General features: G+C 39.0%; 9 protein-coding genes across 10 annotated transcripts; 4 read left to right on the top strand and 5 right to left on the bottom strand.

Annotated features, from left to right (window-relative positions):
• The first annotated feature begins 7613 nt into the window (after positions 1 to 7613).
• Positions 7614 to 23345, top strand: LOC117139527 (protein I'm not dead yet). Of its 2 annotated transcripts, none has more exons than XM_033301889.1 (9): positions 7614 to 7827; positions 20658 to 20695; positions 20977 to 21103; positions 21171 to 21287; positions 21361 to 21509; positions 21574 to 21762; positions 21824 to 22282; positions 22611 to 22989; positions 23055 to 23345. In XM_033301889.1, exons 1-9 carry the CDS (start codon positions 7804 to 7806, stop codon positions 23343 to 23345), a joined length of 1773 nt encoding a protein of 590 aa, XP_033157780.1. In that variant the 5' UTR covers positions 7614 to 7803. The 2 variants fall into 2 exon arrangements, with proteins under 2 accessions (XP_033157780.1, XP_033157781.1); XM_033301890.1 differs by lacking the exon at positions 7614 to 7827 and adding an exon at positions 13280 to 13420.
• A 1067-nt stretch (positions 23346 to 24412) lies between these two features.
• On the bottom strand, positions 24413 to 29812 carry LOC117139778 (catalase). The gene is made up of 3 exons (XM_033302389.1): positions 29584 to 29812; positions 25305 to 26225; positions 24413 to 25212 (listed from the first exon to the last, which is right to left on the bottom strand). The coding sequence occupies exons 1-3, from the start codon at positions 29638 to 29640 to the stop codon at positions 24670 to 24672; spliced, it is 1521 nt and encodes a 506-aa protein (XP_033158280.1). The 5' UTR covers positions 29641 to 29812; the 3' UTR covers positions 24413 to 24669.
• A 546-nt stretch (positions 29813 to 30358) lies between these two features.
• On the bottom strand, positions 30359 to 31302 carry LOC117139779. The gene is made up of 2 exons (XM_033302390.1): positions 31225 to 31302; positions 30359 to 31168 (listed from the first exon to the last, which is right to left on the bottom strand). Exon 2 carries the CDS (start codon positions 31166 to 31168, stop codon positions 30485 to 30487), a length of 684 nt encoding a protein of 227 aa, XP_033158281.1. The 5' UTR covers positions 31225 to 31302; the 3' UTR covers positions 30359 to 30484.
• A 1512-nt stretch (positions 31303 to 32814) lies between these two features.
• On the top strand, positions 32815 to 50642 carry LOC117139033. The gene is made up of 5 exons (XM_033301134.1): positions 32815 to 33162; positions 43187 to 48536; positions 48603 to 48731; positions 48918 to 49576; positions 49642 to 50642. Exons 2-5 carry the CDS (start codon positions 43196 to 43198, stop codon positions 49855 to 49857), a joined length of 6345 nt encoding a protein of 2114 aa, XP_033157025.1. The 5' UTR covers positions 32815 to 33162; positions 43187 to 43195; the 3' UTR covers positions 49858 to 50642.
• Positions 50643 to 51256: 614 nt separating this feature from the next.
• LOC117139186 (nuclear hormone receptor FTZ-F1) lies at positions 51257 to 92183 on the top strand. Its single transcript, XM_033301353.1, has 10 exons — positions 51257 to 52464; positions 53690 to 54971; positions 79986 to 80519; positions 87886 to 88103; positions 88255 to 88625; positions 89142 to 89198; positions 89263 to 89461; positions 90329 to 90587; positions 90654 to 90754; positions 90875 to 92183. Exons 2-10 carry the CDS (start codon positions 53810 to 53812, stop codon positions 91022 to 91024), a joined length of 3051 nt encoding a protein of 1016 aa, XP_033157244.1. The 5' UTR covers positions 51257 to 52464; positions 53690 to 53809; the 3' UTR covers positions 91025 to 92183.
• A 1087-nt stretch (positions 92184 to 93270) lies between these two features.
• LOC117139187 (ubiquitin-like-conjugating enzyme ATG3) lies at positions 93271 to 95087 on the bottom strand. The gene is made up of 4 exons (XM_033301354.1): positions 94885 to 95087; positions 94285 to 94420; positions 94026 to 94216; positions 93271 to 93971 (listed from the first exon to the last, which is right to left on the bottom strand). Exons 1-4 carry the CDS (start codon positions 94954 to 94956, stop codon positions 93378 to 93380), a joined length of 993 nt encoding a protein of 330 aa, XP_033157245.1. The 5' UTR covers positions 94957 to 95087; the 3' UTR covers positions 93271 to 93377.
• Positions 95088 to 95405: 318 nt separating this feature from the next.
• On the top strand, positions 95406 to 97167 carry LOC117140825 (nuclear fragile X mental retardation-interacting protein 1). The gene is made up of 3 exons (XM_033303932.1): positions 95406 to 95640; positions 95697 to 95977; positions 96035 to 97167. The coding sequence occupies exons 1-3, from the start codon at positions 95449 to 95451 to the stop codon at positions 97113 to 97115; spliced, it is 1554 nt and encodes a 517-aa protein (XP_033159823.1). The 5' UTR covers positions 95406 to 95448; the 3' UTR covers positions 97116 to 97167.
• Positions 97150 to 97926, bottom strand: LOC117140827 (mediator of RNA polymerase II transcription subunit 11). Its single transcript, XM_033303934.1, has 2 exons — positions 97795 to 97926; positions 97150 to 97739 (listed from the first exon to the last, which is right to left on the bottom strand). The coding sequence occupies exons 1-2, from the start codon at positions 97865 to 97867 to the stop codon at positions 97282 to 97284; spliced, it is 531 nt and encodes a 176-aa protein (XP_033159825.1). The 5' UTR covers positions 97868 to 97926; the 3' UTR covers positions 97150 to 97281.
• Positions 97927 to 97966: 40 nt separating this feature from the next.
• On the bottom strand, positions 97967 to 99280 carry LOC117140826 (protein terminus). Its single transcript, XM_033303933.1, has one exon. The coding sequence runs from the start codon at positions 99256 to 99258 to the stop codon at positions 98122 to 98124; it is 1137 nt and encodes a 378-aa protein (XP_033159824.1). The 5' UTR covers positions 99259 to 99280; the 3' UTR covers positions 97967 to 98121.
• Positions 99281 to 113828: the final 14548 nt, after the last annotated feature.

Here is a 113828-nt window from a genome sequence, read left to right as displayed (position 1 = left end):
ATTGCAAACGAGGGGAGGGTTAGCGAAAATTGTAAAAAAATGGTTAGGGTTTTTTCGGGCAAAAATAGAAAATATTTGCACGCATATCCCGGCAATTACTTACGGTTTTTTGAACACTTCCCTTGCTTTTTGTTTTTTTTCTTTTCGCTGATGAAAAAATGGGGTTTGAGTGGGAAAAAAACCTTAAATATCTCTTGGGTGCCACATTATCTTGAACTGTGCGTAAGAAAATATAGCCAATTTCATGTGGTTCTGGATAAGCCCGCAGTAAAGTTTTCCCTTCATTGATCTCTAACACCTACGCTTCGATCGAAGTCGAAAATCGAGTGGTTTCCCATCAAGTGGCGATCAACAAACAGCGCTTTACAAAACCGAGGAAACCCAGAGCAGCTGCGCAAAAAAAAAGGAATCATTCAACCCGCTGCTAAAAAAATCTCGCCGAGGACAAAACAAAAACAAATGCGAGACGGCCCAAAAAACGAAAGGGGGAAATTCAATGCCGTGAAAAGGGTAGAGGAAGAGAGAGGGTTTTTGATCCGGAGTCCTCCTCCGGGAATCGTCGAAGGGGGCACAAAAAACTCGCAAACACACAAAGCAGCATCGTCGCAATCAACGTCTGACAGCTCGGCGCGCAACTGCAGCGTCAGTTTGGTATGGTATATGGTATTTGGAATGTGGGATAGTTATTAATATTATAGGGTTGCGATTTGGGGTTTACGGGAAGTTGCCTCTAACCACTCGGAAAACTGCAATGGGTGTTAACGGTCGCTGCGGCTGCGCTGATCCCCGATGCCAGCTTGCTCATCATGATCATGAGCATAATGACGACGATGACGCGGCACAAGAAGACTGATCTCGTTGAAATCAAAATAATGAAATTTACTTCCGCTTTGTTCTTCCTCCCTTCAATGAAATTTAATATGGCCTGTTAATGATATTTTCACAATTTGTACTCCTGCTTCTGATGGTAATTGGTTGGCGGGGGCGTCGCCGTTGATTACCAATTCAAGGATGTTGTTCCTTTGGTCAAATACTTCTGTGATCCCAGCTAATGAAAAATTAAAGATACTTCCGTATCGTTAATTAACATGCTCCTATATTAAGACTATCCTACATTCCATAGGATATAAGTGGTAAATTATTAATCAATGGGTTAGATTTGTTAACCCATCATATGGCATTTATGCTACATTTAATGTAGCATGTAATGTAACTCATAATGGAGCAAACCCTTAAACTTTTTACGTTTATAAGATCTATCATATATCATTTATCTTATACGACTATAAAAATGAAGCAATTTTACTTTAGGTTCAGTAAAAACAACCGAAATAAACGTCTTTAAATGAACTAAAAGATTCCAATCTAATTTAAGAAAAGTATAATTTATGGTAATAGTTCATTACTTTTTGATATCAAAAAAGCTTGCTCACCTTCTTAGAAAACTTTTCGATGACAATGCAAACAGAGAATAGGAAATTAAACAAGGTGTTCAACAATAGCAATTTCCAATTGGTGATTGCATTGGCCGTTTTGATTGTGTTTATAAACAAGAAAAAACAAACAAATAAAAAACAAATTATATAAATTCGTTGAAAGTTAAGATTTAGTTGCCACGCCCACTTGGCGTCAAAAACTGCAAAGCTGGCACTATTTAAAAACATTTTGATTATATACATTGTATGTTCGTACATTTCTATCGCTTTGACAAAAACATTATGGGTAGATTACGCCCATAATTTTCAAAAAGGTGTTGCATTTTTTGTATTTTATTAGTTCTCTTTTCAATTTCAAACGATATTCACAAAACAATTTTGAAATTTCAACATCGCATTCTCACTAGCTGAGTAATGGGTATCTTGTTTTAATTAATTTTGATTGGCACCAGCATTACGTAAAACGCCATCTATCGGCAGGCGGCTGAACTCAAGCCGCTCTTTCTAAGTTCACAACCCAAGATACGATGCTCGGGTTCGTGTCAAAATACACCGAAGTAAAAATGTGTGTCGAAAATTGAAATAGGTTCTTCGATTTGGAATATGTGTTTTTTAGATCCAGAAGAATAGAAATAACCGGCACATATGTATGAAGGCACTGGCGGCTGAAAACATCATGGACATTTTGAACAGACTCCTGCCACTTTTTAAGCATAATGGCAACACCATGCTTTTGGCAATCATTGCCGACGACGAAAGCACCAGCATACGCATCTGCATGTCCCCGAGCTCTATGACGTCGATCAAAATTTAACTTCTATCGTGATGATCTACGGCCAGACCTACACACGGCAGAACTTTAAAGTTGCACAGCCCTCAGCCCAGGAATGCGGAAGTTCAATGTGGAAGATTTGAGTTTTGACACTCACAAAACGTTTTCTTATTGTTATAATATTGACAATATAATCGAACATTAATGAAAAGCCTAGTTACGCCGGTCTCGAAAAATGCATTAACAATTGGACGGAGAGTCAAAAAGACTAATGGAACTACAGTGCATATTTAAGCAATACTTAATTTCAAGGCCAGAGTATGTATATATAGCGTTGTCTTACATTTGACAAACGTAAAATACATTTCAATTACATACAGAGCACACCAAAAATTGTTTGAAAAGGGTTTTTGCCGGTTAAATTTACATAGGTCAAAGTATTTTCATGGCTTAAATAAAGAAAATTTTTAAAAATATTAATATAGAAATATCAGCGTATTAAAGTATTTGTATTTGCCCACAGACAACGACAACATATCAGATATTTTCCATGTCCAGGGCTTAAAAGAGAGAGAGAGAGTGAGAGAGAGAGAGAGAGGAGAACGCGAGAGAAAATCGTTTGGGTTTGGTTTTGAGTTTAGGCAGCATTCGCATATTAGTCGCCGAACGCAAAGCAACGTAAAAGTGGTCTAACCAACAAATATATATATATGTGTTTTTTTCGACGCGGTAGTGGAAATTATGAAATAATCGCTTACGGTTGTGCTGAAAGAGAAACGGCGTCATCAATTCATCAGATATACCAAAAGTATCTATACCATATAGATCCAACCAAAGACACTAGAACAACAAGTTGCGTAACGCCATACTTTTTTTTGGCACACGATTTTTTCGGCGTGGCTCTAGGGTGGCACCAGGCTCTCTTGAATTTTTGTTAAAGAGCGAGAGAGCGGAGAACTAATTTAATTATTTTGGGTGGGAAGAGAAGTTCGCCAACTGTTTTGTTTTCCCTTAATCTCTTTTCTCTTAATCCGTTTGCATAAAGTTGACTATATCTACTTTATAAACAATTAAAACCGTTGCAATAGTACGGAAATATAAGCGCAAATAGTAATTGCGATAAATAGTGAATAGTGCTTGCGTATTTTCGTAATTTTACGCGCTAATACAACGTGCTGCTGCTTTTCGACAAAGGGTTGAATTGAAATTTATAAATGTTTAGCGAAAAAAACATTTTAATGGCTCATTTGAATGACCCTTTGGAAATAGCCGAGAAAAAAAGAAGATCCATAAGTGGGAACAAGTGCAGCTTACCCCACTGTCTGAAATCTAGGCGCGATTTCCCCGATCTTAAATTGTTTAGATTTCCTGAAAGGAATCCAACAATTTTAATGAAATGGGCGAAAAAATGCAAATTTACAGAAGATTTTGTGGCGAGCACTTCATCGCTGTTTCTATGCCAAGATCATTTCTCCCCATGGGATATTGGGGTTAAATACTTGAAGAAAGGGGCAATTCCAGATCGCAATCTTACAAAATATGATAGTTGCCAAAATGACGATATTAATTTAAATGCTGTAGGATCGCCTCCACAAAAAAGACACCGCTCACAGTCAATTGTTAAAGCTTGTCGGAAGTGCCATAAAAACACGAAAACATTAAAATTGCTGCAAAACAAATATTTGTCTTTTAAAAAAATGACTGATGAGAGACGAATTCGAATTAAAATGCTGAAGAATGAAAACTCAAATTTGAAACGAAAATTAGTTAGGTTGCAAGCTAAGTCCGAAAAAACCATAGATTCTGAAATTGATAAATTTAATTTAACGGAAAATGAAAAAGTTTTGGTGAAAATGCTTCTTAAGAAAAAGAAGGGCACAAATACAAGATGGAATGATGACGAAAAATTGTTTGTTCAGAGCATATATGACAAGTCACCTTCGACATATATATTTTTAAGAGACTCGCTTAAATTAAATTTTCCCAGTCCATCGTCTTTGCAAAAGTGGAACAGCATCAAAAAATTACAGCCGGGAGACAGCGAATGTTTGTACTCCGAAGAAACTATTAAAGAAATGAATGCATCTGATACAGAGAGCATAGCTTGTGATGAAGTCGACTCGAAGGTCATATAAATATAGGACCCCATTACAATTGTAATGGCCTCCCCGTGGTGTACCCTGGGTACCGATTATTACATATTTTACACATAATTAATTATAAACATTAATATAAATATGTAAACGGTAGCTTATGTGAGCGGTGATTTTAAATTTAAAAAACTTTTAAATTATAATAGTCAGGGCGCGAATATTTAATTATTATTTTATTTCATTATATTGCTACGAAATTGGCCAAAACTCCAAACATGTAAATTCGTTTCTTCGATCAGAATTGATTTCGGCCAAAAAATCGTCTTCTAGCACAAGTACGCACACATATACACGTTCTCGTCTTTTGTTTTCACTCACACAAGCAAATTCTATTTTTAGATTTTTGTTTACGCTCTCAGGTAAGCGAGCGGAAAGAGAGCAATTTTGGCCGTCACCAAACCAATGTATGGCCGTTACGCATCTTGTTATACTAGTGTCTTTGATCATGGCGACCGAAACTACAAAAATGGTTAGTTTGATTTTGAGACCGCGGTAAAATTTCAACTTTGCATTCCCACCAGCTGAATAATGGGTATCTTGTCATTTTTATTGGCACCAGCATTATGTAAGACGCCATCTATAGGCAGCCGACAGAACTTGATCAGCTCTTTCTAAGTTCACAACCCAAGATACGATGCTCGGGTTCATGTCAACTTACGCCGAAGTAAAAATGTGCTGGCGAATTTAAACGAGGCGAAAGTATTAAGTTACAACATTACTTACAATTATAAACAATATATATACAGTGATTAACAATTGGGGATTACAGAGATGTGCTATTTGTGTTACGAAAGAATGTTAACAGTAGAAATTTGGGTGTGGGGCTTCATAAGTTGTCTATAAGTTTTGAATTCGTGTAGCTGGAAATATGTATGTGATTGGATGCAATCGTCTAGGATGTAGGAAATTAACTTGGTTTCAATATTGTAAAAAGATCATTGTCTGTAGACTGGCTGGAATAATCGGCGCTCATTTTTATTAAATATGAATAATTTTTCTCTTTCAAGAGTGATGAATTGTCGAGTTATATTATACAGCATCCCACTCACTCGCCTCCTCCGCGTCCACGTATACTGATCACCATATCCACCATGTGGACTGATGAACAAAGGCAGCATATGCTTTGTAAACAGCGAGCTGCAGGACCTGGATGTGATCGGTAAGTTCTCTGTAAGCCTGTCCCGCAATAGACCGTTTTATTTCTCTAATTTTGTGAAAATCTAGTTTTTATGCTGGAACTGGCAGCACGGACCATATCCAGATATGTGCAGAAATTTGGTGGCTCGCCCGTGACCGCCACATATGAGGCACTGACGACTGAAAACATCAGGAAAATTTGGAATTTTGAACCTGTTCCTTTTAGAGGATAATTGCAACACCACGGTTTTCGCAATCATTGCCGACGACGGGAGCTCCAGCGTCTGCATCCTCATCTGCATGATGTCCCCCTGCTCTATGACATCGATCACTGGCAGACCTCGTTTAGGAGGCAGCGCCAAAATTGAACGCCTATCGTGAAGCTCTTCGGAAGAACTTTACAGTTGCAGTGTCCTCAGCCCAGGAATGCGGAAGTTCAATGCGGAGGTGCTAATGATTCGCGAATGCCTCTAAAGACGAAATATATGAATATTTATTTTTGCCTATTACTATGGATCCTGGCGGTAAAGATTTGAGTTTAGACACTCAGAATGTATTTCGGCGGTACCACGGCGAGCAAAAAAATTTCTAGCAGAAACACGCTTTATGCCATCAAATTTCCATTCTAAATCCAAGAGAGAAGTGAGAAAGTAAGAGCAAGAGAAAAATAAGGCAACTATTGAAAAAATACAAGCCTATATCTTTTTTAAACTCAGTATTTTAAAACGGTAACACCAAGAGCCTATTTCCTATCGATATCGAACCGTTACCGTTTTCTTTATTTTCAAAAACATTCAAACTATTCAAAATATGGAAATTATGAAGAAGAAATTATTATTTAAGCAAATCCTGAAGAGAGAAGTGAAAAAAGGAAAAGTAGGACAGACATTCAAAACTAGATGAGCTCGAGTTCCTCCACTATCAGATACCCTGGAAAGACATTTAAAATTCGTTCGAAATTAGATACATAGTGACAATAAAACTAACAAAATAAAATAAAATAAATCAAAACATTTTTAAAAGTGTGGTCTTTGCATTATTCCGGTTACTTACAACTGCATTCTTTAACTTCCATACGGAGGACTGCTGGGGTCGTTTTGAATGTTGAATTCAGTTTCTAGGGTCGATGGAAACCCAAAACTTCGTTATGGTCATACACATTATAGCATACACATTATAACAAGATCTCCTTGTCCTGGCAGATCACCGGAACCCACTTCTCATTAGTGAAAGTGACAGGTTAGATCGACTTTTTAAGCTATTTATGAACTTTGATATAAACAAAAATGTAATTTCGGGCAGCCGCAAAATGACATTTGGATGTGGAGCTGAAGGGACATCAGCATCAACGAGGTGAAACACACACTGTTTGCCAGATAAGTGTTCCGCTTTGAGTTTAGGGAAAAGACTTTTCATACTTACAAATTAAAATTGAACAACATGTACATAAGTCCCTTTGCTAATGCTAAATTAAACTTTGATAAGCCTGTATTAACAATATAATCGAACATTAATGAAAAGCCTAGTTAAGCCGGTCTCAAGAATGCATTAGCAATTGCACGGAGAGGCAAATATACTAATGGAATTACAGTGCATATTTAAGCAACATTTAATTTAATTTCAAGGCCAGAGTATGTATATATAGCGTTGTTTTACATTTGACAAACGTAAAATACATTTCAATTACATACAGAGCACACCAAAAATTGTTTGAAAAGGGTTTTTCCTGTTTACTGACTGCCGGTTAAATTTACATAGGTCAAAGTATTTTCATTTCTTATATAAAGAACATTTTTAAAAATATTAATATAGAAATATTAAAATACCCCTTCTGAATCTTTTAAGGGTCCCCAAGAAGAAAATACTTTAAGTGTACCAAAAAATGTAGATATACCTGTGTAGAATATAGTCCATACGCCTACAAAGAAGCATGCACAGAAAAACAAGTTTAAATGTGTCTCTTAGCGTATTAAAGTATTTGTATTTGCCCACAGACAACGACAACTTATCAGATATTTTCCATGTCCAGGGCTTAAAAGAGAGAGAGCGAGAGAGAGAGAGAGGAGAACGTGAAAGAAAATCGTTTGGGTTTGGTTTTGAGTTTTGGTAGCATTCGCATATTAGTCGTCGAACGCAAAGCAACATATTCATAAAAAGTGGTCTAGCCAACGAATATATATATATGTGTTTTTTTCGACGCGGTGGTGGAAATTATGAAATAATCGCTTACGGTTGTGCTGAAAGAGAAACGGCGTGATCAATTCTTCAGATTTACCAAAAGTATCTATACCATATAGATCCAACCATGGCGACCGAAACTACAAAAATGGTAAGTTTGATTTTGAGACCGCGGTAATTACTTGTGATTAGGCAGGTGATTAGTGATTAGTGGTTTGCAGCTGGGAATTTGGGAACGTGGCGGTATTCCGTTCTTTTCCGGTTAATTGCTTTTCGTTGACCTTGAGAACCTGCCTTAATGCCCGGCAAGCCCCTAGGACTTTTTATGACGAACAGTTAAGATCCGACTGAAAACCTGGTTTCGAGTTTGAGTAGCGCGTGGCAATCGGGTTAGGTAAGAGAGTGTTATATAAACAAAATCTAAAACCAAGTATTTTATCAATTTTAAAATTATTTTGAGACCACATGGCTGCTATTGTGCTTCTCAGCCGTGTTCTCGACTTTTGAAATATTTTCCACTCTCTATAAAATAGATACTTATATAAATACACTTCCAATCATTTTGCTCTCTTATTCAGTAGCTTGTTTGAGTGCTCAATCTATAAAGTGTCGTCATACTGTTTACACACCCACTTAACAACCCATGACCAGTTTCGTATTATTCTGCTGGTATGATATCTCCATTTCCCCATCTGTTATCTAACCGAAGCAGCGCACTTTTGTGCAAATCTTCGGAAGTGACACCGCTTTCTTCCCCCACATTCTCCCCATACATTTGTACGTATTATATGTATGCATTATCTCTCCCGTGTGTGGACAACCACCTGACCGAAAAACTGAATGACGACACCGAAAGATAACAATATGTACAATATTATTCAGATTCAGCAAAATAATTAGCGTGCCCCAGGTTTCTCAAGGCAATTAGTGGAAAGGCTTAAAAACGCTTAACTTTTTTAAGAACCCGCTACAATTCGTCTTTTTATTGAAGAGCAAATTAAAAAACGTGTGATAACGTTGATTCTGGAATTTCCAGAAGCGAGAGGATAGCAAACAGACTTTATGGAACCTAGAAATTTCAGTGAATATTTAGACAGAAGCTGCTTGAAATGATCAGGCGGGGGATTTCGTTGTAGATTTATAGATATATAATCTGTAAAGCGTATTATTAATAGGTATTATTCACTATTTATTGTTGGCACCTCTATCTGTTTGATAGACCCAGCGTATATCAAATATTTAAACCCTATTTCGGTAATGAATGAACATGAAATAGATAAAGCTGATAAATTGATTAGGTGTTTGTGACACAAATGTCAACCCATTCTGTTTTCTAAGCAGAGAGTCCAACGATCATTTGAGTACTAAGTATTTGGAGTTCAAATTCCAAAAGCAGATGAATGTCTGCATTAGAATTCAAAGTACTTTACGGGTATTTTTAGAATCGCCCAGCACTTTGGCTCTCGAACGAATGTTTACTCACATTTTGGCTCATAATCTCCATATTACCTTGAGGAAAATACATCTTTTTTGTGGGCCCGCCCCCACACGTGACATGGAATGACGCAAAAGGCAAAACAATTGCAGACGCAGATCTGAAATGTTTATTTCGATATATTCTTTAGTATAATACGCGCAAAATGTATCTGAACTTTGCATGGGAATTAAATTGCGGCATTACCTAATGGGACAAATGAAAATGATTCTTATTTGATTTTGAGACTATTCGACATTATTTAGTGATTAAATGTGGGTCAAACTCAATCTATGAGCCTTGATATTCGGTTTGTTTTGTTTGGCCAACAAAAAACAAGTTGCAAAAATCTTGAGCTGAAATTTATTGACCGGTGCTAAACTGGTTTTGCTTTTCGAGCACAGGGGGTTTCCTAAGTGAGAGCCTCTAGAGAAGATCTGTTTAAAGTTTCAACTTCAACTTGCACGCTTCTCGTTTGAGTGGCCAAAAAAGTATTGATCGAACTCGCTTGGAAGCGGCTTGAAATCCTGAATTCTTACGATTTTCTTAAGTAATAGCAGGTAGGGAATTTTAACAACAAAGCAGATGAATAACTTGGCCGTTTTGTAAGTTAATTGCCAGCAAGCACAAATAACTAACAACTGTTTCAATAAAATGTAGTGCGAGTTGTTTAAGAACACTGTTTGCCAATAAAAAGGGGTATTTACCTTATTTTCTGTACATTTTTAGGGTTTATGTATGTTGTTAGCACACATTTAGTGGGTCTGTTTTTTTGTAATATATGTACATATATTTTACTAAACTTCGTCTACACTAATTTATTCGTTGCATTTCATTGTCGCCTTCCGTTCGGTTCAATTAAATTACAGCTCAATGCAATAAAATGATCTCACTTAATCAATTCGCTGCGAAAAAACTTTCCACATATGTATATACATTCATATACATTTATGATTCATGTGAACATTTTAAACAGCTTAAACAGCAAGATCAAAGAAAATAATCTGTTGTCAAGCACGGCGCTTGCCTCTGATACAATTATCTCCTCTCTGGCGAAATTTAATATGGGTGAAATTCGTACTGGCAAGTTGCTTAAAGTTGTTGTATTGATTACCCGAATGTTCGATGCACGTAGGTTCCCTAACCGAATCGTCCTCGTTCTCAATTGAATCGATCCAATCAACAATTTATGGTCAGTTCCTATGCGACTTTGAAATTTGTTCGTATTGATTTTTACAAAGTGTGTTTGTCAGCAATTATTTCTTTATCATAGGAGTCTACAATTCGCCGTGGTTAAGCCAAAGACACAAATGTCTTTGGTTAAACTGTTTTAACAGTGGTGTGCTTAAATAAATTACTTTTGTTTCTCTAATTTTGTAAAAATTGTATCTATGCGAAATACGTTTTCGTAATATTTTTAAGATAGTGTCTTCTTCTTTCGTATCCCAGTATATTGAATTTTTAGGGAAGTCCTTGTCAACACCTATTTGAATTTTAAGTTGGAATTCTAGAAATAGATTTTATTTCACCACCTGCGATGATTAAAGAACGTCAAAGTATCTCAACCACTATCTTAACCAGGCACGCTTATTTTTATCAGTTCTTACTGGAAAACCACCCATAGAGCGAGCATGCCAAATGCAGATGATAGAACATTTACACGCGGCATGCACAGGAAAAGCTTCAAGTCCATTCCATGCCAGCAATCGATGACGACGACAGTGGCAACCACTTGTCACATTCATATCTTTTGCACTTGATGTAAGCAACTAAAACTTGAACAGACAAACGAGTTTCACGCCGAGATTGGCTTGACGACTTGTCGAGTGGTTCCAGTGGATTCTGGACCTCTTGCCCACTTTCACCCAGTGAGTGCATGTCCCTCGCCATCGAGAAAGTTTCACTTCAATTACCCAGTTTACATGGGTCTTAACTCATTAAAGCCTAAACGGTGAAGAAGATATCCCTGATGCTTGAGTTATTATATTAATATGGAAAATTAATGATTAAATTTAATTGAAGTAACATACCGTCTGAGCATAAGCTACGATCCTTATTTAACTATTGTACAAGTACTTTTTGGCGTAGTTCCTAATTGTTTAGCTTTGTCTAGTGAGCAGCACAAAATTAATGTATTGGGATTTATGGCACTGATGATACCATTAAATACCGATTAAATGTGTTAATTTATGTACATATGTTCTCAGAAACTAATGATTTTAGGCATAGTTTTGGGTACTGGGTACCTGTAGTCTTTCTGATCAGCAACAGGTGGTCTACCGTTATTATCTTCAGGTGACTCCTGGCTAACGTGTCTGAAATATGTAACATGTTGCCAGCTTGGTCTAAATTGCACATCAGTAAATGGAAAAAGAAAGTGCTCGATTGAAATAACCAGCTGCACTTAATTGATTACGCCAAGCGAATTTTAATTACCATATTCCTTACGATTTTTTAAGTTAAATTCTTAATGTCCCGCGTCCTAGTCCCTTCCGCTGTGAACCACACTTGAGCTTAATGTGTTTGAAAGGGGATAGTGTGTTGATACCGATTTTTGAGATGAATCTTAGTCATCAATTTCGCTGGCACATCGAGATGTGGATGTTTGTTTGGTTAATAGACCTTAACATCAAGCCGCACTTCCTGCACTGGAGCCTGCTCCTCCTCCCTCACCAAGCCGATATAACGGTTCCACCGTCCTTATCGTAGTCCAGATCCTAGTCCTTGTTCCCCAACGAAGATGTGGTCGTAGTCCGGTGGCGAGGGTGGGGATGTGAGCAGTTAGCTGCTGTCGGCGGCACGCAACAGTGAACGATCAGGACCAGGACTCGGCGGCAGTGGCAGTGGAGTTCCAATTGCCGACCACTGGTTGATGGGGGTGGCGCTGTTGATCGTAGTGGCGGCGTTGGTGTTGTGGACGCGGATTTCAAAGTGATGTCCGCCAACTCTTTGACCATCAGACCAATATGTCTGCGAGTCTCAAGAGGCGTAAATTTGTTACAATTGATATTGAATTATCCATATCGCGGAATATTTTAGCGCTAATAAGAAAGTGTTACCAGATTGGGAAAAGCATAAGAACGCAATTTTCGTTGAATGGCCGCTTTGCCTTTGTGTCCATGCATTTCTATTTGTGTTTGTATTGTATGTAACAACAACAAAAACATGCAAGTGTGTGGTGCGATTTAATAACAGTGCACAGTGAAACATCGACAGCTAATTTTTTGGCTTGATTTTCGCACTCGTTTTCATTCTAATTATCGTGAAGAAGAAGCTGCTTCTTATTCCAAATATGAGAAGAAGAGCGAAACTTCCAATTGGAATATTAAAATATTTCTGAAAGAGAAAATAAAGAGAACTTAAAACCATAATATAACTGGACCCAACTAAGATCTGCGTTTCCCATTGATTACCCATTTATCCGATATATTTAACGTTATGGGTCAACGATGTGACGCTGTGGACTAATCATCACACAGTTACTGCATTAGAAACTCTATATTTATATAAAAGAATAAAAGTCAACATATATGAAAACTATTCAAAAACTAAGCTTGCAGATCAGCTTCGATCAGCTTAGTGCCTGTATTAGTGAAAATCAAAATACATTTATTTAAAACCTACAACTCTTAATCACGTTAATTAGTGATTTAATGCATATTTAAATTTTAAGGATACGTTAAGTAAGCTGCTTAATATATTAATAAACGCGCTTAAGCCAAACTCTGCTGAAAAGCTGGCTTCTTGTTTCAATTTACTGAATTTTGGATAAGCTGGGACCTAAGTCTAAAATTACAAAGATATCTCAGACAAATTACCCTTCAAGCTTAGCTCTTAAATCGCTGATCTATGAATAACTATGAAACAAACCCCCATAGACCATCAAATAAACGATTTCAATATTGGAAAATGCTGAGCCAAACCAATTTTCTCTGAGTGTTCCTAAGCCTATCTTACGACGACCGTCAGGCTCACGGTGCCACCACTAGCCGCCCAAAAACGTTCTGCTCTTCTCCCGCTCTCGCGCGCTCCCACACACACGTGTGCAGCGGACCCTACACCTACGTCGCGGCACACCAACACACAGAACGCGGGCGGTTGAAGCGGCAGAGCTATCGCCAAGTAAATTCAGTCGCGCATTTCACCGTTTCCGAATCGGACGAACCGGGCGTGTTTGCTCTCCTGCTGCTTTCGAGATCAGAGTCCCGATAAGGATATAACTAAAACCTGAAGAGGAATCCAAGGCTCCTCCTGCCCATAGTTTTGAAAAGTAAATAGAGTACTTGTTATCAACTGGGAAGCGGTGATAAGTAGTTTCGAATTGCCTGTGTAAGGCAGCCAAACGGATACCACTGAACAATCGCCATGTGCGTCGTCGTCCCTTCTCGTTTCATACATCGTGCGATAAAAATACCGCGTTGCTTTTTGTGTTTATTTAAAAATTTTGGTTAGGAAGTGAACACACGAACTCGTGACGTTTGCATTTTCACAACAACAAAAAGAGCAAAACATAGCAGAAGAACCCCAGGAGAAACAGAAACAGAAACCGTTGACCGAGTGCCAGTGTGAAGGTCTAGGCACAAAGAACCGCTACCAAGAATCTCTTGGGAGTGGGAGGCTCTTTACAATGACAACATTGCACCAAAGATGGGCTCTCTCTCTAAAATGCATTTCATACCAATATTTACTTTTCCGCTGAGCACTGGCATCTGGTTCTTTGTTCCAACGGACTTATCGATCCTCCGTTCCATTTGCTCTTCTTCGCGATCCAAGTGCACCTGATGCAGTACAGTTATTTTTCGATAAGTCACACTTCAATTACGATTTTGGTGTATTGACCAAATTCAATTTGTTCCAATCTATCTTAGAAAAGGAATTGCTTAAAGCGATTACTCAATATTTGTGGAATACAATTTCAAAAATATCACTTTCCAATTTTGAGGTTTTAAAACGTGTTACTTCAAGTAATAAATAATGCCACTTTTTGAAGAAATTCCTAAATTTCTGTGCATATGTATGTTTGTAGAACAGATCTTCATGCACTAGTGCGCTTCCTGTTCTATTTTTATTGAACTGACGCAGCATTTTCCATCTAAAAATTTCCAAAATAATGTTTACAATTTGTTCATGTATTTATTTGTCTTTAAACGTGCAAAAGTTTACTGTTTCGTTAGTGAAAGTTCTGTATTTCATCTATACTCTTCTGTAAAAGTAATATTCCATTTTCTTGTGATTAAAAATAATCGTTTTCAAGTTCCATTGTAGACTAAACCGATTGCATTTAATAAGAATTAGCCTAAACATATTTTTAAACTTTACAAGTTTAAACCATAAAAAAGCTCAAACTCGTATATATTAATTGGTATATAAATCATATGAATAATATCAACCCAATCATTTAAAAGTACCAAACGAATACGAGTTTTTAATTGCAGTTCATTGGCAACAATTCATTTTCGGTTAGTTTTGGACGTGTTTTATAAATTGATGTAGCGATCATGCTATTGTATAATGCATCATGATTTTCGATCAGATCATTTCTTATCAATAGAGTAACACGCATTCCTCTAATCAATGGAATTTCGGACAGACCGCATGCCGCATGTCTGGTTAGCATTGAATTTTATACATTCATACATACGAGTATGTATCAGGTGACACCATTTATATAATATATATAAATATTTTTCCTCAATGGATCTGATTTACTAGCTATGTAAATAAGTACCAGTGTTTTTAAATTTGCGTTGAAGCATTGCACTTTATGGTTTCATTTGTGAAACCATAGCAGCTGTTTTCTTCGAAATTGTGCGAACTGTGCAATTATTTATTGTATAAACAGTTGTCATTACATAATAATTAATTTTTTGTACATATCTCAAGTTTTTTTCTTACTGAGAACGTTACAAATCAAAGTTGTCTTGTCCCAGTGCGGTTTGAAGGCCTAGAGTACTCGATAAGGAAATGAAATTACACAACAGATAGTAAAACAATTTTATAGAATAAAAAAGTTTGACACTTACAAACCAGTTGGGCCAGTTTTCAAACCTACATAACTAATCAGGTGAACTTGAACAAAATACTGCACTTATTTACCTGTTGCACTTTTCAAATAAACGGCTATGTTTCATGTTTAACTTGATGCTAAATGCTGGGCAAATTTAATTCAATACTTATCTAATATGTTCTCCGCTTCTATATACTCAAAACAAATTAAAATAGCCAAGTGCTAATATTTGTTGGATTGGATAATTCGCTAAACGAATCATTAAAGTCAACCGAGGCGAAATTCACACCATTTTTGTTGGGTGTGTGAGATAACGTGATTTTTGTTTCTGTTCATTAATTCACACCTAATAAGCGGCGTAATCAAATAACCACTGATATATCAATAAGTTATAAAAGTTGACGTCGAATGGCGTTTCTGTATGAAGATAAACGATATCTGAAAAAAGATGTTGTATGTGGTCATTGAACGCGAGGACAAAAAACAAATACTTTGCGATTAGCTTGTTTTGGGTGGAACTTTTCTGAAACTATATAATCTGTCAAACATTTACCGAGTCTGGCTTGATTATCTCTCCATTTCTTTTGGTTATTTACATTTGACAGCTGCTTCTGAGTCTTCATTCTATTCAAGAACAGAATGAATAATATACCCCCATTAATTAATATGGCCCATGTCTCTGTTTCAGGAACTACTAGACAGTTAAGTATGCTAATTTGTCTATCTCTTTTGTTTTGGTTTCACTTTTGTTGACAATGTCAATGTCAAGTTCAAAGTTCTACAGCCGATGGGGCACTGCTGACATACTAATTGTTAGAACAATTATTTTAACAACAGCTCGACCAACTGGTCTGTCCATATTTGGTTTACACACAATGATGCCACGTTAGTAAATAGGATGGGAAATCAGAAAATGTGCCTGTTGCGATAACCAGGGTTATTTATAATTAATATGCCGGTCATTTGTTGGGGAAGTAAAACCGCATGAAGGCGAAAAGTTGAATGAATTTCCAGAGATTCATTCGCTGAATTTCAATTATGTGGTTTTGTTGCAGTGCATCAAGATCCGACTCACTGCCCCTTTCTATTGGAATTTATTAAGAGATTTGAGATTTGCCACAGACCACAAATTGATTCTGAAATTGCGATAAAAATAACTCGAAATGTGCATACAATTATCGAGGCATTTGAAAACATATTTCGCAGACCAATTCTCTAGCGATAACCCGCAGCTTGACCTCATCCGAATTCGAGAACACACTCACTTGTTGCCAAGTGCCTTGGCATATGTGAATGAACTAAATGGAAAAGTGAAGCAAAAGAGCCCCATTTCCATATCAAATGTATGCGAGTGTCGTAAGGTGATTTTTCAGTTCACTTGAGTTATTTTAATGAGTAATCGTCGCGGGTTTTTTAGAGTACAGTACAGTACAGTACCGAAAAAAGTTAAACTAACGCTTACCAAGACTAACTTTTATTTGGTAACTGCCTTATTTAAGAGATTCCGCTCAAAAAGGTTTAAATTTAGCCATTGTATTTGTACTTTGAATCAACTTAATCGACCTGCTTAGTTTAGCGCCTCCGATTAGAGTCTAAAGTACTCATCAATGAGTATATATTCCCCACATATACAGTACATATATAGCAAACACTTGAACTAGAAACTCAACTCCCTTATCAATGCTCGTCGTGGGTTTTATTGTTCTCTTATTATTTTATAATTGCGTAATGGAGAAGTGAAGCATGATTAGTACACTAATACTATAAATGCAAAACCTATGGCATTTCTCGGTTGCAGTTCACTTTGTTTTGCCAATAGCTATGTTTATTTATTTATGGCTAGCAAATTGCCAACTGGATTTCTTTTTTTAATGGACTGGTTTTTCTTATCAACAGACAGATGTATGGCAAAACTGTAAAAGTAAAAAATTAATGCGAATGTTTTGACTAACGAAGGAGCAGCAGACGGAAATTATTTGAATATTTGCTTGCCAATGAATGAATAATTTGCAAAGTGGTCTGGATAAATTAGTCACATTTTGATAAGCAATGCATAATTTCTGTTGTTTATTATGATTTTTTAAGGAAATCTTTCTCCTACTGCCTTTATCTTTTACAATAATAACTTTAATTGCTTTAATTATAGGAGATTTCCCCAATTTTTCTCACTGCGTTTTACGCCTCAATAAATAACATTGATCGACTTACATATAAATTAAAAAAAAACTTAATTGATCGGTTTTTGTTTTTGTTGATGCTAATTTCATCAATCTACTGAAAACTTTCCGGAAAAGACTTCCTGTTACTCATCCCAATATGGTAATTTCGTAACATAAATTCGCACTTAACTTCCGCATTAAAAAATGTTTTGAGGTGCACTCGAGCAAAAACTGTGCATTTACGTATTTGATATATTTAGCCCGTTTATTGATACGCTAATTTACGCAAATACGTGAGCATTTGATGGTTAATAAACAATGTTTTTCCCCAGCTGGTTACTCATGTCCACCAGGAATGCGCCTCTCTCTCCATGACCCATTATTTCAATTAACCAGTAAACACTTTACTCCACTTATCGGAACGCCCAGAGACAGCAGACAGCAACATCTACTATATCTATTCTCTGCCATAGAGCACTTCTCTATCTTCGAATATGTCGAGGGTGCCCACAGCGCCAAACAAAAGGCATTTGGAAAATTGTTTGTAAACGGGCAATTAATTTATTTACAGCGAAAACAACAATGACAATCGCCGGCGAAACATCTTTGGTCTTTCGTTGGTGGTCCTAAGACAATTCCATTCGATTTCGATTCCGATTGTCTTGCCTGCCCATCGGAAATTTCAATTATTTGAAAGGAAATACGTTTTCCACTTGAAATGAAAATGGGCGGGAATTTCTGGTGTTTCGTGTGGGAGTTCCAAAGTATTATTAGTTGATTCCCCATATTATTTTTTGTTAGCTGACAGAATTTGCGCTCCTAATATGCTATTACACGTAATTGTGGTTTGTTGGGTTTCAATTAGATTTACACATTGCGTCTAATCCGGATTCAATCAGGCATAAAGTATTTTTAGAACGCCCAGCAAAGCCTAGTAAATTATAGTTTTCTATAAACGTGCCTATCTTTAGAGTTGCTCACTTTATGTTATATATATTTTATATTATATATATACACTTTTTCTTTGCTCAGCAAATAACATTGTCACTCCAGTCGAGCTGAAAAATTCCACTTGAAAACGATGGGCGTATATATGTTTTGATTGCAATATAAAGATGTAAAAACTTTCAGTATTCGTATAGCTAAGAAGGCGCGTTTATATATTCAATTTTCGTTTGATATGCAGAGCATCATCCGCTGACGTAGTTCCCTTTCTCAATCAGATTGTTTGCTCATTGTAGACCTAGTATACAGTTTGCAGCTACGAATCTATAAGAACGTTCTACACTATTGGTTCCACTTTATCAATTTGCGCCTTTATCTATCGCTGGGTTTCATCTTTCGTCTTGCTATCAGCACGGCACAAAGTGGGCGTGGCAGCCCCGGAGAAGTTGTTTTATTCAGAGTTCTGTTCGCCAGAGAATTGAAATAAAAATGCTGTTAATTGCCGTGTGGAAATATTCCTTAATTAATGACTGACTCTTGACTTGCTAAGGGTGTGAGCTCACTAAAAATAAACACGTTAGCTTCAGGGGGATATACTCGTAGCAATGCCATTCCAGCTTCATTCATTTGAAGATGAATTCGAAATAAAAATCTCTAATTAAAAGCATTTCATCGACTATCTGAACGTCTCCCTATACAATGTAGCAACAATTGAGAGCGACTACGATTAAAACAATGCTAATAGATTTTAATGATGGCTTATATAGATGTTGCCGTCCAGTTTGCCATACAGATACTTTTCGATCTCGTGCCGCGCAGTGTGAAACTAAATGCCATCGTTCGTCGCCTATAAACAAAAGCAGTTCTCCAATTACGACTGACTGAAGCACACGAACAGTCCATGAACAACAAAAGCGGTGTAGACAATATATGTATAAACAAAATAACAACAGTCGAAATAATAAGATCGGCAAAAAAATAAATAACAAGCCGAGATAAGCGAAGTAAAACGCTTCACAAAGGCGGCAACTTGTTAAGTAAGCTAATTAATTTAATCATTTCGCATATCAGAGTCGTTAATGCTTTGGATAAATATTGAGAACGATCGTCAGTTGAAAAAAACAGATAAGATTGATTTCTTGCAGTTTTTGATGGAAGAAAACTGTCTTAATTGCGTTGCCAAAAATATTTCAAAGATATGAATGATCAATACACAGTTGAAATAGGCAGGGATATCAAATATACTACAAATTAGAATTCTTCCAATTTAACAATGTAATGTAAGTAATTATATTGTTTGGCCACTTCCATAAATCAATAAGTGTTGACAGTTTCACTTGATAGCTTACCAGGTTTTATGCTCTAAGCTGCTTGCTCAAAAAAGGGTTCAACTGGTCATTATTCATGCGATGTATCTGCGGCACGTGAGGCATCATATCTTACAGGCAATAAAATATCATTCCTGGCGACATTTCACTTTGTGTCAGTCAATGGCCCCTTTAGAGGTTGCATGCGGCACGCCACAGATACATTTGAAACCACTCTGTCAACTTATGTATCTACATACATGGTTAAGCCCAGCAAAGTTTTCAAATTTTGACATTGACATTGCTGTCCCTTCAATGCCGATCTATAATTAGTCTGGCTTTTATTTGGATGTATCTACAAATCCATACCAAAATGTGCGGCTGTGTTATTATGTTTGTCTGGAGCTTATTGGCTTGATTGATTGTGGGCTCCATGGTGATAAGAGGCTTTGCAGGAATCAGTGATTAGGACGCGCCTCCTAACCCAGAACGTGAGGAGCGCTCCACTCACATGTGTTTCATTCTTGTTGGTACAACTCGGCCATAGATTACCTAACGAGGGGAGAACTGGGTGCTGGGCTGCTGACGCCCATGATATGGAAAACAGGCCAACTGTCGTCATGAATATGCGCCTACGGAATATCCACTCAATATATATGTATCTGCATATATATGTAGTATATTCCACACCAGACGTTGACAAATTTTGTGCCACAACTTGGGCATATTCGTTACGTTCCGTTCCATTCTATTTCACTTCCATTTTACAGTAGGTGTTTGTGTTCTCCTCGCAAAAAGAAATTATATCACGCGCCTGATTTCCATACGCTTCTTTATTTATTTACTTTGGTTTGGTTGCGATTCAAATGATTTTCAATTGGTTACGTTTGGGCAGGCACATATATTGATGGATGGCATTTAAATGAAGCGTGAAACGATGACAATCGCCGGCTGGGTTCGGTTCGGGGTTCACTTTGCTTTGGGTACGACGACTTGGCAACAAGTGGTTCGGCCTCTTAGAAGGGGGCTCGTTCTGGATTCTTGAGAACTTTTAATTGATTTATTTTTCTACGCTCTATTTGCTTATAGATCTACACGCCACCGCCACTGGACATCAAAATGGAAATGTAAGTATTATGAAACTTGATGGTTGATCGATTAGCTGTAAGAATGGTGCATTTGATTTTATAGCAAATAGAAAAACAAATGTTAAAGACGCATGAAACAATTTAATTATCCGATGATGAATGCTTTTTCTTTGATCTTTATAAATTCGTTTTATTCAATTTAATGATAACGCATAAACGTCTAATTAATTCAATTCAAATCAACCGAAATTGTTGTGCATAATGTTCCTTTACACATTTCACTATTCCTTTCTAACTTAAGACTTTAATTTTATTTACAGTGAAATTGGTGAACAACCCCAGCCACCGGTGAAGTGCTCCAACTTCTTTTCCAACCACTGGAAGGGATTGGTTGTGTTCCTGGTGCCGCTGCTATGTCTGCCCGTTATGCTGCTGAACGAGGGCGCCGTAAGTTCAAACCTTAACCAGATATATAGTTCAACTAAACTTAAATCTTTAAACATACTTTTTCTAGGAATTTCGGTGCATGTACCTCCTTTTGGTAATGGCCATATTTTGGGTAACGGAAGCCTTGCCTCTCTATGTGACGTCCATGATACCCATCGTGGCGTTCCCTATAATGGGTATAATGGTAAGTTCTTTATTTCAAATATAAATTATACACACATTCCTAACAGATTACTTTCACTTTGGCATATGTCTAGAGCTCGGATCAGACTTGCCGCTTGTACTTCAAGGATACGCTGGTGATGTTTATGGGCGGCATTATGGTCGCCCTGGCTGTGGAGTACTGTAATCTACACAAACGTCTTGCCTTGAGGGTAATCCAGATCGTGGGCTGCAGTCCCCGCAGGTATATATCCTAATAGTTTGAAAATATTGCCGATTTCACTATTAATTCTTTGCTTTTCCCTCAGATTACACTTTGGCCTCATCATGGTCACAATGTTTTTGAGCATGTGGATTTCAAACGCCGCCTGTACTGCCATGATGTGTCCGATTATCCAAGCCGTGCTGGAGGAGCTGCAGGCTCAGGGTGTCTGCAAGATCAACCATGAGCCCCAATACCAAATCGTTGGAGGCAACAAGAAAAACAACGAGGATGAGTAAGTAACAATTTGTATATATTTGTACGTTTATAAACTTAATAAATTCGTTTTTTTGTAGGCCACCATACCCCACCAAGATCACTCTGTGCTACTATCTGGGCATTGCCTACGCCTCCTCGCTGGGCGGATGCGGAACCATCATCGGAACTGCCACCAATCTTACCTTCAAGGGCATCTACGAGGCGCGTTTCAAGAACTCCACCGAACAGATGGACTTCCCCACCTTCATGTTCTACTCGGTGCCATCCATGTTGGTCTACACCTTGCTGACATTCGTGTTCCTGCAATGGCACTTCATGGGTCTGTGGCGTCCCAAGAGCAAGGAGGCTCAGGAAGTCCAGAGGGGACGAGAGGGCGCCGATGTCGCCAAAAAGGTTATCGATCAGCGCTACAAGGATCTGGGTCCCATGTCCATTCACGAAATCCAAGTGATGATTCTGTTCATTTTCATGGTTGTGATGTACTTCACCCGCAAGCCCGGCATCTTTTTGGGATGGGCCGATTTGCTGAATTCCAAGTAAGTTGATATTTAAGTCCGGCCATTGGTTTTCCTAGTTAAACCCGTCTTTTTTATCTTAAACAAAAGTTTCTACCGAGATACGTGCTAAATTCGCCTTTACAACATTCGAAATACGTTTATATAAATCATAATGAATTATGAGCAATTACATCTCTATAAATCGACGTTAATTGACGAGGCGGACTAAATTATAGGAATTTTTAAAGTATTTACTGAACATTTATGGTTTTAGATCTGGAAAAACCATAAAAGTCTAGCTCTTACTTAGATTTAAACTTGCGAGTTATATATTTACTTAACCTACATACATGCTACTTTTTTCCAGGGACATTCGTAACTCTATGCCCACTATTTTCGTCGTCGTCATGTGCTTCATGCTGCCCGCCAATTATGCTTTCCTGCGCTACTGCACCAGACGCGGTGGTCCAGTGCCCACGGGTCCCACTCCCTCACTGATCACCTGGAAGTTCATCCAGACCAAGGTGCCATGGGGTCTGGTGTTCCTGTTGGGCGGTGGTTTCGCTTTGGCCGAAGGCAGCAAGCAGAGCGGCATGGCCAAGTTGATTGGCAATGCTCTGATTGGATTGAAGGTGCTGCCCAACTCTGTACTCTTGCTGGTGGTCATCCTGGTGGCTGTGTTCCTGACCGCCTTCAGCTCCAATGTGGCGATCGCCAACATCATTATTCCCGTTCTGGCTGAGATGGTGAGTTTAAAGGGATGCTGTTTGTATGAAACGTCGTGTACTAAATGAGTTTATTTCTGTTTCAGTCCCTGGCCATTGAGATCCATCCTCTGTACCTGATCCTGCCCGCTGGTCTGGCCTGCAGTATGGCCTTCCACCTGCCGGTTAGCACTCCGCCCAACGCTTTGGTTGCGGGCTATGCCAACATTAGGACGAAGGACATGGCCATTGCTGGAATCGGTCCGACCATCATTACCATCATCACCCTGTTTGTTTTCTGCCAAACCTGGGGCCTGGTCGTCTATCCGAACCTCAACTCGTTCCCCGAATGGGCTCAGATTTATGCCGCAGCAGCACTGGGAAACAAGACGCACTAGATAGTTAGTAATTAGTGTAAATAACTAACATACCCGTCACAGCGATAAAGTTGAGGAAAATTTAGGGAATTTTAAACGAAAAGTGCCTTTGCTGACAGCGAAAAATGTGAAAAATATTTAACTATGTATACTTGCATTTCAGAGTTGCGAAAAGTTTTGATACAAAAGCATAACCTATTGTTTAGAAAAATGTGTTGAAAAAACGTATCGCAATATACTGTTAATCGGGAATTGAACTCCTGGTCTACGCACTCAGCTAAATATTTAGATACAAATTAATGTTACTTAATTGTTGCATTTAGCATAAAAATGAAAAAGATTTGGAAAAGTTGGAACATTTTGTTCAATGGCAGCTCTGGCCTGCTAATATTTTAAATAACTAGACTGAGAGAACTTACATATTCATACATGTTTTTCAACTTGTAAAAAATTTAAATGAACAACTCACTCAATACTTCATTGCGAACCAAAATGAGCACACAAATAGCGGTAGCCTAAGCTTAAATGATACTGTGTACATTTTCAGATGATTTATGTTTTATATAGTTTGTAAAAAATATTAAATAATAAAAAGCTCAAACGACAATAATCCTATACGTTTGTTTATTTCAATAACTTATTTTGCTTAATGTTCAAAGCGCGCGGTGCCTTTCGTATAACGATAGCTCTCATTAATCGATAACTTGCCCTGCTAGGGATGCGCGATTCAATGAAAAGGTTCGAGCCTCACTGGCACAGTTTTACATCTACTGGAAATTTGTGGCTGAAATTTAAATTCATAAAAAAAAATATATATTTTTACAAATTTATGGATGGAGGTAATATACATTTAATTACAAAAAGTATTAAATTTATTTATATTTCATAGGAGATTCTAGCTTAGAACAAATTTGATTCATAAAAAATTATTGCTTAAAAAAAGGTGTTTACTTAGGGTACCGAAGTTATTAAAGAAACATTTAATGAATATGAAGATCCCGTTACAAGGGACCTAAAAAGATCAAAAGAGAATCAATAATAAAGTAATCCAAAACAATTGTATCAAAAAATAAAGATTTTATTATATATCCATTGCATATACATATATATTTTGTAAGTGTAATTTGTTTATGACTAAAACAATTTTGAATATCAAAACAAGACAAGACACATTTCGTGGTTAAATCAATTTAAGCCCGCAACCAAAAATCCGAAAAGCGTTCGATTTCTTCTTAGTCAATTTCGGAATGGGTGGTGGTGGTGTTGTTGGAATAATTAGTTCCATTGGATTAATCGTAATTAAGGCCAAAAACCAAGTCTGATCCGGCGAATCCGCTCGCTGCGCTTAGAACTTCGAGGACTTGGCCAGGTTGAGTTCCTCGGTCAGCATGCGACCAAAATCGGCGTGCACCTGGGTGAAGTTCTTGACGGCTCGCTCCTGCAGGAACTGGCTGGCGTTGCTCAAATGGCCGGCGATGTTCTGCACCAGGCGCTTCTTGGCGCACTTGTCGAGCACATGCACCCAGAAGTCGGTGACCTGGCCGAAGTTGTCCTCGGTGTCGCCGCTGCTGTAGCGGTAGACATCTCCAGTCACCGGACAGCAGGAGGACAAGGCCCTGGCCCTGGGGCATTCCTGGGGACCATTGAACGAGTTGGGGAAGTAGTTGGGGGCACCATCCTGGTTGTCCGTCACATTCATGGCTCCATCACGCTGGAAGTTCTCAATCTTCACCTTGTACGGGCAGTTCACCGGGATCTGCAAGTAGTTGGGTCCCAGGCGATGGCGATGGGTGTCCGAGTAGGAGAACAGACGACCCTGCAGCATCTTGTCCGGAGAGGGCTCAACGCCGGGCACCAGGTGAGCGGGACTGAAGGCGATCTGCTCCACCTGAGGGTCAGAAAATTATCATATTAGTTATCATTCAACTTGCATACAGGCTGTGAGAAATATAAATTACTATTTGAAACAAAAAAACGAACCTCAGCAAAGTAGTTCTTGGGATTGCGATCCAGCACCATTTTGCCCACAGGAATCAGAGGGTACTCCTTCTGCGACCAGACCTTGGTGATATCGAAGGGGTTGTACTTGAACTTCTTGGCCTGCTCGAAGGTCATGACCTGGATGTACATCGTCCAGCTGGGGAACTTGCAGGTCTTGATCCTGTTGTACAGATCGCGAATGCTGTAATCCGGATCAGTGCTGGCCAACTGATCGGCGGTCTTCACGTCCAGATTCTTGATGCCCTGGTCCGTCTTGAAGTGGAACTTGGCATAGATGGGCTCGCCCTTGGCATTGATCAATTTGAAGGTGTGCGAGCCATAGCCGTTCATGTGACAGTAACCGTCGGGGGTGCCGCGATCGCCGAACAGGAAGCACACCTGGTGGGCGGACTCCGGTCGCAGGGTGAGGAAGTCCCAGAACATGTCCGGATCCTTCAGATGCGTCTGCGGGTTGCGCTTCTGGGTGTGAATGAAGCTGGGGAATAGGATCGGGTCGCGAATGAAGAAGATCGGCGTGTTGTTGCCAACCAAATCCCAGACGCCATCCTCAGTGTAGAACTTGACGGCGAATCCTCGAGGATCGCGGGCGGTGTCCGCAGATCCGCTCTCACCACCCACGGTGGAGAATCGCACGGCCAGTGGAGTGCGCTTCTTGACCTTGTCGAAAATCTTGGCGGCACAGTACTGGGTGATGTCGTGGGTCACCTCAAAGTAGCCAAAAGCACCAGCTCCCTTGGCGTGCACGACACGCTCTGGAATCCGCTCCCTGTCGAAGTGCGACATCTCATCCAGGAAGTTCACGTCCTGCAGCAGGACGGGTCCTCGCGGACCCACAGTCTGGGTGGCATCCTTGATTCCAATGGGTGCTCCATTGCCGGTGGTAATGGCACCTGGAGAAACCTGCAAAAGCAAATGAAAGTCAAGTTTAATCAGATGTATTTTAATTTCAAGGTGCTATGCAACTTTCTGCTCTATTATATTGGTTCAAGTGTCGTCCAATCTTATCGGGTCTATTGCGATAATTCTTTTTTGGGCCGCGGACTTTCATTTAATCTCTCGGTTTTCGCCAAAAAAACATAAACATAAAGATTGCAGAGCGTTATCGCTACACGGAGGGTCATTTTGCAGTGCATATAAATTTAATATAGTGATGATGTATGGGGTTTTGCATTAACATGTCAAGATATCAAATCCGTGTGCAAACAAAAAGCCAATTAAATGAAAGTATTCAAACATCAAAATGATTTTACACAGCTGGAGATCGATTATTTAATTCCATTAAGCTAATAAAAGTGTATTGTGCATCTGAAATATCAATTAGCCCACTAGCTGTCCTGTCATTTATCAGACGATCTAATCCGCCCTCATCCTCCTTGTTTGCAATTCATTTCCCTGGAGTAATCCGAGACCGCTCCTTAATCACCTTATCGTGTATTTCGCATGCAGGCCAGCCACTCATTATAAAATTAACTCAGCCAACAATTTGCAAAACTGTCACCGGCTAATGCGCACTGTTTAGCTAATGTATTTGAAACCTGACCAACGCCATGCGAAATTCTAATTCGAAAGCATTTCTAGAACAGTGCATATAGAATTTTATACAGAAGGTTGTTTATCAAAGTGAAGCCTCCGTTGGTGGTGTGTCAAACATATAAATTAAGCTCCTGTTTATATTTCACAACAAAGTCATTTAGATACATATATCACTTGGGGCGGGATTACCCGGTTGGGCAGTAAGACTTTTATAATTGTTTAAGGAATTAGTTGGCTTTATCAAATCTTAGTTCCTGGAAATATATATGTATCTATTTAATAATAAAATCAGCTTAGGTCTGAGTTCTGTACTATAACCACTTATTGACAAACAACAAGAGCTAAATAAAAACGAAGAAATTAATAAAATTTAAATATTATCATTCTGGAATTTATACCTTATAGAGCTCACCTGTTTGTGAGCTCTCCTTATACATTTTTGCGGCGATTCAGCCGGAATGTTTTGCACTTTGAGACAACAATATGGGGCCACTTCAGGGGGCAGATACGAAAAGTGAAGCAAACCGGGAATGACAATGCGAGTGGAACTGCTGGAACAGCGATCCACGCCCAACAAGTCAATCTGGTTCCTATCAGAGCCTTCGTGCTTGTGTTTGTATGTGGTTGTAGATATCTCCAGCGAAGAGCAAACTGATAAGGGAACCTCAACCGATCTCGAATAGAAATGCAAAGAACACAGTCTACAGGAAAGTTTTTTTAATTGCAACTTGTCGGCGATGCCAATGACACAAAGATGGCAAACAGCAACTTAATGAGGCGGCTTTATAAGATCAGTGCACCTGATAGTTGTAGGTATAAGATAAATTTGCCTTCTAGATATCATTTATCAGCAGAAGGTTACTCATTCGAGAAGGATTTTAATTAAGGGTTTCTATAAGGTTCTTAACCGACTCACAATGACCTTACGCAATGCATTGCGTTGCAAAATATTCCAAGTATTTTCCTTGCATTTTCGAATTTCTTGGATACCAAAATGAACTTGATTGCGAGATTCCCAAAAGAACAAAGAACCCAGTTGCCATGATTATTCATCGAAACAAAGGCAAACATTTAATTGCCTGACAGAATGCAGTTTTCACAGTTTCGTCATAGAAGGTCAAAATCGACTAAAACAACACGAACCAACCAACTGTGGAGCTAGCTCTCTTTTCTGGGTCAGTTCGAAACATATTCTCACATACAGTCGCTTTTAGCCGGGCGTTCCAGCCAGGTTGCATAACCAAATTGGAGAAAGAAAATTTGCGTTGACTTATGGCTGGCAAACGCATTTTCCGAAGCGGTCTAGCCTTCCGCACACAACCCAAAACGGGTTTCAAGCCGGGTTCGTTGTCACTCGATCCACTCGCAGTCGATGCGCATTGCAACCAGTTTGTGCAACATTGAGCCGGTCGCCGCAGAGTCCATTGACTCGCAGCGAATTTTCCAACTTACAAGCGATCGCGTTGCTCAAAAAGTTATATCTATATTTGTTTATATAAAATAATGACCGTTGATTGCTTTTAGTTAGTGAAGTAATTGGCTTCGTGACTCAATGCACAAATGCACTTAAATCGTCGATGCGAGAACTAAGGTCTAGATTTAAAAAAAAAGGTATACTAAATTTACAAATAAAAAATTATTGTTATTATTTATATCGAAAACCAATGGAAATTTTACTTTAGTTACTAACCAAAAGTGCGCACTCAACATTATTTATACGGCTGATACATCTAATCTATTTGGGCCAATTACTTAGCTGTTTCTGATGCCTATCAACTGGCTAACAAATAGCTATGCAGAATTATTAATTCATTTATCGATTTATAGAGGGCATTGTGAAAACCCCAGGGAAATTGCCGAGTAATTAATATATAGATACAGTATCTATGGGTGAGGCAATGAAGTTAATGTTTACTATTGATTTTTTTTTATAATATGTAACAGCACATTTTATTTCAAAAATGTTTGCAATGTATGAAATGTTGCAATTGTGGAATGCCACGAATTTAAGAAAGTACAATTTCCCCATTGTGAAGAAACAATATTTGTTCAAAATTATAAGAGGGCACGATTCCTCAATTGAAATCATGCATTTAATCTGAGCGTTCAGCCAAAAGCGAAAGCAAATAATTAACACGAAAGTGCAAACGAACAAATTCGAATTCTCAAATCCAATGCACAATGCAAGTGCCAAATGAAAATGGAAGTGCTAAGTGAAAACAGCGGTGGAAAATGAAATTAGACTGAGGGAAGAGGTCGCCCAAGGTTAGAAAATAGGGTAAACTTTGGATTTTCTTAAGAAGGAAACCAGGGAAAATAAATTAACTGAGCCAAACTTTGGATTAGGTACAGAACACACAAATCCAATAAGAATTGCACACTGATAAGGTTTATCAGTTCACTTCTGATAAGATTTCTACAAATAAATAGAAGACCCAGAGAGGCGGCTTTTGAACTTTGAACTCTGTTGAAACGACTTCATAATTACTGGCATCTGTTGGACAAGCCTTTGTTGTTTTTTGCATTTTTAATAATTAATGGCATTAATGGAAAGTGCAGGCTCATAGCAATCGTTGTTGAAATTGTCTTGTTTTTTGTTTATTTTATTTCGTACAATGCTTCTCCCTTCTCTTTTTGCCTTTCTTGTTTTCTTATTTTCCTGCCGGCACACACACACGCACACATGCAACTGCGCTCTCTCGCGCTCGCACACCAACACACTCACCGTTTGGGAGTTTTTGTAGTCAATCAACTGATTGGAAGCCGCATCGCGTCCAGCCATTTTGCTTGAAATTTAGGATATTTGCTCAAGGGGATAACCAGAATTTAGAAACGTTCGAACTGGAAATTTGTTGATTTCTAGCCGCCTTCGGTTTTTTGCTGTGACTGCGTCGAGAATTCTGTCAACTAAAGCAACTGCAGCGCAGTTCCATTTGTTTTTATAGCCCAGCACCACGTACTTGTTGTTGCTCAGGGTTGTCGAGTGCGCCGAAGATATCGATATTTCGATCAAGTACTCGATATATAAGAGTTGGAAATACATCGCTTAAATATGATTATTAAATAATATCCAATATTATTCATAATTATTTGTATTTAAATGGTATGAAATTTATTTTCAAAGTTTTTAAATTAAACTTGAACTATGCAATACAATTCAAAAACGTGTTCCAATATCATTAAAATGTATTAATAATAATTTATAGTACCAACGCTCCAATTGTTTCCAAAAGTTAATAAATTTAAACTGTTAAGTTATTTATTGTTTAATATCATGAAAATATCGGCCTCATTAATATAAACTAAAAAGTCGGCTATCTACAGGTGCTTCCTGCTTCCATTACTTCTTTTTAAAATAAGATGTGAACCTCTTTTAGTGTTCTTTTCAAAACAAATTTAAAAATGGCTTACTTCATTCATATAACAGATACATTTTTTTTTAATTAATCATGTTAAAATTATAAACTTTAAGTGGCACATTTAAATAAATCTCCAAACGGTCATCTTTCAGTGGCTCCTGCCAAACTAACATCTGTGTCTTTCTTTATTACAGCATACAAAAATATCTAATTAAATGAAACTTAGAAACTAGCATCAACATATCTTGTCACAACTTAAAAAATCGACTAACCACCTGTGGTTCCCATCAAGTAAATATCCATGGACGGCTTGTCCAGGACGGTCGGACGCCTCTTTGGAATCGGCTGAATGTGGGGCAGTCGAGTGCCATTCACGGCGTTCAAACTAAGATTCGAATTGGGGTCGTAGTCATCGCTATCCGAAGTAGTCTGGGCAAAGCTCACCCTCTGCGACGGTTTCCCCATTACGTTTGCCCTCGCAAGCTGGCGTTTTTGGATCGCTGCAGCGCTGGTAGTGGGTACGTTGTCTGAATCGTGACTTAAGCTTCTCTGGGAGCACAGCGCGTCATCGGCAGTCACAATGCCCTCACTGTAAGAGGCACCGAACTCGGAACTTTGGCTAGAAGCCTGCAATTCCCGCAAAGAGGACGCAGACGAAGTGGACCTTTGGTGCGACGACGACTGACTGCCGCTTACGTCCGTAATGCTCGCGGCAGTCTCCCTGGCCATCTTGTGCCGTTTGGCATTGTCGTTCTTCTTCCGATATAGTCGCACCAGGTCCGTGTAGCACTTGCAGCAGATGAGGTTGCCCACCCGAATCTCGCTGTTCAGCAGACAGGCGAAGCGCACCAAATATTTGTTGTTCAGTTGACGGTACGGCTTCCGCAGCGTGTGGCTGCCGAGTGCGCAGAATCTCCGCTCAACGCGCGAGCCCTCGTCAATGGAGGCCATCTGGAATAGATCATGCACCTAGTTCTCCACAATTCGGGCTTAAAAACAATGCTTACACTGGCATTTTAACTTCCAAACGCAATAAAACGAAACATGAAGCCAATTGTCCCGCCACTTTAGAAACATAAAGTGTGACCACATCTGGATTGCTGAAATATACCAAAATTAGGTGTAAAATAAAATGCATTTAACTAAAAAACAAATTTAATTTTTTTAAATGTTATAAAATCTAAGAACATACTAACATGGCCAGAGTTTCTCACACTTAAAATGTGCCTTATTTTTATGCCCGTTAAGTAATTAATAAGAAGAATCTATTCGTTTAAAATTTATCATAATCTTCTTATTGGAGTGTACGAGGTTCATGAAATACATATGTTAGTTAGTTGGAAAATTGATTCTAGTTCTTTTGTTAGTTTTATCAGTTAAAATGAGTTTAAAACCACATTTTTTAAAACCTTCAAACCACATTCAAATCGAACTGTAAATATACCAAATATACTAAAACTACCGAAAACTGCAGAATCAGCTGCTCGCCGAACAGCACTCAGCGTGCTGTTGGACGCGAAATGTTAGCCCATTAAACCCAGGTTATTTTTTGTCATTCATTGTTCATACGTTCGTCTCGTCTGATTTTCTTTTTATAAAAACACAATTAAAATTTCAAACGAATACACATAATGTTTATAAATATAATGTAGTGCAACACGTATATGTATAATATAGCTTAATACCAAGTGCAATCCCCCGAAATATAACTTCAAATGGCAATCTAATTTACGTAAAGAGAAGAGACAAAAAAAGAAACGGCGCGTGTGAAATTTTTTCAAGCAAAGCAAAGGAGAGAAGTTGGAGCAACATAAAAAAAGAGGAGAGAAAAAATACAGCAACAACACACAAAGTAGGCCAACAACAACAGCAAGAAAAAAGCAAGCAAGCGGCAACAACAACAGCAAGAACAATAACAACGTCGAGCGAAAGAAGCAAAAACCTTGTAATTGTGTCAATAAATGTTTTAAATAATATTTCCTTTGGGAAAGGCACCGTGTCTGTGTGCGCGCTTCGTGGTGTGAGTGTGCGAGACAAGTGAAATTTTCTTTGTTTCCCTGCGGGGGAGGAAAATACAAAAAAAAAAGAGTCAAGAAATAAAGTTGCCTTGAAACAACAAAAAACGCTGCCCCAAAAAAAGTGTATGCATGTGTGAGTGTCTGACTCGTTGTCTGCTGGTGTTGGTGAGTGTCTGGCCGTGTGTGAGTGTGTGTGGCAATGAACGTTGAGCAACAATAATTTTATTTATTTGGAATTTTGCTGCGCTGTTTGCTTGCTTTTATCTTTATAAATACACGCACACCTACAGCGCGATAAATGAATTATGAAAATAAAAGTCCCAAGTGCTCTTTTAGCAATGAAAATGTTTAGCCAAAAAACGAAAAGCAACAAAAACAGCGGCTTTAAGGCTGCTGGACAGGTTTCCCACGGCTAAAAAAATGTAAAATACGAAAAGGAGCAACACGACGGCGACGTAGAAGAAGAAGAAGCAGCAGCAATGCGTGAAACGCGAAAGCAAAGTGAAATTCAAGACAACAACAACAACAAACACGAAAGCATAGCGGCTAACAGAAACCGTTATTCAACAATTTCTTGAATAAAACAACAACGACAACAACAACAACATCGTAAAGCATACAAGTGAAAGAAGGCACAAAATACTGGTTTACACGAAATAAAAAAAGATAAAGCAGAAGAAAGAAAGCAAAGAGAGAAAAAGTTGCTGCACGAGAAATTTTGTTCGTGTATCGTCTCCCCATTTCTATCTCTGCATATATGAGAGTGTGTGGTGTGTGTGTGTGTTAGTGAAGTAAAGTGAAAAGCAATGCTGCAAGGAATTACAACAACCACAGCCAGTTTACAATAAAAATATAACAGTAAACGGTACTTAGGACCACAACAAAGAGAGGAAACAAAGAAACGAAATATTTGGACACAATCTCAAGGTAAGTGAAGCAAAGCTGCATATTTCGATGATTTTCTTAAAAGTGCGTGCTTTAATTAAAGTGTGGTCATAAGCATCGAATAAAAGCGTTAACATGCGAGGCAGACAGAAAAGAAAAGGGAGGGAAGGCATGTTGTCTCGCTTCTTTTTTTTTTGGAGCATGCGAAATGTCTACAGGTGGCTTATTTACAGTTACTTTCTTGATAACAGCTGCTCGGCCTTCTCGTCTTTCTTTCGTCCATTCTTCTTTCGCAAAGCTCTTCTTTAAAGCTTCTCACGCTCGTCGAAGAATTTCGGCGTTTCATGTCTAATCGCCATCTAATTAACGGTAAAAGGTGATGCTCAATGAACACGGTTATTCCTTTTCATTTTCATTCACCCGAAGATAAATCACAAGTTTTTTTTCTTGCGTTAACATGGTTTTTATTAAACTGCAGAACACTGGCCTTTAATGGAATAACAAAACGAAAATGAATGTTGATTAAAATATGGAAAATTCAAGAAAGTCTCAAAGGACAGCTAAGATATTAAATGTATACGTGGTTACATATATAATATTGCTCTTGATGAACCGTCCATTTTTAAACGTTGAAATATTTTTAGAGATTCATAACTAAAAGTTAATTGCTATTCGAATTATGTTCATGACTAACTGCTTGTCATGGATGCACGATATATACATGCGCTTTATCATTGAGATGTTTAATGACCTTAACATTCTACTGAGTTATATTTTAGCAACTCGGTTGCATCGTGCATTCCCAATGCCTATGTTTGCATAGCTTGATCAAATAGTTGGAATAGCCCGAGTTTCGTGGACTTACTGACCGCTCCAAGTCACGTTTCTCAGTTCGAGTTTGTTATCAGCCTGTAAACCGATACGATGGTCAATACATACATACATATGTGTTTTATTTATACATATTCCCTCTCGGGGAAATATGTAGTAGAACTGATTCACTAATTACCCAAAGCAAACAGAACACAAAGTGGACAACTTTGAAAGCTATGCACACATGAACATAAAATAAGCTGTCGAATTACTTAAAGCTAAGCTGGCTCAAATTGTGTAATTAAAATTTAATACATTTGTTTAGACTTATACTAACTGAAACCCGAAGTTGAATTTTACGGGGGTTTTCTCCGAAAATTGCGAGCAAATCATGCATAATTAACTAATATGCTAGTTGGGGAATTAAACAGATGATGAGAGAGAGACAACCTCTACCAGATTTTGATAGTTTAAATTACAATATAAAGCATAATAATTATATTTTTTATTTTTTGTACCAAGTTGAATTGATACGTATTAGTTTCATTTGGGTCTCAAATTATAAATACAAAATAATAATGCTAACGTTCGTTATTTTAACTGAAAGGCTATTATTGCTTTTTTTTCGGCTTTAAATAGATTAGATTTCAGTTTTGTTTATCATGCTCTGGTGTTGTGTTTAGGTGTTTCCTCATTTTGGGCTAATCTGTGAAACGAAATGGGTCGAAACCGTTTACCTCCGCTGATAAGAGCCAAAGAACAATAAAAATGCTTACAATGTTTGGCCGATCAGTATTCGATTGGTGATAAAAATGTTTCGAATGGAAATGGGAGGCCGAGAATAGAGCGATTTGAACTGATTGCGTTGTTGTACAGCTGTGCGCGATTCGTTGGGGTTTGTAATTAGTTGTAGTCAATCTGAACCCGCCCCCCAATCTGCCCCCACCCCCTTTTAGATCACCCAAACCCCCTATAACTTAGCTATCTACGCCTATTGTACGCTTAAACGGTTTCTGTTTTATGTGCTGTTCTTTTTCCCTCGCCGCTGTTGCTGCTTTTTTTGCTAAAAGCAAAAAGCGTTTAACCGGTTTGTTTCGAAACAAACAGAGAAAACCGAAAACAGAACAAGCCAAGATTATAGTATGTGTGTGTGTGCAAGTTGGCTCTGATGAATAACGTTAAGTTTGAAGAAATATCTGCTGGCTTTTTTTTGTATCTCGTGTGGAAGTTAACCGGATCGGATCGGATGGGAAATGTAGTTATGAGCGGATGGCATGAACGGGAAAAGTGTTGACGCTTCTTTGCTGATTTTAAATTATAGAAATTACATACTTAAACGAGTATGGCATTGTACATATGTACATATGGTTTAAACATTTAATTTGCTGCTAATTTAAATAAGCAAAATCCACTTCTTAAGTACTGAAAGCAGGCCAATAAAAGTCAACTATCTTGGCCGCTGGCGACCTTATCTTTGAGATAGGCTATCAAGCAATTTCATTATTGTGCGAAATTAAATAGCTATAATTTAAAAAGCTATCACATTTCTGCCAACTCGACTTTCCGGCTTATATTACAATTATTTCCAAATCAATTGGGCTATAAATAGAAGCAAAGTGAGTTAGTTTGGTGTGCTCAAAAATGCCAGGCAGCTGAAACGTGTTTTGAATATAAATCAACATCAGTCGCCAGAGCCTTTGTCAATAAAATTTCACCGAGACCCTGAATGTTTTATGGTGTACCTTCATCCATCCGCTTAACGAAATTTACTGAGATAAGAACTTTTTCGCCTTTAAACTCCCATCAATTTGAACTTTGCTCGAAAACTTTGTGGGGGCTACGTAGAAGTGCTCATAAATTCAAGTTGAAACCCCTTCTATTTGCTGCTTCATTTCACCTATCACATGGCTGCACCACCTCCCCCTCAAAAATGTTTTTCCACACAGTTCCCTTCGCTTTTTTGTGTACTTTTTTTCCTGTGTTCAAGCAACTATAAATTTACTTTGTCTGCCCTTTTTGCCAGCTTTTGTTTACTTGGTTTATTTTTAGTGAGCGTGTACATACATATAACACACACATATATCTAACAACTTACCAACCAAATTGCTGACTGGACAAAATTGGAAAACAAATACGAAAAATCACTAAAACTTCGCCACATTTCGCTGTCGTATTCACTTTTCAGCCAGGAAAATTTGCGTTTGCAATCTATGCAATATCATTTCACAAACAATTGTGTGACTAAACGGGAAAATATTTTATACTCCGCCTTTTTTCGCCATCCAAATTGGCCACGTTTTCTTTGTTGGCTCAAATTGCTTGTCAAACTTGTTGTTCTCATTTCATTTGGGATTACATTGCGTTCTGAACAATTTGACACCTGTTGAAGTGTGAAGCGAATTTCAAAGTTACAAAACTCGGTTTACAAAGTTGAATGAATGAAATATGAAAACAAACACAAGTATTGGGGTAGATGAACCTTTCGGTAAAATATTTATATCGCGAATAAATTTGATCATTTTACCAAGGGTATGCAAGGTTAATTAATAATATAATTTCATAATTAATATGATTAAAATAATTGCTAAGAGAATGAATTTAAATATTATTGTAAATAGTGGGATGAATTAAAATAGACTTACAATTACTGGGCTTAGGTAACTTTAACTTAATTATTCAGATTGGTCAATAATTACCCACTTAAATGTATAAATTATATAGAACTACATATACATGGTAATTCCTCAAACTAACTCCATTCATATGTCATCTTAGCAAAGACCGTTATCATATTATATTTCTTCGTCGTCTGTTGCTTTCCCATGCAATTTCATAATTTTCCTGATTAGTTTGTCAAGTAGAAAGCAGAACGGAACTGAAGTAACTCTAATGACAGTAATCAGAACGCATGCGAGTGGGCAATGCAATGCAAATGGAATTTGTGTCACTCGTTTAGCGTGATCTAATTTCATATAATGGCATTTGTTACCTTATAAATTGAATCGAATGGAAATGAGGAAATGGGAACGTTACGAGGTGTGAAATTTGGGTTATATTATAACGATTCACTGAATAAATATGTGCAATTTTATGCCAAGTTACTGGCAAAAGTGTGTGTAATTGGTGGGAATTTTAGTTGATAGTGTTTTCAATACTTTATAAAAACAGCAATTTGTTTTGAAATGAGATAAACAATTTAATGGCTACAATCCACATAAATGGAATTTTGTGCATACAAATCATTTTTAATGCAATATGCTTTGTTCATGAAAGATATATGCGAATTATAGCAGCGACCTTAGCATTGATGACTCAGAAATATATATTTTTGCATTTGTATGTTTTTTATTAGTCATAAATGTTCTTAAGTATGCATACTTATTTATAAAAACTCTTGTATATTTAAGACAATATTTGACTCATCAGTCGTTCTTTTGTTTAAATATCCTTTATTTATGTTCTCAAGCAATAAATAATAAATACTTTGGAAATACAAAAGAAAATATTAAAATTCTAGATGCTAGTTAAATACAAACTTTTTCAAAAATGTAGTTATATTTTACATTGTTTGTTATTCCACATTTTTGCTGTGAAGTCGGTGTGTAAATTTTTTAAATATGATGTAATTCCTTGATGTTTCCCACTTAACTTCTTTCTTTCCATCTTTTCGCCCAACTTTCCTTGCCAATTTTAACTTGTTACCAATTCCTTTGACTTTGTTTTTCTTCATTAAAGTTTTTTCCGTCTATTTGCTCTTCCTCTTCTTCATGTACGCATTTCACAACTCATAATTTCGGGCAATTAAATCATTGTATGACAAATTGACTTCAAAACGCAATGAAAAAGGGGCAGCAACAACAATAAAACAATTACAGAATCGATGAACAGGAAAAAAAATGCCAAGTACTACAACAAAAAAAAAAAAAACGAAACTTGCGGCAATGAAAAGGCAGCAACAACTGCAAATAAAATGCTAATAAATTGAAATGAAATTGACAACAACAACAAGGGAAGCACGACAACTGCTGTTTGTTGTTTTTGTCGCCACTCGTTTTGTTGTTGTTCGTTTGAGAAGGAGAGAGAGCGCGACAATGTAAAAAAACGTGTGCACATTAGGTGGAAGAGTGCAAGAGAGAGAGGTGGGGTGGGGGCGGTGCGAAAGAGAGGGCGGCAGTCGTTGACATTGTTGTTATCTTAAATTGTACCGCTTACTTGCTGATTTCTTGTTGTTGCTGTTTCTTTAGCTTCTGTTTATTTGATTTTGTCATCATCTTAATGCAAACAGCCAGTGTGCGACAGAGATAGCAGCGCGTCAACGGCGTCGCTCCGTCCTTGTCGCGCACCGCGTTTTATGTGTATTACAACATTTTTTGCGGCGGCGACATTAATTCTACAGATACAGATACAAACAAGCGCACTTCAAGATACAGATACAAGGCAACAAAAACAACACACACGAACAAAAGAGTAAACAGATACAAACACAACAGCGATTCACTCACTAATTTATCTGTGCGTTTTGTTGGCCCCCAAAGGCGTACAACAACAACAATAGCTGCCAGCATGGTGAGGAGAAAATATCTCAATGATCATGTGTTCGTTCTGCCAACATTATCATAATCATTTGGACGCTCATCTGCTCGAGTTTTGGCACCCGTCTTCATTCTCTTTCGGCTTACACAAAAGTATCTCAACGGTTCATCTTAATATGCAAATACAAATCAAACAAAATCCATTTCGCTATTCACGGTGATCACTCGGTGTTGAAAAACTTTCAGATACAGCTGTAAAATCTGTACGATTTTATTGGCTTACTGTTTTTGGTGTGCACTGTTTTGTTTATAAATGAATATTAACGATCTGGTTTGGGGTGTAATTTAAATTTAATTAAAAAGCATTGAAAATGAAGTTTGTGAATTCTTCGATAATTAAATTCCATATATTAATATACTTTGACTTAGTACTTATATTTCACTGTTTATAGAATTTCATTCGACTATATAGAAGTATAACCAAATATTATATTATTTTTAGTTTTAGATTCATAAGTTTGCTGTATACAATGTTAAATAAATAAGAGGATTAACAGGCACTATAATTAGTTATGTATTTAAAAAAAAGAAACAAATGCCTATTTAATTCTATGGGGAACTTTGGGTTCCCGTATATTCCCATGAAAATAAGGAACACTGAAAAATACTTGCGAAGTCCGATCATTATAATGCTAATTTTCGTATTATAAATTCATTAGGTTTGTGTAAATATAATACATGTAGATTAAAATATTTTGAAGTTTCCTTGAGATTTGTTTTAGAAAGATAGTTCCAAAGAAAGTTATACCCAATAAATTAAGCATTCGCTCATTTCGAATGAAAATCTTTATCGAAGTTTCTTTGGCTTTAATGAGCATTTACCTATACATCTATTCATCAACTGTCATGAATCACCAATCATTTGTTGGCTATTTTAATAACCAAATTAAAAGAAAGAAATTCTATAAAATTTTTATGGTAAAACCCAATTTCCGTACATTAATTTGTTAGTACACTGTATTGTTTTTTTTTTAATATAACATTTTATACACTTAAATTACACGGAAGACACAAAGCCAATTGTTTTCCTTGCATATGTACAATATCAAGTTAATTGAATTCTGGGAAGTCGTTATCGCGGCCGAAAAAAAGGGAAAAATGCATAGTATATATCTGATAACTCATTTTTTAAGTACATCCAAATATATTATACGCCGGAAATAAAGTTTTAAACCGACTTGCATTAGCATATGACAACATAAATGAAAATGGTAATCTTAACAGCATTTTGAACTGATTTTTGTAGCTGTGCCAGTCCAAATATACGCCCGGTACAAAGTTTCAATTAAGTTGGCGTGCAGAAGCAAATAAATTAAATACACACAGATGTATAATAAAGCCCAAAAAAAGAAGGAAGAAAGAAAGAGAGAGCAATTTGGGGGAGAACGTTAGCCCGTGGCCACAGTTTGTAGATTGTAGAGGTCAAGGCTATAATGCTTTCTCTATATATGCATGGATGTACATATGTATGTACGTTCGTGAGGGTCTGATACGAATAATACGAATAACCGACGGAAAAAGTGCAAATAAATTTGTGACGCATTTTTATTTTGTTATTGCAAATGATATAAATACACCGAGCGGCAAATGCACACAGTTGAACAAAAGGCACAGACAAACAAATGTACATATTTACATACACTTATGTATGTATGCCCCACTCAAGTGAAATGAAAAACGCGCTAAATGTGAACGAGAAAAAGAGAAGGCGACGTAAGAGCACAACGAACTTTTGCGAAATGTGAAATTATAAAACAAAGCGCTCGGCGTAGGCAACAACAATAACAACAACAACAACAACAATATAAAATAAAAACGAGCATTTAAACCACTACGAATGCAGCGAAACCAATACGCATACCAATTCAATTGCCATACCAATGGCAACTGGCAACTCAACAAATGCCAAATTAAAGTGCTTAAAAAAGCGCCAAAAAGCAAAGCAGGCCGCAATGTTTGCCATTGTGTTGACTTGTTTTTGCCACTGTCTCTTTCCAACAGCACAACTTCGCATTGTTGTTGTTGTTGTTGTTGTTGTTTGTTTTAAGCCAAGGCCAAGCCGATGAATTTTTCACTGCCCTCTTCTCTATTTCTTGTTTTAAGTTTTTATCTATTCATTTTCAACACACAAAAAAATTAACATTTTGAATTGCAAATGGGCACTCAAAACAAAGGCTAAAAGAAAATAATCAGCAGAGAGAGAAAAGATAAGGGAATTGCAAATAAAATGTTTGCCCAAAACACGAAGGGGAAAGCTTAAAAGTTGATTGGTAGAGATTGCGGCTTTTCAATGGGCAAACCAAGTTCATTCACATGAGGAAATCGAAAGGAACAAATAAATGAATTAACATGGTACATATTAAGGGAATTTAATAAATGCTTGTAATAAATAGGTAGTTTTATGTATCTGTTAGCAGTTTTTAAATATTACGAGCATAAAAGTTCAAAAGAAATGTATTATTCGTATTTGCAACAAGAAAGATAGTTTATCTCTAAGATACACAAGTAAGAACATGAAATCAGTGTTTAAATTCTTTTACTTTCGGCTTCAATAATCGCAGTGTTAGAAAACAGTTAAAAATAAGATGATGTTTCTTAAAGATATTGCAATAAGGCTCTTTCCTTACTTTATGCCAGTTTGGCATGCTTTTTATTCATGAATCTTATTGGCTTGGTAGCCTCTTTCTTCTGCTTGACCCCAATTCGTTTGGCTTTCTAGACCTTGAGTTTGTGAAGGCGGTCGAGGTAGTTTAAAGTGTGCTTGTTCCCCCTATTTCCTTTCATTGTTAGTATTGTTTATATTAGTTTACTACTAATATTGTTGCACATTCGAATAAAATGTATTAATTCTTTGATAATCATTTCCTTTTTTGTGCTAACAAATCAATAAAATCTATGAGCTAGCAGCCCAAAAAAAAAGTAAAAATTGCTCTGAACCATTTCGAAATCGTTTAAAACCTGCCATTCGTTTATTTATAGCTGTAGTTTATGCTGCTTTAAACAAATTAACAACTTGAATAGACACAGATGTACACAAATATATATATAGGTATTCACAATCTACGTATAGAAAATGACAATTAACAATGTCGAACACGCCCACAATACACAAACTAAAATGAATTTCGTTAAATAACTTTTGACGTGCCCCGTCAGCTATTTGTGCGCAAATCGAAAGAGATTTCTTCTCTTCTGTCTCTTTTAACAATTTGTTTCGTTTTATTTTATTATTTGTTTTTGTTTATATTAGATGTGCGGCCTTTCGCCTTGTTGTGTATTCGCTGATTCGCGCTAATGTTTTTATCTCTGTCATAATTTTGTACAAATGCCTGTTCTGGCCATTATCGCTCTATTTGTTTATACACTTGTTAATCAGTCCACACGTGACTATAGTGTTAGTTTTGGGGTCGGTCAGTCCGTTAGTAATGCCCAAGAAATGATAACACAAAGTGTGATTAGAAAGTGAAGTGTTGAGTGCATCGATGTATTATATTCACCAAAATGGAAACCAGCAAATGAATCTCGGGTTGCAGATGCACTATATCCACCATATAGCTAGCATATGGTTCAGATTCGAAATTTCGTGCTGAACCCGAGCTAAAAACTACATATAGTTATCTGACCTTCTTTTATAACTCGCAGTAATTTTTAACTTTTAGTTATGATAGGGCAACTTTAAATCTTAAATACTTGAGTTGCCAAGTCTAATGAATATCTAAATTCCTATTTATCTAATGGATTGGAAGAGATTAATTAATGTTTATTCTTTTTAGAATTCTACTTTTTTGAAAGAATTTTAAAGCTGCAAAGCATTTTTATGCCTGAACATTTTTGACTTAATCCAAATTTGTGTCCAATTTCTCTTAGTTTCGCCATAAGTGAATCATTTTGGGGCATTTTGTGCTGTGTTTCGGTTCATTGGAAAGTCAGTTTATTTTCGTGCACGTTCTTTAGAAAGTCGTTGAACTGTTTGCGTTTCCCTCGCACCCACTCTCCTCTCCCCGTCTCTTTCTCCCACGAATTATATTGTAAAAGGCAACGAGAATTTTTAGGTTTATTTGTTTATAGCAATTTCATCATCTTGCTGTGGAATCTTGTGCATATTAGAATGAGTGTTTTGTTGACTTCAAGTTTTATAGCCACGATAAATACTTTAGAAAATGATGAGCAAAAACCAAGAGAATATTAAACTTTGACTTTGACAATTGTTTATAAATCTTCTTTTGACCAAGTCAAATGCTTAAATTCAATGACATCTTAACGATATAAGAAAGAAATGAAAAATTTAACCAAAACTTTTAAACATAGATTCAGATATTATAATGGTTTCATAATCGCGTATCTCTTTATCCACTTAAACCAATTAACACATTATGATTGTTTAGTTGAATACTTTACTTGTTAAGTTTTTTTAAAATATAACACAGAACTTTTAATAATAATAATACAAATTAAATAAGGTGTCTCTTAGTTTGTTAAGCATGTTGCGCCTAAATTAACATAAATATTAAATACTTTTAATATTTGAAATTGCATATTGGGTTATTATTTGTTAATTATCTTGTTAATAGTATTTAATTATAAGGGATCTAAATATGGTAATTTATGTATGCATTTATGTATTTTCCAATTATTAATAGCTTTATATAATTGTTTTTCAGACCACCACCATGGAACCCAACAGACATCACGAATATCAGACACATCATCAGCCGCATCCGTCGATGCAGCACCATCCAACGCATCCGCATCACCAGCAACCGCATCACCAGCAGCCGATCCACCAGCACCACCCGCCGCCACCACCACCTCAGCAGCAGCAGCATCAGCCGCCGCAGCAGATCCACCAGCAGCAGCAGCATCCGCATCACTACCAGCAACTGCATCACCATCCCACGAGCTCCACGTCGGTGGGCAGCTCCTCCTCCGCCAGCTATGTCAATCACCATCCGCAACATCATCCCACGTCCTTGGCCGAGGATCAGCGCTCCCGCTCAGCAATTTATATGAGCAGAAGCACTCAGCCGGGCTTGCCACCACCTCCTCATCCGTCGGCCCAAGGATCGGGCGCCGCTGGGACGAGTGGCAGCGATCCTCACATGCAATATTACACCTCAAACCAGAATTTGGCGGTAAAGAAGATGTCCGATCCACATCCCATGTGGAGCTATAAAAGCCAAGCTGTTACGACTCCAGCTCCGGCGCCTGGATTGCGACAGCATGGAAATCCTGCCCTGTATCCAACGGGCAGCACTGCCTACTGGCCGCCACCGGATGAGCAGTTGCATCACCAGCAGCCGTCCCGGTATTCCTATGCGAAACCAGGAGGCCCAGTCACGGGCTCGAGACCCATTCAGGGACCCCTGCCAAACAGTCAGCGATACTACAGCGAGGACATTAAGTACTCCACTGTACCTGCCGCATCCAAGGTGCTTACCTACGCACCGCCAGCCAGCTCCTCGCAGCCACAGCCACCGCCACCCACCTCCAGCTCGTCCGCCAACTCGTCATCCGTCCGCCACTATGAACTCGAGCATGTGGTCAATCCAAGTAATCCGAGCAACGAGCACCAGCAACCCAGTCCGAATTATGGAAGAAAGTGTCCGCCTCACTACGAAACTCCGCCGGAGCAGAGAAGTGCCGGGGCCACGCCCAATTCAACGGGTACGCCCACATCCACGTCGCACCACCAGAGCCTGTATATTCCAATGCCGACATTCAGTACGGAAAAGTTCCAAACCACCGTGCATAATGCGATTGAGAAGTACATAAGGGAAACTCCGGGACCCAGTTTGGAGTATCCCAGAGGTGGAGTGGCACCAGCAGGGCGAACTGGTTACTACAATCAGCAGCCGGTGAAGAGCTCCAAAGCACCTCCACCTGTTCCCCAAACTGCCACTTCTAGTTACGTGAAAATGGAACCGGAGCATGCTCTTGCCGGAGGATTGCCGCAACCCACGAGATCATCGCTTTACCACAATCCCTATAATACGGAGAGCAGGGAGAGGGACTCCTCACCAGCTATGGCCACTGTGCCGGCGCCACACGGCTATCCAACTAAATATGGAAAGCTGATACAACAACAGCATGCGGCCAGCGGAGTGGGAACAGGTAGCTCGGCGCCCTATCAAAGTTACTACCATCAGGGAACACCTTCGCCAGCGGCAGGAGCGGTGGCTTCGCCCACGCCAGCACCAGGACCTCCGCTGGCCGAAGCCCCGGGAACGATCTTTGGTCCTGGAACGGGTTTGAATCCCGGCATTCCTCCGCATAGTAGCCAACCGGCTCCACCACCCGCAAACAGCCAGCAACCCGCCTCATCCTCATCGTCTAGCAATGCCAACTTCTCCACCCTGCAGGTATATCCCCACGGACCAGATATCTGCTACCAGCCAGGAAGTCAGTCCCAGGCGCAGAACCAAACGCAGAACCATCCCAATCCTGCCAAAAAGTCACCAGCTGTAACGAAACCCAATTATCGTGCTTTAATCAACGATATGTTGAAAAGAAATACAGCCAGCGAACAAGAACTGAATCTGCAGATCATCAAGAAAACTCTAAATATGGAGCCGGCTTCCAGGAATCATCCAGCTCCAAGTAGAGTCATCCAACAGAGTGCTGCTCCCGCTGCAATATCAGTTCCATCAGCACCACCGCCGCCGCCGCCAGCGATTCATTCGCCATTGGATTTGTCCATGCGCACCGTGAAGCAGACGGCGGATTCCACGGAGTACAAGTACCAGAAACCCAGCACGGACTACAAGCTACCGCAAGGGGGCTTGGGTGGAGGCCTGGGATTGCCAAGATTCGATATAACACCAAACTTCTCGGCAGCCACTAGGGGCGGAGCACCCACGAGTCCGGCGCCCACACCTGTGATACGTCAGGCTCTGGCGATTCCGGCAGCTCCTGTTCCACCCACGGTTCCAGTTCCTCCGCCAGTGGCTGCACCCGCCTTGGTGATCAAAACGCTGCAACAGATGCGTCCCAGTGTGGTGGAAACCAATCCGTTTGCCAAGCGACAGCAGCAGTTACCACCAGAGACGAGCATTGTACAGGTGACCAAGCCGACAGTGGAACTGATGCCCACACCTTCGCCAAGCCCACACAACAGTAGTAATCCCAACTATTTGGGTAAGAAAAGGCACCTGCAGGAGTACAATCAAGCCGCTGCGAAGCAGGCAAGATTGGACGCCGAATCGTCAGGATCTCTAGTCTCCGGAGCACCCGTAATTGCTGCTCCCACATCAGTGGTTGTAGTAGCACCAGTGCCCGTAATTGCTGTGAATGAACAGGCGCTGGCCGCCAAGCGGGAAAGGGAGATGCAATCCATGAGTGCAGAATCCTCCACTTCCGCCCATCTAGTTCCCAAGATGGAACCACGCATTCGAACTAAAGCCGAGCTCAAGGGTTTCACATTTACGCCGCCTGTGCTCGTAACTTCCACAACCAATGCTTCTAGTACAATTTCACCACCCAGGACGCCACCCAACCAGGTTACCAATCACATTCAGATTAAGCTCGAGCCAGCGCCTCCGAAGGCGACCGATTTGGGTTTGGATGATGAACAGGTCAGTTTGGGTAACCTAATGGACTGGGGCAGCACATGTAATAACCTCGTTGAGCAACTTATGAGCAAGGTTGTGGTGCCACCGGCATTGCCAGCCAGCACCGGCATCAAACTGGAGCTCAGTGAAGATGATCTGCCAGTGGCTCGCATTTTAAAGAGACAACCTTTGGCAGCACCATCTCTTGCTGGCGGAGATGCCGAATCGGCAACTACTCAATTAACCACAACTACCAACGGAATCTCTTCGTCCTTGGGCAATGGCAGTGGCCAGAAGAAACTCAGCAAAGTGGAGAGGGAGAAGAAACGACAGCAGCAGGAACAGCGAATTGCCGCCCGCTTGGCGCCCAAACAGGGCCAAAGCAGTTCATCGGAGAGCGACACCACAGAGCTTCACAAGCGGAATACGGCGCGGCAAAAGAAACCACTACTGCGAAAGGGGCGAACGAGGCAAAGGTCTCCGGAAGCAGCTAGCATTCAGCAGAGCAGCGATGAGGAGCAGGAGAAAGTGAGCCAGCGACTTAGTCGCAATCGAACCTCCAGCGAGGAAAGCAAGACAAAAGCCACCTCCGCCAAAAAGGATGTTAAGAAGGAGGCGAAGACTCCAAGCAACAAGACCAACAATAGCGCCTCCCTAACCAAGATCAGAAAGAAGACAATCGATTCTTCCAGCTTGAACAAAGCCAAGGGTGATGAGAACCCCAAGCACGAGAGCCAGGAGAGCACCTCCTCGGAGAGTGACCAAGACGACAATGACAATGACGAGGAGGAGGACCAGGAGGAGGATGAGGAAGAGCCCGAAGAGGACGACGATGAGGAGCAGGACAAGAAGAAGGAGAAGCGAGTGGGCAGGCGACCGGGAAACACGCTCAAAAAACGCATTGCCCACAAGCTGAACACCATGACCCGCTCCAAACATCGCAAGGAGCTCGAACTTCAGTTGGCCAACAGTAAGGTTCTCCGAAATGACAAGATCATCAGGAACTCCACCACCAAAATTAAGAGAAAATATGTCCGCAAGGTGGTGGACAGCAAGAAAGAGATGATGGTCACGCGCTTGAGGAACAAACGTGGCTTGAACTCTGATTTGGGAGCGCTGAATGGTAGAAACTCCAAGCTGAAGGGCAGCAAGGTGGGAAATAGTCCCGGTAAACCCAAGACCTCGCCTCAGCAGCAACTGTACCTGGAGGAGTATCGCTATAAGTTGGCTTTAAAAATCCCACACAGCCTGATCTCGATTAATAAGCTAAACAAAGTGGCTTCCTCACTACCGGACTTGGAGCGCCGTGATCTCAGCCAGGAGCTGGCCTGTTTTAAGAGAAACAGACCGAAGACCAAAGCTGCCAGCAAGCAGGATTTTACGCCGAAGTCCATAATCGACGTTCTCCACTTGAGGGTAACCAATGGCAGTACGGCTGGCACTCAAAGGAAGATCTCAGTCTCTGCTCCAGCTTCCACCAACCTTCAGATCCATAGTGAAACCTCGCAAACTTCCGCTTCTACTTCGCTGTACGAGCAACCCCAGCAGGATAACCCAACGGAAAACCAGTCCCTGGATGATATGAGCAAGCGGCACTTTAGCATTTTCGACACCAAAGTGCTGCAGAGCAAAACCCGGACAGAAACCAAGTTGCAAAAGCACAGGGAGATCATACGTGAAATTTTTGTCGGCCCGGAACGTCCAGCTTCTGCTCCGCCAGAATGTGTCCAGGAGGCAGATGGAGGAGATGCCATTAGCTACCAGAAGTACGAGGAGTTCCTGCAGCAAATGAACAGCATTGCCAGCGCGAATGATAGCAAGTTGGCCAGGAGATCTCTCATGGAAGACAAGTCTGTCACGGCTCCCCAGTGTCCGCACAAGAGGAAGTATCGTTGTAGGAAAGGCAGCTCGGGATTTGACTATATACGAAAGAAGAAGAGACCAGCTCCGACCCAGACTCAGAACCACACCCAAAATCAGAGTCAGAGCCAAGTCTCCAATCAGATAACCCAACATCTTTTGGAACACAATCAGAGTGCGGCGGATGAGCGATTGGAGGATACGGATAGCACCATTGCAGGCAGTTCCCATTTGCCTCCAAAGGTGAAAACGGAGATGGATGTCTGTCGTGAGATCCAGAAGTGGGTGCTCAACAAGGGCGTGGGCCAGAGCACCATGCACAAGGCTGCTCGCCAGGGCCTGATCGATGTGGTGGCTTACTGCTTGGATCGTATGAATATGAATCCTGACCAGAAGGATAACGCCGGCTACACTCCCCTCCACGAGGCGTGCACCCAGGGATGGCTGGAGATTGCCAGGATTCTGCTCCAATACGGCGCGAATCATTCGGAGGCGGCCCAATCTGGAATTAGGCCATTGCACGGAGCCATCGAAAACGATCACGAGGAGGTGGTGCGACTGTTGCTCTCCTATGGAGCCGATCCGTTGCTGGCAACGTACTCAGGTTGGTGTTGGATATTTTACTTTGCATTTCGAGGGGATTGTAACAATTTTAATCTTTGGTTTTTAGGTCAAACCCCGCTAATGTTAGCTTCAAGCAAGTTGATGCGAGGCATTCTGCGCGCTCATCTCAGCGATGCACAAAGTGCCGCCGCTGACATCAAGCCAATGCGATTCAATGGGCCCTGGGAGATATTTGGTGAGTGGAAGAACGAAATGTAATGAATTCTGACAAGCATATTTCTTGAATTAAGGAAACTTGCGTTGTTCAAAGTAATTACCCTGCAAGGAATCATATAGTTCATTGCCATTTCATACAATAAGGGATATCACAACAATATGAATGATTAAGAATTTGACTAAACCACGCATTAATCTCTTCCAGATGCTAAGGAGTATGGTTATGATATATTCAGTAATGTACCGAATACAGCTTGTGATATGAGCAGAGCTCTACGTAGAGAAAGGAAGGAGGCCAAGCAGCAGAGGATGAGCAACAGTGACAGGACCAGCAACTTGAATGGTCTGTTACCGGAAAAAAAGGAGGAGCAGAAGCCCGAGGATTTCGACCAGGACCGGGTGACAACAACGATCAAGCAGAACGGGGAGACGAGTGCAACAAAGACTGGAGCGGCGCCTACGACGACGGCAACAACGATGGTTAAATTGGAACCAGGAACCGACGAGGATAGCAATAACAATAAGAACAACGAGGAGCTGAATGCTAATGTGGAAAATAATTTAGTAACAAGCGTTGTGAATGTCAAGAATGAAGTGAAGAAGGAAGTGGATGCTGAAGCAGAAGCGGAAACGGAATCGAAAGCGAAAGCAAATACGAATAGTAGCACTAGGCTAGACGAGGATCAGACGGACATCGAGACAATGGATAGTGAATTGAATGGTGATATTTTTGAATTTGAAGAGGCCGATGTGCCCTTGCCACCACTGTACTTGCTCAAAGACGAGGGCAGTGATAAATGGGTACTACTCAATGATTTGTGCAATTTACTTAAAGTTAAATCGAAGGATACGTTGCTCAACAAGGTATGTGGCATTTAGATGCGATATTTAAAACTCTGAACTTATGATTAATCTTGTTATTTTTCCAGCTCTGTCCGAACAACAGCAATGCCTTGGCCAGCAGTCAGAAGCACCTGCTCCGGGAGTTCAAGATAGATGATTTCCTGGAGAAAGCCACCTGCCTGCAGCTGTTGTGCGCCGGTGAAAAGCTGAACATGTTCAGCTCGTCGAAGGTTGTGCTCATCAAATACAACGACAGTGTACGGAACTTGTTGGGCGTGAAGACCATTTTAATGAAATTTTAACCGAGATATCTTTAGCGATTGGACGGGGCAAGATCCAGAAAGATATAAATTAGATAATGATGAACGGATGAGCATAGTACTAACTGAACATAGAGTGTAAAGTGCAAACAAATATGGAAAAACTATTAGTACGAATATAATTATAGATTTATATACTATACATATGTATATTTTAGCTAGTAGCTAGTTTTTACTCACACGTCTTTGTCTTTGGAAGATAAAGGCTTTTATAAACGAAATTAAATTAGAGCTAATGCAAAGTGATACAAAGGTGCTATACACACTCAAAACGAAGAAAAAGGAAATGAATGGAAATTTTAGAGCGAGAATATTGAGAAAATCTGGAATCTTTAGGGATTGGCTGCAATTATGCAATAAAAGTAGAACAAAACAATGCGAGGCAGTTAGGAAACGAGGAAACGAACGGAAAATGTATGCCAGCCAATCAGCTAATAAATTGATATATACTTACAGATATATCTAGGGATAAAGTGTAATCTATGGTTTTTAAAAAAGCAAAACAAACTAGCTAAAGTATAAACTAAATAATAATTATTGTAATAATATTAAAGAAGCAACAAAGGCGTATTTATGTATTATGTATTTTTAAATGAAATTATTAACATAATATATAAAGTATATGTATACACAATATGATCCAACTACAATGTAAATCAATTTTCAGATAGGTTTGTAATTTTCTATGTAATGTACGTGTATAAGTTTTGTGCAACTATAAAAGGAAACCACAAAAAACTGAGAAATTAAAAAAAAACTAATAACGAAAAACAAAAATAAATGCAAAGTGAAATTTTGACAATTTAAAAGTGCGGTTTCACTTCAAAATTTTAACAATCTCCTAGCATTTGAAAACAAATATCGATGCAAGCTTTTATTAAATGATTCTTCGAAATTAATGACTAAAAGGTAAGATCTTAGATAAGTACTTAATATACGTAAAGTGACTCATTCTTTTAAAAATGTATAATTATTTCTTGTGGATATTTGAATTCGTTTTCTGTTTTTAAATTCGCAATTCTTTAAGCAAAATATTCTCAATATATCAATATACCTATTTATTAAATATTTCATTGAGAAACCGCCAAAGTTTTAAATCTAAGACCTATCGATAACTTTGCGATAGGTTCCGGCAGATGTCGCTCGAAAAAGCTCGCCAGTGGTGCGCTAAACGCGGGTGTGCGTGCATGTGAGTGCTTTCAGCTGAAAGCTTTCCGGTTTTCATATGATTGCCGTCCTTGTTCTTCAAACGATTTTTTAAAGGCCAAGAATGCTGCCTCTCTGTCCTTGGCCCCGCTCTTCGCTCCGGAGATCCAACACTATCCCGACCGCGCATGTGTGTGTGCGTGTGTGCGCGAGGGCTTTCGGTCTTCTTCTACCTACGCCAACAAACTTTTACTGTGTGTTGTGTTCCCGTTCGAGTTCGACCTAATTTCGCTCGAGACCTAATTTTTGCGTGCGGAATAGTTTTTCCCGAAAAAGTGAAGCCAGCGAATAAACAATAGCTGAAAGCGAGCGATAGCCAGGAAAGTGAGAGTGAAAGTAAACAAAAGCGGAAAGAAGAACAACTCTGGCGTTAATTATGTGTGTGTACATACGTATATATTTAATATTTCCGATGCGTCCATAACGGGAGTGTGTTCTGGTTTCCACCCGTCGCCCGCGCCCCAGTCATCGCCATTCTGTTCGCCAAACCCTAATTTCGGTGTGCAATTTTGTATAAAAATGACCACAAAGTGGGAAGATAGCGTTGTGTCATAGAATTGGAGCAGAGGCAAAAACAAGGCAAAATTAGCAAAAGCCAAGCGGAAAAACAACAACACAGAATGCCCAGTGGAACCCCAGTACATATGTGTATATATGTGCGGTGCGAGCGTGTCAGTGTGTGCGTAGCAGGAATTGCAATTTATAGTTGTTGTTTCTGAGAGCTTTCGCTTGTTGCGCGCGTGCGACGATTGTGCAAGAAGTTCTTGGTGTGCGTTCGAAATCGGGAAGAGGAAATCGCCGAGAATAGAGGAAGAGTAAATGGCAATAAATGCAAAATAAATAAAAGAAATAAGTAAAAAAAAAAAAAAATAAATTGCCAAATGCGTTTGGCGTCGCGTGTGTGTGCGTGTTCTGAAATATGCTGAAAGAGCTTTCGGAGAGCGAGAGCCAGAGAGAACGAGACGTAGAGCGATGCGATCGGGAGAAATAGCAACAACAACAGCAACAGCGACTACGATCGGCGAAATGAATCACACACAAGCTTTGTTTTGCGAATTATAAATTCGCGTTCCGTTCTCCACACATGCGAATTCCCACACTGAGAGCGGGACAGAGACAGCGAGAGAGAGGGAGAGCAGCTACGGCTACAAAAACAGAAACAACAAGAAGACCAAGACATAATAATAGAACTTTTGCTTTCGCTTCCAACTGGTTTTTGTATACATAAAAAGCGAGAGGGGAAGTGACGGAGACAGAGAGAGACGGACAGCTTCCAGCGCTTCTTTTTCTTCCGCGATCTTCGTCTTGGAATTCATGGAACCGGGCGCATGCGCAACACACAGAACTACAAAAGGAAAACCAACGACGTCAGCTGCATGAAAGGTAAATTCTCAATTCTCCCCGCTGCCTGACTTCCTCTCGCTCCCCTTCTACCCCCTATAAACCCTTTTGCCTTTTGTCTAGTTGGGTGAGCTTTATTTTACTTTATTTACCATCTTTAATGGGGAAGTGGAAGCACGGAAAGAAATAGAGTTTTGACACGATCTTGATTTAAAAGCCATTCTTATAAGATACTTTTTTAATAAAATCACATTTTTGTTGGTTTAATTGATTTTACTGGGCCCATTGATATTTTTTACAAAAATTAATTTGACTGAAAAATATTTTGTAAAATGCTAAAGTTTTTTATGCGTTTTTTCTTTTTTACATTTTGTATTGCAATAAGATATTTTTCTTTTAAAATATTAAATAAGAATTTAATGTCATTTGCTCAATTTTTTTTCCGTGGATTACACGAGGGTTGGTGAGATTCAACCACGAAAAGTAAAGAGCTTGAAGTCGAGTGAAGTTAATTAAAGTATCGTTAAAAAGGGTAACACAGGGCTTAAAAAATGGGGGAATCTTTCCAGTTGTCTGTTTCGCGAACTGGAAAATTACTGTAAATGGTGGCATAAACAATTTAGCGTGTTAATTTTTAAATGGATTTTAGTTACTCGAAAAAAATAATTTAGTTTAAGGAGGTTTAATGCATTAACTTTAATGCAAACTCTTTTTTATTAATTTTTATTATTCTGTCAAACACTTGCATTTAAAAAAAACAATTTTTTACTTTTTAAATTAACGATTCGACGTCTATTTTGAAATGTTATTCTTAGAGATGGTTTTATTGGTGAAATTCCATTGATATTGATAAAAATTGTTTCGGCACTCCTAAGATCTACAGAGGCTACATATTTTAGGCTCTAAACAATTAATTTAAATGTCTTAAACAATAATTACAAAGTAGAATAATAACAAAAATGAAAACATACCATAACAAATTGGGTGGATATTGAAATGGTACAGAAAAAGCTTTGAAAGCTTTCTCTCCCCACAAAGAGTTGACCTTGGCCTGCTTCAGATACCATTAGGCCTTTCCTTGGCCCACATTCTCTGCGACCTGACCTTCAACCTGACCTTGCATTAACCTAGGTCTTTAAAATCCTTGTCCTACTTCCTGAAAATTAATATTTATTACTAGAACGGATTGATTTTTATCTTAGACGGCTTTAAAAACGCTCAGAATTATTTTTTGAATACTAATAATCTGCTTTATTACCATTTTCAGGTCTTTAAAGCAATTATAAACTTACAACTACTATCGTTACCTGCCATTAAGAATCAACAAAACAAATCCCACACATCACAACGAAACGTACAAAAAAAGTTAAATTATATTATTCATAAAATGGATACCTTCAATGTACCTATGCTGGCGGAAAGCAGCAACAACAACTATGCAACAGAAGCTACCAGCAATCATCACCACCTGCAACATCAGCATCAGCAGCAACATCCACATCAGCAGCAGCAGCAGCAACTCCTAATGCCCCATCATCACAAGGATCAAATGCTGGCAGCGGGCAGTTCGCCCATGCTGCCATTCTATTCACACTTGCAGTTGCAACAGAAGGATGCAACTGCAGCAATAGGACCTGCAGCAGCTGCAGCGGCAGCTGTTGAGGCGGCAACAACATCGGCAAATGCCGACAACTTCAGTTCATTGCAAACGATCGATGGCAGTCAACTGGATGGAGGCATCTCCTTGAGCGGCTTGTGCGATCGTTTCTTTGTGGCCAGTCCAAATCCCCACAGCAATAGCAATATGACTCTAATGGGCACTGCGACAGCAGCAACAACTACCACTACCAACAACAATAATAATAACAACAATAATAACACTAACAATAACAATAACAACGACGTGGAGGCTAAGACAGTGAGGCCATCGAACGGCAATTCGGTGATCATCGAATCTGTGACGATGCCATCGTTTGCCAATATTCTATTTCCCACCCATCGCAGCGCCAACGAGTGCATTGATCCCGCCCTGTTGCAAAAGAATCCCCAAAACAATGGCACCAACAACAACGAATATCATCAATTGAAACCACTTGAAGTCAATTCGTCGACTTCCGTTTCCACCAGCAACTTCCTGTCCTCCACAACGGCCCAATTGTTGGACTTTGAGGTGCAGGTGGGCAAGGATGATAGCCACATTAGCACCACTACGACCACAGGGCAAGGTTCTGGAACGGGATCGGCATCGGGATCAGGATCGAGTGCAAGTACAATGGGCACTGCAACGCCCACAACGACAACATCCATGAGCAACACTGCCAATCCGACGAGGAGCTCATTGCACAGTATTGAAGAGCTGGCCGCCAGTTCCTGTGCCCCGAGAGCAGCGTCTCCCAACAGCAACCACACTAGCAGTGCCAGCACCACTCCGCAGCAGCAGCAGCAGCATCATCACATGCAAAGCGGCAACCACAGTGGCTCCAATCTCAGCAGCGACGATGAGTCCATGTCCGAGGATGAGTTCGGTCTGGAAATCGACGATAACGGAGGTAAGTCCTCTTTTTTGTGTCAAATGATTTATTTATCTCCCCAAAGTCATCTTAATTCGAAAGGCGAATTGTTTGGCAAATATTCTGTTGTTGCTGCAAAAGTGAAAACGAAGCTGCAAGTGCAAAATAATACATAAAATAATAAGAAAAATACAAACTAATGACATACATAATTAACCAAAAACCGCGTTTATTATCAAAAAAATGCTCAAATAATCATAAATCAAAAGCAAGCAATAATGAAAGTTATGAACAAATTGATAAATTCATAAATAAATCAATATTTAATATGCAATCTACAAAATGATGAAACTTAATAAATATTATGTAATAATAATGATAAAACGAAGCAACAGTGTTACAAAGGCATTTAATTACCAAACATTTTTTTGTTGCTCAGCAAATGGGCGTATAAGCGACGCAACTTTGGAGCACTTGCTACCAATCGGGCCAATTAAAATGCGATTATATTCACACGCATTGCAACTGACATTTATTACATTTTACACATTCAATTTAAATTGAATCAGACCTTGATGTTTTCACTAACCTGTCATTACTGGCGGTTGCTTTTCCACTGGCTGCTCGGCCAGACGGTCGTCTTAAATCTTAGTGTGCCAAGTGCAATGCTAAGTTTAAATATGCACGGAGCACTCTCGGCGGTACAACGCCCCCCCTTCCCCTCCCTGAATTCCCTCCTCCGCTCAGTTGGCCTCGCACTTAGCTCCATGTTGGTTGTGCGGCCTGGCGTCGGATGCAGCCATAAAAATCCATTTGAAATGTCTATAAAAATGCAACTAACCTACTTTCGGGTGATGATTTTGGAAAAGCCGAAATCGAAATGCTCTTCATTAAAACTACTTTGCTGCTTTGCAAGGCCTAATTAAATGCGAATTGAAGTTTAAGCATACCATTTATTATGTAATATATGAATAATTGTTTGGTTATAAGCTTTGTAGTTGATAACATATGGTGGTTACCTTTTAATTCAGCTGAAAATTTTCAGTAGTTAGATTTAGTATAAATAAGTAAAGTTCCATATTAAATATACCAGATATTGAGCTCTATCTATTGAAGAGTATCTGTAAAATGCAAATGAAGAAAAATTCGCTCGATGCGTGAATAGCAATTAAATGGGCAAACAGAGACAGACCCCCCTGCCAAATGCCGATGATGAATGATCAAACATTACAGACATACAAATATGTAAGATTTTTTATTTTTTGTTTTTTTTTTTTTTACTCGGCACTTGGTGGCATGATATGGCTTTTCAATTTTTAAATTAACTTTATTGACATTCGGCAATGTCAGCTTGCATCTTGTGCACCCCTTTCCTTTCCAGCGTCACTCAATTCGCCCGCTTGGCCGTGGCGACCTTGGGGCGGGAAACCCCCCAAGTGCAGCTTAAATTCTCCAGCTGCTTGCGTCTCATCCTTAGAAAGAGAGGCAAAATGGAGCAAGGTCGCCGGCGGGGCATTAGAATTTGGGTCAAGCGCAAACGAATCGCTTTTGCGCTCGCTTGCGTTTTCTAATATTGGAGATTGGGCCCAAGGATGCGAGACAATAACAAAAAGCGAAATTGCATAGAAATTTGAAGGTCACTGTGTGCATCAGCCGCAGCGCAGCCGGCGTCGCAGTCGGCGCAGGCAGTCGCGTGCGCTCGCAACCTCTCTTTCGCTCTCCATTGCACACTCTCTACAGTGAGAGAAATTTTTTTGAATTATATTTACATAGTAAAGAGGAAAATTAGAATGATTTTGAAACAGTAGCATTTTGTTTTGTTTTGTAATAATATGTTTTTTAGGTTCGTAAACATCTAATTCATAATATTAACAAGGAAAACAATGTAGGATTATTTTTATAACTTTAACTATATTTTAACGCTAATTTATAGCAACCAGAAAGCATTTAAGTACTTGGAAGTTCTCTTATAAAATCGATTCCAAATATATGTATCTTAGGCTAGCGATAGATAATGAATCAGTTGCACAATAAGATTGTACTCTATCTTTTTGAATCTGATGAATTAGGTTTAATAGTTTTTCAAATTTACATTAATTGCCAAGATGGCCATTTTCTTTCGACTTTTCTTACTAAATTATTTAACAGGGAAAATTGTTAACTTGGTATGTATTTTTTCTGTGTGCTTCTGTTGTTGCGGCTGCGTTTGTCGGTGGCGCGGTTCTGCCTCAGTTGGTTTTATTTGCCGACGACGCCGCCGCCGCCGCCCGCAACGCCGGCTGACATTGACACAGATTGCGCCGCGCCGCACACCGCACCCCAACCCCCAACCACCACCCCCACCCGCACCGGCGTCGCTGGCGTGCGTCTATGCTCACCTCAAAGGATTTAAATGGGTCAAAGTCAGCTAGCAGCTTGTTGCATTTTGAAAAATGCGCAAAAAGACGCAAAAGCGGCGACAAATTGGGGCACGACATTGACTGCTGCATATAGCATATACATATGTTGTATGTGCACTGCTACTAGCGTTGCATGCGGATTTCAAGGTCCTTTGGATGGATGCGAAGGCTGTCGCCGTTCTAGCGGGCATGAGTCCCAAGGACACGCCCACCTCCCACCGGGAGTATCCTTGGGCGCTCAAGGTCGTTCTATATGCAAATAATGTCTGCCACGTCTGATTTAAGCTGCGGCTTTGTTGTGGCATGACTTTGAAGATGGATTTGGTGGAAATGGGCGAATGTTTGGCATTGGGAAGAGTTTAAAGATTTAAAAAACACACTGACCTGGTTTCACTGTGGTGATTTAAAATGCTCTTTAAGCTAAGGCTGCAATAATAAAAACACACAAAAGCTGATTAAAATTGGAAAATTTTAACTTAATTATAGCGAATTTTTTTAACTAGTAATTTAGCAGTTCAAACGTGAAATGTTACAAAAGTACATTATATATAATTAGGAATTTAAAATGTATTATTAAATTTATTGGAAACTATTGATTTGTTGTAACTTAATAAGAAAAGATCATGGCAAGCCATTCTTTGAGGTTTTTCTACATTTTTCTTTTTGTTTCTATTTGTACTCAATGATTAAGTCGAACACCAATTAATTATCGAGTTTTAAACTGTTCTGGGTAATTCCCTTTAAAATATACACGGCCTAATGGCCAATTGTCTGGTCTTTGAAATGGTATTACGTGCAATTAGTGAGCAATTAAGTGAGGCAAATCGAAAAATCCCTCACATTCTATCCTCCAACACTGGTCATTCACACTCGCGTTGAATTCTAATTCTTTCTCACGATTCGCCATTGGCAAACCAAACCGCAAATTGGTAATTGAACCCAAACTAAACTGAACTGAACCAAACTAAACACTCCGAACAATAAGGCTTAGTCAAGCGATCAGAAAACAGAAATCTTGCAAATGCATTCAAGGATGGAACATTGAAAAATATCAAGTTTAGCTTCGTTTGTGCCCTTAAGAGAACAGAAATAAAACAAAGCCCAAGCATTCGATTGTAACAATTGAGCAATAATAATGATAATGCAAGCAATTAGAACGGGCAGTCAATGGGGGAGTTTCCGAGGGGGGTGGGCACTTTGTTTTGTTTGCAAATTGTTTAACCAAGTGCATAGTAATTGGGTTATTAGTTAGCATTTCGCAGGAGTGATTTTCTTTGAATGGAACCTCTGTTTGTTTTGTTGAACTGGTAATTAGGGTTCTAGTTTTCATAGTTTATAGGATCGTTGAACCCTTCAGGGTTTTCAATTTATAAAAGGGCACTGCACATATATGTTTTCAAGTTTACTTTGATAAGTTACAAATGTATCTAAACTTCAACTGAGCAAAATAACTGAGTTGAGTAACATTAGTATTTTAATACCAAACTGATAAAATTCGGTATTTTTTTTGGTAACATTTAATTTATCTATTATACTTTGTTATGTATTATGCTTTTGGCAAAATAATAGTGGCTAAATTTAATTCAAACCTAAAAAACAATATGACTTGAATAGATTTTCGTAACTGCATAATTTCCTGGCGGGCCTAAATTCTTTTTTTATACATAAATGCATGCGGCTAATCTTGAATAATCGCTCATAAAATTATCTTCCATTGTTGGTGCAACATTTTCCTTTTTTGTTTTTTTTTTTGATGATGCAAGTGTGGCAAGTGTGTTGCGTTTTTCCTCTTGTTATTTAATGCTGTTATTGTTATTGTTGTTGTTACTGCGACGCTTTGACCATTTTATTGTTGTTAACCTTAGCTCGGAAAAAAAGGCAAATGTTATTGAGAGTGAGTCTCGCACTCTCGCAATGTCTGGGGCGTCTGGCTCCTATAGCCCGGCATGTAGTCATGCTGTTGCCACTCCCCCTTCACTGCAATACCGCCCACCACGCCCCGTGGAAAAGTGTGCTAATGGGTCGCCAGTTGACCCTGTGCCACATTCGATGTTTGCGATTCTGCCGACGCCTGCAGCGCTGCTTTGCACTAATTTTGCAATGCCAAATGGGTGGGGAATGGGTGGGATTTGTGCAGCGAGAGATGCAGTCGGTAAGAGAGAGAGAGAAGGAGAGAGAGAGTGAGTGGGAGAGGAGAGAAAACGAACAGAGAATGCGCATTGATTTTTCCTTACTGCGCTGCACAAGCTGATTCTCATCATCTCTTGCCGTCCCCCTCGCTCATCCGGCCGTGCATCTCGCTCGCACTTGCACCCTGACCTAGTTGCATTCTATTTTCTTTGCATTTATTTATTTAATTGTTATTTTTCTTCGGGGTTGCACATTTGTAATTTAATTTATGACATTTTAGTTTTTTTTACTCTACATGTGCTTTTATGGTTTTCATGTTGCAAAATATGTAGCGTAGCTTTAGAGGAAAATTACAATATTTATAAGTACAGAATTTTGGTAATTGCTTTTAATTAATATATATGTATATATAACATTTGCATTAATGTTTTCCAGCTACTTATCGAATCCCAGTTGTTAAAAGCTAATCTAATGTAATAAAAGCTAATTTAATCTATAATTGACTATTGCTACTGCTCAAAAAATATACTATTTTTTTGAATGGTAATGCATTTTTCTTAATAATTGGCATTAATAAGTGCATTCTTCATCAATACAATTGAAAAATGAATGGTTTGTCGTTCTACTTTTATGTAACCTTATTTATTTAATATTTTTAAGATAAGTTGCACCTTTTATCCAATACTTTTTTATGAGAGTTTTGTATGATTGTTTTATTGTCATCAAAGGGTAATTTAGTGCCATATTAATAGACACTGTAACCATTTTAATACTATTGCTTCTCTCTTCTCGAAATTGCGCTGTTACACTTACCACGAGCATTGATATCGGGCAAAAGTGGGCATTGCATTGCAGAGATACAGATACTGGCACAACTCGGCTCTTATCTTTGCTTATCGCGGCGTATACGTAATGTCGTCGTTTTGTGTTACGTATACGTCATGTGTCAGCGCGAATGATAGGTTATCAATTAATAATTATGTGGCGAAAAGGTAGAGAATACACTTAACCTGAATTTAATTCGTAGCATTGATAGATTCGAAATGGGATTGTTTGTAGAACTATCGTAGCGGTTAATTGATCAAACAAATTGATCATGATTTGGGAAAATAACGTTTTCTTGAAGATCTAAAAAGGTGAACGAAACGGTTTGTTCATTATGGGAAAAACGAAATTAAAATGGGGTAAATTGATTTTTCAATGAAATAAAATGTATAGAGCTTTAAAGCCAGTTTATTTGTTTGTAACGAAAATAAGCAACATATGCAATGAAATATTTGTAATACAACCAACTTTCTGGTTTCTGGTATTAAAATGTAATATTCCGCTTTAAGAAAAGTAATTTAAATATTTTTATATAAGGAATTTTTTTAAGATTTATTTATTTATTTAGAAGCGATGAATCCATACAATGCAGTAACATTTATCTGTTAATATAAGGGATTGATCAAAATCAATATACAGTAGGCAGTTACTACTTATTCTTTAGAGTGAGTTCTTGTCTCTTTTCCGTCTTTCTCTTCTCTTGCATCCTTATCCATTTCCTCTCACCGACCCCACACGTAGCGCATTCAGAAATCGTCTGAGCTGAACGGTTTTTTTTTAATCTTCCAGTCACAACTACACGCGCAATAGTTTATTCTTGAAAAAAAAATGTTAAAATTTGCTCTGCAGGCGGCAGTCTCGCAACACACAATCGCACTCCTCCGCACACACACAAACACACACTCGCACATGGGCGTAGATAAAGAACCCGCATACTAGGGCAAATTGTGGAGCTTTTGCCGGTCGACCGGAGCTTTTGCAGTTTGCACATGTGTGTGTGCATTCTGGCTGTACGTATGTGTGTGTGTGTGCATAGTTGAGTGGCTGGCGCCAACTGCAAAAAAAAAGCGACCAAACAAACGGGAACCTAAACGATCCTCTAAAACAAGAGGCAGATGAAAAGATACAGATTTCGAATCAGAAACAGATACACAAAATATAAAAAAATACCCACGCGCCATAAAAAATGTGGCAAAGCTTTTCGCCAGCAGCATGCAGGGCAATGCAAACTAAACAAAAAGCAAAATAGAACTCATGTGAGCTTTCCGCCATAAAGCTCACACGAGGAAAAGAGGAAAAATACGAAATTCGAAAAGAAAAAATAAAATAAAATAAAGTAAACAGCAGAAGCGGCAAAAGAAACACAAGCAGAGAGAATCAGCAACTGCGAAACGAGAACAACCGCTTGCAGTTTAGGTAAATGGCACACCAAACGCACTTTTTACAGATAAGCTCTCGCCGCAATTTGCTCTTATCACTGCCACCTTATCGCTGTTGTCACATTTCCATTCCATTTTTATTTTATTTAACTCAAAATACATTTTGCTCGCCGATTGCACTTTCTGTTTACACTTCCTTTCTTCTTGTTTTCGCTTACATATACTTTTATTTGCATATTTATTTACGTACTTTTCGCTCGCGTTGCTTTGCAAAAATGTTGCGGCAGGTCTTGGCTGATTTTTGCTTACTTCGGCCCTTTTTTTTTTATTGTTTTCACCGAAAGACGCAATGAAGTTATTTATGCAGTAATTCTGATTATTTATGCTTCTCCTGTAGTTGTAAAAATGCTTTTTAATGCTGAAATTGCTATGGGAAGGCATATTACTGAAGAGTTTGTCTTCGGCCTGGAAACCCTACACATTTGCTCCATTGTTGTTATTTTTCTTTTAAAATATAGTAGTGGGTCAATAAAAGGACTGGGCACACTTCCAAAATTTAAAATAACAATCAAATCAAAGTATTAATGAATGGATTTACAGATTTTAATGCTTGTCAAATCTATAAATCCATTCATTATTACTTTACTCAAAAATAAAAGTTATTAAATCAAGTTTATACGAATAAGTATGCAAAGTATGTTATAAAATTCTTTTCGTTTGTGCAATTCAATGCTTTTTTTGACCTTAGATTGACCTATCGTCTCATTTTTAAATTTATGTTAACTTCAAAGTGTATAATTTGTTAATGAGCTTATTTTCACAACCTCTTCCCCAATTAATACTTATCACCACCAAATATGTTTCAAAAATGGGTGAACACGTGAGAAGAAAACTACAATCAGGCAGCAAGGCCATAAACATGAAACATGTTTAGTCGCACTACCCGAATAAATGTCATAATCAAACCCCGGGACCTTTAAACCAATATAAAAATAAAATTGTTACAGCAAATAATGAAATAATTTACACCTCTGCCATATGTCGCTATGATGTAACCACATTTCTTATGCTAGTTGTTGTTGCTGTTCGTGTTGTCACTCTTCTCATATTTAAATAAACAAGAAATATTTTTTGGTAATGGGAGGTAGTGTGTAGTGTAGTGACGAAGTGTGTGCGGAAGGGAGGGAGGGGGTGCGTTTCGGCTTTATTTATTTTTATAATTTGCTTACAATTCGTGTTCGGCTTATCGGCTCATACGAAGAAAAACACGAAGAGGGAACGAGGCAAAGACGGAGCTTTCGGTTCGAATGGCGGCCATAGTTGATGTTGATATAGCTTTTGATAGCCACTTTTTGACCCACTTTGACTATTTGCATGGCCTACTGCACTTGGCCAAGTTTTTGTCTCGCTCCTGCGCACACACGACCGAAAATGTGACCGTTGGCCAGAGCGAGATGGCGAGCGTATTTAGATTTGGACAAAAAATGGTGATACGAGCGATTATAGTGACGCTCAAATAAATAGTGGCATTTAATTAAACAGGAATAAACGAAATAGGAATTAAAAAACAAAAATTTAATACCAAATTTTAAATAATGTATAATATTTAATTAAATTAAAATAATTTGAAGATAGTAACTAGTTTAGAAGTTTTTATTTGGGATTTGCTTGTAGTATTTAATGTCTATTAAAATGAAATCCAAAATTACTTTTACGCATTTTGCATATCGTATGCCTCTGTAAGTTTGTCGCAATAATTAGTTGGGAAATTTAGATCATGGCAGCCACATAACATTGTAAAAATAATTGCAGCTAGGCAAACAGAAAACTGTGAAAAACACAACATAAAACAGACATTGAAACTGTTTTTCGAGCTCCTGCCCCCCTCTTCCAGCCCTCTTCTAAATTTTGTATATTATTATTTGAGTACTATTTCTCTGTATCTCGTGTTGTTGCTTTTCACGTGAACTTACATAATCTTTCGGCCTATCTGTGCGCGTGTATATGAGTTTTTATTGTCTTCACATCGCACACACTAACAACTTAAAAATTGCGTAGTTTTTATTTTTTATTTTGCTTCTGGTGCGTTTGATTTCGAAATCGATTTATACATATTTTGTACAAATATTTTTCCTCGTGATTTTGCCACTTTTAAGTTGACTGTTGCGAAATGGGATTAAATAAATGGGTGGAAATTATAGGAAATTGTTGATGTCATACACAAATATGTTTTTTTATAAAATCTATATAATTCATTATTATCTTATTATTAAATAAATAAATAATTTGAAAGGTCGAACAAGTGATTAAGGCATATTAAAGTACCATCAAGGTCCAAAATGCATAAGTTGGTAAAAATTCTTGCATTATTTGCAAGCCAATCCGTCAGTTGCAAAATCCTTCGCTTGGCAAACAAATTAATTAGTTTTGACACCGTTTAACTTTAACCCAGCTGTTGACACCATCGCATTGTCATTCGTCATTCCACTCCATTGTCAACTTGCATATTGTTTGTCCTTCACTTGAATTAACATTGCAATGCACAAGCCACGAAAATAATAAAGAAACATTTCAACGGCTGTTGGTTTTATGACTTGCTTATTAAGTAAAGGTTTTATATGAAACGATCGCAAGAGAAGAAAAGAAAATCCAACAAATGAAAAATTATCTACAGCCAGCTACATTTGTACATTTCGGCTTAAGAAGAGACTCACAAAGTGTTTTAGTGGCTTTAATTTTAGTTGGTGTTGCATCAATGCTCGATCTCAAAGGACACATTTCGGTGCAGTTGTGCATTCTTATTTGGTTTTGGGTGGCAAATCCGAACCCCGTCCCCGCCCCCTTTGAAACTGGGTCAATGCAATTTGGGTCACCTAGATTTGATTACCAAACCAACCAAGAGTCGTCGCCGTCATCGGTTCAAGCCGAGTGCTCTCTCTCTCTACCTCTCTACCCCTCTCGCTCACTCGCCTCTATCTTTCTCTCTCTATCTGAACCATATATATGTATATACCATACATATATATATGGAAGGAAGTATGTACAATCTAGTACATGGCTACAGCTGCGTGTGACTGATGGCTGGTGAAATGGGTTCTCAGTGGGTGGTGCATAGGGGTACATATGTTTCTATATCCCTAGGAGGAAATCGTAGAGAAAGTACTACCAGGGATTTAACTAAACGAGATATAGGACTACTAATGAATAAGCACAGAATGGGATAAAAGGATAAAATGCCAATCAAATAGTTGCAGAATAAAAGTATGGAAAGAATCAGAATCGAACTTATAAGGATATTTTTTTAAAGGATTTTGTGAGTGAGTAAGGATTAAAAAACCTACTGAACTAGCGTTTATTTACCGTTATGTACCAGGATCTCTATGAAATTCCTAAAAAATACGAACATTTGAAAGCCTTTTAAATATTTATGGCTAAAATAATATTATCACTAATTAATAATAATTTAATCAGAACAAATGGCGTAACTGAACCTATCAAAAACTTATAGCTGATTGATGAAACCCTTGAAAACCCCCTCGAAAATGGGTCACACACACAGTACATTTCGTATTCAGATCCATGCCAAATTCAACCATATGGCGTTGGAAACAATGGGACTTTCCCTGACAAAAAAAAAAAAACGAAACCGAAGTAAAAACTTAACGTAAATTGATGAAATTGATTGGAAAAACGTAGTCGGTCGACAGCAACAACGAATTTTAACCAAAATGTATTTCAAAACACAAAGCAAACCAAAAACCCGAAAAAAAACGAAAGTGCGTGCGATGAATGAGCAAAATTGCGCAAACGATCGTGAATGCTTCACACTGTTCATTGTTTCTGTTTTTGTTTTTTTGGGTATACTCTTCATGTGGGTATTTAACTTTAGGTAACACTGATTAAATATTTTAAAATGTGTGCGAGCTTAGTACACATCTTTGCTCACAAAAACTAATCATACTGGAAACGTTTTTATTGTAAAATAGTATATAAGATATTACGAACATTTAAAGTGTAATATGATATAATATCGATTATTAATGCACATACGCTGAAAGTCGACATCTAAACATAAAAAAAAACCAATCATCTACCTTTAATTTAAAAAACACTAGGGTAATTAATGTCTCGGCCTTTTAAGCATTTATTTTTGTAGTTTTTGTCTGTGCTCGCCCTTTACGCATTGGAAAAAGCTGCCAAAAATATCAACAGAAGCCTGAGAAAGAGACGGGAACAATAGGAGTGTGAGAGAGAGGAAGTGAGTGGGGAGTCTGAAAGCAAAATACAATGTGCGTGAGCTTTTTTTTTGGTTTCGTTTTTGTGGCGTTTTCAGCGTTTTTTGTTGGGTTAGGTTCAATACTGAATAGTTTTCGTCTTTTTTTCGGGTGGATACAGTGGGTTGAATAAGGGGTTGTGTGAGGGGGGATTGGTGGAAGCTTCGGTGCGTGTGAGGCGGGAAATGTTATTGCGTATGCTTTTTTTTTATGAGGCGTTTTTTGTTTTTGTGGGGAATCTCTCGTTTGTGGTTTTGGTTTTTCGGGTTTTTATTTTTGCGTTTATAAAAAGCTCTCTTCGCTCTTTACTCACGCACACATCCGTGTCTCCGTCCATTTTCATTTTCATTATTTCTGCTTTATTTTTTGTTTCTGTGTCGATTGCGTTGTTGAATATTTCCACTTTGTTTATATAATATTAATCAAAATGAAAAAAAAATGAAGCACTAAGAAAAAATATACATTCGTGCGACTGCGAGTGTGTGAGTTTATACGTAAAAAGCTTCAACGTTTTCAGAAAAAGTAGGTTAGTGGGTCACCATATCTAACAACGAGGCAGCGCTGCTGCGACGTCAGCGGCGACGTCGACTTTTTTGACAGCCGCCAGACGAAGCGAATTTTATTTCATATATTTCCAAGTTTCTTCAGACGATTTTCCTCGTCTTTTTGAATTTTATTTTATTTTTTTTCTGCTGCTGCTTTATTTTGCTTGGCCAAAAACGTGTCTCTGCTCCTTTTCCAAACACCATTAGAAATAGTTTTGGCATTTTAATCACCGCAGTTTTGCCGCTGGTGTTTTGGCATTTTGGGAATTTTAAGTAAATATTTATTTGTTTTCTATTTGGATTGGCGAGATGAAACGAATTTTACTGTTCTGGAATCCGAAAATATTATGGGAAATGGCTGTTCACATTTACAATTTTATGTAAAAGCCGCCGTCGATTTTTATGGTGTGGTTAAACATTCATAAAAACTATAAACATAGATTTTTCATAACTGAGCAGATGTAATGTACTTCCCACCATAAAAAAACTACCGTTTTTTACAGGCATTTTGAAAAAATGTATAATTCTTAAGTCACATTTTCAGTTGTATTTTACATTCAGTAAAATAATATAATTATATCGATTAACAAATTTTTAGTGAAGTACCCGAAATTTGCCTCACAAATGTTTGTAATTTTAAAAGTAAAGTAGCTGCTCATAGACTATTATGAATCGTTGATAAATGTGCACTTTTTTAGTATTCAAATTGGCATTTTTGCGATTCATAAATCTGTTTTCGGCTTGCTCAGCATTGGAATCTCAACGATTTTGGTGTGCCAAAAACCCAAAAACCGCAGAGAAACAGCAACAAAGTTTATGAAAACCGCAGCAATAAAGAAAAAGCGAATCAGAGACGCACACACACACACGCACACACACCGCGCTATTCAAATGTGAATTAAAATCGCAAAAATTGTTGGCTTGTTTAATTATTGTTGCCCAAGGCTCAAGGTGGCTGCAGTCCAAATTCAACAACAATAATCAGGGAAAAAACAAAACTCATGTCTGCCTAATTGGGCAGATTTTCCTTTTTGCCGCTGTCAAACAATTAACATAAAACGTACATATAAATAATGTACATGCCATTTATAAGCATTTTTAATAAATAAAAAGCCATCTTGAGTAAGCAGTGTCAAAAAAGGCATAAATAAAATAAAGACAAATGTTTGATACAAAGATAAAAGACGACGCCTCTACATAGCCCATCATGTTTAGTTTTTTTGTAACAAGTTTTTTATTTATTCGCTTTTCTTATTATACCCTCTACTCGTAGCGTAAAAGGGTATATTAGTTTCGTTGAAAGAAAGAAAGTATTGAAATTATAGGAAAGTATTGAATGGCCGCCCGTATGAAAAATGGAAAAATTCACATTTTACTAGCTGTAAAATGGGTATCTGGTAGTCGAGGAACTCGACTTCTCTGCTTCTCTCTGCGTATTGATTGATTTTTGAGTTATAATAAGCGGGTTGGTTGGAATGACCATAAATAACTATGTACATATGTATGTATGTATGCCATATATTTGCATATTTAAATATTTCGAAAAGTTTCTATATAAAATCTTAGGCACTTATTAGTTTTTGGATACTCTGTATATTCTGATATAAATAAAAAAAAAATAAAAATATACAAGTTCCAACGATTAAGTTATATATTTTGTTGTACAAATTATGCATTTCACTCAATATTCGCAAGCTGTTTCTAGTTTTTAAAACCCCATTTTTTTAAATTTTAGAACTACTCAACTTAATTAGTGCACGAGACTAGCGAGTTTCTGCCGCAAAAATGCATGTCTAAAATGGTATTTTTTTTCATTTAGTCGACTTTCTTTTGGGTGACCCAAATTGCGAACTACCAACGAGTCCTGTTCCACAGCAGCCACGCCCCCCCTGTCCTTTTACGTCTCACCCCCCAGTGGGCGCTCCCGGCAAGCGAACCTACCTACCGCTCCTTTCACTTGCAGGCGAATGCAACTTATTTGTTTCTACGCATCGGGCGGAGGCTTGAAGGACCAAAAGCTAGTCCACCCCAACCCACTGAAAGAGCGTCTACACGCTAGCACACCCTCGCTTTGGGGCCACAGACCCCCGCCAGCAGCAACACACCCCCTCACCACCCCGCGTAAAAAACGCGCATTGCATTTTAAGCAGAAAAAACACCCGACGCCAAGCAGCCCCCTCGCCGAAAACCCCCCTTTTTTGCCGCCTGCAATTGTTTTTGTGGCCTCGTGACCCAGTTTCGAGCTTCGTCAACTGCAACGCCGGCAGAGGGGCAGGGGGCAGGGGCGTCGGCAGAGGGGGCGAACGTTTTAAATGAATTGCAGTCGCGCTGTGTGTGTTTCTTTTTCTGTTATTGTATATTTTTCTTTTTGCACAAAAAGACGACGACGAAGAAGAAGAACCCAATCGGTACCATAAAATCGAGCAAATCAACAACAGACGACATATAAATGCAATATTTACAACGATTTTTCCGTTCAGCTTGTTGCAATTGAAATTCCAGGCGGGGATTAGTCAGCTATTAGCACGTGGTCATCCGGCCAACTGAGACATGAATAAAATAAGGGGCATTCCATGGAACAGCGAAACGGAAAGCGGAGAGGAGTCATCCTAAAAAGGGAAAGTAAAATGGTGTTGGGAAAGTGAAAAGGATTCGTAAAACCATTTAGTAATGTGTTAAAGTTGGCTGAAAATATTATTTTTTATCATATATAACATATTTTAAGTATATACATATATATAAGAGTTAATTAAGTTCTTTAGGAAAAATCGCGTATACGACCAGTGGTCGCGTTTTACTTTGATTTCAGTTTTTGACCTATTGAAAATGAAACTTTTTTGAAACACTGGATCATTTTATTAATTTAACAATATAATAAATAATAATAATAATAATACGCTAATTTTATTTTGAATATCTTATTAAAATAATGTACCATAAATATGTGTTTAGCAACATCATAATAAAACGAATGATCTCAGAATGATGATGATTCAAAATCGCATATTAATAATAAATTCCAGTTTAACCCAATTCCAAAAGCACAAAAAATTCTTTCCATATTAACCCAACAAAGTGATTGATTAGTATAAATAAATAACTGAGCAAAGCATGGCAATCAAAAGCCTCATTGAGCCACACCTGTTCCAGCGGCACCTTTCGATTGGTGATGATATTCCACATGACAGACAAGATAGACCGGCGGGCAGCGGACTGCGAAGTCGGCGTCGCCGTCGCCGATCTACAGAAAAAAAAAAAAAGAAGCAACACTCAGCTGACCTCATTACAAATGTGCTATAACAAATATAATAATGGCTAATGAAATTAACAACGCAAAATAGTAGAGGCAAATTAAATATTAAATATTGTATAATTTATACGCGTTAATTTATTAAGTTTTCGCCAAAAGGTTTGAACAGGTTGCGTGAAAAAGAGTGAAATAGTGTTGGAAAGGAGGTAGGGGAGGGTATACGGGTGGTATGCGTAATTTATTGCGCATTGAAAAAGTGCACTTTGACTAAATGTTGGGTATTACGAGTTTTCTAAAGCACACTGAAAATAAATAGCAATCAGGACTTGTTTAAAAATGTTTTTTTTTTCTTTTTTAATAATATTAATATATATGTAAACTTTTTGGATGGTAAATCCTCTGCCTGTTGTAAATTTATACGTTTCTATTGCTCATTAGAAAGATGGAGAAAAATTCGTATTTTACTGCTAATGAGTATAATCTTAAAATGTATCTAAGTTATGTTCTTATTTTTAGTTAAATTAACTAAAAAGAACACTAGATAATAAACTTCATATCTTAAGAACTTAATTATGTTCAAGAAGCGCTTTGCCTTTCAAATCGATTTTTTTGTAAGGTATACCTTCTTTTTCTTAGTGTACACGGACACATTTATATATAGAAATACACTATTATACAAATCTACATTAAGCTGACCTCCTCCTCGAGCGGCTCGCTGCGACGGCGACGCTGGCAGAGGCCGTGGCAGAGGCGCTGGCAGCGGCGGAGGCAGCGGCGAATTGCGGTCGAAACCGTCCCTGGGCGAATCTGTATCTGTATCTGTGTGAGAGTGTGCTTTGCATCTGTGCGCCGCGTGTGTGCTTGTGTGTGCGGCATATGAAAAGTGTGTCAAGGTTTTTTGAATAATATTTTGTGCAGCGTTAACGCGACGTCAGCAGAGAAAACGTTTGCTGTTGTTGTTGCCTCTTTTTCCCTTATTGTTGCTGCTCTCGATTGTTGTTGTTGCTATTGTTGCTGGCATTTTGTTGTAATCGCCGTTGTTGCCATGTTTGCTCTTTTCATTGTGCCACTCCCCCTCCCCCACCCCTTTCTCCACCCATCGCCCACCCAACCCCCTTTGTGTTTGCTCATTTCACACTGTCATCGTTTCTTCTTCTCGCATTTTATTTGTACTTAATTTTGCTTTGTGGACAACACATTACTTGCGCTATTATTTATTGTTTACTTTTTAATACTGACTTCTTTATATTCAGTTTAATTGAGATTCGCGCCTTTAATTGGGTTTATTCGTCAATCAACCGCATTTCTTTCGCTCTTTATCTTTTGTATTTGGGCAGCGTCCGATAAGAAAAGCGAAATGGAGACGATTGTAATGGTGTAATCGGAATGTGGGTGGCGCGAGATTTATTTCCGTGGGCTTTTCACTTGCCGTGGGGTAGGCTTAATCCGGCGTAAAGTTGCTGGAGAGTTGGCATAACCCACATGGGAGTGTGTTGCCAAACCTTTGCCTCTAACTCGACCAATTAGCGTTCTTTTTTTTATTGGGAAAGACGAAACGAAGAAAACCGAACAGAAAACGCAAACAGTTGTTTGCCTAAGTCGGTTATTTATGGCCACATACTTTTACCGCCTGGCAACTGTGATTCAAATGCAGGTAAAAGTAGAAATTGTTAGGTTGGAAGGTATAATTTCAATCCAAAGCTTTATATATAACAAGCCTCGTTTAGTTAAGATGTTTAAAATGCTTCTGTCTCACTCCGCAATTAGCAATAAGCTTTTGCAATATGGGTCTGAAAGCAATTGAATCTATTGTGAGGAGTGTTCACTGTACCAAGCCCACACTCACGCACATGCTTACGTATAGGCCCGATTTCCGCTCTTTTGAGATCCCAACACACGCCCCACAAAATTTCCCATTGACCCATTAACATGGAAACCAGCCACAGAAAGCGAAACACACGAAGCACACAAGAAACAGACCCCCACATAAATACATAAAACATACATACATACATCCATACGTATGCGTGTACAATAAAAATAGAGTTTGGAACCTATCCTAAGGTATTTGTTGTTATTTTATGTTTCAACAACAACAACCTACACCAACATGGCAACAGTTTTCCATTACAGCACGCAGAGAGTTGAGGAGTGAAAGAGAGAGTGCAAGAGCATACAGGCAACCCCCAGCCGCAGGCATCTCGCTCTAGCTCATGGAAAAGGAGGCGTTGTTTGGGAGGGGGGTAGTGGTGCTGTAGTAGGCCTGAAACGAAAACGAAATCGAAATTAATCTCTCTAACATAGACCTGAATCTGTACAACAAAAAAGTAGGTCAACTGCGGCAGCGGCGTCGCCATACACACACACACACCCGCGCGCATACACAAAAACACACACAGCAACACACTTTCACTTATTACATTATTCAGGCCCCAAAAGCCGAGAGAGCGAGAGCGGCCGCTTGTGGGCGAAACTTGTTCGTGCTGCCGCAGTTGCCGTCGGCTGCGCTGCCGTCGTCGCAGTCGATTATTTCATATTGAAAGCAAAAGTGATCTGTGAGAGAGAGCGTGTCAGAGAGAGCCTCTCCCAGCGCCACTTAACCCCCCAGCGCCCCTCTTCGTAGCCGGCTTGTCAATTAAGCATTGGGGAAAAATGTTACAAGGTTTCGTTTCAGGTTAAGACGAGTTTTTTGTTTCTCTCTTTTCGGTTTTTTTTTTAATCTTTTTTTTTTCAATTTTTGTATGAACAAATTTTGTGTTTTCTAAATTTAGCTCCAGTGTGTGTCGGTGTGTGTGTTGGTGGTTTTGTTTTGCTTGCGATGACGACAACGCAAAGAAGGCAAGAAGAAGATGGCATAAGATAGGTGGTTGGTAAGGGGGCAGAAGAGGTGCCGCGCGGAGCGACGTTGCTTTTTCGACTCGTTTTTCTTTCTTTTTTCTCATTCCCCCCGGTGCGTCGACGAAATAAAATAAGTGACCTGCCTCATTTGAAATTTGTTTGCGGGCGGCTGGCAGCGTTTTTCCTTCTTTTTTTTTTACACATACATACATACAAACATACGTCTTGCGATGCAATTGAAAAGGTTGGAGGTTGCGTCTGCGGTGGGGTTAAAAGGGGGAGGGGGTGGGGACCTGCGCGGTTGTCGACTAACGATCGCGGATGGCAAAATGTCTGGGAATGTGCGTTTAATTGAGGGCTTGCTTTCCTATGTGGAATTAAAAAAAATATATTAAAAAATCAATCGATCTTGTTTAACTTCTAGAAATTGTTGCAATTAATTTAAATATTTAAATAATGCATCAGTCATAAAGTTTTGTTGTAAAGTTATTATCGACACCATTTATTTACTTTTACGATCTTTTTTTCTTTAATAAACTAAATTTCCCAGTTTATGTTTATGATACTGATTTCTTAAATCATTATAGAGTGTAGAATGTTTTATAGCTATAGTTGGTTGTATAAGTGTGTGAATTTAGTTAACATATTTAAACAGATACAAATTTCTGGCCATTGACATAAAAGTGAAATAAGCGTACATATAATTTGAAAAGGTATTTCAACTTGCCACCAAATAATTCGTACTTGCCACATAATTCCCCCCATAATGCTTAGTGCCACACAATCCAAAAGTGACACAGCGCTAAATAATGGTCAGTGGCATACAAATAGCCACAGATACGGCAGAAATAACAAATGTTTCCAGAAAATCAACACACAAATCTCGAACTCCGTACCCCAGAGTCGCCGAAAAAACTGAAAACATTTGGCAATCGTCACATAAATTAAAATGTCCAGCCCCGAATCCCACCGTTTGTTTTCCTCAAATTGTTCAGAATTAAGCTATGAAAATTAACTGCATATTGCGTAAAAACAAAACCCGCACACAACAGGAAAAAAAAAAAAAAAAAAAATAAAGAAAACCTTCGACGGCTGACAAAATGACCAGCAAACCTCAATCCGAATCGGATTCCAAATCTGATTCAGTGACCAAAATAAAAACAACAACAATTGTTGAAAATTTTGGTGACTATTTGTATACAGTGCACGTTCCAAGTAAATTTTATACGTTTAATGTTTTATTATGAAATTAAACGAAGGCAGTTCGCCGTCAGTCGGTCAATCCCTCAGTCATGCCATTCCGTCAGTCAATCGTCAGTCAGTCAGTCAGTCGGTGTCCAGTCATCGCAAGAAAATACAAAAAATATCCAAAGGCCAAAAAAAACCCAAAATAACAAAACAGAATACAGTTAAAACAGTTGAAAAATTTGCCGTGCTTTTTTCCACCACACGACATTAACATTTGTGCCACCAGCGCAGGCGACAAAACGCCGGCGATTGGGGAGCTTTGGTTGGGGGCTGGCTTAATGTTTTGTCTTCTTATGTTTTGGCAGTCAAGCGCGAGCTTGCGCACATTTTTCGGCCAGTTTAATGTGCTGCCAAAATGCCCACAAAAGTGTCGCGTTTGATTTGGAAATGTCAAGCTAAAACTCAAGAAAGTGCGAGCAAAAAATATAATAAATACTTCAATCTATAAGTTTTTTTTATCTAAAAAAAAAAGGGTCGAAATTCTAAAAATAATCTATAAAGTTGCATATTCTCTTTCAAAATTGGAATAATATCTAATTCGGCACTAGTTACAGTTTCCAAGCTTCTTAACTTTTGAATTCACCCATGCAGCACTTGACATTTTGGCCGCCTGTGTCCACTGTACAGTGAGGCATTTTGAGACTGAAACTCCGTCAGCCAGCGATTGACAAACAACTGTCGAAAAAGTCATTGCGCATGCGCACAAGTCAAAAAGGCAAACGTTAACGCAAACGAAACAAAACGAGAACCAAAAGAGTTAACCGATCTTTTTTTGGTGCATAAATATGTACGTATGTATGTATAGACATGCACATACATATAGACGGACATATTTGGGCAACGGTTACACGGAGCCATTTAAATGGAGTAGCGAAGTGGAAGCTGATGCTGATGCCGATGCAAAAGTAGGTCTCCTCTCGCACACTCAGACACTCGGATATTCGGAGACTCGGATACTCGTATCTCTCGCTCGCTATCAGCCAAAAACCCAACCGAAACCCAAACCTGTTTGGCTGGCGCTGCCTGGAATGAATCAAACGGGACCGAGAGTGAGAGTGAAGCAGGGCCTACAGCGGTGGTTCGACAAATAGTGGCTATTTAAAATATAACTTTTAAATGCAATAATTTCGAAATAGTTGTAATATTAATATTGTTTAAAGTTTTTCTTTTTGAAAAATATTACTAATTTGTTCTTAAAACATTTTAAAAATAGTTTTATAGTGCTATAAATACTATCCAGATGATAAGTATTGTCTTATCCTTAAATCATTTTGCGTGGCAAAACTGAACATATTTTATTACTTTTACTCTCTTAAGGATATGCTTTCAAAAACTTGGTTAGTGAAAAGCTTTGCCTACTTTCTAGGGACCGACCGAGTTGCATTTCAAGGACTCCAAATTAAATTTTGTTTAAGCAAACTAAGTCTTACCTAATTTTTACGGCAAAATTTTCATCAGCAACATGCTCAGTTTTATTATTATAATTATACTTTTATGTGAACTTTAATATTTGACGAAATCATTCGTTCATTGGCACATGTACTACCTATTTTTCCGAATTAAATATATTTTTTTTATTAAAAATAAATTTAACAAATTTTTTTTTAGGAAAATAAAAGGATTGAGAAATTTGAATACACCGTTGCTATTTGACCAACCTCAATTGTGAGTGAGTTGTGCCTTTGGGATTCGTGTGTGTGTGCATTTTGTCATTACCTGCTGTCCATATGATCAGAGATCCAAAGACTTGTTGGCTACGGTCACGAACATTTTTTCTTTTATTTTGGGGGGAAGGAAATGAAAAGTTGCCTTAGTCTTTTGTTTTCCGTTTCTGTACTTTTTCTTGGGTAAACTTTTGAGTGCGTTTGGTTATTTCGTAAGATCACCATACACACATATAGCATATCGGAGTTGTTTTAGTGGAGCAATGGAACGATGGTGAGGTAAGAGGAGGGGGAGGAAGAGGAAGCGGGAGAAGACAGAGCCGCGTCTCAGTCTCAAAGTTGCGTCTTCTTTCATCTTTGGTAATTGAGCGTTGAAATGTTGTAATCCCCCCAACCTACATGAAGGTGGCAAACGTGTTTCAGTTTTTTTCGTTTCAACTCTTTTTCATTTTTTATGCAAACAGAAAAGTTGGGAGACAGAGACACGTTTTCACGTGCATCGTTGAAAGTTCCCCCTTAACTGCATTTTATGCACTTTTCTTCTCTTCGGGTTTTTAGGGTTTTTCCCCCACATTGAATGTTTCTGGCTTCTCTTTATTTGATTTTTTATATTTTCAGCATTTATTTTTGGGACTCATGACTGTTGCATTTTAATTGGTGATGGGCCCCTTTTTCGCTTCATCGCCTTCAGTTCCGTTTTGGGTTAGTTAAGGAATCGGACTTGGACTTGGGTTCGGACCCCGGACTCTTGGGGAGTGAAAGTTTATTTTGCCGGCCACGTTTTACCATATCGTGGGTATTTTATGCATGTGTTTATGCTCCTTTCGGCGGAATCTTATGCAATCGCTGGGGTTTCTGCTTTTAATGGCCTCTCCATCGCAGGGCTTGCGTCCTTATTTGGGTTCGTGGAGTTGTTAAATTTTGGCTTTCTTAATGAGTGATTTAGTCGAAGTTTTTCGCCGTACGTTAATTAGCCGTAAAATATTACGTATACGCAACGCTAATTGTTTTTTGGGACGGTGAAGCGAGAAAGATTTGCAGACGATATAACATTAAAATCAGTTTTGGAGTGTAATAAAATTTTAAAACTTCAAATAACCTGAAAGCATGAAACAAAAATACAAGACCACCCAGGCCTAAAAAATATTTACATTCACAAAAAAAAAGAAAAATTAACGCCAAAGTAAATCCGAGAACTAAATTTAAGTTAATAATAATTTGATACCATATTAATCAAAAATGGACTACATTTTAAAAGCAAAAATAATTAAAAAATAAAACAAATAAATTCTTAATACATTTTATAAATTTATTATAACTATTTGATGTAATAAATTACATATCATTTAAATTAGTCAAAAAGAATGACGAATGAGCTTACAAAAATTGCCCATAGCAACTTAATTATGGTTTTTTAACATCCGAACGGCCTAAGAAAACCCAAGAGACACAATAACTTTATATTAAACCAGCAAAAAGCCCAAAGCAATACTTATTAAATAAAAGCATGAATAGGCGAAACAATAACAAAAACATAGAAATAGGAAACGAAAACGCGCCACATGAAAACCGTGTCATGAACAAATGCAACAAAACCAGCAAAAAAAAAAAAAAACAATGAGAAACCCACAAACTAATTGAGACCAAAACACAGACACAAAACGGAAAGAAAAACGAAGAAACTAAACCAAGCAGCTGCAGTAGCAACAAAACCCAAAAATCCAAAGCACAAAAAATCGTACAAAAAACTGCTGAAGAAGAGACCCCAAAAAATTCCCAGTTTATTTGAGTGAGTAAGAAATTACAAAATAGCCACTTGAAAAGTTAAGGCTTAAAGGCTTTCATAATGCCAAACCCACAGTGGAGGATATAAAAATATATACGACTTCTACGACCGAAAGCGAAATTTGTTTTATTTGTTATTTCAAGCCTACCACCAGGTCTAATATTTATAATTTTAGTATTAAAGGAATATTTGATATTTCATTTAAAAGGTCAATAAAATTCGTAAAAAAATGTCATTTCTTTTTAAATGCTGTTTAAAATCTTATTGAAGAAAGAGCCACTTTGTATATGAAATAATGTAATATAAAACAAAATCCTTAGATTTATTAACTATAAAAGAAACATTGCTGTACCAAATCTTTTAAAAAAATTAATGAAAAAATAGTAATACAAAGTTAAACATAAAAAGTTGACTTTATGATGCTGAAAAAAACTTACCATTTCACTTGCCTACGACTGTGCGAAAGAATGACGTACTGTTGTTGCACTGCAAAGCGGTGTACAGTGGCTCAAAGCTATGCCAAAAAGTTTCACTTTCGCTTTCCGTTTGGGTTTGAGTTTGAGTTTCAACAGCAAAAACAAAGCCCCAAAAAAAAAGGGGGGCACTAAGTCAAGCCAAGCAGCGCTGCTCGCTCTCTATTTGGCAAGAGAGAGAGAGAGGGAGAGAGCGAAAAAGAATACAAAGGCAGAGAGCGCAGCTTCGTTGAAAGTGAAACGAGCGAGTATCCGAGCGACCCACCGAGCGTATACGTAATAACCGAAATGGCCGACTGAGAGCGAGAGTGACGCCGTCGGGGGCAGCGACGCCGGCCGAGGCAGAGGCAGCGACGCCAGCCGAGCAGCGTATTGCGGTATCCTCGCCGTTTACTTGGGTTTAGTCAATCGAGATACGTGGTTGATGTTGGTCGTGTTTTTCGCATAGCTATCCACTTATAAATAAATATATATATACATGCAACAACAACAACACACACATAGATGACAAAGCGTTACACCTAACGAAATATTGTTAACAACAAATGTGCGCGTGTGAGTGACCCAAATATCGATCAAAATAAACAAAAGAGCCATTGCGAAATAGATAAAAAGGCAATCGAATTGCATGCACCGAATACAATACAAATACAAATACAAGCAAAATTGAAGTCAAACCCAATTGCACCTCACCCACACCAGCAGAACAGCCCAAGGATTATGTTCTCTTGCTGCGTTGCGTGAGAGTGTGTGTGTGTGTGTCCCAGTGCAACAGTGCATCAGTGTGTGTGCAATGCAAATTGTTTAAACAACAAATCCGATTCCCACATATAGTGCAATAAATTCGTGACCCACTTTCAATCAAAATACAAAAGTGAAAATATACTAAGCAAGCCAAAAAGTGTTTGTACATCTCGTTTCAATTCAACGCACACAATCAAGCTTATATATAAAGTATATAAAAAGTCCTACCTCTATCCAGGCAAACCAACCAAAAGTTTATAAAGAAATCATCCTTTTTGCTGTCTACTCTACATATAAATATACATAAACATACATATATCTATCTCACTCACCTCGTCAAAGTACCTGCAAAAAAGTAACAATTTAAGCAAAAGTAAAATAAAAAATAAACAAAGCAAAAAGAAAATATCTTATCAATTGCAAAATAAATGCCAAGGAACACACAGCGAGTTTGTTAAATGATTTTCTTGTAAAGGAAATCGACAATTAACAATAAAATTACACATCTTCTAAAGAACCAAACAATTCCAAACATTTTTAAAATACATTTCTTTTAAAGAAAGTAAAACATAAATAGTTGTAAAAAAGCAAGTAAAACACCATTAAATTACTGTGTTAAATATGTCAAGATATTACGATACATTTTAACTGTCAACGTTGAAAACAAATACAAGCAAATACAATTTGTTGCAGAACCCCAACTATTCTGTTCAACAATTGGCCTTAACAATGTTGCAAATAAAAAATCTGCAAAAATTAAGTGCAAAAACCAGACCACCGTATGTTAACCGCAACCTATTTTATTACCAAATTTAAACCAACTCTGCAACACAAGTGCTGGTAATTGAGCCAACTAAAGCGAATAAACAATTTAACCTTCCGTCCAGGAAATAAAACAACAAACGATAACTCTTCGGCCTTCTAAAAAAGGGAGTTTAAAACCAAAAACCACTCGCCTTGAATTCTACGCAAATAAACGTACATGAAATGTTATTAGAAATGGATCAGCAACAGGCGACCGTACAGTTTATATCGTCGCTGAATATATCGCCGTTCAGCATGCAGCTGGAGCAGCAGCAGCAGCCCTCCAGTCCCGCTCTGGCCGCCGGTGGCAACAGCAACAACAATGCGGCCAGCGGTAGCAACAACAGCGCCAGCGGCAACAACACCACCAGCAGCAGCAACAACAACAACAATAACAACGACAATGATGCACACGTTCTAACGAAATTCGAGCACGAATACAATGCATACACGCTGCAGTTGGCCGGAGGCGGTGGGAGTGGCAGCGGCAACCAGCAGCACCACAGCAACCACGGCAACCACCACCAGCAGCAGCAGCAACAACAGCAGCAGCAGCAGCAACATCAGCAGCAGCAGCAACAAGAACACTACCAGCAGCAACAGCAACAGAATATCGCCAACAATGCCAATCAATTCAACTCCTCGTCCTACTCGTATATATACAATTTCGATTCACAGTATATATTCCCGACAGGCTACCAGGACACCACCTCCTCGCACTCGCAGCAGAGCGGAGGAGGCGGTGGCGGCGGCGGTGGCAATCTGCTAAACGGCAGCTCCGGCGGCAGCTCCGCCGGCGGTGGCTACATGCTGCTCCCGCAGGCGGCCAGCTCCAGTGGCAACAATGGCAACCCGAATGCCGGCCACATGTCCTCCGGTTCCGTGGGCAACGGCAGCGGAGGCGCTGGCAACGGCGGAGCGGGCGGCAACTCCGGTCCCGGCAATCCCATGGGCGGCACAAGCGCCACGCCGGGACACGGCGGCGAGGTGATCGACTTTAAGCACCTGTTCGAGGAGCTTTGTCCCGTGTGCGGCGACAAGGTGAGCGGCTACCACTACGGCCTGCTCACGTGCGAGTCCTGCAAGGGCTTCTTCAAGCGCACCGTGCAGAACAAGAAGGTCTACACCTGCGTGGCGGAGCGGTCGTGCCACATCGACAAGACGCAGCGCAAGCGGTGTCCCTACTGCCGATTCCAGAAGTGCCTCGAGGTGGGCATGAAGCTAGAGGGTGAGTCCGAAGTTCTATATATGCTTTCTTTTCTATATATAAGGTAAATTTAAGTGACAGGATTTACTAAGGAAAAGATATATTGGATAAGAAACAATTTCTTGGGCTACTAGATGATTAGGCAAAGCAAGTTCCTTTGATGGGATTCCCAAAATTCAGTTATCATTTTGGTAAGGAAAGAGAACTTTTAAAGAAGAAGCGTAATTCAACTTAGCGGATTCATTTTGAATGTATTTAAGCGGTTACAGCTTAAAGTAAAGATGTATCTAAATCTAACTATATCATATATATATATTAAAAGAACCGCACCTTATGATTTTCATTATATGTAGTGATTTCATACCTTCTAGATAGTTTTAGACTCCGTAAGCTGACTTCAACCAAAGTCACGTATTTTCCCTGACCCTCGACAACAATTTGTTTACAACGTTGCGTATGAGTGATGTCCCTGGGGGAGCAATATAAAAATCGCTCGTATTTGCATTTAACATTGAAAACTTCTAGAAATCAGATATTTATAAGTTGACACTTAGTATTTAAGCCTAGAAAGAAAATAAATATTTTAGATCAGGTTACAACTGAAGTATTTGCGTTTCTTTTATGATGTTTGAATATACAAAGAAGTTAGTTAGTTTCGAGTTCATTAAAGTATACAAAACGGTTTTATAGGTGGATCTTAGTACAGGCTATACAAAATTATTAAAAAGTCACAGTGTGTACTTTGTATTATTTCATCTTGTGCGTTTTTAAAGAAACTGATTCATAATAAAGACAAAACCTTCATTATTTATTTTTCTAAAATGCAATGTAGATAGATAGATGGATGATTTTAAAGATACTTTAAAGCACGAAACATCATTGTTCTAAATATATTGTTTAAGAATGCATTTGGTAATGTTTTATAATCAATCAGTTTACAAAGTTTTACTTAGATTATTTAGTAGTGCACTTAATATGGACTAATTATTTTTTAAAAAGGGAAGAATTACATTTAACTCAAATTCCTTGGTTCTTGGTTTTTTGCTACAAAAAAGCGGAAAGCGATATTTCGACTATTGGCAGCCTCAACCATGACCCCTTTTCCGTTTTACGAGTCCGTTTGCTTGGAAGTGCATATAATATAACAGGGTTCGTCTCTTGCTGGCAGTTTTTGGCATTCGGTTGCATTGCTTTGGCAGTAAATGAAATGAAATCGATATTTCTTATTATTTATAAATGAGCAGGCACAAAACGTTTCTGTTTCTGCTGCAAATAACGAACTTTAAAGCCTGCTGTCCCATAGGAATTTCCACGATCTACGCAGAATTCACTCATTTCAGAACGGCTGTCTCGTTTGGAGTGAATGATTCAGCAAAGATTATGCAAAAGTGCATTATTGATAGCCTCCGCGGGGCTGTGCTCCCATTTCAGTCACATAAACAACGGCGTTAAAAATGTATTAACAAATGCATATGTATGCGGCCATATCCCAGACCTATCCCAATTATTTGTTTCGCCGCCTGTCTCGTTATTATTGTTATTGTTGAGTAGGTCGGTCAGTCTGCGGTTCGTATTTTCGATGTACTTGGCTCTGTCACGTCTTAATGACGCCAGCTTTTGTCATTGTTGTTGTCACTGCGTCAACATTTTTTGTCCGCCTTGTTTTATTTTTTTATTACACAAAAGTACTGTCTCTCATTTACCTCGTTCTCGTTTACCTTTGCCTGTATATTTTTATATTTCTTTGTTCTCTTTTTTTTTTTGCTTCCAGCATGGAGAACTTATTGTGTATCTCAATGTTTCAAGTATATTTAACATCTTATAGTTATTTTTAACAATTTTCATACGATTAATAATCAATAAAGCTGAAAAATAATAATTGTTTTGTTTCTCTTTTTGGATTTTCTTTTTAAAATATGTAGTAATTCTTTCTAAAATTTAAAGTACGTACTCATTTGATTCTTAGTCTGATCAAAGCTTAGTTTGCGAAACGGTTTAAGCCCCTTTCATACTTATTCCATTGAAATTTAATCCCGCTCCCTGTATTATTTTTGCATTTACCTTCTTACTTGCATAATTACTGTTCATCTCGGAAAAAATGCTCCCCATTTACCCACCCTTTTCCCATTTTCCTTTTTTTTTTGCATAAGTCAAAGTTATTTAAGGGAAAAACAACTTAAACCACACTAGTTGAGAGGGCGCCCCACTAACAAGCATGTGCTGTGAATATAGTACACAGACATGTACTGCCATATGTACTGGGTTATACATACATACATACATACATATATGCATGAGACCCCATCTACAAATACACATACATAAATACATATATACGTGGATCCATGTGTACATGTATTCAGAGCCAGTGCAGCATGCACCGGTCCCAAAAGAATTCCACGCCCTCACCCACAAAACAAGGCTCTGCCTGCGTCGCTGCTGCGAGAGAGCCGGGTGAGGAGAGCGGGAGGGGGGCGGCCAGAGCAGAGCAGGGAGCAAAAACAAAGCTCGAAACCAAAACACAAAAAAGCGGCAAACCGAAAAAGAGAGACTTAGTTGAGCTCTCTCGCTTTTTTACAGGGCGCACTTTAAATAAGGAACATAAATTGGGTGGGTGCTGTCTTTAATATATCAATAAATTATCAAGGAATTAAATTAATAAATAAATAAACATAAATTATATATTATAATACGTAATTCTATAGGTTTATAAACCTGTCAAAGGACTTTTCATATTTTGCATTTGTTTTCCATTAAGTTAACAATTTTTAAATAATAATGAGTACATTAACACACAAAAATCTATATATTTTTTAAACCTTAAACTATTGAGCGAATATATGTGCTTCTCTTTTGTACTTGAGTGCTCTCTTTTCAAAAATTGTTTGCATTTTGTAATAGATTTTTCCTGACTGACTGCTTTTGTGGACTGGATTCAAACTAGCACGAGCAATTTTTGTTTTGCGTTTCTGTTTTTCTTTTTTGTTTGTTACTTATCATTTGAAACGCTCACTTGACTTGCCACATGTTGTGTTGTTTGTGGGGCAGCGTCAAACAAACTGTGGAAATTATTATGCAAAGTGTGAAAAGCGTGAAAATTGTGATTGCCGGACGCCGAAATTGCTTTTGGATGGAGTTTTTGAGACTCAGATAAATTGTTATTTATTTATACATAAATGCCAGGAATTGTAATTGAATATGGTGGTTTTTAGCAACTCTACTTTTACAATAAATGTTATTGTGAGATCGATGAAATCTCTTCTGATTTTAAACATTACTGAATAAATATTCAAGGAAAAGGATCCATTAGTTTCGATTAGTGTATTAGTTGTATTTACATATTTTAAAATAATTGTTGAAAGTATATCAAATATTTTATCCAAGAAACGCATTTTACATTAAATATTAAAATTAGTAAATATATTTGAACTTAAATTTTGTAACAAAGTTTTTCCCTGTAAAACAATTATTTTGATTTTATATAAAATGTAAATTATTGTACTGTTTTTTAAGTTTACTCCATGCAAATTTCAATTAAATCTATCAAGTTGCATTTGCTCATTTCTAAAGGGATTGGCTTACTTCCGCTTATTTTCATTTTCCTTTTGGCTTTCGGTGAAAACACATGACCAACAAATATTGTCCATCAAATTTACGAGTGCTCGAACCAAATTCGTTTTTCATTTGAGTTTTATTTGTTGTCTTGTGTCGCTCGCTCACACACACACACAGGCACATTTTCTCAAGCGGCTCTCCGGTCACCCACACAAGCAAACCACTTGAGTCAGCGGGCGCAGCGCAGTCGGCAGCGACGGCGGCGGCGACAGAGGCCGCAAAAACAACGTGTGTGCAATATACTCACTCATACGTATATCAATGTATCGCCATCTCAGTTCCGCCTTCGTGTACTTGGCCCATAGTGCCATCTCTTGCGCTCATGACCTAGATTCCACTGTGCGCTGGTATGTGTGCACGTGATACGACAAAATGTTTGCCTCTCTCGTCGTTTTGCTGCGTGTAAGTGTGTAATCAATGCAACATGTAGTGTGATGTGCGCTTGTGGCTGTATGTGTGTGTGTGAGTGCATTTTATTTTTAATACTCACTGAATTATTACGAACATTTTCGCTTCGTTGTCGTCGTCGTCGTCGTTTCTCGCCTTTTGCCTCTTTTCGTTCCGTTCCGTCTCGTTCCGTCCTTCCGTTTGCCTCTGATGAAATCTCTTTCGTCAGCGCCGGCTCCCCTCCCGCCCCCTCAGTTCACCCACCGACTATATCTCCCAGTCAGGCTTTGGCTTTGGTCTTTATAATTGCGGCAATTTTTAGCCGCTTTTGGATTTTGTGACTTGAGTGCTTTTTTTCTTATTTTATTTCAGGGGGCTATAAAGACCAGCGAGACTTTCGGCTTAGCTGGGTAACATGACTCACATGGCTCGAATGCCATATGTTTTTGTTACGGAGTTAGGGTCAATAGGGATTTCTTTGCCGCTGTCGAGTTTAATTGGGAGTTTTGCTTCATTTTGTTGCCAAGTGGAATTATTTTGGGTAACAAATTGTTTGTTATAATCGCAGGGATTAAGAGTAATGATAAGACCATTTATTCACGGAAATAATAATCGATTATGGTTAAAGAATGAAATTAAGTACACTATTAAGAACAATTGGCTCGTTGCACTAATAATAATGAATGTTTAAAGAATATGAGGCGTATACTTAATATTACGTATACGCCAGGTTCTACATTAATTTCTCAATAAAAACTTAACGGTTTGTTTTATGCTTTTTTAAACGGCGAAAGGTGTGAGTTATGGAAAGGCGGCGTTATTGATTATTCATTGCCTTTTATCCTTAAGTGCACTTTTCAATGCCTTGAAAAGGATTTTTCCAACAATAAAACAATCTTTTAAATAATAATAAACTTAAAAAAAAAACCTTTTCATACATACTTTATTAACTTTAATATTTTTAATACTACGTTGCGTATAAACAATATTTGTAACAATTCCCACTTATCGATTAACTAACTATTTGTAAACTCAAAACAAATTGTAGCAGTGGAATAGTTAGCCATTAATTTAAAACACACTACGACCCAACATCCGCTAGGCTGAAAAACAAACCAGAAACCAGAAAATAACGTATACGCACCACTGGTGCCAAATTAGTGTTTACCAAATTGCATATGCTGCGACCAGCTTTGAAAGTAAAGGCAATACTCTAAAACGCCTACAAAAACGGCAAGTGACAGGCCTCGTATTGATTTTCCCGATGTGTGAGAAATTTCCCAAAAAAAAAGAAAGAGTGAAATAAAGGAAGGGCCGGAAGGTGGGAATAACTTTCAACAAACAATTTTGTCGCATACAAATTGAACCACTTAACCCCTCTCGAAAAAAAACTTCCAACAAAAAAGGTGAAAATCTAAATAAAAGCCGAAACTGAAAGTGAAAAAATGTCGCTAGGAAATTATGTAAGAGTCAGCTAAAAAAAAGATAGTAAAGGCAGAAAAAAAATGCGAAGGGAACGATTTTATGAACTCCATAAGTTCCCTATCGATTGGCGATTAGCGATTTGTATTTCTCGTATTTTACCTTGCCCAACATAAATAGACTTGATACTGAGCCGGAAAAAGGAAAAGGCCATAAAGTAGCGTCTGTTGTAAGTCGTCCACAAATACAGACAACTTTCCCAACACACACAAGAGAGCGGTGAGAGTGTGAGAGAGAGTGAGTTTTTCTTTTTGGGAGAGTTGGCAGGCAACAACAATGGCCGTGTTGTCCCAGTTTTCACACACACTGTCCTTGACCTACTCCACTCGACAGCAACAACAAAGTTGTCTAATGCGGAAAGCCTCTCTGTCTTTGACGCTCCCTCGCTCTCTTTCGGGTTCGCAGGTGTGCCTGTGTGTGTGTGTCTGCAGGGAGAGAAATGTCGTAATAGAAAGCTCTTTCGCGTTGCCAAGCCAAAACATAATCGAAAGAGAGAGCCGCAACTGCGGCGTTTGAGAGCAGAAGTTGCAGAGGCCCGCTCTCTCTAACGCGCACACAAACTCATTCAAATGCATATGTATGTTGATTATTTGTAAACAATACGCTTGACCTAAATTACAGTTACTTGTTCGCCGCACTAAAACTGCATATATCAATGCTTGTGTTCGTATTCGTGTGCCTGTGTGTTTTGGATTTTAATTTTTCCCCTTGCCTTTGGATCTGAGATGCATATTTTATGGTGGCCACCTGCCGCCCATTGCCACCCACTCGCGCGCTTTTTTTTTGTGTCTTTGTTTTTGTGCTACGGGTGTGTGAAAACAACCCCCGACAATTGCATCTTGTAATCAACATGGCGCTAGCTGCAATCGCAATCTGTTTTTGGCTTAAGCCGCCACCCTCGCAGTTCTCACTTACACGTAGAGAAAATATACGCAATATTAAGGTGTTACTTTTTAAATAACAGTTTTGTTTTATTTGTTTTCACAACTTTTATAGAAGTGGAAGAAATCTGTAATCATTTGAAAGATAATATTTAAAACGTAGTTGCTAATAAGAAATACGATTTACATGTAGTAAAATATAATACCAATCGGTAGCAAATGAACTTATGACTTTTCCAAATTAAATATAATGAATACAAAACTTTGATTTTGACTTTTGATATGATGTTGATATTCCAATGAATTTATTTCTCTGCACACTTTACGCTCATTTTTCGTGCTGCGCCATAAGAAGCGCATTTTTATTGCGTTTCATTTAGCGTGTTCTCACACACTAACGCACGTAAATACACAGATGTGCGTTGTACAGTTTTTGTTTTACTACCGTTGTACAACGCGGCGTATGCGCAATATGTGTATGTAACCATATTTTCCATGTGCGTGCCCATATGTGCGTATGCATGTGCACGCTGCAGTTGATAGTGTGCGTTCGCCAGCTCGTTGTTTCTGTGAAGCGTTGTTATGAGTTGGCTTTTTATGAGGAGCATGTATGAAACGAATAGGATGCTTACGCCCCCACTCTCCCCGGTTGCAATTTTGCCAGCCCGAATTGTGGGTCAGTTAAGATGTGGGAGATGTTGAAAGTGTTCAAAATTGTGTAGAACCATTGAAAGTCAACAGGGAATGAATGGGTGTTTCATTAAAAACTGGTGTTCATTAATTTGAACTATTTTGCATTTTCTAAGAACATCTGCTTATTCCCTAGTTTAGGAACTTCGCAGATTTTCATGAAGGTTCCTGTAGATAACAAATCAGACTTCTTGTAGCGCTTCGTGAGATTAAAGAACTTTGTTGGGAAATTGGGAACAGAAATAACCATATAATGCTCTATTAATTCATTTGACAATAATCATTTTCCACTTCAAAACTTCATACTCATTTGCAAATGTGCTTTTTTTCAGCTGTTCGAGCGGATAGAATGCGTGGTGGACGCAACAAATTCGGACCCATGTACAAACGAGATCGCGCGCGGAAGTTGCAAGTGATGCGGCAGCGGCAGTTGGCGCTGCAAGCGCTGCGCAACTCGATGGGTCCGGACATCAAGCCAACGCCGATCTCGCCGGGCTACCAGCAAGCATATCCAAATATGAACATTAAGCAGGAAATTCAAATACCTCAGGTGAGCGATGCGATCAGGATTGTTTTCTCAATAATACTTTTTGATCGTTTTGATTGCTTTCATCGTTGTCATCGCTGTGGCATAAAACTGAAATTAAAAATTTATGGAATACAGACTATAGTAATGAACGAACTTCTGCTTATATCTTCAGGTATCCTCACTCACCCAATCTCCGGACTCGTCGCCCAGCCCCATAGCGATTGCGTTGGGACAGGTGAACGCGAGCACGGGCGGTGTAATAGCCACGCCCATGAACGCCGGCACTGGCGGCAGTGGGGGCGGTGGTCTGAACGGACCGAGTTCCGTGGGCAACGGCAATAGCAGCAACGGCAGCAGCAACGGCAACAACAACAGCAGCACGGGCAACGGAGCGTCCGGAGGAGGAGGTGGCAATAATGCGGGCGGTGGAGGAGGAGGAACCAATTCCACCGATGGCCTGCATCGCAACGGCGGCAATGGCAACAGCAGTTGCCACGAGGCTGGAATAGGATCTCTGCAGAATACGGCCGACTCGAAATTGTGGTATTTAGACCAAAAGCCAGAACAAAACTCAATGAATATCCGAACTCAAACCAAATTAAACGACAAACGAACTCCAACAAACATTCAAAAGAAACTTTCGCTACATAACCCTATTTGTGGAAAAGGATTCAACCTGATCATGCAGCAAGTGTGGAAAAGGGCAGTCTTGTCAGTTAACTATCAATATAATATAATAATAAGACTTGAGAAAAAGGATGTTGTATTGTAAAAAATGTCCAAACCTTTAACGATTTCCTTGTATAAAAAGAATGTATAAATGTATAAACTTAATTGGAAATATTTGTATTCATTATCAGATATTATATGAATTGAGAAGCTTCGGTTTCTATATTTAAATATATATCTGATAATGATATTATGGATCTCCAATTAAGGTGTTCATCAAACTGCCCTTTTACGAATTGCTTAGTTATCACTTGATGAGCTCTCCAATTAGAAGTCATCTGAACTTTTTATTTATAACTTTTCCTATATCTTTTGTTTTCTACCAAAAAGCTTCGATTCTGGCACACATCCATCGAGCACAGCCGACGCGCTAATCGAGCCATTAAGGTGGGTTTTTGCTGGCGTGAATTGAAGTCTTGAGATCCATTTAATCACATTATTATTTATGCAGAGTCTCACCGATGATTCGTGAATTTGTGCAATCGATTGACGATCGGGAATGGCAGACGCAACTGTTTGCCCTGCTGCAGAAGCAAACCTACAACCAGGTGGAAGTGGATCTCTTCGAGCTGATGTGCAAAGTGCTCGACCAGAATTTGTTCTCGCAAGTAGACTGGGCACGGAACACCGTCTTCTTCAAGGATCTGAAGGTATGGACCGCTTTAAAACATGGGGGTTGCCCCAACACCCCGATATCCTCACATCGAGTAAATCAGAAATCAGAAATCAGAAAATCAGCAAACACAGACAGCAGCAGACATGGTTCAAAGCCAAAAACCAGTTTTCAAACTAGGGGCCAAGTCTGCGGCATGTTATGTAAACCACCGACAACTGAAAGCGACGTCGACAGCGACGCCGGCAGAATCTGCATTGAATTTCGATTTCATTTGGCGTCTGACCTACTTAGCCAGCAAAGCTGAACCAGTCAGTCAGCCAAGCAGCAGCGTCTCTCGCTCAATGACGCAACTGATGTGCTCACCCATACCACAGCCCATCAAGAGCGGAGAAACTGAATCGGAGACTGAGACAGAGACAGAGACATAGAGAAACCGAGAAACCGAGAGAATCCCCAAGAGAAAGAGACGGCGTGTTGTAATACCAGAGCATCCAAAACTAGGCCTTAACTTATCTACATACCATATCATCATTCAAAATGTATCTATTGACATTAAGCGTGCGGTTGCTGCTTTAAAAAAAAAAAACTGTGATCACTCTATTTTAACAACATTTAAAATAATAAGTAAATCAATTAAAAATTAATGTAAAGAAAAGGTTTATTATTATTGCTATTAGAAGAACTAGAAAGAAAACCTTATTAATACTATTAATCAGCATATTTGTTATTAACCAGCAAAACTTCTATAAGTGATTGTTATACAAAAATATCTTATGATCTTATTAATTAAAATGGCTTTTAAACCTTCTTTATGCATAGTGGCAACCGCACCTATTATGTTTAAGTCCTTTTTTATTTCCATTTTACTAATAACATTTTATTTATATTTTTTTATATTTAGGTCGACGACCAAATGAAGCTGCTGCAGCATTCTTGGTCGGACATGCTTGTTCTGGATCACCTGCATCATCGAATCCATAACGGCCTGCCCGACGAGACGCAACTCAACAATGGTCAGGTGTTCAATCTGATGAGTCTGGGTTTGTTGGGAGTGCCACAGCTGGGCGATTACTTCAACGAGCTGCAGAACAAGCTGCAGGACCTGAAATTCGATATGGGCGACTATGTCTGCATGAAATTCCTAATCCTGTTGAATCCAAGTAAGGCCGTATAAGTTGCGCTGCGCAGATTGACAACCTTCTTAAACCCATAAATATTTTCCAAAGGTGTACGGGGTATTGTCAACCGGAAGACCGTCTCCGAGGGACATGATAATGTGCAAGCCGCTTTGCTGGACTACACCCTCACCTGCTATCCGTCAGTGAATGTGAGTAAAGGATTCAGTTTTAATGTGTAGGATGTCTGAGTTAAAAACCATTAACTTTTGAAATCATTTGTAAATTGCGTACAATCAACTCTAAACCACGATTCTTTCGGCTACTTGCAGGACAAATTCAGAGGGCTAGTTAACATCTTACCGGAAATCCATGCCATGGCCGCTCGCGGCGAGGATCACCTGTACACCAAGCACTGTGCCGGCAGTGCGCCCACCCAAACGCTGCTCATGGAGATGCTGCACGCCAAGCGCAAGGGGTAGAGGTCGGGAGAACGTGACACGGAATACTTAATCATTTATGAAATGTAAATAACAAGGCGGGAAGGCCCTCGGGGCAACCGGGATATGGAAGGCGAACGAAGGATACAGCAGAATTCCGTATTATGAATATGGGAATGCATCATCACTACTACCACCAACACCACCAACTATCACACCTATACACACACATGCACACATTTGTTGATTCAATGTTAATTATTATTACGTTTACGGTTAGGTCTAGTTTACGTTTAACTAATTAATTAATTTGTCTTAAATAAATTCGTGTTTTATTTGTAGTCCCTGATAAAGCAATTTTAAAAAACTTGAACCTAAACGAGAATATGTAGTAGATGTATGGATTTAACTTTAAATACGGCAAGGAGAAACACACTTTTTTAGGCATTACAAAACAAAAGAAGCATGAGAAATTTTATTTTTATATACCTATATGAATACGATACTTATGGATAAAAATCTATATATATTTTTATGTAAATTGGCGTACTTTTAGCGTCCTACATATTTTTAATTAGAATTTGGTTATACTATAGTTTTCAGATTAGTATCGTTCCCACTTGAAGATCGATTCTTGTATTTTTTTGCGCCAAGTGTCTTGCATAGTATTTGCGTCTAATCTAATGGCAACAAGAAAATTGGAAAATCCATACAAAGAAAATGAAAACAAAGCAAATTTAGGTGTTCATGGTATGAATGTATGTGTATATTATAATTGTAATTTCATCTAAGTGTAAGAAAACAATGCAAACAACTACCTACAACAAGATAATGAAGAGCAAGAAATTATATAAATTAATGAGGATCGTGTTAAAAACTATATAGAAAATACATACTTACATGTATATTTAAATTTAGCAGCAAGTTTCAACTATTTGTAAATTTCAACCAAGATGTAATTGTTTCAATGTCAACAACAAAGAAAATGTAAAGCTTATATTTAAAATACAAAATATATTTTGTGCAAGGAAAGCGATAAAATCCAAGTATAACAATTTAAAAAAGCTGTATAACACTTTAAAACTAAAAGTAAAAGATGTTTAGTCATGAATTTGGGCAATGAGGCGGAAAAGAAATCGAATTAAAGAAGAACTTGAATATTGTAAAAATCAAAATCGGAATAAACAAACCAAATAAACTATTTTTAATGATTATCTATTAATGGGTCAACTTTTAATTCGAATATTAAGTTACCTGGCAAAGGATTCAAAAATTGTTGAATTTGTTAACGTAATGACCCCAAATCTTCTCGGAATTTCAAAATTTGCGTTTCATTTGTTCGGATCTAATCATTGCCTTAATTCTCGCCTAGGCATTGCGCTTAAACAAAACGTACCTTATAAAATTAAAAAGTTAAAGCTCCAAATTCAGTAAACAGAAACAAATTATTACACACACATTTCAAATTTAAAGGCAGCGTGTATAAAAACAAACGTTTAATGAGGTGTAAAAAATCAGAGGTAGCAGAAAGATTCACGAAAATAATAGAAAATTCTGGCAGACGCATTAGTAGGGGACAAAAAATACAAAAAACGAAAGCACGACAACATCTATATAGGTTTGCCTAGGTATATAATATATATTTAGGTCTCTAGCTGGTATGTCTAACTTCTATATGTATTATAAAGTGTAAAAAGTAAAGAAAATATGGGTAAATAATGTAAAAGTTGGCAATGCGAGTTGGCTAGATAGTGGATCAGTTATATTTAAAGATTATAAGTAAAGGGCAAAATTGTTGACGTCTAACGTAACGCTGGCGGCATGTTGTTGAAAACACGTTAAAAGAAGGGAAGAGATGGAGGGATCGATATACACATACAGATATATAAATGTTTATTCAGGTATGAATGGCGTTAGGTATGTTTATTGTAAAATTGATTACGATGTGAACCTGTTATTGCAAATGAAAAGTGATTTTAACTATTAAGAAATCTATATATATACTATAAACCCATAAAAGTAAAAAGGATCTAACAGTTATACATTAAATGATTAATATAAATGCAAGCAACACACACACTTTAAGTTTGAAAAACTGTTAAAAATGCAAAAAAAAATCATTTAACTAGAAACAAAACTACCTAAAACTACAATGCATATTTGATCAATTGATTTCATATGCTTTATTATTATGTTAACATACAATTTCATCTCAGAGATGTTTCAAACATGCAACCAACCAACAACAACAAAAGCAAAGTGAAATAAAAAGTAATTATAAAAACGAATCAGAGGCGTAAGCGTTTGTCCAAATCTTTATTCAATTACTAGTTCACAAACTTGCGTTTAATGAGTTATATATTTATTGCGTCAATATTGAAAAGCATGGCGGGTCTTAAGACATGTTGAAGTTTTGCGTAAAATCGTATTCGATGGTTGGTATGACGGTCTGAACGAATTTGAGGAATATGATCAAGTATAAATGCACTCCCAGCTGACCGCCACCCTCCTCTACCGTCTGTATAATCTTCTTCATGATATCCGCATGCCGACATGGATGCACAGAGGCCATATTGGGACCTGGCAGATGCGGATGCGACTCCATGGTGACAGTTTTCTTCGCGTGATCCTGCGAGACATCCTCGTACATCTGTTCAACGGTCAGTGGCTTGCGCTGCTCATCATAGCCCACCACCCAGAGTCGCGGCGTCTGATAGTACTTATCATAGCTGATGTGCAGGTCGTAGGTACGTGTGTGGAGCACTGAGTCACCGCTCGCCTCCGCGACGCCCGATGCGGCTGCCACTGGGCTAGCCTTTGCTTCCGGCTCCGGCTTGCGTATGGTAGTGGCTACAGCCGGATCGACCAGCTCCAGCATGCCGCTCTCCTCGAAATCGTCCATGTCAATAGCCTCGTCGTCGTCCTCGTCTTCAGCCCCGGCCCCAGAGCCCGGCGCAGATTTGTCGCTATCTGGAGTGTGCATTTCTTCCTGAAATGCAGTACTTGATTATGATAATCGTGGTAAAGCTTCACCCGCACTCACCTTTGTCTCCTCCATTGTCAGTTCGCAGATCTTGTCCTCCAGCTGGGTGGTGCCATCATCGTTCAGTTGATGAGTCTCCACCCAACCGCCGTCACCGGACTCCTCCTCCACCAGCGTTTCCTCGCCGACGTATTCCATCTGCTTGCAGCGACGATAGCAGGGAACATTCCGCGTTATCAGGAATTGCTTATCTAAGTGGGGGCGAAATGATTTTAATGAGTCAATTGGCTAGTTATTAGTGGCAAATCGCAGCACATACCCTTTGGTAGGTAGGGTTTTGTCTTCGTCTCATCGCCGGCGGCCCACTGCCAAGTTGGACAATGGTGCACCAGGTGATCACCGGCGGCCACGAATTCCTCCGGAGTGAGAACACCTGTCTCACGGAACTTCGATTCCTGCAAAAAAGATAATGATATTTGTACAACAATTCAAAAGCAACCAAAGTGGAAAGTTGTATTGAGAATTCTTAATTGATAAATAATCAGAAAGACTCTTAAACTTGGTTTCTTTTCTTTAATTTTAACGAAAATTTAAGTATTTCCTTTAAACCGTTACTTTATTGTAGTCCGATTTCTTAAAAGGGCACAAAAATGAGCAGAGAATTCTGGGACGCCCCTTATTTGTTGTTTGGAGACAGTCTGGCGGTGGATCCAGTTTTATAGCCTCTCGGGGGTCGTTAACACAAGTCTCGGGAAATGGGAACGGGATAACGGAATCAATATTTGAGCGAGGAAAACCCTTATCTTTGCGGGTTTTCTTTGTCATGATGCATATGTACACCCTCGTTTCATATGTACGTATTGAAATACACATTTGATCGCTTTGATAGTCAGTTTTCCGTTTATTTGGCACTTTTTACCTTCAAAACGGGCGTCAGATATTCGGCCACATTGAGCGCTGTGCCCTTCACGGTGTTGAGAACACTCTGCATTTCGTTGGCCGCTGAGTATTCGCACTAATCTAAACGCTTAAACTTAATAAATACAATTAAGATGGCTCTCTCAATTGACTTGCACTTCGCAGCTAATTGTTTTTGTCTTGCCAGTCGCGACAAGAACAGTGCGGTGCGGTCATACTAGTCTATCGATGTGGGTGGGCCTATCGATAGATTGTTGCAGGAACAACGGCACTTTTTGCAATAGATTGCCAAATATAAAAACAACCTTTAATTTACATTTTTAAATCTACACTAACTAATCTAATAAATATTGTTAAGAAAAAATGACTAAAAAATTTCTAAATTTATTATAATCCCGATTTTTAGCAAAGTTCTTTTAAAATAGCCCCAATTTTAATAAAAATAAATCTTACTTTAAGAAACACATTCCTTTTAATATATAGTACTTATGTTGGTATATTCGGTTGCTTCGGTCACACTATGCTCATTCGCGCACATTGTTTCTAACGTTTGTATCGCGACGAAATGGAAGAAAAGGTTCTGCCGAAGTTTGTATTGCCGTCTCCAAAGTTCGGCAAGCCCAATGGATCCACCACGTCCAATCACCTTTACCTGACCCCCAGCGGGATGACCCTGCTGCCGCGATCCAAGCAACCGCCGCCAATGTACGGCGCACGAGGATCAACAGTACCAGCAAAATATCTGCACCAAGAACAAGTGAGTCTACAATAGTCCGGCCTTGTTCCTTAAACATTCCTTAATTGAAAACACAGAGCAGCCCAGTCAGCGTGCCAGCATCCCCGCCAGTTTACCACTCTCCTCCGCGACCGGAATATTGTCACACCTGTGGCATGGAGCTCGCCAACTCCAAGGACATGAAACTCCACCTGGAGCAACACGAGTTCTGCCCTGCCGATGACTGCGACTTCGCGGCGCTCCACAACATCCTGGAACGTCACATAGAAGCCAATCACATCACAGGAACCTACGTGAAAGTGAAGAAAGTTTGGACCGAGGAAGAATTGGCCGCTTGGAGGGCAGAACGAAGGAAAAAGTAAGTAAATTAGTAGCAATTTCTTTTTTTCTTTACAATAAGCTGTTCAAACTGTAGATTTCCCACCGCGGCAAATGTTGAGCTGGCTAGATTAGCCAAGGAACAGCGAATTAAACGCGGAGAGCGCCTGGAGGCTTCGAAATCTCGCTTCGGAAACCGGGAAGATCGCCAAAGGACGCGACCACAGGGAGATCACAAAGTTCGATTCGATCCTAAAAACAAGAAAAAGAGATGTGCCAAAGGGAAAGCCAACGAAAAGAAGAAAAAACAAGTGGGCAGTGCAAACAAATCTAATGATAAAGCAAACTCAGCTTCGAAGCAGAAAGAAACTGATGAAGATAAAAAAGAAGAGGAAGTTACTCTGTGCTCCCTGGGAAATGCTAAATTTGGAGGAACTGGACAAATGCCGGACTACCAGCACTTTAAGGCAAAAGTTCAAAAGAAGGATAATGCTTTGTCTGGCTTTCTTGGAATGTACGGTTCAGATAGTGACGAAGAAGATAGCGAAGAAGAAACTGAGAGTGACGATCAGAATACAGCAGCCTGCAGTAAGCAAGTCCCAGCACAAGTAGAGAGCTCCCAAAGTGTGCCATCTGAAATCACCGAAATGGGTCCAGCCATTGCGGCTTCAAATACACCTACCTCCCTTGAAAATCCTCAAACCTGTGAAGACTCTACACCAATGTTGGGAGTGACATCATCAGACCAAGTGCCGCAAGAAATAAGCAACATTAGTGAAATAACTCCATCTAACTCAGAGCCTGCCAAGGAAGTCGGCTCCTCTGACGAAGCACCCGATGAAGAGCCATTCCAGCGAGTGACCGAAACTATAACAGCGTCAGATCCAGTCAAACCACCTCCGGAACCACTGGAACCGAAGCCACAAACTGCACCCAAAAGAGCAGCCCCAAAGAGAATTTATGGCTTGAACTACAAGAGAGCGCGCAAGCAAACCCCGAATACCATGTTGTCGAAACTATTAGAATCGGATATACGTCATGAACGAAATGTCCTGCTGCAGTGCGTGCGTCACGTTTGCGAGAGAAATTTCTTTGGCATTGGTCAAGCTAAATCAAATCAAGTAACATTGAATACCACTTGTGATAAATCCGTGGATTCAACACCGGATGCATTATAACTTTAGCTTCTAAGATAGGCAAATAAAGTACAAATAGTAGTATGCAAATGTATTTCTAAAAAAGACTGTCACTTATGTTTCGATTCACGCATTGGTTGACAAAATGTGCTTGTGTGGAATTCACTCTAAAAAATTTAAAACCCTTACCCTTAAAAATAGCGCAAGATTAGTTGGTTGACATTGAGGAGTCTCCTCCCATGGGATGATCTCCGCTGCCGGCATTTCCTCCTCCGGGTTGTTGTTGCTGCTGTTGTGCCGCCTGTTGCATCTGTTGTTGTTGCTGCTGCTGCTGTTGTTGTTGTTGCTGCTGTTGCTGGGCGGCGGCATGTTCCTGCTGACGCTTCAACTGCTGACGGGCAGCATGTGAGTGCTTGGCCTTGGTTTCCTCAAGTTCCCGCACTCTGGACCTAGCGTGCTGAATGCGATGCCAAGCCATTTGGAGCACCTTGGCGGATGCATAGCCGGAACCCTCGTGCGGCTGACCCGTGGACACCTGGGTCAAGTAGTTGATCTGCTCGGAAAGCTTCGATTCTACGCTGGAGAGGCTCTTGAGGAACTGCTGCGACTGGGTCTCCGCATTTTTCTGGGAGGACTTTTCCTTCCCCAACTCCTGCAAGGCTTGTCCTAGAAAGATCGCACATGTTAACCACTATTTAATCACAGGCAAGTCGCGTCCCACCTGCACTTTGCATGCAGAGGATTATCTCCTTTTCGATCTCATCCAGAGCGTGTATTTTGTCCAGAGGATTCATTTCTTTTCACGTTCTGCACATAAACAAAACAAATCGGCCGGATAATAGTGTGACCAGAACACGAGAGGTAGGCCTTTAAAAATATAAATATACCAAAAAGTTGTAGTGACTGCAATATACTAACAATTTCGAAAATAATTTTTGAAAAAGAATAATTATCCATTAAACCAGAATTTTGTAACCACACTTCAAAAAATTTTGTGCTATTTAATTAATTTATTAAGTTCTATCTCGAATTATTATCTAATAGTACTCTAAATTCGCTTTCTTGCCAATCCGACCCACTCATATTTGAAGTACTCCTTTGGCAGAGGCAAGCAATTCTCGTGCAACTCGATGGCGTCCTTGTCCATGTACCACACCATAAAGTTCCTGCCACAGGCGATCTGCTTGTGGAGGGCCAGGTGCACCCGGTCCACAAAGTGGGATTGGCACTGGCGGCACTCGAATACCCGATCATGGGTATCCACTCGCAGGAACTTTCTAATATTTCGGATCTCAAGTAAGCCCCGAAAGTCACCAACTACGTCCGTTTGAATGATGAAGGTGGGCGTGTTTTCGACATCATCGCCACGGAGCAGATATGGCACTGCATATAATTCCTTGGAGGTGCTGCAGACCCGAAAAGTGTACAGGTTTATTTTTAGATTAGCCGGAATATGTTGATTTCGGTCCTTTCGATTTATATAAGTTTCAGAAAGTTGAGCTAAATCGGAGGAATGTTTACTACTTCCATTTTCAATGACTTCTGTTGCGTTTTTTACTCGGTACTGCAAAGGCAGTTTGAGAGAATTGCTTTTGGGCGAGACGCAAAATCTCTTGACCGTCACCTTCATTCTTCTGATTACACACGCCTCCAGTGGAACCTTCTGATGGAGCAGCACATAGTTGCTGATCTTCTCCAGCAGCATTGAGAATATCATATCCACCGCCTCACCAATATCAAAATGGTTTTCGATATTTAACGGACTGCTTTCGTAGTACATTCGCTCCTTCTTCACATCCACGTAGAATCCAACTGTGGCTTCCAATTTTTCGGTACCGAAACTTAAAAATCGCAGCAGTTGAGGAACTGCATCCATCCCAGCATCCAGAAGAAAGTCGTTGGTCCTGGCCGCAATGCTTCCATCACACAGGATAAACTCTTCGATGGCCTGGTCCTCGATCCTCTTCAGGATATCCTTTTCCTCCGAACCGATTTGGATGCAATGGCTTCTATTGTTCTCGATATCATTTCGCCAGTGATGATGGTATGGTTCGCTGACTGGCACTCGACTTTCGCAGGAGGTGCAATCCGCCCGCCTTGCACCGTTGACGAAAAACTGATGGCGAAACACTCGGAAGTTATCCTCGATGTCAAAGATATAGCGCGATTGTGTTCGACGGGCCATGCTAGAAAACTTTCTGATGATGGGTGAGTCGATCGGATGATTTTATATATAAGTTGAGATTGCAAAATACCCTAGGTAGCAAGAATGAGCAGGTGTCGGTACATATCTGAACCAGGTGCTATTGACCGAATCTTAAACGCTAGCAGGTAGACATCAGGTCTGGCAAGTACAGCAGCTTTCTCAAATAAATCGAAAAAAAAAGAATTAACAAACTCACTTTTATTACCCTGAAGGATTAACGATAGTATTTTACGAAGATCTGCGTCCTTAAGGTGATAGATTTTTACAAAATTTAAGTAATAATCTTCAGTGTGGGCTATTCTTTAATTTAACTATTTCAATTGGTCAATAATACAACTGGTATATCCTTTAACGATTTATATGGGCTCAATAAGCCATTTTTGCCATTTCTATTATTTGTTGAGCTCTAAATCTAAATAGCGTTTGAAAGACAAGGAATCATTATTTTACATTTTACGCGTTTGTCAGGTACATACATTTGTTTTATACCTTACGTGAGTAAAGTACATATTTGCACGAAAGGAATATTTTCCTTTTCCATAAAGGACAATTCCCATCAACAGTTTTATGTTTTATCATAAATATTACCACTAATTTTTGATTCTTCGTTTCCATAAAAGCCAAGTTCTATACCATAAAAGTATACTTCCAGAAACACCGACGTTTTTGAGTTTCCATCTTATCGTAAAAGGGAATTTTTGGTATCACGAACAATTGCTTACTGATATAAAACAAATTGACGTAGAGAGATGTAATTTATACGCCAACATGCATGTAGAAACGATTGTTTTTAAAAAATTATTGTTTATGCAAGAAGCTTGAAAAAATGTTGTTACTTGTCCAGTACCACAATTTTAACACACAATCTAAAGAACTGTGCATGTCCACTAGTTTTCTTATTTTTATTTATATTATTATGTTATATATCTAATTTTGCACTTTTATTTGTAATTACATTAAATAACTCTTGTTTACAGTAAGGTTTAAAAATAAATATAAATAAAGATATAATATAAACTTAAGACTTATATAATTGTGTATTTACCAAATATATATTTAAATACTTTGTAGGACTTAATGTTAGCATAGAGGGGAATCGATGAAATCCTTTATCCTAGGCAGCCCGCTCCCTTACAACCGACTTTTTAACATGCCCATCGCATCTTAAACTTTCCCCTGCAACTCGAACGGAGCGTACAACCTCTTGGTTGGAATCGAGCCCGGTTCGATCCGCGTCCTGGAAAATGTGTTCCCAGTTCAGAAATGGATATATTAACACAACAAAAACAAGAGAGAATGCTATAGTCGAGTTCGCCGACTATCAGATACCCGTTACTCAGCTAGTGCGAACTCGAATTTTCATAATTTTTCTGGGATATCGATAGATAATGGGGAATAATGGGGAATGGGGAATAGAAATTTACAGGTCTAATAATAATAGGAAAAAATATCGAAAAAATTATAAAAATTGTGGGCGGGGCCCGTTTGACTGCTGACTGATGGCTGTTGCTTTATGGCTTCTTTAGTAGTTGAAGCATATTTTGAGGCGCTTCGTTCGTCCTTCACACGCACAGACAGGCGGGCGTGGGCGCACACACACACATACATATATCTACAATATGTATATTATGCCCACATATTTCTTACTTTTGTCTCTGGGAAACCTCACGTGTCCCTCGCAGCTTATGTGGGTGAACTACAAAAATGAAAATAGAGTAAAAATACAACAAAAAAATGTGCATGAAAATAGAAACAAACAGAAACGCCGGCAGTAAAAGTAACGGAAAACTGCTGCCTGGCATCTTTTTACGTATTTCGGTTGTTGATTTTCCTATTTCACTCCTTGCCGCTGTCGTTGAATTTTCCTTTTGGCCGTGGAATTATGAGCGCTCGTCTTTCCCCATTTTCTGTTACTTTTCGGCTTCCCATTCTGTATCGTTATTTTTGTTCTCTGGTGTCCTGGCATCCTGACGCCGGTTTTTCCAGCTATTTTGTTTGCTTTTATTTTCGCTCCTTTTGTTTTGGTCTGATTAAAAGTAAAGTTTTTCACGGGTTTTCGCTGGACTGCTACGGGTATTCTATTGTAAAAGGAGATTCTTACATTATACATTTATGTTTTTATTTTCACCTTGGGGCGGTTTTTAAAAGTGGATTAGAAGATATATTTTAGGCTCCAACAGGGGCCAAGACTTTTATTTCATTTCCACGTCTAGCTCTTCATTAGGCATATTACTTTTAAACAGAGTTTTATTACTAATTTTGTGGATGTTTCTTAATTAGGTATTTCGCATTAAATCATAGCCAATGAGAACACAAATTGTTTGTATATTGTATTTATCTAACGTTTCAGCTTTTGTGTATTTAAGTGCATGTCATTCGTTTAAAATCCTTTAACATTTTGAATATGATTGACCTTCTAAGCCCTGTCACATCAATCAATGTGTTTAATTATGTATCTAGTTTTTATTAGTTCTATTTGAACCCAAACAGTTTTCGTTTGAGCTGACCCGTTTAAATGTACTCCTCATGTATCAACCAGCAATTACTGAATAATTGATGAATATTAATAGCTTTTGGATGAAAAACTATACGTGTGCAGCGACGAAAATGTTTCAATTTATTTTTCCACTTTCCCGCAAACAGATACGCAAAAGGCTGAATAAACAATAAGTAAGGCTAAAGGTCAAGTTGGTAGCTTTTCGGCTTATTCGCTCTTATGTTTTTGAGTACACGCCTTCGTGCAAGGACTTTTCCTTTCTCTTTTTGGGCTCAGCCTCTGCTTTTGCTTCTCCCTTGACTTTTGCCTTAACCTTGCTCTTACCTGGTAATTAACACTTTGTCGAGCTCATAAATCTTTAAACATTGATTTTTAATGGTGGCATTTTAACGCTTCGTCGAGCAGGGGAATCAGGAAGCCCCCGCCACCCAGGACACGTGCAATCGGTATACAGGGAAATCAGGTAAAGGGGGTGGGGGCTGAATACACGTGGGAAAAATTAATAAATTATTGGGGCCCGGTTGGCGGAGTACACGTGACTGTTTGTTTTTCTTTAGTCATTTTCATTTGCAGAAGGCTTTTAAGCGTGTTCAATGGGTTTCCATGGCAAGCAAATCATTGATTGTCGAGCTATATTCAAAATAAATATAAATATATACCATTTATGTAATAATATTGAATATTATTATATCTAATCTATGGGTAATGCTCGCCTGTTTTGTGTTATATCATGTTTTAAGGCATATGGAGCTGAAGGATTTCACAGGATGTTTGTAGCAATCATTTTCGTGCATTCGAGTGCAAAAAGGGAAAACCTTTTAGTGATGTGCTGAAATTAAAACCTTAGCATTTGTTTGGCTACATTTTGTGTATGATTGGTTCTTGACCAGGACAGCTGAATCGTCCTTTATAGTTATGCTGCCGAATATTCCACTTTTTTGTATGGGTTATGAAAACAGCTTAAAACGATAAATGCACTTGAACTTGTGTTTGCATTCCGAGTTCTTAGCAATTTCTCTTTGAAGCTTTTTGTATTAAACGCATTTAGTGCACTTTCGACACAAGCAAACCGGAAAAAAGGAAAACCGACCAGCAAAGTCCGTTCACAATTTATATATAAAAGACACAAGCGCACAAATAAATGTTGTTCTTGGCATTGTGTGTGCTCCAATGTGTTGTGTGTGTGTGTGTGTGCTCCAATGTGTTGTGTGTGTATGTGTGTGAGTGTGTCAACGAATTATGTCCCCCAGATGTCAGTGCAATACAAGCGGGAAACATGACAATTCCGCCTGCGACCGCCCACCAGAAAGTCCAACAGCAGTAGTTTGTGATGCGCTTGGGAACTAACCATAAGTATTCATGCATTTATGCGGGCGGGGTGCCACTCCCCCTAAGTACGCCCACAGCCGCCCACTTCTTAGGAGAAAGCTCATGTGTGTCTGTTTCTTTCTTGTTCAAATCTCTACAGCTGACAGGGATGGCAATTTGTATTTTTAGCAACATGTGGAGCCGACATTCCTTAATAGACTTGTTTAAAATTTAAATTTAAAACTGTATTCGTTAGATATTAATCGGGCTTAAAGGAAATTGGGCTTTAAATCAATAAAAAAAATTAAAAGAAACTAGTAAATAAAATTGAAATTATCATAGGTAGATAGAAAAGGTTGCAAGTTAGAAATGTTGATATTATTATTTTCAAAAATTGAGGCGATTGCCAACACTAGCTGGATTTTCCATAAGAAAGGGGCGGTGGTGCTGTTGTGGGTGTGGTCGATTGTATTCCATTTGTCAACAGCAGCGTGGGCAGTGGGTGGTGGTGCACGACGTGGGTGGCGGGAAGTTGGAGGGCAGCAGACTGGGAATACACACTGGACGTGGCAGCCAAAAGGCCAGAGCAGAAAAGACGCTTCTGTGCGGATTCCGCTCCTGATTCTGGCACATCAGCAGCTTTATTATTATGCAAATACATACAAAATATGAATTATGTTAATGCCAAGTGTACACACCACACGCACGCAGGACACACAGCCTGGTCCAGAGAATGCAGCTCCTCCTCTCCACGGCCAGCAAAGCCGTCAACTTTGCTCCGCAAAGAGTCCGCTTTTCGCACGGAATCCCCGCTCTCAAATGCTTGGCTCGTGGGAAAGTTTTGTTTTTCCCGTCCAAGCGCTTTATTGAAGCGGCTGGCGAAGAGCTGTGCGAAGCTTAAGGCTTTGCTAGATGAGGCTTTCCGAGGATTTGGCCAAAGAACAATCTCAGATCAAGTGGCGGCGTGTCGGCGGCGATGAGTTGGCCAACTTCAGTGCGGTTGCAAGTGCCACAAGTCGTTTATCAGCTCTTAAAAGTATGTAATCTATGGAAATTCATCATAAATTTAATACTTCTAAAATAAATATATATTTATTTATTTTAAATATCAAGTAAAACGACCTAATTGTGTTCTCTTGTTTTTATTTAATTACTTTGTTCCACTGGCAAAACTGCAAGCTTTCGCTTTCAAAAGGAAATGCATTCAATTAAATATGACCTGCTCAGCATTCTTATTATAGAATGCATTTCAATGCATTTAAACTACCATTTATCCTATTAACTTATTTGAAGAGGGAATAATTTGCCATTATAATTGCTTATCTGTGCATTAAGATTTGCAATTCCATTACATTAATTACATAATTGAAATGGCAACCATAATATTTTCACCCCAACTACATTCCATTATTTTCGGCCCATAATTCCTCGATTGTACAGAAGCTCTTCAATCAAAGAGATTGAGAAACATTGCGGCTGTTCTGGGTTTGAATATTGCGCCTGTTGTCATGTGAGCCAAGTGAAATTGCTTCCCATAGCTCGTATCCTTTCAAACACTTGGCAAACGCAATCAATCTTCGACGATAAAGGCATATAGCAAAAGGCGAAATGTAATAATTTAAGCATATCCAAATGCAATCGCATATCTTCACATTCAATGCACCGGGGGAAATTGCAGTCTTTTGATTTAAGACTTGATACTAGATTTATAACATATTTTATAACAATTAGAGAAAAGGTTTTCTATCTGTCCGTTTGTCTGTCCGTCCGTATATGTGCGTCCGTATGTCGAGATTTCGAAAACTTTAAGAGCTTTTAGGTTGAAATGAAGCATAGAAATTACAGAGATGAATAACCAAAATGTCACAATAAAATGAAAAACAAACTGCCTCATTTTTTAACAATTTGCTGAAAAATATTTTTGACAGCGTAAGATAAGATTTTTCACTATTTATTTGGGCTATTTAAAATGTTTGCATTTACAACATTGATGTGAACAATTTTTCCCAGTGTAGATACGTTTCGTACCGCTGCTTTGTGGGCTACAAAATGGCATCGCATGGGGCGATAAGTGCAGCTGGGGCAGGAACAGAAGCTGCAGCCATAGGAAACAATACTTTTATGCCCCGGCTTAGATCTGGGCTTCTGCAGCTTCGTAATAAATTGTTTTTGCATAAAATTGCCAAGAAAAATGCCTGACAGAAGTGGGGAAGTGGGGAGGGAAATGCATATAAAAATTGTTCACCTTTGCCTCGATTGCATATTTATCATTTCAAGCTGCCAGCAGGCAAACAGGGTGGTCCTGGGTAGGATTTCACCTGGTTGGCTTACAAACTTCACACACATACGCACATACTCACACACACACACATGCAGAATGCACGCATCTACTGTCAACACTTTGAACTGTTGCACCCGAGTTCCCATTTCCCTGGGAGCCTCGCATTCGAGCCATAGAAATTGCTAATGCATTCAACAGTCACATCGCAAGGCCCACATACATACATACGTCTTTATATGTATATACCTTGCGAAGTACCTCAGCATTTTACATATATAAACTATATATATACATATAAATCAGTGCACCGTAGTTATCTATCGCCAAATCAATGCTTTTCATATTATGCTGTGCTTACTGTTGCAATTTTACACAATTTCCCATTTGCCACTCGTTATTGTTTAATGCGCTTAGGAAAGTGGGCTATTATGATAATTTTAAGGGGTTTGCCATTTCTATATAATCCGATGCCACTTGTTAGATATTTGGGAGTGCATTTGAATAATCAATTTTAGATTAGAATCAAAGCTGTGAATTTGTGTAGCATGAGGATCAGCAACAAAAATAATGGTTTGCCAGTGGATTTATATACGTATTGCATTGATTATGCAATCAAATGCAAACCATTTTCCCATTATCCAAACTGTTAAATAAATGTTCCTAAAAGTTGAAATAGCTCTTAAATTTTGTATAAATAAATAGAGCATTTGCTGGTCATCGAACTTTGTTTTCCCCTTCTGTTGTCATGGCAAAGGACAAAAGCATGCTTGATAAAACAATTGCAATTTGTTTACACATGCATCCAGCCCCGCAGCCCCTCCCTTACCCATATTTTCCGATTTAATAGTTTATTATGTGATATTATTATTATTTTGCCGTACGGATGCATAAGAGTGAGCATTATTGATGGGAAAGTGCTGTGGAAGGGTTTTTGTTGCCACTATTGTTGTGCCATTTTGTGTCCTTAATTATAATTGCGCTTGTGATGATTTAACAAGGACAATAGACAAAGGACATCGCATGCCGCCAGATCCTTTGAGTGGCTTTCGAACAGATACAGTTGCGTATTACGGGTTAAATGTGCATAATTTCTGTATCGCATTTCGACTAGTTGCTTGCGGGCTTAAATAATTGCCAATAGCGCGGAAATCTTAATCGACTCGCTTGGTTTTTCACTGGCCAACAACAATGAGTGTAATTTACATAAAGAGTTAATAAATATGACTTTTCAGTTTGTATTTTGAGTGATGAATTATGAATAAGTGGTAGTTAATTTACGGAATACATTTCAAATTAGACCACATAGCAGAAATACGAATACAAATCTTGTTAGTAAACCAAACGAATGTAATATTATATACCTATATATATTATTTATATATTTTATTGAAATTAGCTTTAATTTCAATTAATACTAGCTAACCGCTAATATAAATTGTAAAACCCATTGTGATTGCCCTTTTTTCCCGATGGAGCTTCAGCCATCAAAAGTCTCGAATTTCCCACAAAGGATGCAATAAGGGAATCTATAAATTGCTTTCAATTGAAATTACCACCTTTGCCAAGCTAGATGGATGCACATGCTCGCCAGCTGGATTCTCCCACTCGGATTCCGCACCTGTTGATCCCTTTTCGGGATCTGGACTGCAACTGCTGCGAAATTCGTGCTTTCTGGCGGAATCTCCCCATTTTGTGGCACGTACACGTGCACCCATCCACACCCACGTCCATTTCAATGGCCTCTAATATGCGCTCAAACGCTGGCAGAATTTGCAGCGCAACAACGCTGCACCTTTTGGAAAACCCCGTCGTAGTCGTAGTTTTTTCGCTCGCAATCCGGGTACGTAATGTTTGTGCTGCTTTTCCGCATGCAATTTTACGGGCATCTAAGCAACGGCAACAAATTTCCGCAGTCCGTCCGCATCGATCCCCGAAAATCCCTTGTAACATTTTCATTTTGCATTGCGAAATTGATTTGGTCAGCAGTTTGTTGCCGTTCCCATTCCCATGGAAATGAAAATGAAAACGCATATACAATATATAAAGTGAAAAGGATAAAGGGAAATTGGGCAAGTTCTGTTTCGATTGCGGCTTATCCGGCCAGGAGTTTAATTACAGTGCCGACCAATGCTGGAAGATGGTTTTCAAACTTTCGTTTAAGCAAGGATTTATTAAAAAAAATCATTAAAAGATTCTATCTACCATATATCGAATTTTAGCAATCATGAATTAAAATTGCTCGTATGCCTTTTTGAAACGTGATCTTCGAAAGTGCGTTAATATTCAGCACACTCTCGATTTTTGAACGTGATACATATAGTCATTTTAAGTTTTCATCTTTTTAAAGAACAACTCTATTAACTAAATAACATTCGTATGTAGATTCAACTTGAACTTAAGTCCCCAAGAAACCAACTCGTATTCTATTCCAAGTTGTTTGTTTTTTCTAACGCATCCAATTGTGCAGCATGTGTTTGGCATTTAGTTGAGTTTTTATTTCAGCTGGAATTTATAACAACCCATTTTGTGTTGCTGGGCAATCGTGCGCTATAAATGGAGTTGTGTACAACTGTGCGTGTGTATGTGTGTGTGTGCGCCGGAGAGCATACATATCCATCATATAAACAATTTGCCTGCCGCGCTTTAAGTGCCATCAGTGTAGTTTTGCTATTGCGCCGTCGACGACAGTTTGGTTATCCTTATTCTGCGCCCAGTTTACCCACTGGCCACCCAAAAGGACGAACCATCGAAACGATACCTGCCCACAATCAATAATCAAATAAATCTGCGCCCTCGTTTCCAGAAATGTTGCTGCAGTGGAAAACTGAAAAGAACTCAATGGATGCGACAAGTGCAGGCATTTTTACCCATCTAGTCGAGTAGCACATGTTGGATTTTGAAAAAAAATAGCGTTCCTAAATCAATAATATAGGAAATTAAAGTGTTATTTATACCAGTCTTGAAATGTATTAATTCTAAATTTGAATTCTATTATAAAAAATTTGAGTACTTTAATTGCAAGTTACAGTACTATATTTATATCTGCCATGTTTGTATATATATAAATAATATTTAAAGTACATAGAGACACAGTTTCGAAAATACCACTTATATCTAAATAATCCAATTGTCGTTTATATAGGGTTTACATGGTATCCCACCATCTAATCAGTAGAACTTTTTGTCCGCCTGCAGCTTTGCCGTATTTTTGCGGAGCAGCCCTTGTTTGCATTTTTACCCTGCCATTAGATAAACAAAAAATTGAATAAAATTTGTTTGCCAGGTTAGAGCAGGTATTTTTTTTTGCGAAATATTTTTTCTCCGCTCTTTGTTTATTTTCTATTGCATTGCATAAAATCCCGAGCGCTTGCATATTTGTTATCCTTTTACTGTGATGTTTTTCGTTGCGCCCTGAGAATTTGTAGCTTTCGGCAGTTGGTCACTTTTTCCTTTGCTCTGGTTGTTGTGTGCGAGGGGATGTCCTCGTATTTGCTTGGGGTTTTAATTTAGCTGGTCATACGAAAAAAGTTTTTTGCCAATTTGTTGCATTTTGTTGACAATCCATGTGACAGGCCCCTCGTCCTTCGCAGCCACCGCTCCATCTGCTGTATGTCTGGAGGGTCGACCCTGCAGTTGTTGACTTTGAGTAGCTTCAAAGTTCGGTTTTGAAGTTGGTTAAACAGTGGGGCGTAGGTGCCTCTGTGGATATGTGGGCGTGGCCATGTCAGCAGCTCGGTTTTTGTTTTCAAAACTGGCCAAGAGTTTAGATCTAGTCTTTGCCCCTCCCTTTTTGCTGACTAATTTTCCTGTGCAGGTTGCCGAATCAGTGGGTTCTTGCAAAAAGGTACATGACTTTTGCCTTAAGCCACTTTTTCGGCGAATCACACATTCAAACTTGTTTGGCTTACCCCATTTTAGATTTGCTTAACTGTATCTTCTTCCTATTTAAGAAAGCACAAGAAAGTGGCTTTAGTATTAAATTAAAAGATGTAGAGAAAAACGTAAGTAAAAAACAAGTCTAATGAGTTTACTAGTTTTAACTCGATTTAAGCTTAAATAACTATATGAATAAGATTATCTTTAGCAGTGGAATCAATCAGATCGCACAATAAATTTACATGGCAAAGAGATCACTTACTCATCTAGACTGCTCATCTGCTGTTCCTAGTTTCAGTTTCCAGTCCATTCGCTAATTTACTACCGACATCCCTAATTAATCACCAATTCGCCTAGCATAAAGCCTATGCAAATATCACGCATACGCCTAGTGTCCGGGCAGCGCCATCTGTCGTCCATTTCGGGCAGGCATTGAGGCGTGAAGCCAGCACTACCCGCGTCACATTGGCTTTCTCATTCCCATTTCCATCCACATTTCCATCCATAGACTAATGCCACGGCAGCCGGCGGCGCAGAGATTTTCCGATTTGTGGGAATGACTTATGGGCCACTTTTTGGCGCCAGGAGGGGGCGTAGTTCGGAGCTATATCCTTTTTAAGGCACCTTAATCATGGCAAGGAACTTTTGGCTCGCATGAGGGGGAGCCTTTTAGCTTTTTGTTTGTAATGAAAATTGACATGTCCTTCGTCGGATTGTTGCACTGGCAGACGTGCCATGGTCTGGTCGCCCTTTTTGCTCCCCACCGATTCCCTTTTCCGTATTCTCATCCTCATCTCATCCATCTGCTGTAGTTTGCCTTTGTTTGGCCCTGACGCTTTGTCTTCGCGCTGTTCATTTACCTTGGGCCATTCACAAACGGCCGAGGACACAAATTCTACCCAACGTAGGCATATCCCTTAATGCATTCCCCTTCCCCTTGCCCTTCTTCTTCGCCGGGAGCGCAAGCGAGGAAGCCCCTCGCAGCTCCCCCAGAAGTTCCATCGTTATGGAGGCACCTTTGTGACGAAGATGTATCGGCTTGCTGGAATCCAAAGCCGTGGGCATAGGATTTCCACACGCCCTGCCCCCCAACTTGTTGATGAATTAAAAATCAGCAAACACCGGGGAAAATGCGCTTTTGAGGGATGTTCAAGTGGGGCGGATAACAGGGGTTTAATGGATCATGCCAGTAATTCTGGGATTAATTTCAACGCACCGCCACATCGGGGGAGTGGCACAATCCTTCAAGTTACATGAAGTAAATCCCTCAGCCTGGAATTTGCATAGCTTGACTAATGCTTATTACCATTCTACTGCGAACATGTAGGAAAAGTAAATAGTTAACTATTATAATTAAAGCATAGTTTATTTTTCCCCTGAATGTATTAGCTATTGCTGAATTCCGCCGAGACTCCAATTAATTTTCGAAATATTTTCCGTTTTTTGGAAACCCTTTTAATGCCGGCTAATTCCTCGCACATAGCATTGCAATCTTTTCGCCTAATGAATTTGGAGTGGAGGGCTCATTATACTCTAGCTGAGACCGGCGTTCTTTTATGTCCTTTCAGCGCCCAGGACTATTATCTTCGTGTTATAAAGTTATCTGGCCGTCGCATCGTTCTCTTTGCTCTCTCTCTCTTTTTGGATGGCGACTGTGCGGCGGACAGTTCTCTTAATTGCTTGCCCGCGTAATTAATTTAATTTCGGAAAACTTAAAACTGGCTCCAACTCCTGCCCCCCCTTCGTCTATCCTCCTAATGTCTCCTGTCTGGTGCATAATTAAAACAAAGCATCGGCTTGCCCGGCTCCTAATGAACTTGATTAAAGCAGAGCGGCGAAGAAAAAAACTTTTAAATAAAGTTTAAGTAAAAAATGAATATGCCAATTTCTGTTACTTTTACGTTTTTTTTTTTTTGGTCTGTTGTTGTGGATAGCACGGAAAAAATTTTATTACACGGTTCGGTTAACAAAGTCTGCTATTGATTTCCTCTCCGTCGAATAGGTGAAAAGGCTCGCCAGCAAAAAGAAAAGGTTTTTAATAAAAATTAATTGAAAAGGAAATGGTTGAAAAAGTTGCCCGATGCTCGGGTTTCGAGGGGAAATGTCTGAAAAGTTTGATTTTTGCGCCAATAATGATTGGGATCATGTTGGTTGGTACGCGAATGGAGCGTGAGAAAGGCTATTAAATTGATTAATTGCTCGATTTTTGTTTTGGATATCCGAATTTCGGTCAGAAAGAAAACGGGTAACCTGATAAAATGATTACCTTGGAAAATAATAAATAAATTATTACCTGTTGAGGTTGCCGGAGCTCTTTAATGCATTGAATCTTACCATTTGCTTGAGAATACTTTTACATTTTTAAATGAAATGTTGAATTCCCACACGACCAAACCACCAAAAACTAAACAAAACAAAACAAAACACTCAGCCTCGGCTTAATTGAATTTCAGAGCGAAAAGGCTTCTGGTTGGGGAAATCTTTTGATGTGACTCCCCTGGCGCACACACTGAGTGATTGCAGTTGAGAACTCATGTCCTGGACATCCTTTGCCTTTTCCTTCGGATTTCCACTTTTCCCACTGTCAATCCGACAAATCCTTTGCCACCGTTTGTCGCAGCACTTGCCTCGGATTGCAGACACATCCCGACTTCCTCCCGCAGCTTCTCGCTTTTATCAAAAATTAATATGACGAACTACTCAGACGAGGCGGGCTCCTATACCCATTTCGCTCCTGGCTGTACTCCATCCATTCAGTCTGTCTGCGCTTTGCGAAAAAGTTCCACAAAGGGCATAAGGATTTGATCTCGCCTTTCGCATTCAATTTTGCAAGGAAATCAAAAATGTGACGACAGGCTATGTATTCATGTATGCATAAGTTGGTTGATGGAGCGGGAGAGGGGCGGGGCAAGGGCGGTAGAGATAGACAATGCATTCGGTGGAGCGTTCTCATTAAGTCGGAGGACCCAGGCGCCTTGTCAAGTCAGCGTAATGAAGCGATAAGCTGCTGACATATTGCCAAGTGCAACCTCAATCCATATATGGCCCCCATAGCCCGTAACCCCTGACCCCTGACCCCTCGGCGCTGCAATTACCAGACAAACAACAATAACAGTGTGCCATGCCAAAATCAACGTCAAAAGTTCAACTGTTTGCAAATAATTTGCAAAAATCGTTTGAGCTTCGACTTGCTGTCTCCCCAATGCCGATTCCACCCACTGCCCCACCCCCTTTCCCCCTTTAGCCTCCACCGCCGAATAGTTCATCTGCAGCTACATTGTTTGACACAGATTCATACATCTGTAGCGCTTAACACTGAGAAAAAAAAGAGTTCTGAAGACAAAAAGAAATAAAAGCTATGATAACTAAAATATAATGATGTTATAAGCAATTTTGTAATAATATTTGCTAATCGAATTATTTGTTATATAATATATATTATATTATTATTATTTATATATTTAAGCACTTTTAGATACAAAATACAACGTTTTACTTTAATTTGCATTCAAGGTTCCATTTCAATAAAAAGAAATTCCTTTCATTTTCAGATCCCCCTTATGTTAGATTTGGTTTGTTTCTGAATTAATTTTTTAAGATTTTCAAAGTATTTGTAATTATTTTCAGTGTGCCTACATACACATGCAAACAGAGGGGCGGAGTCTTATCGGCAGCTGAAAATAGCGTTCGCGTTGTGCCTTCTGGTTCGACCTCGCCACGCAACGCTAAGCATTTTGGCTATGCCATATTTCACAATCGTAGCAACAAATATCTAGACATATGTATGCATTCCCAACGGTAAAGCTATCTCCACTTACACATATGCAAATCGGTAGAGTATGCCTTTATTGAGTAGCAAGGTATTGACTGGGATGGCACAAAATCTTTAGAATCGAAGGATTCGCATTGCTGTGGAAATATCCTTCTGAAATGTGTGCATAAAGTTTAATAAAATGTATTTGCTTACTACAGCACAATTTGCAGATTGTAAAACACTTGCATTAACTTTAAAAATAAGTTCCTAAATGGTAAGTTTAGCTTATATGATATGATAACTAGAAATATAACTAGAAATTATTTCTGCGCATTACATAAGCAATTATGCCCGATACACAGTGTAGAGTATGAATAACTGGGCATTTCCCAGTTTTAGCCTGGAGCGAGATGCCAGGACACGGCTTCTGCATTTTTGCATACAATTTTGAAATGCGTTGCGAAGAGAAGTAGGAGAATGGCCCCGCATCTTTCCATATGCAGCTCCACTTTCAGTTCCAGTTTGAGTTCGAGTTGAGTTCGATTGCAGCTGCAGCTGCATCTGCAGCTTGTTTATGGCATTGGCATGTATGACAGTTGCATTCAATCAATATGCAGGCGAGCTAAGAGCGAGGTGCATCCATCCACGTTACCCCGCCAACAGAATGGAAGAATGGGGCAATGGGGGTCAGAGTGGGCCAGCTGGCGAGGATCCCCGCCTCTGTGGAATGTCGAATGTCGGATGTCGAGCCCAGCGCCTCGGTTCTATGCATTTCGAGATGCATACTTTGCTGCTAGCGGCTGCATCTCAGCCTGCCGGATTGGCATTCGCAT

Source organism: Drosophila mauritiana, chromosome 3L (assembly GCF_004382145.1).
Source record: "Drosophila mauritiana strain mau12 chromosome 3L, ASM438214v1, whole genome shotgun sequence".
NCBI classification, from domain to species: Eukaryota; Metazoa; Arthropoda; class Insecta; order Diptera; family Drosophilidae; genus Drosophila; species Drosophila mauritiana.
The sequence above is the reverse complement of the archived record's forward strand: the minus strand, read 5'-3'. Positions and strand labels throughout refer to the sequence as shown.

Bases quoted from the DNA above. Each gene is read 5' to 3' on its own strand.
- LOC117139033 (XM_033301134.1), top strand. From the start codon at position 43,196: ATGGAACCCAACAGACATCACGAATATCAGACACATCATCAGCCGCAT. The intron at 48,537-48,602 runs GTTGGTGTTGGA...TTTGGTTTTTAG, and splicing joins GTTGCTGGCAACGTACTCAG to GTCAAACCCCGCTAATGTTA. The intron at 48,732-48,917 runs GTGAGTGGAAGA...AATCTCTTCCAG, and splicing joins TGGGCCCTGGGAGATATTTG to ATGCTAAGGAGTATGGTTAT.
- LOC117140826 (XM_033303933.1), bottom strand. From the start codon at position 99,258: ATGGCCCGTCGAACACAATCGCGCTATATCTTTGACATCGAGGATAAC.
- LOC117139527 (XM_033301889.1), top strand. From the start codon at position 7,804: ATGGCGACCGAAACTACAAAAATG. The intron at 20,696-20,976 runs GTAAGTATTATG...TTTTATTTACAG, and splicing joins CTGGACATCAAAATGGAAAT to TGAAATTGGTGAACAACCCC. The intron at 22,283-22,610 runs GTAAGTTGATAT...ACTTTTTTCCAG, and splicing joins GCCGATTTGCTGAATTCCAA to GGACATTCGTAACTCTATGC.
- LOC117139778 (XM_033302389.1), bottom strand. From the start codon at position 29,640: ATGGCTGGACGCGATGCGGCTTCCAATCAGTTGATTGACTACAAAAAC. The intron at 26,226-29,583 runs GTGAGTGTGTTG...TTGCTTTTGCAG, and splicing joins ACTACAAAAACTCCCAAACG to GTTTCTCCAGGTGCCATTAC. The intron at 25,213-25,304 runs GTTCGTTTTTTT...TCTGACCCTCAG, and splicing joins CCAAGAACTACTTTGCTGAG to GTGGAGCAGATCGCCTTCAG.
- LOC117139186 (XM_033301353.1), top strand. From the start codon at position 53,810: ATGGATACCTTCAATGTACCTATGCTGGCGGAAAGCAGCAACAACAAC. The intron at 90,588-90,653 runs GTAAGGCCGTAT...TATTTTCCAAAG, and splicing joins CCTAATCCTGTTGAATCCAA to GTGTACGGGGTATTGTCAAC. The intron at 90,755-90,874 runs GTGAGTAAAGGA...GGCTACTTGCAG, and splicing joins CCTGCTATCCGTCAGTGAAT to GACAAATTCAGAGGGCTAGT.
- LOC117139779 (XM_033302390.1), bottom strand. From the start codon at position 31,168: ATGGCCTCCATTGACGAGGGCTCGCGCGTTGAGCGGAGATTCTGCGCA.
- LOC117140827 (XM_033303934.1), bottom strand. From the start codon at position 97,867: ATGAATCCTCTGGACAAAATACACGCTCTGGATGAGATCGAAAAGGAG. The intron at 97,740-97,794 runs GTGGGACGCGAC...CGATCTTTCTAG, and splicing joins CCTCTGCATGCAAAGTGCAG to GACAAGCCTTGCAGGAGTTG.
- LOC117139187 (XM_033301354.1), bottom strand. From the start codon at position 94,956: ATGCAGAGTGTTCTCAACACCGTGAAGGGCACAGCGCTCAATGTGGCC. The intron at 94,421-94,884 runs GTAAAAAGTGCC...TCTTTTTTGCAG, and splicing joins ATCTGACGCCCGTTTTGAAG to GAATCGAAGTTCCGTGAGAC. The intron at 94,217-94,284 runs GTATGTGCTGCG...GCCCCCACTTAG, and splicing joins AAAACCCTACCTACCAAAGG to ATAAGCAATTCCTGATAACG.
- LOC117140825 (XM_033303932.1), top strand. From the start codon at position 95,449: ATGGAAGAAAAGGTTCTGCCGAAGTTTGTATTGCCGTCTCCAAAGTTC. The intron at 95,641-95,696 runs GTGAGTCTACAA...TTGAAAACACAG, and splicing joins AATATCTGCACCAAGAACAA to AGCAGCCCAGTCAGCGTGCC. The intron at 95,978-96,034 runs GTAAGTAAATTA...TTCAAACTGTAG, and splicing joins AGGGCAGAACGAAGGAAAAA to ATTTCCCACCGCGGCAAATG.